The following is a 131,400-nucleotide window of genomic DNA, read 5'->3' as shown; positions in this document are numbered from 1 at the left end:
GCATCTCTCCTACTATTCAGACCTGGGTATTCCCTTGGGATCTTAATATGGTTCCCTTGGCTCTTCAGAAGCCACCTTTTGAACTTTAGAGATGTTTATCTAACTTTTCCCATAAGGTGGTCTTTCTTGTGGCTATCACCTCTGCAAGATGAACCTTCAGTTAGCAGGCTTATGCTGTTAGGAGCCTTTATTAGTGCTGCAGAACAAATTTGTTTTGTGTACTTCTTCCACCCTTCTTTCCGTATGTTCTGGTCCAAAACATCCTAGGGAAATTTCTCTTCACTGTATGAGCATAGTACATGCTGTGAGAGTTTACCTCTCAGCTACTGTCACTTTTTTAGAAAATTGGATTCTCTCTTTGTGTTGCGTAAAGGTTCATGCAAGGGTCTCCCCACCTCTCGCTCCACTATTGCTAGGTGAATCACACAAGTTATACAGTATTTAGAGCCTTAAGTGTGCAGGATACAGTTTCTCCCTTCCCTGAGATGTATTTTACCTGATCTGTCAGTGCTTCATGGACATTTTAGCATCTTTTTTCAGATTTATGCTTTACCAGTGTTAATAAATCAAAATTATGATTCGGCACTTATATTGATGGCAAGCTTGCAAAATATTTGGTTTTTATGATTAGTCATAATTAATATTTATATGTGTGTATGGTCTTTTGACAAATGGTATTACAATTCTTCAATCATAGCTGAGACCAAAAGATATATACAAGTTAAGCTGAGACAGTAAATATGGGTAAGTTAGTTGAGACAGCTAACTAGCTGAAGACTATATTTAGATATAGTTGGTTATACGTCTCTGGTAGTATATATCATGGTTATTAGAAGTGACTTACTATTACATTACGTATTTTAATAGTATCTGTGTGTATTTAGTATACGTCTCTAACATTGATACATATATAGTTTAGTGATTATACATTGATATGTTCTTAACCACTTGAGCCCCAGAGGATTTACCCCCCTTAATGACCAGGCCTTTTTTTGCTGTTTGGCGCTGCACTAATTCAAATGATAATTGCGCGGTCATGCAATGCTGTACCCAAACAAAATTTACGTCCTTTTCTTCACACAAATGGAGCTTTCTTTTGGTGGTATTTGATCACCTGTGCGCTTTTTATTTTCTGCGCTATAAACAAAAAAAACACCAAAATTTTGAAAAAAAACAATTTTTTCTACTTTCAGCTATAAAAAATATATCGTAAACTCAAAGTTAGTCATAAATTTCAGCCAAAATGTATTCTGCTACATGTTTTTGGTAAAAAAAATCCAATAAGTGTATATTGATTGCTTTGTGTGAACGTTATAGCGTCTACAAACTATGGTATAGATACTGTAATTTATGAACAGGAGCCAGGCGCTGTGTAGTTTTGTGATAGAAATAATACACCTTGTATGGAGGTGTGTCTTTAATAAGTCATATGGTAAAACAATAATAAATAACCAGCCTGTGGCTTTAGGAAGCCAGGTTCCAAGATGGATGGCCTGTCCGCTCAGAGGGAAGCAGTGGAGTAGAATGCCTGTCAGTGCAGGGACCACGTTTACCCGACGTCCCAGCGTCCTGGATGACGTCACCACGATGTGGAGAGACAGAGGGGGGGAACTCTTGCTGGAGCCGCAGCTTTAGAAGGAAGAGGCCGGTTGCTGGGACAACATGTTTCGCGCGCATGCGCTTTGTCAAGTCTGTGAAAAGTCCAGCAATCGGCCATTTTATAGGAGACCTGCACGGCAGAAGGGGCCGGCTTAACAACCAAGGGGATAATCAAAGGGATAATCAAGAGCAGACGGCTCGTCTCACAACAGGATCAGATTGCAATTGAAATATGAAAACACATTATAAGGACAGGAACAAAGTGTGATTAAAACCTAAATATGACCATATTAAAAACCTTTTGGGCTTAATTGTGTCAAAATGGCATGTGCAAGATTATCAAGGGGAAAAAAAAAATAAAAAAATGGGGGGGGGGGGGGAAGGCTGCTTAATGAAGCTTCATTAGCCAGCTGGATGAGTTCACATCTCAAAAACATTGCTGACAGCAATAAAACACAGGAATGGTGGGAAGGATTGTCAATAATCCTATTCATATCTATAATAGTGAATAGGAAAATTATCATTATATTGGTGCTAATAATATTCATAAATATAATAAAACTACATACATATTTTATAAAACAAACTTGCATAGGTATATATAATAAAACAATATAATGAAAAAATAAAATATACACACATATATATATATATATATATACATTAAAAAAAAAAAATATATATATATATATACATATATACATGTGGTAATAAACAGGAAAAAAAAAAAAATTATAAATACATTTCAGTAATTACTCTTATGGACCGAATAAACAGAGTGGTATTAGATATATAAAATATGAAAAATAATGTATAAAATATCAAAGATAATAATCATGTAATAATAGTGATGTGTGTTTTATTATAAAATATATGGAGAACCCTAAGTTACCACTTAGATGATACTATGTACTTCAAGGTCCTCATTAAGGCCATTCGGTACCATAGATCCAAATTTATAGATCCAAAAGGTTTCCCTTTTACATAGGAGGGCTAACCTCTCATTGTCAGTAAGGGTTCCTTTGGGAATGTGTTCTATGGCCATCACTTCTAGGACACTAAAATTCTTGTTGTGATGGCAAAGAAAATGCCTAGGGACACTGTATTTGTCACATCCATCTTTTATGAGCCTTCTATGTTCTCCAATGCGTTTACGTAGAGGACGTATTGTGCGGCCCACATATATCAATTTACAGGGACATGTGAGCACATAAACCACATGATCTGTGGCACAAGTAATAAAATGTCGAATGTCATAAGAGATCCCTTTCGGATCAGTAATTTCTGATTTACCATGGGTGATAAATTGGCATGTCAAGCAACCTTTCTTTTTACATTTGTAAATACCAACTCTGTTATCGAAAAAGGAACAAATGTCCTGTTTGTTTTGAGAGGACATGGACAGTTTACTGGGAGCTAGAATATTTTTTAGCGTACGGGCTTTTCTGAATGTGACCTGGGGAGCAGATGGAAGACTGGGTGCCAGACGGGGATCAAGTTGCAAAATGTGCCAATGTTTTCGTATAATCTTGGTAATCTTACGATATGCCGTATTATAACCAGTTACAAACCTAACGGAGTTTGACTGGTCATGGGCACGTGTTTTTGTAGTGGCTGAGTTTTTGCCATGTTTGGTGAAAGCCTCATTAATGAGTGTAGGGGGGTAACCTTTTTCACAGAATTTGGCAGACAATTCGGTGCCCAATTCCTTATAATCATTGAGTTTAGAACAATTTCTTTTAAGTCGCTGGAATTGGCCACTCGGAATGTTGTTTTTCCATGCCGGGTGGTGACAGCTTGAATAGTGAAGATATGAGTTACCACTGGTGGGTTTGGTGTGATTTGTGGTATGAATAGTGTCACCCTCAAATGATAAAACTAAGTCTAAAAAAATTATACTAATAGGATCAAACACGTGAGTGAATGATAAACCAAACTTGTTGGAATTACAATGCAGTACGAAAGGTAAAAACGTGTCAAGAGCACCATCCCAGATTAAAATAATATCATCAATATATCTTCCAAAGAAGACAATATGTTGGGCAAAGGGGTTGTTTGACCATATAAATTCTTTCTCCCAGAGGCCCATAGTTAGATTAGCGTAACATGGAGCAAAATTTGCCCCCATAGCTGTGCCGTTTATTTGCAAGTAAAACTGATTTAAAAAGGTAAAATAATTATGTTGTAAACAGAATTCCGTGCAATCAATAATAAAATTAGCCTGAACGGAGTTCATGTGGGCATCTGATGATAAAAAGTGTTGAAGGGCAGACAAACCTACTCTGTGGGGGATGGACGTGTAGAGTGACGACACATCCAATGATGCCCAATGGTATCCTGATTGCCATCTATATTTGCTTAAAACCTCTATAATGTGACTAGAGTCCCTGATGAACGATGGCAATTCCATGACTATTGGTTGAAGGAAAAAGGAGGTTTTAAGCAAATATAGATGGCAATCAGGATACCATTGGGCATCATTGGATGTCACGGAATTCTGGACGTCGGGTAAACGTGGTCCCTGCACTGACAGGCATTCTACTCCACTGCTTCCCTCTGAGCGGACGGGCCGTCCATCTTGGAACCTGGCTTCCTAAAGCCACAGGCTGGTTATTTATTATTGTTTTACCATATGACTTATTAAAGACACACCTCCATACAAGGTGTATTATTTCTATCACAAAACTACACAGCGCCTGGCTCCTGTTCATACCTCCCACAAACCGATGTGTTTTTACCATGGCAGCAGTGAGTTTTTTCCCCACCAATCATAGTTGACATATACCATTCACTTATTTCCTTTGGGACACATCTGTGCGCTTTTATCCAGACCATACTGTAATTTATGCCTTTTTTTGCTATACAGCGCTGCACTAATTCAAATGATAATTGCGCGGTCATGCAATGCTGTACCCAATCGAAATTTACGTCCTTTTTTTCACACAAATAGAGCTTTATTTTGGTGGTATTTGATCACCTGTGCGCTTTTTATTTTTGGCGCTATAAACAAAAAAACACGAAAATCTTGAAAAAAAAACAATTTTTTCTACTTTCAGCTATAAAAAATATATCATAAACTCAAAGTTAGTCATAAATTTCAGCCAAAATGTATTCTGCTACATGTTTTTGGTAAAAAAAATCCCAATAAGTGTATATTGATTGCTTTGTGTGAACGTTATAGCGTCTACAAACTATGGTATAGATAATTTGAAATTTACACAGCTTTTACTTTCTGACCGCCCATCACATCTCTTGAGGTGCTAAAATACCAGGATAGAACAAACACCCCCAAATGACCCCTTTTTGGAAAGCAGACACCCTAAGCTATCTGCTGAGAGACATATTGTGTCCATGGAAGATTTATTTTTTTTCCACAAGTTTCTGGAAAATGACAAAAACTTTTTTTTGTTTTTTTTTTTACACAAAATTGTAATTTAAATGATTTATTTCTTGCACAAGCCATGGGTATATGTGGAATTATACCCCAAAATACATTCTGCTACTTCTACCGAGTATGAGGATACCACACATGTGACACTTTTTGGGAGCCTAGCCACATACAGGAGCCTGAAATCCAATGAGCACTTTGAAAGCCTGAAGGTGCGTAACTTCTTCATTTCACTTCCCCACTACCTATCACAGTTTTGGAGGCCCTGACATGCCAGGATAGCACCAAACCCCCCCAAATGACCCCTTTTTGGAAAGTAGACACTCCAAGGAATTTAAAAAGAGGCATGGTAAGTATTTTGCAGATCTAATTTTTTCTCACAAGGTTTTGAAATATAAAAAAGAAAAGAAAAAATATATTTTTATTTTCTTTCTTCATTTTCCAAAAACTTGTGGTAAAAAAATAAATTCTTCTATTGAATCAACATGCCTCTCAGCAAATAGTTTGGGGTGTCTACTTTCCAAAAAGGGGTCATTTTGAGGGGTGGGGGCATTTTATGCCCAGCATTAGAGGTTTATGCCACACATCACTCACTCTTCTAACCACCTGAAGACCAAGCCTTTTCTGACACTTTTTGTTCACATTAAAAAAAATCTGTATTTTTGCTAGGAAATTAAAGTGAACCCCCAAACATTATATATTTTCTTAGAGCAGACACCCTAGTAAATAAAATGGTGGGTGGTGCAATTTTTTATCTCACATATTACTTACACAGCGATTTTTCAAACGCAATTTTTTTGAAAAATATACACTTTTTTAATTTTAATGCACAAAAACACAATATATTGGCCAATTATTTGGTACGATATAAAAGATGATGCTATGCTGAGTAAATAGATACCAAACATGACATGCTTTAAAATTACGCATGCCCTGTGCAATGGCGACAAACTGCATACATTTTTAATATCTATAGGCAACGCTTTAAAAGCCTTTACAAGCTACCATTTTAGATTTACAGAGGAGGTCTAGAGCTATAATTACTGCCCTTGTTCTGACGTTCGTGGCGATACCTCACATGCATGGTGCAATCGCTGTTTCCATACTGGGAAAGGGTCAACGCTCACGACCGCAGGTGTGCGCGTGCGCGGATGGGCGAGGGTCCTTTTTTTTTTTTTTTTTTTTTCTGATTTATTTAATTATTTTTACACTGTCCCTTTAATTTATTTTTTTTTAATCACTTTTAATGCTATCTCAGGGAGGGGGAGGGGGGGGCCATTTTCTCCCGCTGCTTGTAAAGGCAATTCTGCAGCTAATTAATCACTAGGAATGCTTTTACATGAAAGCCCATTGCCGGCTGAAAAAAATAAAACCAGGATGATGCCTGCAGCTGCAGGCATCACCCTGGTATAACCATTCAAAGTCCAGTGATGTACCAATACGTCACTGGTCCTTGTTGGGTGTATATGCTATGTTCTTTTTTTCTTTATGCAGCCTGTGGGCTGAATGAAAAAAAAGAGAAGAAATCTCTGCCAGAAAAAGTGTGTGGTATGCCCACCATTAGAAACCTCCCTCAATCCACCCACTTCTAATGGTGGGCACATATGAAATGTGCCAACAAATATAAAATATATATGCCGAAGCATAGGGGCCATCCACCCACTGGCCACCCCAGGCCCCCATGCTTTGGCATATATTCTCTTTTTTTTAACTGCGGATGAAAAATCTCATCCAACAGCACTGCACACACCTACTTATGTCTATTCTGAAAGCAAGACCCTGTTGCTGTCAGAATAAACAGGTCAGTGCTGCAGTTTGACGTTCCTGCAAAGAAATCAACAATGGTTAACAATAAAACATAAACTCAATAAAACAACTTTATAAGGAAAAGTGTGTGGTGGTATGCCCACCATTAGAAACCTCCCTCAATCCACCCACTTCTAATGGTGGGCACATATGAAATGTGCCAACAAATATAAAATATATATGCCGAAGCATAGGGGCCATCCACCCACTGGCCACCCCAGGCCCCCATGCTTTGGCATATATTCTCTTTTTTTTAACTGCGGATGAAAAATCTCATCCGACAGCACTGCACACACCTACTTATGTCTATTCTGAAAGCAAGACCCTGTTGCTGTCAGAATAAACAGGTCAGTGCTGCAGTTTGACGTTCCTGCAAAAAAATCAACAATGGTTAACAATAAAACAAACTCAATAAAACAACTTTATAAGGAAAAGTGTGTGGTGGTATGCCCACCATTAGAAACCTCCCTCAATCCACCCACTTCTAATGGTGGGCACACATGAAATGTGCCAACAAATATAAAATATATATGCCGAAGCATAGGGGCCATCCACCCACTGGCCACCCCAGGCCCCCATGCTTTGGCATATATTCTGTTTTTTATAACTGCGGATGAAAAATCTCATCCAACAGCGCTGCCCACGCTGACTTATGTCTATTCTGAGAGCAAGTTCCTGTTGCTGTCAGAATAAACAGGTCAGCGCTGCAGCTGAAAGCATTCCTGCAAACAGAAATGGTTAACAATAAAACAACAATAAACCAGTGAAAGTCGAACAATCACAAAAATGACAACAACAAAAAAAACTATAACTATTTTTGGTTTTTACATTTTTTTTTTTTTTTGGGGGGTATTTGTACTTTTATTTATTTTTTTTATTTTTTTAACTTTTTTTTTCCAAACTTCAAACATTTAAACAGCTGGTAGGGTCTCTCCAAATGCGATAGCCAGTTTCCTGACTACCTAACATCTTTTGAGACCCTGTGTAAATGTGCCCTGATCTGTGCCGTGCTGTACCCTATACTAATAGTTCACTAGTGTATGGTAGAGGCGGAAGCAGGGCTTGATGCAGAGGCCAGATTGGCCAGGACAGGAGGGACAACAATAGCGGCTGTCACGCCTAATTCCACGTTTGCTGCAGACACGACATCTTTTTTGGGGTCTTCTTTGGGTTGGGGTACCAGGAATGGTATCGAGAAAATGTCTCTCATGCAGACGGCTAACTGCATCTGGGAGAGGGATTTGGGGCGCAGCACCTTCTGGATACAAAAGGGCCCTGATGTTCTCTAACTGGAAATTTAGGTATGATCCACTATGTTCAGTTGCTTTATAGAGAACAAAAGCATTATATAGAGCCAATTGAAATAAATAAACTGACACTTTTATGTACCAGCGTTTGGATTTTCGGGAAACTAAATACGGCTGCATCATCTGGTCATTGAAGTCCACCCCTCCCATGTTAAGGTTATAATCGTGGACACAGAGGGGCTTCTCAACAACACCAGCTGCCGTGGTAATTTGGACGGTCGTATCTGCGTGAATGGAAGACAGGAGGTAAACATCCCGTTTGTCCTTGCAATTCTGCGAGCAATTCTTCATTTCTCAAGCAGGCTTTTTCCCCCTTTTTAAGACGGGTATTTACAAGCCGTTGGGGGAAGCCTCGGCGATTAGATCGCACAGTGCCACATGTGCAAATTCCCAAATTGAACAAATGTCTAAATAGTGGCACGCTTGAATAAAAATTGTCCACGTATAAGTGGTACCCCATATGGAAATAGGATGACGCCAAGTCCCAAACTATCTTGCCACTGCTCCCCATGTAGTCTGGGCATCCGGGGGGCTCCAAGTAACTATCTTTTCCCTCGTAAATCCGAAACTTACATGTATAGCCTGTTGCCCTCTCACAGGTCTTATACATCTTGATCCCATATCTGGCACGCTTGCTGGGGAGATATTGTTTGATTACAAGGCGGCCAGAATATTGAATGAAGGACTCATCGATGCAGATGTTTTTCTGGGGAGTATACACATCTGCAAATTTTTGGTTAAAGTGATTTACGAGGGGCCGAATTTTGTGGAGCCGGTCAAATTCAGGGTCACCCCGAGGACGACTGAGTGAGTTGTCGTAGAAGTGCATAAAACGCATTATACTCTCATATCTATGCCTGGCCATGGCAGCAGAGAACACGGGCATGTGAACAAGAGGGTCGGTGGACCAATACAACCGCAATTGATTTTTATCATTAATGCCCATGTTGAGGGTTAGGCCCAAAAAAACTTTAAATTCGGAAACCGTAATGGGTTTCCATGCGAATGGTCTGGCAAGGTTTGAATTTGGGTTGGCGGCGATAAATTGGCGTGCATATAAATTGCTTTGATCCACAATCAATGCATAAAGATCTTCTGTGAAAAACAGCTCAAAAAAATTAAGGGGAGTATTTAAATTTGCTGTTTCCACCTGAATTCCGGGTTGGGCAGTGAATGGGGGAAGTACGGGTGCTGCAGAATTTGTGGGCTGCCAATCGGGATTTGCAAGCACATCCGGAAGGACACTAGGGGCTCTACGGGCCTGTCTGCGAATTCTTGGTGGCCGCGGGACACTACTTGTGCTCGCCACCGCACCAGCTTGTACTGCACTTATGGGACTCGCCACGTCACCAAGTGATACTGCAGTGCTGGTATGTATACGACCAGGACGTACTAGGCCGCTGGTGCTCGCCAGTTCACCAAAAGATACTGCGGCACTAGTACTGGCACTCTGCTGCATATGAGAGTCATCATGCATTTGTACCACCTCAGCAACCTGTGAATGGGATCGGGTACGCCTGACCTTAGCAGGGACCACTTCCTCGTCGTCTGAGCTAGCTGTCAGGGTGCCGCTGCTGTCTATAGGTTCGTATTCTGAGCCTGGTTCTGCCAGTGAGTCTTCCCCTTTGCTCTCACTTGACATGCTCAGAATCCTATAGGCCTCTTCACTAGTGTACCTTTGCTTAGACATTTTGGCCACTAAATTTACAGGTACCTAGTGCGACTCACGGGAAAAAGAGCGCCTGGCTGTCAGGGACTGCTTGAACCGCTACAAAAAATTTACCGACAAGTGCTAACAGATATCAGGCCTGATTCTGTGAACACTGCGGTTTTGTGTGTAATATGTATCAAGTGACAGTTATCTACTGACACTGCACTTGCCGGGGGAGAAGGGGGGGGCGTAGGGGCTAAACACAGGTGCTGGCAGGTGTTGGGGCTGATCCCGCTAACACTGCGTTTTTGGGGATACTAAAGTAATGTGAATGCTGGTATAGCGCTGATCTGATCAAAGATATTGATCCAATCAGACACTATACTAGCAATGAAGGTTTAGCGTGCAAGTAAGCGTGTTCCTGGCAATCAAGGGGTCAAATGTGATTATTTGTGTACTAGCGGGCAAACTGGTGCTATCTGGGAGGGGCGCTAAAACTATCGGAAGTCACCAGTACCAAGTCACCAGTACCAATACAGTGATCAGTAAAAATCTGTTCACTGTAATCAATGACACTGGTGACAGGGCAGTGAAGGGGTTAACTGGGGGGGGGGTGATCAAGGGGTTAAATGGGATTACTGATGTACTGGCGGATAAACTGGCGCTATCTGGGAGGGGCGCTAACACTATTGGAAGTCGCCGGCGACACTGATACAGTGATCAGTAAAAATTGGTTCACTGATCAGTGACACTGGTGACAGGGCAGTGAAGGGGTCAACTCAGGGGGGGGGGGGCGATCAAGGGGTTAGACGGGACTACTGGTGTATTAGCGGGCAATCTGGCGCTATCTGGGAGGGGCGCTAACACTAACGGAAGTCGCCTGCGACACTGATACAGTGATCAGTAAAAATTGGTTCACTGATCAGTGACACTGGTGACAGGGCAGTGAAGGGGTCAACTCGGGGAGGGGGGGGGGGGGGCTATCAAGGGGTTAGACGGGACTACTGGTGTATTAGCGGGCAATCTGGCGCTATCTGGGAGGGGCGCTAACACTAACGGAAGTCGCCAGCGACACTGATACAGTGATCAGTAAAAATTGGTTCACTGATCAGTGACACTGGTGAGAGGGCAGTGAAGGGGTCAACTCAGGAGGGGGGGGGGCGATCAAGGGGTTAGACGGGACTACTGGTGTATTAGTGGGCAATCTGGCGCTATCTGGGAGGGGCGCTAACACTATCGGAAGTCGCCAGCGACACTGATATAGTGATCAATAAAAATCGCTTCACTGATCAGTGACACTGGTGACAGGGCAGTTAAGGGGTTAACTGGGGGGGTGGGGGGGGGAAATTAAGGGGTTAAATGCCTTTATTGGTGTACTGGGGGGCAAACTGGCGCTATCTGGGAGGGGCGCTAGCACTATTGGAAGTCGCCAGCGACACTGATACAGTGATCAATAAAAATCGCTTCACTGATCAGTGACACTGGTGACAGGGCAGTGAAGGGTTAACTGGGGGGGGGCAATCAGGGGGTTAAATGTGTCCTAGACTGTGTTCTAACTGTCAGTGTGCTGTTTTACTCACGTTTAAATGTCTCTTCTTCTCTGTCTGGAACGGAATGTGTCCAGGCAGAGAAGAATGACATCATATCCTGCCCTGTGTAAATATCAACACAGGACAGGATAGGACAGGGACCGATCATCCGATTTCAGCCAGAAATCACTGGCTGAAATCTAATGATTGATCCCTCCTGGATCGAATCAGATCACCCGCGGGTCGGCGGGAGCGCGCGCGCGCCCCCTGCCAGCGAAAGTGTCGGGAGCGCGGAACCCGTTTTTAAACGTGGTTTTGCGCTCCACTGCCGCCCTGCACACGTATATACACAGTGGCAGGGCGGCAAGCGGTTAAGCTATATTATTCTTTAAATATATAGCTGAGGGTTACATCATTAGCTTATAATATTATTTACATCAGCATACATATGTTCCTGTCCATCAAACATCATATGTATAGTATCAGCTTCCTTTTATGAAATGGCTTTGCTAAGCAGTAATAATTTCCATAGAAGGTATTAAGAGCACTAACTATGATGTAAATTTGCCTCATAAAAGACCATGAGACAACAGACAAGAGAGACTCTCACTCGCACGCTAATACTGACACTCTTTCATACATAACACACACATACATACATACACGACTGAGAAGCTGCAACAGGTGCATGCTGCTAGATCATCATTTCCGTCTACTTCCGGCTTCTTCAACAAAGTCATGAGAAAGACAAGGAGAACATGGACAGAATAGCACATGGCCGGACTTCTATGTCAAATAATGGTGACTTATCTGTAAACTTTTGCTTGTTATTTTTACAGTAGTTTTATCTACATGGAACTGTTCATAATACGCTTTACATTGTTATTTTACACCATTGTGTGATAGAATAAAATCACACTTCATTTTTTATTTCAATGGCTCTTTCATTCATAATCGCCTCAAGACACTAGAAGAAGTATTATATGTGTCTAAAATCCAACAACCAGGTAAATTTTCAAGTGTTCTCTGATGTCAGCTTTGGGTATAAGGTGCTACAGGCTGCTCTGGATTTACTGATACCTTCTTGATCTGTTGCTGTTTCAGGGGCTTATTGGTACTGTTTGCTGTGTTTCACACCTCTTCGTTGGACTGCATTTGGATGTTCCAGTCTTATGGATTTAAAGAAGCTTGTGTCCTTTTCTATATGATTAGGAAAATTGTTTTATGGAATACAGTACAAGACTCTTTTTATCCTCCTATTGCTTGCTACAAACCTGAGCCTAGCTGGGAGTGGGAGGGGTTATATAAGGGTGCGGTCCTTGCAGCCTTCCCTTTTTGCCAGTGTCTAGTCACCTGACTGTAGTTATATATAACCCTGTAATAATGATTGAACCACTTGCTGCCCAGCGTGTGTGTATGTATGTACAGTTGTGTTCAAAATAATAGCAGTCAGACATCACTAACCTGATCAATCACTGTTTTTGGTAGAAATGATATTTCTACATGGCAAATAATTTACTAGCAGGTGTAGTAGAGTAATAGAAATCCAACAGACCCAACAGTCATGACATGCATGCTGCTGATTCTGTGTAATTGAATCACTAATTGAAAAGGGCATGTTCAAAATAATAGCAGTGTGGAGTTCTATTAGTGAGGTCATTCATTCTTTGAAAAACAGGTGGCAATTATTGCCCTTATTTAAGGAAGGAAGGCAGCAAATGTTGTACATGCTGGTTACAGTGCATTTCTCTCTGAAATTCTGAGGAAAATGGGTCGTTCCAGACATTGTTCAGAAGAACAGTGTACCTTGATTAAAAAGTTGATTGGAGAGGGGAAAACATATAAAGAAGTGCAGAAAATGATAGGCTGCTCAGCTAAAATGATTGCAAATGCTTTAAAATGGCAACCAAAACCTGAAAGACGTGGGAGAAAGCAAAAAACTACCATTCGAACGGTTAGAATAGCCAAAATGGCAAGGACTCAGCGAACAATCAGCTCCAGGAAGATCAAAGAAGGTGTAAGGTTACCTGTGAGTACTGTTACAATTAGAAGACCCCTATGTGAAGCCAAGCTATCTCCAAGAAGCCCCCGCAAAGTCCCACTGTTGAAAAAAAGACGTGCTGAAGAGGTTACAATTTGCCAAAGAGCACATTGACTGGCCTAAAGAGAAATGGCGCAACATTTTGTGGACTGATGAAAGTAAGATTGTTCTTTTTGGGTCTAGTGGCCGGAGACAGTTTGTCAGACGACCCCCAAACACTGAATTCAAGCCACAGTACACTGTGAAGACAGTGAAGCATGGTTGTGCAAGCATCATGATATGGGGATGTTTCTCATACTACGGTGTTGGGCCTATTTATCGCATACCAGGGATCATGGATCAGTTTGAATACATCAGAATACTTGAAGAGGTCATGCTGCCTTATGCTGAAGAGGAAATGCTCTTGAAATGGATGTTCCAACAAGACCGCGACCCCAAACACACCAGTAAATGTGCATCTTGGTTCCAGACCAACAAGATTGACGTTATGGAGTGGCCAGCCCAATCCTCGGATCTTAATCCAATAGAAAACTTGTGGGGTGACATCAAAAATGCAGTTTCTGAGGCAAAACCAAGAAATCGAGAAGAACTGTGGAATGTAGTCCAATCATCCTGGGCTGGAATACCTGTTCACAGGTGCCAGAAGTTGGTTGACTCCATGCAACACAGATGTACAGCAGTTCTCAGAAACTGTGCTTATACAACTAAATATTAATTGATTCAAAGGAAAGCAAAATCTTCAAACATTTTTCAGTTTATATAGTGAATGTTTGAGTTTGTAAAGAAGAATACAAACACTGCTATTTTTTTTAGAGGAACAACACAAATGTGATATATTTTTCTTCATGTTTTGATTTGGAATAGAATGTGTAGTGTTCCCAATGCATTTGTGTGTATGGCAGTAAAAGCTATTAGAAGGATTTTGAGCTTTATTCACTTTTTTAAACACACTGCTATTATCTTGAACACAACTGTGTGTATGTGTGTGTATATGTATGTATGTATGTATGTATGTATATATATATATATATATATATATATATATATAATCTCCCCTATATGACAATTGGTAATATCAAGCTCATGGCTGTAGTTGCAGTCATGATCCTGGTATCAATTTTCAGCTATACTGTAAGTGAGCAGCCTGTAGCCACCCAATTACTTTTTCAGAGCTCCCCCTCGCACCAGGTTGCCTGGAGACTGCTGAAAGTGGTCAGGTCAGCTGAGCACAGAGGAGAGGCACATCTTTTCCTCCCTTCCCCTGTGAGGAATGATCCTGGAACCAGTGAGGATTTTATTATTTTGGTTCTTTGTTTTCTGGTTGTTACCAGCCATGGAGGCAGCTGATCTAACAGTGTCAGTTTGATTGGTTGCCTTGGACAGCAGTGGAGAGATCAGGGGTCTTAAAGACCCCTGATCTCTCAGTGTACCGGTCACTACCCACGCTATCATGAGGGATTTTGTTCATCCAAGAAAATTAAATGAAAAAGGGTGGAAATATAAAGATATTTATATTCTAATATCCTGGGAGAATCTCAAATGGTAAAACATCAAAAGAAAAGCAAAGGGCACTTTTAATTATGGCCCCCCAGGAAACCATACATAATCACAGGATCATTCACAGACCATATAAGTAAAAGAGTGATGGATATTTAGATTTTGTGTACTCTTTAAAAGTGCTAGTACTCACTAGCTATCCAGTTCACTATAAAAATCAACAAAGTCTGTGAAGCAAGAAGGAGAAATATGCATCCTAACACCACACCAGTGCAGTTTGCTTTCAGTCTATTTCTTCAGTGCCTTTTGTAGTTTTGCACATGTGTTTTTGACATATTTTTGATGCAATGTGCATTTTTTTTATGGTTTTTCTTTTTGGCTAACCTGCTGCTGGGCAGATTAAAAAACACAAAATGTGTAAAAAATGCACTACATGCATTTTCTGTATCTTCTCTATTGAACCAAAAACATACTGTTCTTGCGTTTAAAAAAAAGTCACCGACCCTTTCCAAAAACACAACAGATGAAAAAACGCATAGATGTGAATTTGTCCCATAGTAAACCATGTCAAATGGACTGTAGTGCAGATTTTCACTGTGGCATATCACTTTACAGAGACAAATACAGTGAAACCACCAAATCTTGTATAAATATATTTTAGCAGAGAACTATATAAAAAAATACACCAGAACAAAAAATATATATTGTACATCAATGGAAAAAAAATATACAACCTGTTAGAACAGTGGGAAAAATGATAAAAAAACAAAAAAAATACACACACATGTAAGATGTTCATCCCTTGTGACAGCAATAAAGCTGAATTAAAAAAAAAATAGGTATAAAGAAATACAATTAAATAAAAAAAAATGAAAGCACCCCTGTGCTCATGGGCAAATGCAAACATGTACAGTATGTAGGTTCCACACATAAAGGGGTGATTGTATAACCTCAAACATGAGAGTGAAAGCAATAATTCTAGTACCAGAGCTTTTGTTAAACTTTAAACTGGTAATATATATATATATATATATATATATATATATATATATAGGAATTAATAAAAAAAAACAAAGAACTTTAAACTGGTAACCTGTAAAGGCTTTAAAAGCATGACCCATTAAGACTTTTAGGAACTTTAGTGAGTTCGTCATTTCACTGGCGTGCAAAATTTCAAATCATGACGTGTTTGGTATCTAATTATTCAGCACAACATTATCTTTTACATTTAACAAAAATGGGTATTGTAATGTGTTTGTGTGCACTAATATGCAAAATTGTTTTATCTGCTGCTTTGAAGGCCAGAGGAAAGATCTAGGATCTCATAGACCCCAGATCTCTTCATAAAGAGGACCTGTCATGGCCTATGCTATCACAAGGGTTATTGTTCAACGAAAAAAAAGGGTAAAAAATATATTAAAATAAAAATAATTTAAATATATTTTAATGCACCTAACCCACAAACACCCCCCCTCCCCCTTTCATGTGCAACTAGGTCCGGCATACATGTAGAAAGTGATTGCACCACACTTGTGAGGTATCGCTACAAACGTCAGAGGGAAAGCAGTAATTCTAGTGCTATAACTCACTTTTATCTCTAAACAGATAACCAGTAAAGGTTTTTAAGTACTGTAGCTTGTCCCCATTTAACACGGGTGTGCGATTTTAAATCTTGCCACGTGGTATCTGTTTACTTAACGCAATGTCATCTTTTATATAATGTTTTTTACTTTTTGAAATATTTGGGCCCCAGAGAGCAGCGCTAAAATGGTGCGGTTGGGTTTTTTTAACGTTTTTGGTGTTTTTTTTTTTTTTTTTTTCTTTTCACTCTTTTTGAAATCATTTTGCCCCCAGAGCACAGCACAAAAAATTTAATTTACCTTAAGCTGGCTGGTGTAGGGATGTGCACCGTTCGCGGGTCTCTCCTTCACGTATCCCCCACGGTGGTGGAGAGCGGGCCTCTCCTTGTGTCCCCCGCGGCGGTGGAGAGCGGGCCTCTCCTCGTGTCCCCCGCAGTGGTGGAGAGCGGGCCTCTCCTCGTGTCCCCCGCGGCGGTGGAGAGCAGACCTCTCCTCATGTCCCCCGCGGCAGTGGTGAGCAGGCCTCTCCTCGTGTCCCCCAAGGCAGTGTAGAACGGGCCTCTCCTCATGCCCCCCAAGGCGGTGGAGAACGGGCCTCTCCTCGTGTCCCCCGCGGCAGTGGAGAGCTGGCCTCTCCTCGTGTCCCCCAAGGCGGTGGAGAGCGGGCTGTGACGGGCACGGCATCAGACCCCAGTCCTTCTCACCAACTTGTGACCGAAGGACTAAATCTAAAACCGCACTGCCACTTGCATAACAATGCCACTCTCAGCTGTACCCTGAACAAAGATTTTCCAGCTCACTGGACCCCAATCTAGGTGCCAACAGCCTGAGAACGATTGTTACTGGGTCAGGTTAATTACGCAATTAACCTTTCACACAGTCACCACCCCCTTTTTACAGAGAAGGAGGAAATTCATAAATCTTAGCAGTAACACTATGATGTTTGAATAAGCGTCTGTATACACACTGTCACCGCAGACAGATGTATCCAGAGGTTTTAAAACACACAGTAGCACTCTTCAGAGACAGGGATTCTTAGTTTGCATTAAAGAGCTTTAGAAACAATTCAACACTTTTCAGAAAATAGGATTTATTAGTAAAAAGCTCAAAATGGTGCAATAAAAATATTTACAGAAAAGATGTAACCAATATATATATATAAATAGAGAGAGCAATAACACAACAGAGACATAAAGAAAGAAGTTTAAGAAGGTAGAATACTTGCAGAAGTCCTGGTTTAAGCAGAGTTCAAGTGTCCTGAACAAAAGGGTACCTTTTCTCCTGAAGTTGGTTCCTGATGTTAAAAGAGAGAATCTCTTCATCTTCTCTCCAGGCATGACAGCCTGTTTTCTAGGAACTCAGCAGGGGGTGTCTACTGAAGCCAAGGGCCAATCGCCTCATTTGGGGAGGGGGTTTAGGCGGAGACCCAGGTTAGGACCAAATCCCTTGCAAGTTTATACCATGGTCAATAATCTTCCATAGGTGCATGCAGCAGCCTAGCCACTAATAGATTAATATGCAGAATGATATCCTGAAAGTCCAGACATCAAATATGACATATCTGGCTGTGACAGTTAAAGAGATATCGCTTTCTGGTCTCTGGTAGACGTTATCTAGGGGTGTGAGGTATCAGGTGACTCATATTAAACTGACCTATCTGAATATATGCTTTGAATCATTGTACCTTGTTCCTGCCGGGATTTATAAAATTGTATGAAAAAGTGGTTTCAAGTGGGATGTTTGTTTTACTGCCACTTCTGGAATGCTTTCATGTCTAGTGACTGACTGGTTTATAGCTTTATGACCAGGCCAAGGCAAGGGTCTGGCAGACTTCATGGAACCAGCTAATTGGGTTTACAACCATGATGTGTATCCAGCTGTGCCCGATGCCCTTGTGACCCCAGCATACACACACACCACATGCCATTCAAACAAAAAGGGAGGGGGACTGATTTGTAGTGAGAATGAAATTTGCAGAGTATGATCCAAATTATGGTTGTCATTGTCCATATCTGTGCACACAATTATGACACGGGCCTCTCCTCGTGTCCCCCAAGGCAGTGGAGAGCGGGCCTCTCCTCGTGTCTCCCACAGCGGTGGAGAGCGGGCCTCTCCTCGTGTCTCCTGTCAGCAGAGGAGAGCGGACCTCTCCTGCACCTGTCCACTCAGCGCCGCTGCCAGTGTAATGGCGGTGCCAAAGAAGAAGCCGGAAACCAGAAGTCGGCTTCAAACCGAGGCTTGGAGCGCAAGTGGAATGCAAATCGATCCCTGGGGCCTGGGGATCGCATTGCAAGCCACCTGCTCCATCTGTGCTCACCACAAAGGAATTTTCCCTCGCATTTGGTGAGCGGGCAAGCGGAATTTTCAAGCCCTGCTCTAAACCACATGTCTCTGGACCTTTTCTGGAGTCAAATGCATATATAAAAAACAAACATAAACAGGGGTAAATATATAAGCTATTACATTGGAAATTACATATTCATATAAATGATACCTATGGATTGGAGCATTCCTAATTAAAAACAAATGATAATTTAAAAAAAACAATGTTTATTATTTCTTTAGGTCACCGAATATTGTATTAATAATGACCATTTTGAGTCTTTTCTGATTGGTTGTTTTTTTTAGATTAAAGCTCCCCAATCTCCTCTTCTTACACTCTCTGGTTCCTATTATCTACCTTCTTTTTTCTTTTCTTTTACCTCTTATTTTGAGGAGCTTAAACCACAGCATTTTATACACCACCATCATAAAGTTACTATCAACTACCAGGATGATCGACACTTACATTAAGCATTCCCATCATACTTTGGAGTCATTCTTATGTACTTTACTCAAAATGTACCTTGGCAATATGTAATGTATGAAACCTATTTGCTCTTTGATCCTTGACACCAATGTATAACCATATGACCAGACTCAGAAATACTGCTCTAGTATACACAAGACCTTTATTTTAATGAAATACCGGGAAACCCAAATTTAAAATTCTCACTCGCTGACGCAGCATGCCCACAAGTCTTCCATCATATATTTCCAGCATCCCCAAACAATGCTAGAGGTATGACCCATGTCTAAAAATGTACAGACTATACAAATCCTGCAGACCTAGCCTTTTTTATCTTTTTGCTTTTCCCCAAAGATGTGAAAAGTTCTCACAACTAGACCAGAAAATGTCTTCCTAGGAAGTACTTTGGTATGCATCCTGTAATTTCTCCAGTCTGGTCTACATCAGCATCTGGCATTGAGTACTAGCAAAGGGCAAATCTCGACTTGGCTGTTGAGTTCCTGATTGTTGGTTTCTCATTCCTTAGTTATGTCATTTGTGCAGTTTGTTGCACTCATCTCTCCCTTTGTATGTTCCCCTTTGACTTCGTTTGACCTTAACCTGGTTGTTTCGACCCTTCAGGGGCTAGCCTTCGAACATTTTAGGGATATTCGCTTATCTGATCTTACTCACAGAGTGGTCTTTCTATTTTGCTATCACCTCTGCGCAGAGGGTGTCTGAGCTAGCAGCCTTATCCTATAAAAAGCTTTCCTTAGTGTTATACAAGGACAGGAATGTTCTGAGGCCTAAAGCCACTTTTCTTACTAAAGTGGATTACTCCTTCCACCTCAACCAAGACATTGTCCTACCCATTATTTGTCCTATTCTGAAACATCCTAAGAAAATTTCTCTCCATTGTCTTGACATGGTACCCGGACCACTGTTAGAAATCATGGGGTCACGTACAGCCTACGTTTCAGGCCCCCCAAAAAATATCAAATTATATTTTCACTAAAAATACACTAAGATCATTATTACTGGACACAAATACAACAAAATTCCTGCTAAAGCTTTGTGTGAATGAGGTATTGGAGCTCATTCACATGGGTGCTGTGGCCTGTATAGTGTGAATCAGCAATTTGTTTTTGTGGCTGGAGCTGTGTGCAGGCAGCCTATGTTATACTACGAGGAAGCAGCAGCTGTATGAACACAGCCACAGGTCCTAATTTGACAGTTGTGTGGGTGCAGGTGTATGGCCCAAAACAAAGACAATGTGCATTCAGGGCCACTTACCTGTACCTGCACACCTGCCAAACTGGGACCTGTGGCTGTGTTTGTACAGGGCGGCCCCACCTGCATGAACAATTAAAACATTCACATTGCCAGAGTACCTATGTGAATGAGTCCTTAGGGCACACATGAGGTTGGGGGGTGGTAAAAACTGCATGGTTGAGCTGTGCTTTTATGTGCAAAATTGGCAGATGGATTACCTGAACCATCAAATTCTGGACCAAGGAGAGTGGTCCCTACATCTGGACGTTTTCCACCACATATGCCTACGCCGGGGCACCCTGGACGTGGATCGCTTTGTATTCCACCTCAAAAGGAAGGTGTCAAGCTATCTGGCAAGAATGAGAGATCCTTGGGTGGATGTGATGGACTTACCCCTGTATGCCTGGGTCCCCGTTCCTGAGTACGGGTTCCCCATTTCTGCTGGGCCATCCTACGTGGACTATCTGTGTAGTATTACATTGCTACCCATTGGACAGTTTTGTTGTACTGTCATGTTACCCTTGCTGTGTCCTCACGTTCCCCAATAAATGCCTGCACAATGGGTTCCGTGTGATCTGCCTCTGTGTGCTCTCTCTCTTTCTGCGCTCCTAGTTCGCTACAATTATTCTTTGGGGTAAATATATTGGGGTAGAAAAATTATAGGAAATTATTTTTTCTAATTTGTAACTATTTATACCCAATAAAAGCCAAGGAAATAAAAATATATGTATAAAGATTTGCTAAAAAAAAGACTCTTTGGGGTAGATTTACTAAAACTGGTGCGCTCAGATTTTGGTGCAGCTGTGCATGGTAGTCAATCAGCTTCTAACTTCAGCTTTTTCAATTAAAAAGGAGTCTGTTGCCATCTAGTGTTCAATTTTTTAATGTAAAAGGTAGCATGAAATCCCTCCAATAATGGTTATAAATGTAACCCCTGGAAAGTAAAACAAATCTTAAAGCAGATGGAAACCTATACTTAGCCACTTAAAGACCAGACTGTTTTTCATTTTTCAGCAATGTCACACTTTGAATGACAAATAGTTATGCAATACCCTACCCAAATTAATTTTAAATTATTTTTTTTTTAGACAGCTTTCTTTTAGTGATATTTAATCACCACTGGGTGTTTTACTTTTTTTAAAGGAAAAAAGACTGAATATTTTGGGGGAAAAACATTTTTTTCTTAGTTTCTGTTTTGCAAATAAATAATATTTCTTCATAAATCTAGACCAAATCGTATTCTGCTACATTTCCTTGGTGAAAAAAAAAAAAACACAAACAAAAAAATAGGTAGGTGTATTTTATGTAGTCGGTGTGAAAGTTATAGCACCTACAAGCTATGGTATATATGTTTTAAAATTGATCAGTTCTAATGTACTGGCTACCTATCTCATTTCTTGAGGCTCTAAAATGCCAAGACAGTACAATGACTCTTTTTTGGAAAGTAGACAATACATGATATTAAGAGAGACATAGTGACAAATCTCAAAGATTTGTGGAAAATGAAGAAATAAATAAAATGGACCTAGACCAGTGGTCTCCAAACTGTGTCCCATGGGCTGCATGCAGCCCTTTGCTTGCCCTTGGGGCACTATTCCTGTCATTGATACAAGTATTTTTCCTTCTACTGACTGAGCATATTTTCTCTCACGGACACCAATGATGGGGCATATTTCCTCTTATGGACACCAACAGTGGGGAATTTTTCTTTCCACTGACCGCAAAGATGAGGCACTATTCCTTTCACTGACAACATCAATGGGGCACTATCCCATCCACTGACACCAAAGATGGGACACTATTCCTTCCACTGACACCAATGATGGGGCACTCCCCCCACCCCACTAATACCAATGATGGGGCACTATTCCTCCCACTAATACCAATGATGGGGCACTCATTTTCCTCCTATTGACCACAGGCAGTATGATTTTTTCTTTACTTTCACAGACCACCAAGTCCCAAGCATGTTCTACTCTCACTGATCACAGTCTGGCCCTCCTATAATCAGAAGGACAGTAAACTGGCCCTTTGTTTAGAAAGTTTGGAGACCCCTGGTCTAGATGCATAGAAGGGACCAAAATTCAAGGAGCAATTTTGGGCTTTTAAGAAGCCTAAATTACGTGTCTAATTTCCTTACTGCTGTTGAGTCTCTGAAGTGCCAGGACAGTAGAAATGCCCACAAAACAACCATATTTTGGAAAGCAAACAGTCCAAGGTATTTTTTGAAAGGCATAAGTAAGTCTTTCGAAAATGTCATTTTTTTGCCACAAGTTATGGAAAATGACATTTTTTTTTTTAAACAGCATAGGCATACTTTGAATTACAACTGAAAACACATTCTGCTACTCATCTCAAATATGTTAATACTGCATATGTGAGACATTTTTACAGCCTAGCCACAAGGAGAGGTTTAAAATCCAAGGAGTACTAGGATTCTAGGAGCCCAAATCTTATTTTTGACATATCCCATTTTTGGAAGTCCTGGAGAACCAGGACAGTGGAAACACCCACAAAATTACCACATTTTGTAAAGCAAACACCCAAAGGTGTCTTCTAAGGGGCATGATTTTTTACACTAGGTCAATTTAATAAGATATTTTTCACATACAGCATGGGCATACTTAGAATTACATCTCAAAACACATTCTGCTACTCCTCCCGAGTATGTGGAAACCACGTGTGAGACTTTTTAAATGTTTGGACTGGTTACAGTCAGGTCCATAAATATTGGGACATCGACACAATTCTAACATTTCTGTCTCTATACACCACCACAATGGATTTGAAATGAAACAAACAAGATGTGCTTTAACTGCAGACTGTCAGCTTTAATTTGAGGGTATTTACATCCAAATCAGGTGAACGGTGTAGGAATTACAACAGTTTGCATATGTGCCTCCCACTTGTTAAGGGACCAAAAGTAATGGGACAATTGGCTTCTCAGCTGTTCCATGGCCAGGTGTGTGTTATTCCCTCATTATCCCAATTACAATGAGCAGATAAAAGGTCCAGAGTTCATTTCAAGTGTGCTATTTGCATTTGGAATCTGTTGCTGTCAACTCTCAAGATGAGATCCAAAGAGCTGTCACTATCAGTGAAGCAAGCCATCATTAGGCTGAAAAAAACAAAACAAACCCATCAGAGAGATAGCAAAAACATTAGGCGTGGCCAAAACAACTGTTTGGAACATTCTTAAAAAGAAGAAACGCACCAGTGAGCTCAGCAACACCAAAAGACCCGGAAGGCCACGGAAAACAACTGTGGTGGATGACCGAAGAATTCTTTCCCTGGTGAAGAAAACACCCTTCACAACAGTTGGCCAGATCAAGAACACTCTCCAGGAGGTAGGTGTATGTGTGTCAAAGTCAACAATCAAGAGAAGACTTCACCAGAGTGAATACAGAGGGTTCACCACAAGATGTAAACCATTGGTGAGCCTCAAAAACAGGAAGGCCAGATTAGAGTTTGCCAAATGACATCTAAAAAAGCCTTCACAGTTCTGGAACAACATCCTATGGACAGATGAGACCAAGATCAACTTGTACCAGAGTGATGGGAAGAGAAGAGTATGGAGAAGGAAAGGAACTGCTCGTGATCCTAAGCATACCAGCTCATCAGTGAAGCATGGTGGTGGTAGTGTCATGGCGTGGGCATGTATGGCTGCCAATGGAACTGCTTCTCTTGTATTTATTGATGATGTGACTGCTGACAAAAGCAGCAGGATGAATTCTGAAGTGTTTCGGGCAATATTATCTGCTCATATTCAGCCAAATGCTTCAGAACTCATTGGACGCCACTTCACAGTGCAGATGGACAATGACCCAAAGCATACTGCAAAAGCAACCAAAGAGTTTTTTAAGGGAAAGAAGTGGAATGTTATGCATTGGCAAGTCAATCACCTGACCTGAATCCGATTGAGCTTGCATTTCACTTGCTGAAGACAAAACTGAAGGGAAAATGCCCCAAGAACAAGCAGGAACTGAAGACAGTTGCAGTAGAGGCCTGGCAGAGCATCACCAGGGATGAAACCCAGCGTTTGGTGATGTCTATGCATTCCAGACTTCAGGCTGTAATTGACTGCAAAGGATTTGCAACCAAGTATTAAAAAGTGAAAGTTTGATTTATGATTATTATTCTGTCTCATTACTTTTGGTCCATTAACAAGTGGGAGGCACATATGCAAACTGTTGTAATTCCTACACCATTCACCTGATTTGGATGTAAATACCCTCAAATTAAAGCTGACAGTCTGCAGTTAAAGCATATCTTGTTCGTTTCATTTCAAATCCATTGTGGTGGTGTATAGAGCCAAAAATGTTAGAATTGTGTTGATGTCCCAATATTTATGGACCTGACTGTATGTACTGGACATTGTAACTTGTGTATCACGATAATCAACCAATTATATAAAAACCAGCATATGGTAATAGTTGCCTCTGTATGAGTGATCAGGGAATATAGCTTAGTGTAGCATCCCCTGTAGCAGTCCTCGTTCCTATAATCCAAGCAAGCCCAGCCTACTGGTGTTGTCTGCCCCCAGGAATGCAATGTTCACTGACTAAGAAGTACAGGAGGCTGAAAAAAGGAAGAACAAAAGGGTTTCTGTGGTTTGAGGAGTGCAATAGTCCACAAGGGATGGCTGAGACTAGTGTCTTGCCAAAACATAGTCAGTAGGACTTGCATGGGTCAGTTCAGGTGGCAGGCACAGACATGGTCTGAAAACAGGCAGCAGGCAGAAACATGATCATTAAAGAGGCCAGGCTCAGTACAGGTGGCAGGCAGAGGCAACACTGCACTGGTGTGGTTGTGATAAGGGACACTGTTGCTGGCTGCACTGGCTCTGGTGGCACTGTACTGATGTGGTGGTGATCAGGAGGAAACACATCAAAGACGGGATCACATCATGCACAAGGTCTCACAACCTGCCTCCTGAAATGGTTGATGTAGACATCCCAGGAGGCAGTTTGCAAGACCTGCACATGCACAGACATGCCACAGGGGCTACAGAAATGTACCATGTGCTCCTTGCTGCAAAGGCTAGTTATAGGTTGGGTTGAATGCCATTTGTTTGTCAAGTTAGCAAATTGGTGCAGGGACTCACCTTCAGCTGTCATTGTGTCATTGATGAGTGTCGCATGTGTCCCTGTACTTTTAAGGAAGGGTGGGCTCCCTCCAGGCAAACCTGCCCTAAATCTATCCACTGACATATGTGCTCCACCCTGGGAGCAAATTAGCAAATGTGTGCGACTAAACCACTTGTTTTTTATGTGGACTGTTAGGATCAATTTGGGTTTGCTGCAGGCTAGCTGGTAAGTGAGCTGGGAATTCTTGTTTGCTTTTGACAGACACGCTACGAAGGCTACAGAACCAGGAAGAGACTCACAGTGTGTCTACACATGCGCTGAATCTCTATTAGCGAGTTCTGAACCGCCCGCTCACAATGTACTGCGGACGAGTGGCCCATATAGTCACAGTGACGTACCCGTCACTGATCACAGTATTACTGCCACTAGCGACATCAGTTAGCATCCCTCCCAGCCAGGGTCAGCAAGCATTAGACTGACCGCACACTATAGCACTCACACTATAGGATGCTGATCACCGCCATTGCTAGTATATTGGTTGATTTACTAAAACTGGAGAGTGCAAAATTTTGTGCAGCTGTGCATGGTAGCAAATTAGCTTCAGCTTGTTCAATTAAGCTTTGACAAAAAAAAAAAAATGGAAGCTGATTTCTATGCAGAGCTGCATCAGATTTTGAACTCTCTAATTTTAGTAAAGCAACCACATAGTGTCTTTGCAGAGCAATATATACTGATCACGAACAGAACTAAACTACCCCCCCGCCAAAAAAAGAGCAGTGTCAGCAGATCACCGTCACCTATGATAAATTGTACACAAAACCACAGCATTAGCAGAATCAAGCCTGATCAGACAAGTTCAAGTAGTCCCTGTCAACCAGGAATCTTTTTGCCCGTGAGTGACACTAGGTACCTATAGGGCCGGCTCTAGCCTATCTGATCTGGGGGTGCAGTAAAATTATCAGGGGGCATAATGTACACTCTTTATATGAGTCACTGACAGTCTGTTGCACAGCTTCACAACCTGAGAAACACTATTATGTATTAATTTGTCATTAGAGTAAGGTGATTAAATAAAACCTGTGCCCCCTAACAAATTACCTTATCAGAGTCACCCTTTCCATCAAGAGCCCTCATCAGAGTTCTTCTTTACATTATGAGTACTCATCAGCATCCCCCTTTACATCAGGTTCCCATTAGAGTGCCCCCTTACATCATGTGTCCCAATCAGAGTGCCCGCTTACATCAGGTATCCCCATTAGAGTGCCCCTTTACATCATGTGCCCCCTTACATCAGGGTGTCCATTAGAGTGCCCCCTTACATCAGAGTCCCCATTAGTGTCCCCTTACATATGATCAGTTATCCACATCAGAATGCCCCCTTACACCAGGTGTCCCCATCAGAGTTCCCCCTTATATCAGGTGTAACCATCAGAATACCTGTCTGCATTTGACTGTAGAGCCCATAGTGTCCTTCCAGATGTGCTTGCAAATCCTGATTGGAAGCCCACAGATTCAGCAGCATCCGTTATATACCCATTTATTGCCCAGCCTGAAATTCATGTGGAAACAGCAAATTTAACAACAAATCTAACATCCCACTGATGTTTTTTTAGCCGTTTTACATGGAAGAACTGTATAATTTGATTGTGGACCAAAGCAATTTATACGCATAACAATATATCACGGCCAACCCAAATTCAACTATTGCCTAGACGATTCACATGGAAACCTTTCACAGTTTCTAAATTCAAAACTTTGTGGGCCTCACCCTTAACATGGGCATTAGAAAAAAGAATGAATTGCGGTCATATTGGTCCACAGAACTGATTCATCATCTGCCCATGTTCTCTGCTGCAATGGCCAGGAAGTGATATGAAATGATAATGCGTTTCAGTCATTTTAGTGATAACGCACTCTGTCATTCTTGGGTTGACCCTGAATAGGATCGGCTGTACAAAATTCGTCCCCTTAGAAACTATCTCATTGAGAAATTTGCAGATGTGCATACACCCCAACTAAACATCTGCATAAACGAGTCCCTCACACATTTTACTGGCAACCTTGCATTCAAGCAGTATCTCCCCAGGCTGGAAAGTTTACAGTTACAGTTCTGATAAGTTAAAAAAAGTTGAAAAAAGTACAAAAAAAAATAAAACAAAGTTGTATTATTGAGTTACTGTTATATTGTTACGATGTTTTATTGTTGACCATTGTTGTTTGCTTTGCAGAAACACCAATCAGCTGCAACACAGATCTGTTTATTCTGACAGCAACAGGGTGTTGCTCTCAGAACATACAGTATATGTCAGTGCCTGCAGAGCTGCAGAAGATTTCTCATCTGCAGCTAAAAAAGAACCATGCCAAAGCATGAAGGGCCTGGGGTGGTCAGTGGGCTGATCACTCCTATGCTTCGGCATATATTTTTTTTTCTTTTTTTTGGCACAGAATTCAATTATGAAAAAAAAGTTAAAGTGGTTCTAAAGGATCAAAGTTGTTTTTTACCTTCATGCATTCTATGCATGAAGGGAAAAAACCTACTCTGTGCAGCAGCCCCCCTAATACTCACCTAAGCCCCCTCTCGATCCAGCAATGTACACTGGAGTCTTGGCTATCCCGGGACTCCCTCTCCTCATTGGCTCCCACTGCTGTCAATCACAGCTAGTTACATATAGTTACATAGTTAGTCTGGCCAAAAAAAGACAAAAGTCCATCCAGTTCAACCATAAAAAAAATGTTATAATCCTACACCCATAGTTGATCCAGAGGAAGGCAAAAAACCCAGCAAAGCATGATTCAATTTGCTCCTTTAGGGGAAAAAATTCCTTTCTAATCCCCCGAATCAACTTTACCTATAAATGTTAGTATCCAGTTATATTCTGTGTATCCAAGAATGAATCCAGGCCTTTTTTAAAGCAATCCACTGAGCTGGCCAGAACCAATTCTTGAGGGAGTCTATTCCACATTTTCACAGCTCTTACTGTGAAGAAGCCTTTCCGTATTTAGATTTATATATTTCTTTTCCTCCAGATGTAAAGAGCTCCTCCTTGTCCTCTGTGATGACCTAAGGGTGAATAACTCTACACTGAGTTCACTACATAAACCACTGATGTATTTATACTTGTTGATCATATCCCCCCTTAATCTCCTCTTCTCAAGAGAGAATAAATTCAGTTCCTCTAATCTTTCCTTATAGCTGAGCTCCTGCATGCCTCTAATCAATTTGCTTGCCCTTTTCTGTACTTTCTCCAGTTCCCCAATGCTCTTTTGTGAATTGGTGCCCAAAATTGAGGTTTACTAATGATTTGTACCGAGGTAATATGATATTTCTCTCTCTCTGGAGTCTATACTGCTTTTAATACAAGAGAGGATTTTGCTCGCTTTAGAAACAGCAGCTTGGCATTGCATGCTATTATTAAGCTTGTGATCTACCAGAACTCCCAGATCCTTTTCCACCATTGATTCCCCCAGTTGTACCCCCCCCCCAGTATATATGATGCATACAAATTCTTAGCCCCCAAGTGCATAACCTTACATTTATCAACATTAAACCTCATTTGCCACATAGTTGCCTAATTAAACAATGCATTGAGGTCGGCTTGTAAATTGAAGACATCCTGTAAGGACGTTATTCCACTGCACAGCTTGGTGTCGTCTGCAAAGACTGAAATGGTATTTATAATCCCACACCCTATATTGTTTATAAATATATTAAAAAGTAAGGGTCCCAACACGGAACCTTGGGGTACACCACTGACAACCCTAGCCCATTCAGAGTATGAATCATTAGCAGGGGCGGACTGACCATTTGGAAACTCGGCACTGCCCGAGGGCCCGGGGTCAGTAGGGGGCCCCATTAGATGCCCCTGGTACCTTTTTCACTTTTTCATAGGCTTTTTTTAGTTTGGGCAAGAACACAGGGGCCCCATGATCCCCAATTGCCCGGGGGCCCCATGAGTTGTTAGTCCGCGCCTGATCATTAGCCACTACTCTTTTAATACGATCTTTTAGCCAGTTTTCTATCCATTTACATATGGATTTTTCCAAGCCTGTAGACGTTACCTTACACATTACCGTGTGGGAAACTGTGTCAAATGCTTTTGCAAAATCCAAGTATACCACGTCCACCGCCACCCCTCTGTCCAAGATTTTGCTCACCTCCTCATAAAAATATATCAGATTTGTTTGACAACTTCTGTCTTTCATGAATCTATGCTGTCTGTTGCTTAAAATATTTTTTTCCAGCGAGAACTCATCTATGTGGTCTTTTATTAAACTCTCCAGTATCTTCCCAACTATAGAAGTTAAACTAACTGGTCTATACTTACTTGGTAAAGATTTTGACACCTTTTAAATATAGGCACCATATTGGCCTTACACCAATCCAGTAGTGCTATGCTAGTCATTAAAGAGTCCCTAAAAATTAGAAACAATGGTTTTGAAATGACAGAGCTCAATTCTTTAAGGACGCGTGGGTGTATGCCATCCAGTCCAGGTGCTTTATTCACATTTATACTGTCTAAATATTTCTGGATCATATCAATTGTGAGCCAATGTGGATCATCTGGAGCTGTGTCAATAGCATGCCCATTATGGACAAGAGCTCCCTCATGCTCCTTTGTATACACAGAGATGAAGAAGGTATTTAATAAACGTGCCTTATCTTTGTCCCCAGTCACCCACTCTAGATTATTTTGTAAAGGGCCTACATACTCGGACCTGACCTTTTTACTATTAATATATTTGAAGAATTTTTTTTGCGTTTGTCCTGCTATCATTTGCAATCTGTCGTTTGTTTTCAATTTTGCTGCCTTTATTTTCTTTTTGCATATTCTGTTATATTCTTTGTAATGTTTAAATGATGATAGCGTTCCTTCATTTTTATATTTAATAAAAGCTCTTTTCTTATTATCTATAGCTTTTTTTTAACTTTGGCCATAAGCCACATAGGTTTGATTTTTAGCTTTTTAAAGTTATTGCCCATGGGAATATATTTTGCAGTGTGTTCACATAAAGTCTTTTTGAAGAACTCCCATTTCTGTGTTGTGTTCATCTATGCCAATATTCCCTCCCAGTCTAAGTCTTGGAGAGCAACTCTCAGTCTTGGAAAATTAGCTCTCTTAAAATTGAGCATTTTTTTCCCCATATGTGCTTGCTGTTTACAGCTAACAATAAATGAAATCATGTTATGGTCACTGCTAGCCAGATGTTATTTTATATGGACATTCATAATAAGCTCTGCATGGTTTGAGATTACCAGGTCCAGCACAGCATCATTCCTAGTTGGGGCCTCATTAACTGTACCATAAAATTGTCCTATAGTAGGTTTATAAATTTTTACCCTTTAACTGTTCCTGCAGTACCATTACTCCAATAAATTTCCGGGTAGTTAAAATCCCCCATTATTATCACTGTCCCAGCCCTTGCAGCCCTTTCGATCTGTGCAAGGAGCTGAGTCTCCACCTCCTGATGAACACTGGGAGGCCTATAACAAACTCCAATGATTACCTTTGTAGTATGCACCCCCATGTGCAGTTCCACCCATAATGCTTCAGCCTCATCACACTATCCATCAACTAGGCCCTCTTTCACACTCACTCTGAGATCACTTCTCACATAGAGACAGACACCACCATCTTTTCTTTTTACCCTGTCCCTCCGAAAGAGAACATAGCCAGGAATATTAATGGCCCAGTCATGTGAAAAATTAAATCAAGATTCAGCAATACCAATTAAATCATAGTTCTGTTCATGCAGCAAAGCTTCTAACTCACCTATTATGCTTGGCAGACATCTGGTATTGGTAAACAAACACAATAATTCATTGACAACTTGTGCACACGTATTTTGCATATTTTTTATTTTCATACAAATGGTACCAATTCCAATGGTTGTTTTTTAACATGGGAACCTTCTTATCATCTGCCATAGCCCTCCTCCCATCTTTCCCCATTCCACTCACCCATAAGAACTGACCCCTGCCTGATCTGTCAACCCCACTATAATCTAATTCTCCCTCCCCCTTGATCCTAATTTAAATACTCCTTCAGCCTCCCCATAAACCTCTCCTCCATCACAGCAGACCCCCTTCCATTTAGGTGCAAACCATCTCTAGCATATAGGTTGCACCCCAATGAAAATTCAGCCCAGTGCTCTAGAAACCCAAATCCTTCCCCTCTTACACCAAGTCTTTAGCCATGCATTTAGTTCTCTAATTTCCCTTTGTCTTTCCTGAGTTGCACATGGCACAGGTAATATTTCAGCCTTGGAGGTCCTTCCCTTCAACTTGCAGCCTAGTTCTATGAATTGATTCTTAAGGAGCCTCCACCTTCCATGTATTCTGTCATTGATTCCAACATGGACCAAGACAGCTGGGTCATGCCAAGCCCCTCCCAGTAATTTATCAACCGGTCCACCACATGCCGAACCCTGGCACAACCATTCGGTTGAGGCGATCCCGGCGACAATTTATTCTATCAGTCTTTCTGATTATAGAATACCCTACTACCACCAACTGTCTAGGCCTTCCTGCACTACCCTCACCACCCCTTACAGATGGTCTACCCTCACGGCTGTTAGGGATAGCTGTAACATCCAGGGCTGCCACCCCTGGGCTTGCCACCCCCACATCTTCACCCAACTTGGCAAATCTGTTTGGGTGCACAAACCCAGGGCCAGCCTTCCTTTTTTGTGAGCCCCTACCACTCCCTCTTGCTACAGTAACCCATTTTCCTACCTGATAATCCTGATTAGCCCCTCCACCCTCCATATCAATCCCATTAGCTACCTGCTCAAGGAGCAGAAGACCCCTTTCAAGGTAGTGAGTTCTGCCCAGTGTTGCAACTTGCTCCTCCAGATTTCTAACGTGAGCTTCCAGATGGGCAACCTGCTCACACCTGTTGCAGTGGAATCCATCCTGGAGCTGTTGCACCATTGTTGCATACATGCTGCACAAAACCTTCAACCCTGCTAGCACTCATATCCCAGTTACAATATTAATATTTCTAATAGGAAATATCAGTTGTCACTTACAGGTTAGTAGACTCCTGTTATAATCTCCTGTTTTCAAGTTGTGCCAGTTTTTTAACTCCACATTATCACATTTCCACTTAGTCAAAAGTCCAGCAAGCAAAATACAGGCAAACTCAAGGATGAGCAAGCTCAGAGTGAGCTCTACAGCAAGTTATACAGTACCTGGAGCACCTGTGACCAATTAACCCTTCCCCTTAATTAGCAGACTGAAGGAAGACATGGAAAGGAAGAAAAAAAATGCTATTTAAAAAGTGACAGAAAAAGTGACTTAAAAATGTAAAAGCTTTTAGCAAGACCCAAAGAAGAAAATAAAACAACTACAGCAATCACCAGCAGTCAAAAGTAAAACTGTTTTTCACTCTCCACTCAAATTTCCCACTCTTTTTAGCTAACAGCCAGCAAAAAGTGCCAGACTAGTCAACAAATGAGAAGAGAGAGGGGCCAAGCCGCAGCTCCGTGTATGAATGGACATACGGAGCAGCGGGTGCCCCCCATAGCAAGCTGCTTGCTGTGGGGGCACCCGACAGGAGGAAAGGGCTAGGAGCTCAAGAAGAGGATGATCCGGGCTGCTCTGTGCAAAACCACTGCACACAGCAGGTAAGTATAGACATGTTTGTTATTGAAGAAAAAAAAAAAAGAAGCCTTTAGAATCACTTTAATGTTATCTCATTACTGTTTTCTATTGTTAACTGTTGTTGTTTGCTTTGCAAGAACGCCAATCAGCTGCAGCACTGATCGATTTATTCTGACAGCAACAGCGCTGCAGGAGGAGATCATCCATAGTAAAAAAAAAAGAAGATATATGCCCAAGCAAGGAAAGGGTGATCAGTGGGCGGATCGCTCCTCTACATAGGCATTTTTTTTAAACTTTTTTTGGCAGAGATTTTTAATGCACATCGATCGATGTGAATGGAGGAATCTGTTAGGTTATTTTTTTCCTTCAGCCCAACAAGGACTAGTAACGTACTGGTACGTTACTGGACTTCAGGTGGTTATACCGAGATGATGCTTGTATTGTTTTCTTCAGCTGGCAGTTGGCTTTCTTGTGAAAGCAATCCTAGTGACAAATTAGCCACTGGATTGTTTTTACAAGCAGCAGGAGAAGACACATGTCAGTCCTGCAGTGGTGCATCAACAGCGATCGCACCATGCATGTGAGGTATCACCGTGAACATCAGATAGAGGGCAGTAATTCTAGCATTAGGCCTCTTGTGTAAATCTAAAGTGGTAACCTGTAAAGGCTTTTAAAGTGTCGCCTATGGGTAATAAAAATGTACATAGTTTGTCACTGTTGCATGGGCGTGTGCAATTTTACTGCCTGAACTGTTTGGTATTTATTTACTCAGCATAATATCATCTTTTATACTTTACCAACAATTGGGTATCATATTGTGTTTTTGTGCATTTAAATTAAAAAAAAGTGTATTTTTTCCAAAACATTTGCATTTAAAACCACTCCACAAATACCATGTGACATACTGTAAAAAAAATGCAACACCTACTATTTTATTCTCTAAGTCCTCTGCTTTAAAACAAATATAATGTTTGGGGGTTTAAAGTAATTTTCTAGCAGGAAATTACTGTGTCAGAAAAGACTTGGTCTTTATTAGAAAAGTAGGTGGATTTGTGGCAGAAGCTTATATAGTTGGGCAAAAATGCCAAGACAGTTCAACCCCCTGCCCCCAAATGAGCCCTTTTTGGAAAGTAGACACCCTAAGGTATTTGCTGAGTGGCATTTTGAGTTCATGGAATATTTTCTTTTTTGCCACAAGTTTGTAAAACTTTTTTTTACAAAACGTTGTCACTTTAATGAGATACTTCTCACACATGGTCATATGTGGACTTACACACCAAAACACATTCTGGTACTTCTTCCAAGTATGGAGATATCATATATGTGAGACGTTTTGGGAGACTAGCAGCGTACAGGGGCTGAAAACCAATGACCACTTTCAGTCTTCCAAAGGGTGTAAGGGTGTAATTTCCTCATTTCACTTCCTAATTACCTATCACAGTTTTGGAGGCCCTGAAATGCCAGGAAAGTACAAACACACAAGAGGTAAGGCGAGTGGCAAAAAATAAAATCTTCCATGCACTCAAAATTCCTTTCAACAAATACCTTGGAGTGTCTACTTTTTTTTTGGGGGGGGGGGATTTGTACTATTATGGCATTTCAAAACTGTGATAGATAGTCAGGAATTGAAGTGAGGGAATCACACCCTTTTTCTGTTTTTGTTTTTTTTTTGTAAAATTCTTTTTATTAAGTTTAACAATTTGTACAGCCATCCAGACAGTAACAAAAAGCCGCCCAAGGCAAAAAAAATATAGCATGCAATAAGGCAAGAAACCCTTGGACAGTCAACAAACAGACATTGCCACACCTAACATGCACAGCTAAAGTCCATCAGGAACAAAACAAATACTGGTGAGGTGTAACCCACAGGAGGATATTTCTAGACAGACAAATAATGGTCCATGTCCCACTATCCCTCCCTACAAAGAAGTAGTATTCTAGAGAAAACAACCCACATAATACTTCCATGTGTGAAAAATATATGGATATACAAACAGAGTAAAACAATTTGACCCATCTAGAACCATTAATGGCAAGGATCATAATGTCGGGTGATATGCCCAGCCAACGAATGAGCCGACGCTATGGTCATATTCAACATAGACAGTGACTAATATAGAGCTCAGAAAAGGATCTAATCAGAGACTGTGTCCGAGGAAGATTTCCATCCTCCCCATACCTCATCACACTTGGTAAAGGCCCCTCTACTTAGATAGGAAACTTTATAGAATGGAACTGCTTTATTCACCAAAGCTTTCCACACTGCTAGGGTTGGTGCAGAGGATTCCTTCCATGATAAAATAATCCTAGCATAATAGCTGAAAAAAATAAGGAACATGAGGATTGCCATCGTGGTGGCCAATGATTTACTCAATGATTTATCCCAGGCCAGTGATTATAGATTGCTGGATTCAAGGATGACAGGACTAGAGTCAGGCTGTGTCAAAAAGGCTTGTCTTCCTTGGATGTATCTAAAAAAGTGAGTGCTGGTTAATTGGTAATGCCCTGTTAAGTCATCATAGGACATCAGGGAGAAACAATGGGTTGTAATGTCTTCACACCATTACTAGTCCATACCACTGGATCTGGGTAGGCATAAAAATGGGTCAATGTTGGTTTTCTCCATAAGGTAGTATGGGGCAACAATTGTTCAGTGCTGGCTAATGTATTCCCATACAAAACATGCCATACTTTAACCACTTGTCTACCGCAGATAGCCGAATGACGTTTACACTGCGGCCGGCCAGTTCTGGGAGGACATCAGTTATGGACACAGCTGATCACATGATGTGGTAAAAGGCCAATCACAGCGGCCTTTTACCACGTGATCAACCGTGTCCAATGACACAGCAGATCACCGGTAAATGCAGTTGCCGGTTATTGGCTGCACTTTCCTCATGCTGTCACAGCGTGAGGAAAGTACTGCTGATAACCGGCAACTGTCAGAGGAGGGATCGGCACCGATCATCAGGGCACTGATGATCAGTACCCAGCAGTGCCACTCACCATTGCCACCCATCTGTGCCCAGCAGTGCTACCCACCTGTGCCCATCAGTGCCCAGCAGTGCACCCACCTGTGCCCAGCAGTGCCACCCATCAGTGCCCAGTAGTGCCGCCAGACAGTGCCTAGCAGTGCGCCAGTCAGTGCAGTCAGTCAGTGCCCAGCAGTGCAGTCAGTGCCACCCATCAGTTCCACCTATCAGTGCCCATAGGTGACGCCTATCAGTGCCCATCATTGTTGCATATCAGTGCTGCCTATCAGTGCCTATCAGTGCTGCCTACAGTATCAGTACCCATCACTGTTGCATATCAGTGCCAGCTCATCAGTGCCGCCTATCAGTACCACCTCATCAGTGCCCATCAGTGCTGCCTATCAGTGCCCATCAGTGCTGCCTATCAGTACCCATCAGGGCTGCCTATCAGTGCAGCCTCATCAACGCACATCAGTGAAGGAGAAAAATTACCTGTTTGCAAAATTTTATAATAGAAACAAAGAAAAACTTTTTTTTTTTTGCTCTTTTTTTGTTTATAGTGCAAAAAATAAAACACCCAGCGGTGAGTACATACCATCAAAAGAAAGCTCTATTTGTGTGAAAAAAATTGCAAAAATGTAATATGGGTGCAGTGTTGCACGACTGCACAAATGTCATTCAAAGTGCGACAGCACCGAAAGCTGAAAATTGGCCTGGGCAGGAAGGGGGTATAAGTGCCCAGTAGGGAAGTGGCTAATGACGCATGGAGGAGGTTTATTTAGGGCCTCTATAAACTAGATGACCTTGAGCCTCATATGATCCCAAACTAGCCGCCTCAAGAGAAATCGAGGCACCATCCACAAGAGTGGTCATCCAGAGATGTGCAAAAACGAGTTGGCCAAGAAGAAAATATTTATAAAAGTTGGGCACCGCTAATCCCCTCTCCCACCACGGCTGTTGTAGTATAGCCAATTTGAGGTGAGGGGTCCCTTCATGCCATAAAAATAAAGACAACAGGTCATCAATTGATTTAAAGATTGATTTGGGAATCCACACCTTAGAAGTTCTAAATACATAGAAAAGAGAGGCATAATTTTCATTTTAATCAAATTGATTTTTCCGTGCAGTGATAATGAAAGTTTCTTCCAGGCAGTCAATTTGTTTTTAAGGAGAGTATGGAGAGGGAGAGTATGGAGAGGAGACACATTCAAGGAAATATAGTCTGTCACTGAACTTGTAATCACCATACCCAAATACCTTATCCTGGACACCCATTAAAGAGGAATAGTGGGGTCTAGTGGCCCAGACACTATGTGAGAGCGTAAGGGTAGAATTTTAGATTTAGTCCAATTTACTTTGAAAAGCTGTTTAGGATAGACAATGCTGTCAGTAATGAAGTGCCAGTATCTCTAAGAAAAAGGACTAGGGCCGTTGTTTCTGTGAGGTTGCCTAATGTAATCCCATGTAACTGAGAAGATGAGCACAATGCTATTGCTAGTGGCTCCATCAGGAGAGTAAACAACCCCAGAGAAAGGGGGCAACCTTACCTGGTGTTCATGAATACTGGAAAAGTGGCAGACACCTGACAATTAATTCAGAGGGCAGCCACAGGATGTTCATACAGCAATGAGATCCATTTAAGGAACATCGGGTCAAAGCCCATGCATGTAAACCATGTCTCATATAAATCCAGTCTATGGAGTCAAACTTCTTCTCCAGATCAAGAAACACCAGGGCTCCCCTAGTAGATAACTCAGAGCTTAGTTGGGTATGCGTGTATACTCTATAAGTGTTGATATCCATAGTCTTCTGGGGCATAAAGCTAGTCTGGTCTGAAGAAAATAAATAATCTAACACCTTAGTTAGCCTAGTGGAAATCCTTTTGGTGAGTATTTTGAGATCCATATTAACCACTTGACGACCACCTCCTGTAGTTTACTGCACACCCTGCACAAAATCACATACAGTCATGGCCGAAATTGTTGGCACCCTTGATATTTTTCCTGAAAATCAAGTATTTCACACAAAAAAGGTATTGCATTAACACATGTTTTGCTATACACATGTTTATTCCCTTTGTATGTATTGGAACAAATATAAAACAGAGGCAGAAAAGCAAATATGACATAATGTCACACAAAACCCCAAAAATGGGCTGGACAAAAGTATTGGCACCCTTAACTTAATATTTGGTTGCACACCCTTTGGAAAACATAACTGAAATCAGTCGCTTCCTATAACCATCAATAAGCTTCTGACACCTCTCACCCGGAATTTTGGACCACTCTTCCTTTGCAAACAGCTCCAGGTCTCTCTTATTGGAAGGACACCTTTTCCCAACAGCAATTTTAAGATCTCTCCACAGGTGTTCAATGGGATTTAGATCTGGGCTCATTGCTGGCCACTTCAGAACTCTCCAGCGCTTCTTTGCCATCCATTTCTGAGTGCTTTTTGACGTATGTTTGGGGTCATTGTCCTGCTGGAAGACCCAGGATCTTGGACGCAAACCCAGCTTTCTGACACTGGGCCCTACAGTGCGACCCAAAATCCTTTGGTAATCCTCAGATTTCATGATGCCTTGCACACAGTCAAGGCACCCAGTGCCAGAGGCAGCAAAACAACCCCAAAACATCATTGAACCTCCACCATATTTTACCGTAGGTACTGTGTTTTGTTCTTTGTAGGCCTCATTCCGTTTTCGGTAAACAGTAGAATGATGTGCTTTACCGAAAAGCTCTATCTTGGTCTCATCTGTCCACAAGACGTTTTCCCAGAAGGCTTTTGGCTTACTCAAGTACATTTTGGCAAACTGTAGTCTTGCTTTTTTATGTCTCTGTGTCAGCAGTGGGGTCCTCCTGGGTCTCCTGCCATAGCGTTTCATTTCATTTAAATGTCGACGGATAGTTCGCGCTGACACTGATGCTCCCTGAGCCTGCAGGACAGCTTGAATGTCTTTGGAACATGTTTGGGGCTGCTTATCCACCATCCGGACTATTCTGCGTTGCAATCTTTCATCAATTTTCCTCATCCGTCCACGACCAGGGAGATTAGCTACAGTGCCATGGGTTGCAAACTTCTTGATAATGTTGCGCACTGTGGACAAAGGCAAATCTAGTTCTCTGGAGATGGACTTGTAACCTTGAGATTGTTGATATTTTGCCACAATTTTGGTTCTCAGGTCCTCAGACAGTTCTCGTCTCCTCTTTCTGTTGTCCATGCTTAGTGTGGCACAGACAGACACACAATGCAAAGGTTAAGTGAACGTCTCTCCTTTTTATCTGCTTTCAGGTGTGATTTCTATATTGCCCACACCTGTTACTTGCCCCAGGTGAGTTTACAGGAGCATCACATGCTTGTAACATTCTTATTTATCCGCAGTTGTGAAAGGGTGCCAATACTTTTGTCCAGCCCATTTTTGGAGGTTTGTGTGACATTATGTCGAATTTGCTTTCTTTCCTCCCTTTTTTTGTTTTGTCCCAATACACACAAAGGGAATAAACATGTGTATAGCAAAACATGTGTTAATGCAATACGTTTCGTGAGAAATACATGATTTCCTGGAGAAATATCAAGGGTGCCAACAATTTCGGCCATGACTGTATATAAATGTGTTCACGGGCCAGGGGCCCGTGTGCCTGCCGGCCCAGCGGTGTTTTGATTTGATACAGCACTGATCACTCACCAGATCCAGGCCAATGATGTGAGTATGAATCTGCTGATCAGTTGTACCAAATCAGAGGTCTTCCTGTGCCTGAGTTTACATTACACAATCAATACACTACACTGAGACAGTAAAAGCACAGCTAGGTCACATTTAACCCTCTGATCCCCCCCCAGTTAACCCTTTCACTGCCCTGTCACCAGTGTCATTAGTAGTGTACAGATTTTTTTACTGATTACTGTATTAGTGCCACAGGTGACTTCAGATTGTGTTAGTGTCAGTTAGCATCCCTTCCAGATAGCATCAGATTGCCCGCCACTACATTACCATCACATTTAACCCTTGATTGCCAGGAACATGCCCACATACACACTATAAACCTTCATCGCTAGTATAGTGTCTGAACGAATCAATATCTTTGATCCGATCAGAACTATACTACTGTTCACAATAATATAGTGTCCCCAAAAATACAGTGTTAGCAGGATCAACCCCAACACCTGCCAGCACCTGCATTTAGCCCCTATGCCTAACCCCCCCCCCCTTCCCCCCCAGAAAGTGCAGTATCAGTAGATGACTGTCACTTGATACATTGCACACAAAACTGTAGGGTTAGCAAGATCAGGCCTGATCTCTGCTAGCACTAGCAGGTACATTTTTCTGTAGCGGTTCAAGCAGTCCCTGACAGCCAGGTGCCTTTTTTCCTGTGAGTCGCACTAGGTACCTATTAATTTAGTTGGCAAAATGTCCAACAAAAGGTACACAAGTGAAGAGACCTACAGGATTTTGAGTATGTCAAATGAGAGCGAAGGGGAAGCCTCACTGACGGAATCAGGCTCAGAATACAAACATGTAGAGAGCAGCAGCACCCTGACAGATAGCCCAGATGATGGAGTAGAAGTCCCTGCTAAGGTCAGGCATACCCAACCCCTTTCTCAGGTTGCTGAGGTGTTAGAATTGCATGATGATTTTCATATGTAGCAGAGTGCCAGTACTAGTGCCTCACTACCTTTTGGTGAACTGGTGAGCACCAGTGGCCTAGTACATTCTGGTCTTTTACATACCAGCATTGCAGTATAATTTGGTGATGTGGCAAACTCCATAAGTGCAGTACAAGCTGGCTAGCACAAGTAGTGTCCCGCAGCCACCAAGAATTTGAATACAAGCCTGTAAAGCCCATAGTGTCCTTCCAGATGTGCTTGCCAATCCTGCTTGGCAGCCCACAAATTCTGCAGCACTCGTACTTCCCCTATTCAGATGGAAACAGCAAATTATATGCATGGCAATATATCACCGCCAACCCAAATTCAAACCTTGCCAGACCATGTGCATGGAAACCTATTACGGTTTCTGAATGTAATGCTTTTTTGGGCCTAACTCTCAACATGGGCATTACTAAAAAGAATAAGTTGCAGTCATATTGGTCACCAGACATACAGTGAAGGAAATAAGTATTTGATCCCCTGCTGATTTTAAATGTTTGCCCACTCAAAAAAAATGATCAGTCTAAAAATCGAATGGTATGTGTATTGTAACACTGAGAGAATAGCAACAAAAAATTCAAAAGAAATGCATGTTTAACAAATTATGCACTGATTTGCATGTTTATGAGGGAAATAAGTATTTGATCCCCTATCATTCAGCAGGATTTCTGGCTACCAGGTGTCTTTCATACAGGTAACAAGCTGAGATTAGAATCAGTCTCTTAAAAGGAGTGCTGCTAATCTTATTTTTTTACCTATATAAAAGACACCTGTCCACAGGAGCAATCAAACAATCAGATTCCAAACTCTCCACCATGGCAAAGACCAAAGAGCTGTCCAAGGATGTCAGGGACAAGATTGTAGACCTACACAAGGCTGGACTGGGCTACCAAACTTTTGCCAAGCAGCTTGGTGAGAAGGTGACAACAGTTGGTGCAATCATTCGCAAATGGAAGAAACACAAAACAACTGTCAGTCTCCCTAGGTCTGGTGCACCATGCAAGATCTCACCTCGTGGAGTGTCAATGATAAGGAGAACAGTGAGGAATCATCCCAGAACTACACGTGAGGATCTTGTCAATGATCTCCAGTCACCAAGAAAACAATTGGTAACACACTACGCCAACAAGGATTGAAATCCTGCAGCACCCGCAAGGTCCCTCTGCTCAAGAAAGCACTTGTCCAGGCCCATCTGAAGCTTGCCGCTGAACATCTGAACGATGCAGAGGAGGACTGGTTGAAAGTTTTGTGGTCAGATGAGACCAAAATCGAGCTCTTTGTCATCAACTCAACTCGCCGTGTTTGGAGGAGGAAGAATGCTGCCAATGACCCCAAGAACACCATCCCAACTGTCAAACATGGTGGTGGAAACATTCTGCTTTGGGGGTTTTTTTCTGCTAAGGGGACAGGACAACTGCACTGCATCAAAGGGACGATGGACGGGGCAATGTACCATCCAATCTTGGGTGAGAACCTTCTTCCCTCAGCCAGGGCATTGAAAATTTGGTCGTGGATGGGTGTTCCAGCATGACAATGACCCAAAACACACGGCAAAGGTAACAAAGGAGTGGCTCAAGAAGAAGCACATTAAGATCCTGGAGTTGCGCAGCCAGTCTCCAGACCTTATTCCGATTGAAAATCTGTGGAGGGAGCTGAAAGTTCGAATTGCCAAACGTCAGCCACCAAACCTTAATGACTTGGAGAGGATCTGCCAAGAGGAGTGGGCCAAAATCCCTCCTGAGATGTGTGCAAACCTGGTGGCCAACTACAGGAAACGTCTGACCTCTGTGATTGCCAACAAGGGATTTGTACTAAGTACTAAGTCATAATTTGTGAAGGGGATCAAATACTTATTTCCGTCATAAACATGCAAATCAGTGCACAATTTGTTAGACATGCATTTCTTTTGAATTTTTTATTGCTGTTCTGTCTTTCAGTGTTACAATACACCTACCATTTGATTTTTAGACTGATCATTTCTTTGTGAGTGGGCAAACATTCAAAATCAGCAGGGGATCATATACTTATTTCCTTCACTGTATTATCTGCTGCCATGGACAGGCATAGATATGAGAATATCATACGATTTATGCAATTTTAACAATACACTTGGAGTGATCCAGAATATGATCCACAAAATTTGGCCTCTCATAAATCACCTTAACCAGAAATTTGCAGATGTGTACATGCCCCAGCAAAACATCTGTGTTGCTGAGTCCCTCATTATTTTTTCTGGCCACCTTGAATTCAAACATTTTTTCCCCAGCAAGCTTGCCAGATATGGGGTCAAAATGTATAAGACCTGTGAAAGGGAAACAGGCTATACATGTAATTTTCGGATTTACGAGAGAAAAGATAGTCATGTGGAGCCCCCTGGATGCCCAGACTACATGGGGAGCAGTGGCAAGATAGTTTGGGGCTTGGTGTCACCCTTTTCTATATGGGATACCACTTATATGTAGACAATTTTTATACCAGTGTGCCACTATTTAGACATTTATACAATCTTAGAGTGGCTCATGTGTCACCTAATTGCCGGGACTTCCCAAAATAGCTTGAAAATACCCAACTTAGAAAGGGGGAGAAAGCCTGCTTGAAAAATGATGAATTGCTGTCAGTGAAGTGGAAGGAAAAATGGGATGTTTTCATCTTGTCTTCCATTCACACAGACACGATGGTCCAAATTTCCACGGCAGCTGGTGTTGTTGAAAAGCCCCTCTGTGTCCATGACTATAACCCTAACATGGGAGGAGTGGCCTTCAACGATCAAATGATGACAACGTACTTAGTTTTCTGTAAACCCAGACACTGGTACAAAAAGTGTCTGTAAATTTATTTCAATTGTCTCTGTACAACGCTTTTGGGCTTTACAAAGCAAGTGGACAAAGTGGATCCTTTCTCAAATTTCAGGAAGAGATCATTATGGCCCTTTTGTATCCCGAAGGTGCTGTAGCCCAAACTTCCAGCCCAGATGCAGTGAGCCAGCTGCATGAGAGGCATTTTCCTGATGCCATTCCTGGTACCCCAACCCAAAAGTCACCCCCATAAAAATGTGTATGAACAAACAGCATCATGAAGGCCAAAAAACACATCGGACAGGTCAGGGATAAAGTTGTGGAGAAGTTTAAAGCAGGGTTAGGTGATAAAAAAATATCCCAAACTTTGGACATCTCAAGGAGCACAGTTCAATCCATCATCAAAAAATGGAGAGAGTATGACACAACTGAAAACCTACCAAAACATGGTTGTCCACCTAACTGACAGGCCAGGCAAGGAGAGCATTAATAAGAAAAGCAGCAAAGAGGCCCATGGTAATTCTGGAGGGGCTGTAGAAATCCACAGCTCAGGTGGGAGAATCTGTCCACAGGACAACTATTAGTCGTGCACTCCACAAATCTGGCCTTTATGTAGGAGTGGCAAGAAGAAAACCATTGTTGAAAGAAAGCCATAAGAAGTCTCATTTGCAGTTTGCGAGAAGCCTTGAGAGGGATACAGTAAATATGTGGAAGAAGGTGCTCTGGTCAGATGAGACCAAAATTTAACTTTTTGGCCTAAAAGCAAAACACTATGTGTGGCGGAAAACTAACACTGCACATCACCCTGAATACACTATCCCCACTGTGAAACATGGTGGTGGCACCATCATTTTGTGGGGATGCTTTTCTTCAGCAGGGGCAGGGAAGCTGGTAAGAGTTGATTGGAAAATGGATGGAGCCAAATACAGGGCAATCTTAGAAGAAAACCTGTTAGAGTCTGCAAAAGACTTGAGACTGGGGTGGAGGTTCACCTTCTAGCAGGACAATGCCCCTAAACATACAGCCAGAGCTACAATGGAATGGTTTAGATCAAAGCATATTCATGTGTTAGAATGGCCTAATCAAAGACCTAAATCCAACTGAGAATCTGTAGCAAGACTTGAAAATTGCTGTTCACAGATGTTCTCCATCCAATCTGAGAGAGTTTGAGCTAGTTTGCGTAGAAGAATGTGCAAACATTTTACTCTCTAGATGTGGAAAGCTGGTAGAGACATACCCAAAAAGACTTGCAGCTGTAATTGCAGTGAAAGGTGGTTCTACAGTAGGGGGCTGAATACAAATGCATGCCACACTTTTCAGATTTTTATTTGTAAAAAATGTTTAAAACCATTTATCATTTTCCTTCCACTTCACAATTATGTGCCACTTTGTGTTGGTTTATCACATAAAATCCCAGTATAATACATGTATGCTTTTGATTGTAACATGACAAAATGTGGAAAATTTTAAGGGGTATGAATATTTTTCAAAGGCACTGTATATGCCCAAGCATGGGGGCCTGGGGTGGACAGTGAGTGGATTGCTCCTATGCTTCGGCATATATATATATTTATTTTTTTTGGGGGGCAGAGATTTCTTCATCCACATCGATAAATGTGAATGAATGAATATGGGCTGAACGGAAAAAAAAAGAACATTTCATGTATGCCCCACATTAGAAGTGGGGGGATGCAGGGCAGTATATTCTAATGGTGGGCAAACCACACACTTTCTGGCAGATATTTCTTCTCTTTTTTCATTTAGCCCACAGGCTGCATAAAAGAAAAGAACATATATGCCCAACAAGGAACAGTGATGCACTGGTACATCACTGGACTTTGAGTGGTTATACCAGGATGATGCCTGCAGCTACAGTCATCATACATTCTGCTACTTCTCCTGAGTATGGGGATACAACTTGTGTAAGAATTTTGGCAGTCTAGCTGTGTACAGGACACCAAAATCCAATAAGCACCCTCATTACACTTCCTGACTACCTATCACAGTTTTGGAGGCCCTGAAATACCAGAATAGTCCTTTTGGAAAGTAGACACTCAAAGGTATTTGCTAAGACGCATGGTGAGTATTTTGCAGATTTCATTTGTTGCCACAAGTTTTTGGAAAATTAAGAAAGAAAATTCAAAACCTCGTGACAAAAAATGAGATCTGCAAAATACTCACCATTCCTCTTAATTTTTATTTTGGGGGGGAGGGGGGGTTGTGCTATCCTGTCATTTCAGCAAATAGCTTGGAGCATTAGACTATCAGAATTTCCAAATTATAACATGAATGAATGAATTTGGAATTAATTACTTTTACTTTCCATTCATACTTCTGGATCCATTTTGTTTTTATTTTGCATTAACATTTTTCATTATTGTAGAAAAAATCAGCTCATTCCATTTCTCTTTGTGGGTTGGACTAGCAGGGATGAATCAAAATGCATAAGTAATCTCCCGAAAAAATGAATGTAGCGCCTTTTAGTGGTGCTAGAGTTAGGAGAATTTAGTGGCTTACAGTAGTAAAGTGAGCATGTCTGTTTGGGTTACTTTAAGACAGGCTGGAGGGTACTACAAGTCAGGCCTCTGGCACCTCCTCCTGGTTCTGAAGTCTTTCAGAAGATTCTAAAAGCTAGTGGGCGAAGGGGTGGAGACCAAGATCTGCTTATGCATGGAAATTTGACCAAGCCCAGGCAGGAAGTCTGGCAGTGTGGCAGATGGGAGCATAAATATGAGAGAGCCTAGCCAGCAGGGGAGTCTAGTGATCAGGTGGAAGATGGAGTATTGAGTATTTTGAGGCTGGGAGGGGACCCCGGGGGAAGGGGGGGGGGCTCTGCCTTCAGGCTGGAGCTGAGAAGGAAGGAAGAAGTTAGACAGAGGGAACTGTACTACAAATTCTATCTAGAAGGAACCCTGCTCAGAATGGAAGACTAACACAGCTAAATGGCCTGAAAAAGCAGTCTTGTCCAAAGCGACAGGATACAAAGTGGGGCAGAGTGAGTACCTCTACACCCCCATGGTCTATAAGGGAGATAGCTTCCAGATGCAATATCTAGAATGTTTTCACGGGGAGAATGTCACAGCTAACCTAATCCCTTGCTCTGGGACACTTATCCAAATCAGCCATGTGGGCTGGCATTTTCTCACCAAGTATTGGAACTTCGTGAGAGCTCACACAAGGGACTCAGGGCTCTGTAAAGTAACTTTGCTATCGATCCTTAACCACTTGCCAACTGTTGTAGCCGAACGACGGCTACAGCGCGGTTGTCCAGTTCTGAAAGGGTGTCATATGACGTCCTCTCAGAATGCACCCTCCTACGCGTCCCCAGCGCTGTGCACCCAGCGATCTCCATGATCGCTGTGTCCTACGGACACAGCTAATCACGTGATGAGGTAAAAGGCCAATCACATAAGCCTTTTACCACGTGATCAGTGTAGCAACTGTGCACACAGAGATGGACGCAGTCATCCATCTTGCTAAAGACCCTTCATCTTGTATCTCTCTCTCCCTCCTCCAATCCCCCCTCCCTCTCTGTTGAGTGACATGTGGTCTGTATGATGCTGGGAGATCACAGGCATCAGGCCCCAGCTGGAGAGCTTCATGGTTATAAATGCCAATTAGCCTGGCCCCAGTCTGTCTGTGAGACTCTTGCTTGGAAAGGATCGTAAAGCCATAAACCAGTCTTTCACTGGGCTTCAAAGACATTCCAGCTAGCCGTAAAACAGACTCACATTTAAAAACCCACTTTTCCATATAATTATATATCTTAAGGTAGGAAATGATTACATAAACATAAAGCATATATTCGGATAGCTCAGTTTAATACAAGTCGCCTGATATCTTACACCCCCTAGTCGAAGTCTACAGGAGAGCAGAAAGCATATAGATCCAGCTGAAATAGTGAACTATGCCATGTTTGATATCTAGACGTTCAGCAGATGATTCTGCATATTAATCTACCCGTGGATAGAAAGTTACATGTACCTAGGGAAGGTTATTGCCCTGGTATAACTTGTGAGGTATAACTTGTGAGGGATTTTGGTTCTAGCCTGAGTACCCGCCTACAACACCCTCCCCAAATGAGGCAATTGGTTCTCTGCTTCAAGGAGACACCCTGCAGAGTTCCTAGAAAAAGGCTGTTATGCTTGGAGCAGAGAGTTAGAGTTAAGTTGATTTGAAGAATTCTCCCTTTTTAACATCGGAACCAACTTGGGAGAAAAGGCACCCTTTTGCTCTTAAACTTGATCTGCTTAAACCAAGGCTGACGGCAAGTATCTACCTCTCTAAACCTCCTTCTTTTATCTCTTTGCTGTGTTATTGCTCTCTGTATTTATATATATATATATATATATATATATATATATATATATAGGCTACATCTTTTTCTGCAAATATTGTTATTTCACCCTTTTGACCTTTTTAGTAATAAATCCTATTATCTGAAAAGTGTTGAACTGTTTCTAAAGCTCTTTAATGCAAACTAAGAATCCCTGTCTCTGAAAAGCGCTACTGTGTGTTTTTAAAACCTCTATATATCTCTACCTGCGATGACAGTGGTATACAGACGATTAGTCAAACATCATAGTGTTATTGCTAATATTGGCATGTTTCCTCCTACTCTGTACAAAAAGGTGGTGGTGGCAGTGTGAAGGGTTAATTGCGTAATTAACCTGACCCAGTAACAATCGCCCTCAGGCTGCGGCACATAGGTTGTGGTCCATTAGCTTGGATATCTCTGTGCAGGGTGCAGCTTAGTGTTGCAATGTTACGCATGTGACAGCGCGGTTTTAGATTGGCTAGTCCTTCAGTCACAAGTTGGTGAGAAGGGCTGGGGGTCTGACGCACAACCGTCACAATCAGCTATGTCCAAAGACACAGCAGATCACCGAGTAAATACAGTTGCTGGTTATCGGCTGCACTTTCCTCACACTGTCACAGCGTGAGGAAAGTACTGCCGATAACCATCAATTGTCACAGAGCAGATAGGCACTGATCATCTGGGCACTGATGATCAGTGCCTCAAAGCAGTGCCACCCACCAGTGCCTCCCACCAATGCCCAGCAGTGCCACCCACCAGTGCTGCCCAGCAGTGCTACCCAGCAGTTGCGCCCATCAGTGCCCAGCAGTGCTACTCATCAGTGCTGCCCAGCAGTGCTACCCAGCAGTTGCGCCCATCAGTGCCCATCAGTGCCACTCATCAGTGCTGCCCAGCAGTGCCACCAGACAGCACCGCCTATCAGTGCAACCTATCAGTGCCCATCATTGCTGCATATCAGTGCAGCATCATCAGTGCCTCCTCATCAATGCCCATCAGTGCTGCCTCATCAGTGCATCCTATCAGTGCCCATCAGTGTTGGCTATCCATGCCACCTCATCAGTGCCCACCAGTGCTGCCTATCAGTGCAGCCTCATCAACGCACATCAGTGAAGGAGAAAAATTGTCTGTTTGCAAAACTTTACAATAGAAACAAAGGAAAACTTTTTTTTTCAAATTTGTAGCTCTTTTTTTGTTTATAATGAAAAAAATAAAAACACCCAGTGGCGATTAAATATCACCAAAAGAAAGCTGTGTGAAAAAAAATTATAAAAATTCAAAGTGTGAGAGCGCTAAAAGCTGAAAATTGGCCTGGGCACGAAGTGGGTAAAAGTGCCCAGTAGGCAAGTGAATAAAGGGACTGACACCACTTCGACTGAAGTCATATCCAGGATCCGTATTTTTGTACATAAACGCAAAAAAGTTTGTTCTCATCTGTTCTTTCTAGTCAAGTTGGCCATCCCATAACCCTTAATCCCTATCCACGTTGTTTTCCCTTAAAACATCAAAAACAAGTCCATGGACTGGATCCTAGACTATGTGTGTTTGCTGAAAATACGTATTGTCTGGCTATGCAGAAAATAGGGGGACCCAAAATTCAGAGGCTTCTTAGGGGGTAGCGCTACATGAATTAACATGTTAAAATGAATATAGCCAAATTTCTGAAATATATTAAAGGAATCTGAATGTACGAAACGAATTTTGAAAACCAATCATTCTAACATAACAATTATGACAATGTGTAATGATTAACGTAACAAATAAATCAAAAATTAAACGAAACAAATTTTTTCTGTTGTGCACATCTCTATTATGCATGTCCTGCTGGCTATGTTCCTGGGAGACACCAGTCCCACCCATCTCTTGCAGACAATTGCACTCCTGCAACCACAGGAACTCTTTTGTTCACCCTTTTTTGTTCAGCCTCCTGTACTTTCTAGCCAGTGAACATGACATTCCTGGGGGCAGCCATGCGCCAGCAGCCTAGACTTGCTTGGATTATAGAAACAGGGACAGGTATAGGTGAAGCTACATTAAGCAATATTCCCTGACCACTTGTGCAGAGGTGAGTATTGCTACATTATAGATCTTTAATCAGCTGTGCGTATTGCCCTGTATCCAACAATGCATGTACATGCACAGCAATGCAATGCCAGTCTATTGAGAATGAAAAGACTTTATTATTTTGTCCATTACAAGGACCCATACAGCAGCCATCTTAGAGGGGACGTAGAGAGTGTGCAGTGGAAAGCTGGCTAATGAGGTCTCTCAATAACAAGTTATATAGAAATAGATGAGTGAAATCATCTATGGAACCAATAATGCAATCTGCTGCAGGCAAAAAAGTTCCTGACCCTTTGCAAATTAATGCACTGGTTGAAAACGCACAGGTGTGAACGTGACTCATAGGAAAACGATTTGTGCAATAGAGACATGGTAGCTGCACGCGACAGCCATCTTGTTAAGGTCTCAGCCATTTTGATTTTCATGAACAATCATCTTTCCTCCCTCCTCTTGAAATGGAATTTGTAGCTGGAAGTTGAAACGAACTTCAAAAGAGCCTCTTATTGTAAATAAAACACAAATAGAGGGAGTTCCAGAGCTGTAAACCGCTAATTAGTTTTGGCAGGATGTTTATTTTGCAAAGACACTTTCCTCTGCCCTACTGTAAAACAATAACTCAGTCCAGCCGTCACACCTGCCCTGTTAGGCCATTAGAGCTAGGAATGCAGAGCGTGCCATAAAACGTCTATTTCACATGGAACCATTTCACATACATTTCATAACATTCAACATGAACTGGGCTCATTAACCAGTTGCCGACCGCAGATAGCCGAATGACGGCTAAACTGCGGCCGGCCAGTTCTGAGTGGACGTCATATGACGTCCCCCCAGAACGCGCTCTCCTGCGCGCCCCAGGGGGCGCGCACCTGGCGATCTCCGTGATCGCTGTGTCCTACGGATCACCCGTGTCCTGAACTGTCCCTGTTGTGTGTACATACCACCCGTGTCCTGAACTGTCCCTGTTGTGCGCACAAACCACCCGTGTCCTGAACTGTCTCTATTGTGCGCACAACCCACCCGTGTCCTGAGCTGTCTGTATTGTGCGCTCAGACTACCTGTGCCCTGAATCGTCCCTAGCACGCTGTGTTGAGGCCAGATTCCACAGCCCAAGTCCCGTTGAGCCCGATGTCCCTAGAAAGCTGGGTGGGAGCTGAGCTGAGGCCAGACTTCACAGCTAAAGTCCCGTTGAGTCCTTGTGAGCCTGATGTCATCCCTAGCATGCTGTGTTGAGGCCAGACTCCACAGCCCAAGTCCCGTTGAGTCCCCGTGAGCCTGATGTCCCTAGGAAGCTGGGTGGGAGCTGTGCTGAGGCCAGACTCCACAGCTAAAGTCCCGTTGAGTCCCCATGAGCCTGATGTCATCCCTAGCACGCTGTGTCGAGGCCAGACCTCACAGCCAAGGTCCCGTTGAGTCCCTGTGAGCCCGCTAACCGTGGGTGTCCCTACAAGCCGCATGTAGCGGAGTGCCTTGAACTGTCCTGATTCAGTATCTTTCATAGTTCAATAAAGCTTTGTGTGTTCCCCATATTCTTTGCGTGTTCTGTCCTGCCTACGCTTCCGTCACAGCTAGGTTCACACCTTTGCTTGTTGCTATTGATGCATTTTTCTGTTGCATTTTTGCATACGTGTTTTTGATGTGTTTTGTGAGGGGGGATTGCCAATAGGAAAGTATTGGCTTTGATGCCACTTTGGATGGGTGTGACTTTGGTGCAACTTTGGATGAGTGTGACTTTGAATGAGTGTGATTTAGATGTGACTTTGATGCTACTTAAGTAACATAGAGTGTAAAGTTGCATCAAAGTCGTACTACATTAACAGAACTATCATACTTTCCTATTATCCAAAAGAACCCCACTACATGCATTTCTTCTGTGTGTTCATTGAAGTCCATTGAACCAATAATGCACTGTTTTGCGTTTAACCACTTTCCCGCCACCCTATAGCAGAAACACTGCTACAGGGCAGCAGGGCTGCGCATAATCGCATATATCTATACGTGATTTTGCATTACCGAGTAGGGGGGGTGAGCGTCCTACCTGCAATGCCAATTGCGGCCTCAGCTGTCAATCACTGGGTCCCGGCCAGTGATTTCCCGCTGGCACCCGGCGATCGCTTAGTATCACTGACGGGGGAGAGACTTGTGTGTAAACAACACAGATCTCTCCTGTCAGCTCCTACACACTACTTTGTTTGGCTCTGCATAGCAGAATGGGCTCTCATGCCCGTGCAAACCCTGGCCCACACGGCCGCATATATGTGAACTGGGGATGAGGCCTGGTTCACACCATAGAAACGCAGTCCAGATGCGTTTCCACATGCACATTTTTGACGCACTCCAGTGCGTTTTTGATGCATTTCGGTACTTTTTGATGCTTTCCGGTTCATATTTTCCACTCTTTTTCTTCAATTCAAATAGTGACATGTGCATGCCAGTGTTTTTTATGCGTTTTACCATGTATTTTTTATGTGTTTTACCACATTCCAGTACAGTTCTGTGCAGGAAAAACGCAGCCTGTTCTACTTTTTTATCTGCAATCGGAACGCACTGGAACTATAAGCACTGATGTGAACTGTGACATTGACAACCATAGAACCTACATTCTGTGCCTTTTGGATGCAGAAAAAAGCCACACTACAATGCATATAGTGTGAACTGGCCCTGTTCCTTTCCAAAAACGCAGCAGCTGAAAAATGCATATATGTGAACGTGTCCCATAGGAAACCATGTTAAAAGCCTAACTCTAACCCCTATGAGATCGCTCTGTTATGCAGGCCATACACGGGTTGAATTCGGAATGAATTTTCTTTAGAAAACTGTAAATTTTGTGCGTTTTGTAATCCGATGGTGCCACCATTGATTCCAAAGTTCGACCAAGCAAATCTTTAATTTCACCTTGTGTTGCTTCAGTAGAGAATTTTTCTGGCCTAGAATTTTCCAGGTCACAGCTCAGGCTCATTTCTTTTTCGATTACATTTCTTACACGATTCTCCCATCATTGATTAGATATTCGTTTGGTTTTCAAACCGTTTCCAACCGGCCTAATCACTCAAATTGGATGATCGCACGAAAATTGGCCTTTGCTGTGGCCCACGAATAGTGTGAACTTTTTATGAAAATTATTTGTAAAAATTTTCGATATAAAACTCTTTCGGAATTCGACACGTGTATGGCCGCCTTTTCGTGCGTATTGTTTGATGTGTGTTCGGAGATCAGCTGTATTAACCCTTGTCAGTACCAGTCTGCAAAGGAGAGCACAGGACACAGCACTACACATTCCTGGAAATCTTTACTACACCACGCCCCGCCCGGCCTTCTTTTGTGTGTACCTCATGCTGAAAGGCGGAGTCTAGTGGCGTCACAGGGGACGTATTAGAGCTGTGCATGCCGGGAGCGGGGTGTTGTTGTCGCAGAAGGGTGAAGCGGAGCTCCGCCATTTTGTTCGTAGAATAGGGTGAGGGGAAGAAAGAGAGGAGTGCCGGGTCGCCAGGTTAGGACCGAGCAGCACGCTGGCAAGGCGCGGGAAGTGTGGATCGGGTAGGTGAGCTTCCTCCGCCCTCTCTGGTCTCGGGACTGGTCGCCCCCCTCGGGATTCGCTTCGCCACGGCAGGAGAGCGGGGCGCCCGGCGGGGCGGGGGGGACACTCTGACATCCGCCTGCGGCCAGGACGACAGAGGGCCCCAGCGCCGGTATAGGCGGCGGAGCAGGAAAAGGAGTCGGAGGATGGAGCCGGAGAGAGGAGAGCAGAGCAAAGGTGAGCGGACACGTGTAGACCGCAGAGAGATGAATGAATGCGGAGTTCAGCCAGGCCTTTGTGTGAGGGGGGCCGGGCACTGCCTTCTATAGGATCTCTAATATATATATATATACTCATCTTGTATAGGATCTCTATTATATATGACTCCTATGGGATCCCCTACACCTCTATTATATATGACTCCTATGGGATCCCCTACACCTCTATTATATATGCCTCCTATGGGATCCCCCACACCTTTATTATATATGCCTCCTATGGGATCCCCCACACCTTTATTATATATGCCTCCTCTGGGATCCCCTACACCTCTATTATATATGCCTCCTCTGGGATCCCCTACACCTCTATTATATATGCCTCCTCTGGGATCCCCTACACCTCTATTATATATGCCTCCTCTGGGATCCCCTACACCTCTATTATATATGCCTCCTCTGGGATCCCCTACACCTCTATTATATATGCCTCCTCTGGGATCCCCTACACCTCTATTATATATGCCTCCTCTGGGATCCCCTACTCCTTTATTATATATGCCTCCTATGGGATCCCCTACGCCTCTATTATCTATGCCTTCCAATGGGATCCCCTACGCCTCTATTATATATGCCTCCTATGGGATCCCCTACGCCTCTATTATATATGCCTCCTATGGGATCCCCTACGCCTCTATTATATATGCCTCCTATGGGATCCCCTACGCCTCTATTATATATGCCTCCTATGGGATCCCCTACGCCTCTATTATATATGCCTCCTATGGGATCCCCTACGCCTCTATTATATATGCCTCCTATGGGATCCCCTACACCTCTATTATATATGCCTCCTATGGGATCCCCTACACCTCTATTATATATGCCTCCTATGGGATCCCCTACGCCTTTATTATATATGCCTCATCTGGGATCCCCTACGCCTTTATTATATATGCCTCCTACGGGGATCCCCTACGCCTCTATTATCTATGCCTTCCAATGGGATCCCCTACGCCTCTATTATATATGCCTCCTATGGGATCCCCTACGCCTCTATTATATATGCCTCCTATGGGATCCCCTACGCCTCTATTATATATGCCTCCTATGGGATCCCCTACGCCTCTATTATATATGCCTCCTATGGGATCCCCTACACCTCTATTATATATGCCTCCTATGGGATCCCCTACACCTCTATTATATATGCCTCCTATGGGATCCCCTACACCTCTATTATATATGCCTCCTATGGGATCCCCTACGCCTTTATTATATATGCCTCATCTGGGATCCCCTACGCCTTTATTATATATGCCTCCTACGGGGATCCCCTACGCCTCTATTATATATGCCTCCTACGGGGATCCCCTACGCCTCTATTATATATGCCTCATCTGGGATCCCCTACGCCTTTATTATATATGCCCCCTACGGGGATCCCCTACGCCTCTATTATATATGCCTCCTCTGGGATCCCCTACACCTCTATTATATATGCCTCCTATGGGATCCCCTACGCCTTTATTATATATGCCTCATCTGGGATCCCCTACGCCTTTATTATATATGCCTCCTACGGGGATCCCCTACGCCTCTATTATATATGCCTCCTACGGGGATCCCCTACACCTCTATTATATATGCCTCCTGGGATCCCCTACGCCTCTATTATATATGCCTCCTATGGGATCCCCTACACCTCTATTATATATGCCTCCTCTGGGATCCCCTACACCTCTATTATATATGCCTCCTCTGGGATCCCCTACACCTCTATTATATATGCCTCCTCTGGGATCCCCTACACCTCTATTATATATGCCTCCTCTGGGATCCCCTACACCTTTATTATATATGCCTCCTATGGGATCCCCTACGCCTCTATTATATATGCCTCCTATGGGGATCCCCTACGCCTCTATTATATATGCCTCCTATGGGATCCCCTACGCCTCTATTATATATGCCTCCTATGGGATCCCCTACGCCTCTATTATATATGCCTCCTATGGGATCCCCTACGCCTCTATTATATATGCCTCCTATGGGATCCCCTACGCCTCTATTATATATGCCTCCTATGGGATCCCCTACGCCTCTATTATATATGCCTCCTATGGGATCCCCTACGCCTCTATTATATATGCCTCCTATGGGATCCCCTACGCCTCTATTATATATGCCTCCTATGGGATCCCCTACGCCTCTATTATATATGCCTCCTATGGGATCCCCTACGCCTTTATTATATATGCCTCATCTGGGATCCCCTACGCCTTTATTATATATGCCTCCTACGGGGATCCCCTACGCCTTTATTATATATGCCTCCTACGGGGATCCCCTACGCCTCTATTATATATGCCTCATCTGGGATCCCCTACGCCTTTATTATATATGCCCCCTACGGGGATCCCCTACGCCTCTATTATATATGACTCCTACGGGGATCCCCTACGCCTTTATTATATATGCCCCCTACGCCTTTATTAAACATGCCTCCTACGGGGAACCCCTACGCCTTTATTATATATGCCTCTTACGGGGATCCCCTACGCCTCTATCGTATATATGCCTCCTACGGGGATCCCCTAAGCCTCTATTATAAATGCCTCCTACGAGATCCCCTGCGCCTCTATTATACAATGCTCAAAAAATATTAATGGAACACTTTGATAACACATCAGATTTCAATAGGAAAAATATCATGCTGGTTATCTGGACTGGGTAATGTGTTAGGAATGTAAGGATGGCCCATTGTGTGATGGAAATTAAAATTATCAACCTACAGAGGACTGAATTCAAAAACACCCGAAAATCAAAGTGAAAAAGATGTAGCAGGCTAGTCCATTTTTCTGAAATTTCATTGTAGCAACTCGGAATGGAACTCAGTCATTTGTATGCCCCCCACGTGCTTGTATGTATGTCTGACAACATTGGGGCATGCTCCTAATGAGACGACGGATGGTGTCCTGCATACTCTCACCACATGAGGCCAGGCATGGTCATGCACCAGGAGGAACCCAGGACCCACTGCACCAGTGTAGGGTCTGACAGTGGGTCCAAGGATTTCATCCCGATACCTAATGGCAGTCAGGGTGCCATTGTATATCCTGTAGAGGTCTGTGATTCTCTCCATGGATATCCCTCCCCAGACCATCACTGACCCACCACCAAAACAGCCATGTTGAACAATGTTACAGGCAGCATTACATTTTCCATGGCTTCTCCAGACCCTTTCATGTCTGTCACATGTGCTCAGGGTGAACCTGCTCTCATCTGTGAAAAGCACAGGGCGCCAGTGGTGGATCTGCCAATTCTGGTTTTCAGTGGCAAATGTCAATCGAGCACTATGGTGCCAGGCAGTGATCACAGGGCCCACTAGAGGATGTCAGGCCCTCAGGCCACCCTCATGAAGTCTGTTTCTGATTGTTTGGTCAGAGACTTTCACACCAATGGCCTGCTGGAGGTAATTTTGTAGGTCTCTGGCAGAGCTCATCCTGTTCCTGTTTGCACAAAGAAGCAGATACCGATTCTGCTAATGGGTTGAGGACCTTCTACAGCCCTGTCCAACTGTCCTAGAGTAACTTAAATAGTAATAAAGTGCAGCACTAGAGAAATAGGTGAGATTATAGTCCAAGAAAGGTTCAGTATAAAGCAATATTGTAAATCGTGCCAATAAGCGTATCCTTATCTTGTGGTGATCCGTGTGATAAAGTTATGTGCTTACCAGAAGCTCATAGATAATGCGCATTGATAACTCAAATTAGTGAGGTATGTGTCTGGGACATCCGTCTCCAATAGGGCAGCTCTGCAGTGGTTGGTGTCTGCTTCAGAGGTCTCCTTTATGGGTCAGCAGGGAAGAGCTTCCCAGATTCTGCATACTTAAGACTCCGTGTACGGAGTCATAGAAAGTGCTCATAGCGTAATATTGCCAAGAAGTTTGAATTTATTCAAAAAGCAAGTTTCACAGTAAAATTGTAAAAAGGTATAAACAGGTACACTGACCAGTAATATGGGTAACCACCGGGCCTGTATAAGGCTCCGGTGGTTTAAAAACACCCGTGGTCACCCATATTACTGGTCAGTGTACCTGTTTATACCTTTTTACAATTTTACTGTGAAACTTGCTTTTTGAATAAATTCAAACTTCTTGGCAATATTACGCTATGAGCACTTTCTATGACTCCGTACACGGAGTCTTAAGTATGCAGAATCTGGGAAGCTCTTCCCTGCTGACCCATAAAGGAGACCTCTGAAGCAGACACCAACCACTGCAGAGCTGCCCTATTGGAGACGGATGTCCCAGACACATACCTCACTAATTTGAGTTATCAATGCGCATTATCTATGAGCTTCTGGTAAGCACATAACTTTATCACACGGATCATCACAAGATAAGGATACGCTTATTGGCACGATTTACAATATTGCTTTATACTGAACCTTTCTTGGACTATAATCTCACCTATTTCTCTAGCGCTGCACTTTATTACTATTTATGCTATATTTAAGGTTTTATGTGGTTACTTGAGTCCAATCAGCTGCTATTGGAGAGCGCTCACTATTGTTACATTTTACTCTCCTAGAGTAACTGTCTCCTGGAATCTCCTCCATGCTCTTGAGTCTGTGCTGGGAGACACAGCAAACCTTCTGGCAATGACACGTATTGATGAGCCATCCTGGAGGAGTTGGACTGCCTGTGCAACCTCTGTAGGGTGCAGGTATCACCTCATGCTACCAGTAGTGACACTGACCCTAGCCAAATGCAAAACTAGTGAGAAACAAAAGATGAGTAGGGAAAAAAATTACAGTGGCTGCCACCTGTAAAACAATTTTTTTGTTTTGGGTGTCGTCTCATTGTTACCCATCTAGTGCACCTGTTGTTAATTTCATGAACACCAAAGCAGCTGAAACTGATTAACAACCCCCTCTGCTACTTAACTGACCAGATCAATATCCCAGGAGTTTAATTGGAGCTATACTCTGATTAAAAAGTGTTCCTTTAATTTTTTTGATCAGTGTATATGCCTCATATATGATCACCTATATCTCTTTCATATGCACTGTATTGCTGGCTAACATGTTTCCTCACCTGTGTCTGTCCTAATTACCTATCATTATTTCATGTGCTCCAAGGTAGATTGTAGGTATCTGCATCCTCTACCTACTGCATGGATGTAAATATTTTTCTTACATGGTGGTGGTGTGGGGGAATGTTTTTAGGCCTCATGCACCCAGGACATTTTGCTCTCTTAGATGTCTTTCCTTCTGGCAGCAGCGTTTTGCCAGGAAAAAAAAAACTCTTAAGTGCATCTAGTGCTTGGACATGAATTAATTTCATTGGCAAGAATAATAAATTATTCTGGCCATTGAAATGAATTACAGCTCAAGCACTAAACATGCCTAGCATTAACACGTTTAGACGCCTTTACACGTGTCAAGTGTTTTTTTTTGTTTTTCTGCCTAAGAGCTGCTGCACCTGGAAATACTAGCAGTGGGTTTTCTTTTTGCTCTAAACACCCCTTCCTTTAAACCACTGTGTGTGCATGGACACATGGTCTAATGTAGAGGGGCATTAAAACCCTGATCACATTGGGTGCAACTTGGCATGCGATTTGCATGCCAGACGACTTGCAAATCGTATGCCAAGTCGCACCCTATTGTCCGCTGTTAGAGCTGTCATATCGATATTCCGACTTAGAGCTGCACCGATTTCTAAAGTAGTACATGTACCACTTTTCTTGCGATTTGTATAGACATCTGTGTCAATGTCTTGCAAATCGCAACTGAAATCGGCAGGTCATTTGATTTAAAAATTGGCTTTGATGTGACCGGGGGCTTGGATGCAGAAAAAAGAGCCAGATGCCTGACAGCCATGTTGAAAACATCCAGTGTGCATCAGGCCTTAACTAGGGATGCACTGGAATCTCAGTGGCCAAAAAAACACCCCCCTTCGGCCGTCGGCCAAAATAAAATTAAGGACCGATATGGGTGTCGAAAAAACCTCGCCGCCACCGCTCGGAAGTTCTCAGCCTTACCTGAGAAACCATCGAACGATCCCAGCGCTGGGCATTGAGATGTGTGAAGGAAAGATGGCCTCCACTCATCTCTATGCCCTTGGAGGATCGGAGCGATGTCACTTTTGGTTTCGGACATTTTTTAAAGCCTTAGATCAATGTGTTTTTTTTTTTTTTTTTGTTTTTTTTTTGTTTTGATCCAATGCTTTACATTGCAGAGGAGAGATGTGGGGTCATAGTGGTAAAAACATACATAGGCCATGCCCACATCTGTAAATAGTGTTCAAACAACATATGTGAGGTATCGCCACGAACGTCAGAGCAAGAGCAATAATTCTCACACTAGACCTCCTCTGTAACTTTACACTACTAACCTGTAGAAATTTTTAAAGCATCACCAATGGAGATTAAGTACCGCAGTTTCACGCCATTCCATGAGCGTGCACAATTTTGAAGCGTGACGTGTTGGGGGTCTATTTACTCACCCTAACATCCTTTCATATTTTACAAACAAATTGGGATATATATATTAATCAAAGTATATTTTTTTTTCCAAAAAATATATATTCATTTTTAAAAACTGCGCATTTTAGGTTTTCGGCCAAGTGCATTTTGAATTTTCGGTTTCGGCACCAGAATTTTCATTTTGGTGCACCACTAGCCTTAACCAAAAGTGACTGACACTAGTTCTATCAACTTGTGCCATTGTCCATAGTGACCAATGAACTTCGGTCTTTCATTTTTGTCACTCTCACACAACATAAAAAATTTGAATTGTAAAAACTGATTGGTTGGACTCCAGTTGCAAGCAAAGTTAAGGTTGCCACAAACTATACAATCTGATTATAACAATATCCTTTAGATTTACCAAAACTATGTAATACAAGGACCTATTGGAACAATCCATTCAGTTAGTATCCAGGCAGACTCTTGCACTACATAGTTGACGGCAGATATAAAGGAGATTGTACAATCAGATTTGTTTTATATATGACCAGCTTAAAGCAGTATTAAACCCCAAAGCAAACATTTATTATAATGTAGCTTACCAGTTCTTGAATGTGATGGCTGAAGTGGTTTTCCTTTTTTAGGCTTTCTTACCTTTTATTTTCATCTGGTGATCTGGCTAGTAAGTCTGTTGCTTTTCAAAAGAACCAGTTCTCCTGCAGATGTAAAGGGCTACAGGATTGAGACAAACCATTTACCAAGAGCAGGGGTGCTTACAATGATCAGCTCTTAGTTGTTCATGTAAAACCTTTATCCCAAAGATAAAAAACTTTTATTGCTTACATTACATTTAGCTGCAGTCTGCCTTCAGTTTGTTAGTGTATCTGAATCTGCTAGTCCATCTAACGCTCCCCTCCCGCAGACTGACAATGCTGCTGTTAAAAGGTGCCCCTGTACTTCTTTATCCGGAGTGGAAGCACCCTATAATACAGGAGGTGGGTTAGTGGCCAGAAAGCCATGGGAAAACTGAGGGAAGAAAACTAATGCAGCCACCGCATTTGTTTGGTAAGTTGCAATATATTATATTTTTGGGTTTAATGCTGCTTTGAGTCTCAGATATTTTTCCATGTTATATCGGTTGTTGTGTGTAGCCTTCTTAATCTTTTGGTTGTAGTAGTTGCTTTATTTTGTTAAAGCTGACTTGTACCCTCCCTACCCATGTTCTAGAATAAAACCCTCTGTCCTTGTTTTTTTCTTTGTTAGGGTGCACTTATGCTGAGCAGTTAGCTGGCCCATGCCCTTATTTGGTTGCCCCCTCCCCTTCCCCACTGGTCACTGATTCCCAGGCACCCTTACATTCTCTCCTCTGTCAACCAGACAACAGTAATCCCTGCTTCTGTGCTAACTGATCTGCATACCGAAGCAAACCTTTCCGGAACACAAGTTATCCGTACATGGAACCACCTTTTCCAAATGGTCCTGGGGTACAGTACGCTTAACTGTTTCCCGGGCATGGTTTGAAGCGCCAACGCCATACAAACCAGATCAAGGGGGTGGACAGGAATGACATATTCAGCTGCTCACATCTGAGGAGGCTTGTCATGCATCCCAGGAGGCCTCAGAATAATCCCCAGGGCATGTGCTGTGACACATCAGGGGGCTGGCTGACTTTTTGGTTCTTGCAGCCACCACTCTGATTCACATGTGCCACAATGTGTCATCAGTTGGCTGGCTGCAAGGATCCAGAAGAGTGGCCAGCTCACAAGGATATCCGAAAAGGAGATGGTGGTGTGAGACCAGATGAGTAACAGAATGGCAGATCCCTGCAGAAAACTACTATATTTCTGGCTGTTTGAGTATATTTTTTGTGGATGACCCAGGGAAAAATGAGTGGAAGTGAAGCTTGTCATTCAGTAGAAATCTGCTAAACCCATTCTAGGTGCATCAAATTAAAACTCATTAATTTCCTTTATAAAGCGGCCCGAGTAGAAAAGCCAGCAGTGTAAGCAGTGATCTCTCGGCAGAGGTCTAAAGGGCCTCTTGCGGAGTCAGAGCTCTCCAATCAGCATGAGCTTTGCTGAATAGTGTCTAGCCCTAAACAAGGGGCATGTCTGATCTCTGTAGAGAGACGGCTGCTTCCACACAGAGGGTTCTACTTTGCAGCATAATGAGAAGATGACCGCTTCTATGGGCTATAACAACTGTAATTCATTGATCACCCTTTGTTTTGAAATGCCTGGAATGTATTCAGCTGATTTAGGACTTATGCACACTGAGCATTTGCTTAGCTCCCCTGAAAGCCTTTTCGCCTGGCAGGAAAAAAACTGCTTAAACGTCTGTCCAGAATAGTAATTTAATGTGTCTAGCTCCTCTCCTGAATGCACTGGGGTTTTTTTTTTTCTACCTGTAATAATTCCTCTTCTATTACATCTCTGAATACCTGCAGAAGGCATTTTTAAAGCACTGTGTGCATGAGCCCTTCATTTTAAAATTCATTTGGTTTTTAACTTCATTATGCAAGAAAGGGAGGGAGAGAAGACAGTGTAACAACCATCCACAGTGTGTACTATCCACATACAGAACATCATCTGGGAGCATGAGCAGTAAAGGGATTGGTGCAACTGAAAGTCTTTCTGCTTAAGTTGTATGAATGGTGAAGGTAATTGCCCATCGTCCGGACCACTAGCAAGCAAACCATCTGACATCCTCGATCCTGAACACCTCAAATTCACCGATGACATTGATGGAGCTTGTGCAACAGGACGCATTTCGAGGACACTTCCTCTTTCTCAGCTAAGCTGACTAGGCTACCCACTCTGGTTCACTAATCTTCCTGGATTTCAGTAACTGCCTACTTATATGGGAGGTACAGGCAGACCGTGCACTGAAAGCCTAACATTGTGACACAATCTGCTGATCACGGGCACAATGCTTTACAGGCTAAGGAAAAGTTTACCTGCCAACAAATGTGCATTTTTTTTTTTTTTTTTTTTTTTTAAGGCAAACGTAGGCTTTAAAGCTGGGAGCCAGCAGAACAAGAGACCAGCTCACAGATGCTACTACAGCCATCATATTGTTTTAAAATCTTGAGACTCTGGAGGTACTATGTATGTCCAGAGGGCTTAGTTAAAGAAATGCCTGGTACCTTCATGCATTTTGTTGCAAAAATGCTGGCCCCCACATGGCTACAAAACACTCACAAAAGCACAGCACACATATTGCTGCAACTTACAAGAAAACAGGACAACCTATCACCACTGCCTTCACTGGACTGGTTAGTAGTATTTGTAATTCAGAACCAGGTTAAAGTGGAAGAATAGCCAAACTGAAAGTATCCTAAAAATGTTCCCTCCTCCTGCTTATTACTGATGTTTATCTGTAGGATCTTGCTGGAAGAAAGATCCTGACTGAAATATTCTGTAAAAACCTTGCGTATAGGCGTGTAAACATTACAGTGGGTAAAATAAGCTTTTATCACATCACCATTTTTCTCAGTAAATATACACTGCTCAAAAAATTAAAGGAACACTTTGAAAACACATCAGATCTCAATGGGGGAAAATATGCTGGATATCTATACTGATATGGACTGGGTAATGTGTTAAGAACGTAAGAATGCCCCATCGTGTGATAGAAATGAAAATTATCAACCTACAGAGGACTGAAGAAAGACACCCCGAAAATCTAAGTGAAAAAATGATGCAGCAGGCTAGTTGATTTTTTTTTTTTTCTGAAATTTCATTGCAGCAACTCAAAATGGTACTCAGTAGTTTGTATGTCCCCCATGTGCTTGTATGCATGCCCTAACAACATCAGGGCATGGTCCTAATGAGCTGACAGATGGTGTCCTTAGGTATTTCCTCCCAGATCTGGACCAGAGCAATCACTGAGCTCCTGGACAGTCAGGTGCAAACTGGCGGCGTCGGATGGACCGAAACATGATATCACAGGCGCGTTCTATTGGATTTAGGTCAGGCAAGTGTGGGGGCCATTCAATGGTATCAATTCCTTCATCCTCCAGGAACTGCCTGCATATTCTTGCCACATGAGGCCGGGCATTGTGCACCAGTAGGAACCCAGAACCCACTGCACCAGCATAGGGTCTGACAATGAGTCCAAGGATTTCATCCCAATACTTAACGGCAGTCAGGGTGCCATTGTCTAGTCTGTAGAGGTCTGTGTGTCCCTTCATGGATATGTCTTCCCAGACCCACCACCAAAACGGCCATGCTGGACGATGTTACAGGCAGCACAGCGTTCTCCACTGCTTCTCCAGACCCTTTCACGCCTGTCACATGTGCTTAGGGTGAACTTGCTCTCATCTGTCAAAAGCATAGGGAGCCAGTGGTGGACCTGCCAATTCTGGTGTTCAATGGCAAATGCTAATTGAGCTCTATGGTGCTGGGCAGTGAGCACTGGGCCCACTAGAGGAAATTGGGCCCTCAGGCCATCCTCCATGAAGTCTTTCTGATTGGTCAGAGACATTCACACCAGTGGCCTGTTAGGTCATTTTGTAGGGCTCTGGCAGTGCTCATCCTGTTCCTAAAGGAGCAGATACCGGTCCTTCTGATGGGTTAAGGACCTTCTCCTGCCTTCTCCAGCTCTTTAGAGTAATTGCCTGTCTCCTGGAATCTCCTCCTTGCTTTTTAGACTGTGCCGGGAGACACAGCAAACATTCTGGCAATTGTATGTATTGATGTGCCATCCTGGAGGAGCTGGACTGCCTGTGCAACCACTGTAGGGTCCAGGTATCACCTCATGCTACCAGTAGTGACACTGGCTCTAGCCAAATGCAAAACTAGTGACAAACTGTCACAACAGTGACAACAGAGTAGGGAAAAAGTCAGTGGTCGCTACCTGTAAAACCATTCCTATTTTGGAGGTTCTCATTGTTGCCCATCTAGTGTACCTGTTGTTACTTTCATGAACACCAAAGCAGCTGAAACTGATTAACAACCCCCTCTGCTACTTAACTGACCAGAAAAATATTCCAGAAGTTTAATTGACGATTATTATTATACAGGATTTATATAGTGCCAATAGTTTGCTCAACACTTTACAATATAAAGGGAGACATATGTTGTTAACAACCCATGCAGTCCATACATGAAAGAAACAAATACATTCAGAAATTATGTATAAAAAAATGGAATGACACAGGGAAAAAGTATTTAACACAAGGCATGAAGAAAGGGAGGTGCAAAAAGGCATGGAAAGTCAAGACACCAGATGCATCAGCTGAAATCAGTAATTAGACGGCAATTGTCAGTGCAAATTAATATCAGCTGGTTCAGTCTCAACTGATGGCCTATAAAAAAGGTGTTTCATTAACCATGTCACAGAAGAAACGTCTCATGAAGGGTAAAGGCATAATCCGTAAGTGGAAAGAACATCATTTCACCATAAACCATCCACGACCAGGTGCTCCTCGCAAGACTTTTGAAAGGAGTGAAAAAGATTATCAGAGGAGTTCTCCAAGAGCCAATGGCCACTTGTGGAGAGCTTCAGAAAGACCTCGAATTAGCAGGTATAATTGTTTCAACGAAAAAAGTTTAAGCACTCAACCGCCATGGCCTGTATGCACGCTCACCATGCAAGACTCCATTGCTGAAGAAAAAGCATGTTAAAGCTCATTTAAAGACATTCTTGATAAAAACAATTTGCAGCCATCTACCAGGATGATGAAGATAAAACGAGGGTGGACATTTCAGAAAGACAATGATCTCAAGCACAAAGCCATGGAAACTCAATTTTTTTCAAAGAAAAAAAAATAAAGCTGCTAGAATGGCCCATCCAATCACCTGACTGGAAATCCAATAGAAAATCTATGGAAAGAACTGAAGATCAGAGTTCATAGAATAGGGCCACTGAACTTTCAAGATTTGAAGACTGCTTGTGTGGGAGACTGGACCAAAATCACACCTGTGTAATGCATGCGACTAGTTTCTCCATACAAGAGGCGTCTTGAAGCTGTCATTACCAAAAAAGGATTTTGTACGGAGTATTAAATACATTTCAGTTATCGTGTTCAATAGTTTACAGTTCTACTTATGTTTCCTGTTAGAGAGACAAAAGAAAAATAAGGGAAATCCACTCTACGCCTAGTACACATGACAATATCGGATGAATGATCGTTCATATTTTGCATGATAGTCTCCAAAACAAAATAGGTTACTAAAGTTCCAAAAATTCTCGCAAGACAGAAAATAACTCCCCGCGATTATGTTAAGTATTGTATTTGCATTTCTGAGCATGAGTGGTCTTAGTCATCCAACAGACAAATACTGTATTGCTTAAACAAAAAGTTTTAAGATTTAAGTTTTGTGCTTGTCCCTTCGGATAATTTCATATGAACTGTCACAATCGTCTCTCAAAAGCTGTGTACTAATGATCAGATTATCGGACAATCGCTCCGAAAGCGCAATTATTTATTTTTTTTCATTGTGTGTGTTCGGCATTAGACAGTTATCACAGGAACAGGTGTCCCCATTGAAAGAGTTCCTCTCTATTCCTGTATCAGTGAGAACTCACTTTTGGTCTCAGTGATGGTCACTAGTGCAAATGGAGAAGGTAAATCTCCCCAATGTGGACACAGATGGAAATTAAAGTTGAACTTTGTGTAAAATTATGACAGCTGTGGTATTCCAGGCAAACCTGGACTAGCCTTGAAACTGTCCCCTCCCAAGACCTATGTTAACTAACGTGTAAGAAAGATCTGTATAATTTTCGTTCCGGTCCAAGTGTTTCGGCTCCTCTGTGTCAGCCAGCACTGCTGCACAGGAAAACGGAGCGCCGACAATGGATGGGCCATTGAAGTCTGCACATATATTGGGGTTAAACAAATGGAAACCCTATATGATTTGTAGGTGTGAAAGGGATGATATGTTTTGCAAGCAGAAGTAGTGTAACATTCTTTTGCTTCCGCTGTTTGACGAGTCGCCTAACTGGTGGGAAGCCTTACTTTCATTATTCACTGTGTGTGCTGCTAGTAATATGGAGGAGTTATGTCAGAGCTGACCGAGCTTCAAGGAGGGCAAATTGTTGGTGCTCTCTTAGCAGGTGCCTCTGTGACTGAAGTTGCCAATTTATTTGCTGTGTCACGAGGTACAGAAGCCAGAGGTTATGACGGCTGAACAAAAATCAGGTTCCTCCATCCACACAAATGAGGTAGATGGAGGAATCTTCCCCGACAGAATCTTGTATTCTGGACTAATAGTACAACTGGCTCTTTTCTTGCAGAACATTGGATGCATTGTACTTCCTTATCTGCAGATTACTTTGAAGCATTATTGATGTTATTGAATTATATAACTTATGTACAGTATCTCTCAGAAGTGAGTACAGCCCTCACATTTTTGTAAATATTTTATCTTTTTATGTGACAATACTGAAGAAATGACACTTTACATTGTAGCAAAGTATTGAGCTTGTATAACAGTGTAAATTTGTTGTCCCCTCAAAATAACGCAACATACTGCCATTGTCTTAACCGCTGGCAACAAAAGTGAGTACACCCCTAAGTGAAAATGTCCAAATAGGGCCCAAAGTGTCAATATTTTGTGTGGCCACCATTATTTTCCAGCACTGCCTTAACCCTCTTGGGCAGGGAATGGAGTTCACCAGAGCTTCACAGGTTGCCACTGGAGTCCTCTTCCATGATGACATCACGGGCAAAGCTGTTGGTTGTTAGACCTTGCGCTCCTCCACCTTCCATTTTGAGTATGCCCCACAGATACTCAATAGGGTTTAGGTCTGGAGACATGCTTGGCCAGTCCACCACCTTTACCCTCAGCTTCTTTAGCAAGGCAGTGGTTATCTTGGAGGTGTGTTTGGGGTCGTTATGTTGGAATACTGCCCTGTGGCCTAGTTTCTGAAGGGAGGGGATCATGCTCTGCTTCAGTATGTCACAGTACAGGTTTGCATTCGTGGTTCCCTGAATGAACTGTAGCTCCCCAGTGATGGCAGCACTCATGCAGTCCCAGACCATGACACTCCCACCACCATGCTTGACTATAGGCAAGACACACTTGTCTTTGTACTCCTCACCTGGTTGCCGCCACACACGCTTGACACCATCTGAACCTAATAAGTTTATCTTGGTCTCATCAGACCACAGGACATGGTTCCAGTAATCCATGTCCTTAGTCTGCTTGTCTTCAACAAACTGTTGCGGGCTTTCTTGTGCATCATCTTTAGAAGAGGCTTTCCTCTGGGACAACAGCCATGCAGACCAATTTGATGCAGTGTGCGGCGTATGGTCTGAGCACTGACAGTGTGACCCCCTACCTCGTCAACCTCTGCAGCAATGCTGGCAGCACTCATACGTCTATTTCCCAAAGACAACCTCTGGATATGACGCTGAGCACGTGCACTCAACTTCTTTGGTCAAGCATGGCGAAGCCTGTTCTGAGTGGAACCTGTCCTGTTAAACCGCTGTATGGTCGTGGCCACCGTGCTGCAGCTTAGTTTCAGGGTCTTGGCAATCTTCTTATAGCCTAGGCCATCTTTATGTAGAGCAACAATTCTTTTTTTTTTTTTTTTTTTTCAAATCCTTAGAGAGTTCTTTGCCATGAGGTGCCATGTTGAACTTCCAGTGACCAGTATGAGAGAGTGAGAGCGATAACACCAAATTTAACACACCTGCTCCCCATTCACACCTGAGACCTTGTAACACAAATGGGTCACATGACACCAGGGAGGGAAAATGGCTAATTGGGCCCAATTTGGACATTTTCACTTAGGGGTGTACTCACTTTTGTTGCCAGCAGCTTATTTTTATTATTTTTTTTATTATGCAGTATTTAGATAGCACCAAAGGGTTTGCTCAGCACTGTGACAGTTTGGACATTAATGGCTGTGTTGAGTTATTTTGAGGGGACAGCAAATTTACATTATATGTTCTACAAGCTGTACACTCACTACTTTGTACTACATTGTAGCAAAGTGTAATTTCTTCAATGTTACATGAAAAAATTAAATATTTACAAAAATGTGAGGGGTGTACTCACGTCTGTGAGATACTGTATGTAAAGTTTATTGGTGTGCCATGTCCACGTTCTGCTCCTGTACTAAAACATTTAAATAACATGTTACAAAACCCCAAAACTTTAAAGAATTAAAAAAAAAAAAATGGAGATGATGGAAGTAAAAGGTTTGTGCATTGTCATTGTTTAGGTGAATTTTTTTTTTTTTTATCCAATGTCTCTATTTTTTTTTTTTTTTTTTTTATTTTAGATGGTGAAGTCAATGTTTTGGATGACATTTTAACTGAGGCTCCTGATCAAGATGATGAGCTGTACAACCCTGAAAGTGAGCAGGATATTAATGAGAAGAAAGGTATCCACACACAGTTTTTTTTCTTTTTTTTTTTTTTTTTTTTTCCCCCCTTATTTGCTTATATACTTAGTACCCCTGTACGCCATTCTGATATCCTCCAGGGCCCATTGAAAATCCCAGTACTACTTTTGTATTGGAAATGTTCATGTTTCACGGCACTCCCTAAATATTGCACCTGAGCAGTGTCGCACGAGCGTGTGAAGACATAAGTGTAACCTTGCGCTGTTGGTGAAAGTTGATTTTGCGCAAATGAACAGTAGCATGGCCAGTTGGTCTGGTTTTCTACCGTACAGTCTTGTTTTATTACAGGTCTGTTTTAAATGAAAACTGGATCTGTTAATTGAACAATCTTTTAGAATCTCCACGTAACGGTTTGATCTTTGTCCACAGCCGTTTATATGGCTCCTATGCAGTGACTATTCATGCATGTACGTATTTATTTTAATTAATAAGTCCCTATGGCTGCTTTTACCTTTAAAGCTGGCCATACATATTTATTTTTGGTTCAGTCACCAGGCTGAACTAAAAAATTACAGATTCAATCAAGGTGAATTAGTTAATCTCTCCCACCTCAGCCCCCTCCTGCCAGAACATTGCATTATAAAAGCGGGACCCACTGCTGCTATAGCTGCTGATTGATCAACTTTCGTCTAAATTACATGCTAAAAATACTTGTCAAACAATTTGAATTCTGTTGAGTGGGGATGGCCACACAGTGATCAAAATTTGGTTGGTCCCAGCTGACTTTTGTTTGGTGTATGGTCGGCTTAATTCCCATCCTGGCAAAACAATGTATTATGTCCACCATGTATGGATTTGTCTCTGTGAACATGTTCGGAGAGGAGAGTCACATGCTCACTATAATGGAAAACGGGGAAGAAGATAAATCTGTTGTGTGTGGGGTTTTTTTTTTTTTTTTTTCTCCCCTTCATGGGCAAAACACAGGTCCACTTTAAATGGGTATCTACTTTTATTTAAGTGATTTTAAATCCTTGACTTGTAAAACAACCCAGTCAGTTTAAAATAGAAATGAAAGGCAAAACATTTGACTTTCTCCCCTTACCTCCTTTTTTTTTTTTTTTTTTTTTTTATTTAAATGTTTATTTGGTTTTTCAAATTAACAAATTATACAAAAAAAAAGAAACCTAGTCACAATATAAAAAAACTTCTTCTACTTTCAATCTTCAACCCCTTACCTGTAAGTGAGTGCAAACCCTCTGTTCTCAGCTGCATAAATGCTGGGGGAGGAAGAACAGCAGCAACACACTGATTTTCTCAGTAAAATGCTGGGGGGGGGGGTTGATTGTCAGCAGCAGTCTGATCATTGGAAGAAAGCCGGGTGAGTTCTCGGCACAGCTAGAAAACTAACCAAGGTGTTCTCTCATGCCTAGTGTGAGCAGTTTTTAATAGGAAAGGGGGACTAGAAGGAACACCAGGGGTTTCACAGAAAGGAGGCAATACAAAGAACAGGATACTTCTTCATACAAGTACTTGGTACAGCAGGCACATATCAGGAATATGACATGTTCGGCTTACATACTCTTAAAGAGGAAAACTCCTTCTGTAAGCAGCCATTGTTGACCTTTTTGCCTCTGAAATGCCTGTGCATCTTGCTTTAATACATGAGGGCATTAACCTGACCTAAAACAATTCTGTGACAAGAATGGCAGTTGTGGTATTTTTTGTTGATCAATCCCAGTAAATGGATGATGTGGTTGTGTGGGTGGAGCCCACACAGAATTCAATCATTGATGACAACCACCTATGGCATGAAAAACCCGACCTTTAGGTAAAAAGGGGGCACTTTGGTTTTAGGGACATGGTGTATGCAGACATGCTTCATGTTACACACTAAACGTGGATATAATTTGAGACCTGGTCTAGAAAGTGGTCTGTCTTTAACCAGTTTCCTACCGCGCTATAGCCGAAGGACGGCTACAGCGCGGTTGTCTGGTTCTGGGACGACGTCCATGGACGTCATTCCAGAACACGTTGCCAGCGATCGCTGTGTCCTACGGACACAGCTGATCATGGGATACGGTAAATGGCCAATCACTGCGGCCTTTTACCATGTGATCAGCTGTGTCCACTAACACAGCAGATCGCCGGGTAAATACAGTTGCGGTTATCGGCTGCACTTTCCTCACATTCTCACAGCGTGGGGAAAGTACTACCGATAACCGGCAATTGTCAGAGAAGTGATCGGCACTGATCATCAGTGCTGCCCACCTGTTCCCAGCAGTGCCACCCATCAGTGCCCATCAATGCAGCCTCAACGCACATCAGTGAAGGAGAAGAATTACCTGTTTGCAAAATTTTATAATAGAAACAAACGAAAACCCCCCCCCCCCCCTTTTTTTTTTTTTTTTTTTTTTCTTTTTTTCCCCTAGCGCAAAAATTCCAGTGGCGATTAAATACCACCAAATGAAAGCTCTATTTGTGTAACAAAAAATTATAAAAATTTCATATGGTTAGTGTCATATGACCGCGCAGTTGTCATCCAAGGGGGTATAAGTGCCCAGTAGGCAAGTGGTTAAACATTGCAAATTTTTATGATGCGCTAAACTTATTTTAACTCCATTAGCACAAATGAGCAATATTTTATCTGTTTTCTATTCTATTATTTTTTCCTAGGGTCCAAAAGAAAAAGTGATCGAATGGAAATTCCTGACAATAAAAGGCAAAAACAATCCTCCCACATAGCAAGGCCTCCCCCACAAAGGCTGTCTAGTGGCACAAAGAGAGTTGTTAGCACCAAAGGAAAGCCGGTATCTGAATACAAGAATGATGACTTCTCTAGACATGACAGAAGCAGAAGGCCTGAAAGTGATCGGAGAGTTCATCCTTCTGGTAGCTCTGGACGGGAAGGATATAAAGGGTCACAGGAAAAAATCAGCGCAAGGAAAAGAGAGCCTGACAGGAGACCTAAATCTGCCAGTCCTGATCGGTCAACTGAGGTAACGAATGACTGTTCTTAGTAATAATTACTTGTTGCATGTTTTGACACTACATGTTTCTAAATGTAACCCATTGATTTAGACTGCTGTAATTTTTGTCCTACCTAAAATCTTAGTGTATAATTCTACTGCTTGTCAAACCGGTATAAAATGGTACATAACTCTAGTTGTCCTTTAAAGCTACAGAGACATCCTATTACAGAAAAAATACTGTTGATATTTGCATTGAATTAATGCATCACTGTGTGATGTGATAAAGTGATGCTAAATTTTTCTTTGGTTTAAAATAAAAAGATGTTATACTCGCCTGTTCTTTGCAATGTTGCAGAGAGAAGTCCTCCTCTTTTGGGAACCACCCACTGGCACTGTCAGCTTCTACCTGCTCAGTGTTTCTCCTTGGCAAGCTGGGTGCTAAGGAGGCACTCATGCTTGCATGCTGTTAAGCTAGGCTGTATGCATCTATACACACACATAGTTCCAGTAAGCCACGCCTCTGTTCCCTCCTCACAGGGTTTTGACTGACCATAGCAGTAGCCTTTTTCTCCCACTGCCCTGTTTCTCCTGTGAAACAAAGTGAGGGGAGTTGTGCTGCAGCCAAGACAGTGCTGATGTGGTGCCAAGAGTCAGGTAAGTGTTTAGGGATGGCAGAGGGTAGGACAGGTGGTGGGGCATTTTTCTGCCTTAATACAGAGAATGCAAGGTAATAACCATTTAGACTTTAGAACTACTTTCATTTGTGGGACTTGATCCTTAAGGCTGAGCTGACAAGTTAGTTGTACCTTTCAAGTGTCTTATTAGTCTTGTACCCTAAGAAGGACTTCTTGTTTTTGGCAAAGTGCTACTAAAAAAAAAAAAAAAATTTATCTCTGTAGAGAAGTTTCTTAGCCTTTTTTTTTTTTTTTGCTCAAGGCACTTTTTTTAAATTATGGACAGTCATGAGGCACCCCATTCTAAAATGTGAAAAACTATTCTAACAGTTTTATGTAACGCAGCAACATCCATACATATAGGGCACCCAACATTAGAGGTGATTTATTCTTCCAAAGAAAATACACTTGCACATTGACACTGACTAGTATTCCAGTGTTTCTCTTCTCCCTCAGTTTTTCTCCATCGCTGAGCTAATGTGAGCCCAGCACTGATGGCGAGGGTCGGGGGGGGGGGGGTCAAACTAAGATGCTGTGCAGGCAACTGATATCCTCATCAACTGATGTCATTGGTTGTCAGGCTGCCGGCTAGAAGGTAGTAATGCTGCACAATGAAAACCTGTGGCTTTGTGTAACTAAAAAGCAGGCTTATTCCATCTGCTGACTTTGTATGCAAGTTTTGGGCAATTTTTAGACATTTAGCTAAGGTTCCTCTGAAGAAACCTCAAGGCACCCTGGTTGAGAGAGACAGTTGTAGAGCAGGGCTTGAAAAAGCCGCTTGCCAAATGCGAGGAGAAATTCCTCTGTGGTGAGCACAGATGAAGCATGGAGCGACTGCACCTGCGCTCCAAGTCTCATTGTGAAGCCGAGTTCCGGTTTCCGGATTCTGCGGTACCGTCGCTGAGGGGACAGGTGCAGGAGAGGTCCGCTCTCCTGCTGAGAGGAGACATCTTCTCCACCGCCGCGGGGGACTCAAGTAAGTACTATATACATGTCAAATCACTATAATGGAGTACAGGGGAGCTGGGATATACATTACTGTATACGTGTCATATCACTATAATGGAGTACAGGGGAGCTGGGATATACATTACTGTATACATGTCATATCACTATAATGGAGTACAGGGGAGCTGGGATATACATTACTGTATAAGTGTCATATCACTATAATGGAGTACAGGGGAGCTGGGATATACATACTGTATACATGTCATATCACTATAATGGAGTACAGGGGAGCTGGGATATACATACTGTGTACATGTCCTATCACTATAATGGAGTACAGGGGAGCTGGGATATACATTACTGTGTACATGTCATATCACTATAATGGAGTACAGGGGAGCTGGGATATACATTACTGTATACGTGTCATATCACTATAATGGAGTACAGGGGAGCTGGGATATACATTACTGTATACGTGTCATATCACTATAATGGAGTACAGGGGAGCTGGGATATACAAACTGTATACATGTCATATCACTATAATGGAGTACAGGGGAGATGGGATATAAATTACTGTATACATATCATATCACATCACTATAATGGAGTACAGGGGAGCTGGGATATACATTACTGTGTACATGTCATATCACTATAATGGAGTACAGGGGAGCTGGGATATACATTACTGTATACATGTCATATCACTATAATGGAGTACAGGGGAGCTGGGATATACATTACTGTATACATGTCATATCACTATAATGGAGTACAGGGGAGCTGGGATATAAATTACTGTGTACAGTTTTATATTTTGGACTCTTCTGAAGAAAAATGTAATTTCATAAGCTTTAAAGGGCGGGGTTGGGGGACGGTCCGGGGGTGGGGTTGGAGGTGGACCTGGGCAAGGTTGGGTGGGGTAACTGGTGGAGAGTAAGGTTTGTGCCTGGCTAGTGGGTCTAGACTCAAAATTTTAAGCCCTGGTGTAGAGGATGCATCTGTCTCCTGTCAACTGTAGGTCCTCTCTAGAGCTTGGCTTTGTGGCACATTCTGCTTGGCTACTTATTTTAGCCGACTTTGACCTGTCAAATCCTGACTGATATCAAAACCTATTAGAATAGATCTCTTTTGACGTTTGAGCGTTTAGTGCTCGTTCTTGCAGCCTTGAGCTACAGCGGGAAGGCATTGTTGGAAGTTTCTTCGATCATTTTTTCCTTATGAATCTCTGGTTTATTACCAGGAGAAGGACACTTCTACTAAAGTGTGGGTCTGCTTCTGCCTCAGAGTGTATCTTACAGCCCTAAATGTTTTTTCATTCAGGCCCCGAAATTCCACATGAAATCCACTAGGTCTGTCATAGCTTCCATCCAGAAAACTTGTGGGTCACGGGTAATTCCATCAAGATTTCAAAGAACTCCTGTCATTCCTGTGAGTAACCACTGTACCCAAAAAGGTTACATCTAAGGGCTTCATAAGCTAGATAATGAAGGATCAATTCAAGTATAATTAAAGGCAATTGTTTTTTTGGATGGTGTGGGAAAAGATTTAGAATACCCATTAGGTTTTTATTGCTGTATGTGTCCCTGTTAGTGAGATTCACCTCTATCTGTCCTGTTTACCATCAATGACAGTGTAAGATATGAGGAAAAAAAAAATTCTCAAATTTTGGGATGACCCTTGAAAAGTAATAGAGGGGACATCTTCCAATGGGGACACTAGTTCTGGTGACCTTGGGGGGGGGGGGGGGTGTTGCAGAGATTTTCTCACATCCTGTTTTGGCTATGGGACATGAAACAAAGGTAATATCTCCAGTGGCACATAGATGGTGAAAAAACTGGCAGGGGTTATAATCTTCCCTTACTCTATCCAGGTGCTAGGTTATTTTTGTGTGCAATGTGTGTATTCCTAATTTAATCTGGGAGTTGTAGAACAAGTTGTGAGTGAAAGTTCACCCGGGAGTTCCAAGAGAGATCCAGTGCCCACTACTATGGGGCCTCCTTCTAAGTAACCCTCTATCTGTTAAACCTTGGACAAATTGTGAAAAATATGGATGATGGGTGAACACTCAAACTCCAGCAGAAACCAGATAGCAAGGTACACTTTAGAAAGCTGCAGTAGGATCCCCATTCAGGACACTATAGGGTTGCATTCACACTTGGCTTTTACTGCATGTGCGACAAAGCACACAGGAAATGCACATCCCTCTTGTGCCATTGCTAATGTCATTCCAAATGCAATTAGCAGATGAGTGATGCTTCACACCAAAAAGGTTCTGGAGCATCTTCCACGTACTTTTCGCAAGTAGGGCAACCCATTCAGGCGTATAGACTGCCCTGTGAGACCGTGCGTTCCTGCTACGCGAAGTGTGAATGTGGCCTAAAGGACAACATCTCATATCTATTTTAAAGCTTCTCTCATAATCTTGCATAATCAAGGCAACTACACAACTCCTCTTTGAATTTCTAATTATTAAAATTGTATTCTTTTTCACTGTTTTAATTGCAGCAAAACCCTCCTGCTAATTCCCCTTTGATTCCATGGGATCTAAATCTGGTTCTCTCAGTGCTTTAAAAAGCACAATAGATCATTTCCTTTCTCCACTTACAGTGGATTTGGAAAAGAATCCCCCCCCCCCCCCCCCCCCCTTTAAAGTAAATCATGTTTTTGTTGCTTTTCAGCCTGAAATTAAGACAGTTTTTATTCAGCTGTATTTACTCAACTGTAACTTATTAAAGCCAATTGAAAAAGATAACACCAACTTGTCAGAAAAAAAATTGCAAAAACAGAATCATTGAATTGTCAAAAGGATCACTCCCTTTTCAGTATTTTGTTGAACCACAGTTTTGCTTTAATTACAGCCTTTAGTTTGTTGGGATAGGTCTCCACTAACTTTGCACATTTAGACTGCAATATTTGCCCACCCTTCTTTATAGAACTGCTCAGTTTAATTTGATGGAGTTTAAGTATGGGCTCTGACTAGGCCATGCAAGGGCATTCAATTTTATCTGTAAAGCGCTGCGTGAATTGATGGCGCTCTATAAGTACCTAATAAACTTTTTCTCCTTCAACCACTGGTCATTTTTGCTGTGTGCTTTGGGTCATTGTCCTATTAGAAGTTAAACCATCTTCCCATTGACAACTTTCTTGCAGAGGGCAGCAGATTTTCTTCCCTAGATTTTACCCCATCCATTTTTCCTTCTGTCCTGACAAGTGCTCCAGTTGCTGCTGCAGAGAAACACCCACATAACAGGATATTACCACCTCCATGCTTTACTGTAGGAATGGTGTTATTTGGATGGTGAGCTGTATTGGATTAATGTCAGACATAGTTTAGTGTTATGGTCAGATGAGACTAAAATTTAATCATTTGGCCTCAACACCTTTTTTCCATGTGGCCTCAGAATCTTCAAGGTGCCTTTTGGCAAAACTCAGTCGAGACTACATGTAGCCTTTCTTGAGGAGTGGCTTTTTTTCTTGTAACCCTCCCATACAAGCCACATTTGTGGAGATTTTGATATTGTCACATGCACACAATGGCCATTCTGTCATAAATTCTTGCAACTGCTTCAGAGTTACTGTAGGCCTCTAGGAAGCCTTTCTGTGCTGTTTCCTCCTGGCTCTTTCATCCAGTTTGGAGCGATGTCCTGATCCAGGGAGGATCTGTGTTGTACTAATACCTTCAACCTCTTAATAGACTTCACTGTGCTTCTAGGCATTGATAATGCCTTTTTGAAATTATTTTGTATCCATCTCCTGACTTGTTCCTGTCCACAACTTTATCTAGAGATCTTTGACTTTGTGTGCCATTGAGAAGGCGGTTGGCTACACCTGATTTTAGTTTAACCCCAAGTCATTTTAGGAGGTGGGTGATCCCTTTTCAAACTCCGTGATTCTGTTTTTTTTTTTTTATTAAAAATCTGCGTCTGTCTTCATTTCAAGCTGCAATGCAACAAAATGTGATTTTCAAGGGGGTGATTTATTTTTTTTATAACCGTATATTATATTACACTTTAATGTTCACTCTTTCACCAGAATAACTGGTGAACAAACTTCAAATATCCTGACCACCCTTCTGGTACATAGCGGCTGCCGGTGTAGTGTACACTATACAATGCAATAAACAGCCCCGGGGAGAGTATTCATCGTGATGCTTACAATGGCAAGTGTTCACAAATGAGGAAAGCATCTGAGGTGGCTTTTTCTGGTAAGGTGTACCAGAAGAAAAAAGCGCTTCTCATTGGTCAGTATCATTATGTGGTCATGCTTGCCATTGCAAGCATTCTGGATGCTCACTTGGAAGCTGTGTATTACATTGTATAGACCACTACACCAGTAACACAGGCAGCATGGTTGACATTTGCAGTAGGGTGCGCCCTGATATCTTTTTCATGAAAAGATTAACCAGTTTGACTCCAGAGCAGTTTTTGCATACATGTAAAAATTTTAATTTCTGGCAATAAAATTGCTTAAACCCCTGGAACATTATACATTTTGCTGAAAGCAGAGGCTCTGTAGAATAAAAAGGTGATAGTTGAAAATGTTTATCACATGGTATTTGCGCAACTGTTAATCAATTTTCAGGAAACAATATAATGTGTATTAGTGCAAATACACAATATTATACCCATTTTTGGTTAAAATATAAAAGATGAGGTTGCATAATGTAAATGGATAACAAACATTCCATGTCTTAAAATTGCAAGTGCCTGTGATATCGCTAAAAACTATGGTGCCAAAAAATCACCATAGGTGACACTTTAAAAGTCTTTACAGCCCATAAGTTTAGAGTTAACTATGAGCTCTTGTACTAGAAATTTTTATTCTCACTGACATTCGCAGTGATATGTCACACATGTAAACCATGGTTTACATAGGCATGCACACCCTGGGCTTGCGTTTTTGCAGTTGTGTGGGGCAACAGGGTTACAGCAATTTTAAAAAAATTGTGATTAAAGGTTCACCTTTTTGGATGTATGTAGTACATCCAAAGAGCCGAATTGGTTACCTTACCCTTTAATGTTTCAGTTCAAAAATTGTCTCTATAGACTGTTCTGTTCAGAATTTGATGAACACCCAAACACAGATAAGATAGATATAGATAGATAGATATAGATATGCACATGCCTTGACAGTGACAGCTATGATGTGCTGAGGAGAGGAATTGTCTGTTAATAGCCTTATGTTTTGTTTTTCCAAAGGCTGAGATCTTTTTAATCAGAATGTTTCATTTGCATTTTCTATCTATTTCACTATTAGAAAATAAGACATGAGTCAAGCAGGCGACCAAGCAGGTCCAGTCGCTCATCTGATGCTAACTCTGATGACTATGGGTCAGAGAGGGACAGTGGTAGCAGTGATTCTTCTGATGAAGAACAAGGAAACAATAGTGAGAATGAAGAAGGAATGGAAGAGGAGGAAGATGAAGGGGAGGAAGCTGAAGAGGAGGAAGGTGAGGAAGAGGAGGAAGAGTATGCACAAGAAGAACACGAAAGAGACCAACGAGAAGGAAATGATTATGATACTCGTAGTGAGGCCAGCGACTCAGAGTCTGACTCTGCTTCATTCTCAGATGGCGACTCCATTCGTTCCGGTTCTGGCTCTGACATTTCAGGTAATTTGCGCATAGGTTTTCCATTTCTTGTGGTATTTAGTTGCTTATAGTTGTAAAAATGCTCTACACAAGAAATTTTAAAGTTTGCCTGCTGTGGGGTTTTCAGTTTAATAAAAAGACTCTTGCTTGCAAATCCTCTGTGCTTGGGTTCTCAATCCCCCCCCCCCCCCCTTTTATTTCTAATAGAGGCCTCCTAAGGAAAACCTGGGATATTGTACTTTTATATCCCAGGAGGCTGCTGGAGAAGAGGGGGGTGATGGAATTCTGGTGAAAATTAAGGAAGGGGGCAGGCCAAAACAACAATATAGAAATAAAAAAAGGGTCCACATTTTTGGGTAAGGATGGGGGGAGAATTGCTGTAATGCAAATGAGGATTTGGGAGTGAAGGTCTCTTTAATGTGAAGATATGGCTCACTTTTAGAGAAGGTTTGCCTCACAGAGTTGTAAACCTTTTTTCTGTTTTAGAATATTTTAGCTCAAGTTAAGTTCTTCCTTTTGGTTGTTTTTTAAAGTGTAAAAAGCCTGATAGCCTTTGTAATGACAGATGCATACCTGCCTGTCCTTTTCAGTAAATTGGGAGATTGCACATAATTTAATTGCATTGTATGTGTTTTTTGGCTAGTAGTTGCTTATTTTATCTAAACTGATTTCATCCACATATATGTCCAGTAGTCCATGGTACATGGTTCACACTAAAAGGAATGTAGGTTGCAGTGTCCATTGATGTAACTATTCCCACCATTTGAGAAAAAAATAGAAAGCAAATGTAGGATAATATGGTAAGAACTGCAGGCAAAGAGCATATTTCATTTAAAATACAACCACTCTTGACCCAAAGATGCTTCAGGAAGCAGAAATCTTCCACATTTTTGGATGGTAGTCACATAAGTTTTCTCCTCTACTGCTGTTCTGGAGGTAGCTGTAAAATTTGACACAATGACATTTTTTTTAAAATTTGACACAGACAACAAATGTTCCCTGATGGTTAGGGATGGTGGTGATGTCTCTCTGCATGTAAATATGCTTGTGTAACCTTATGTAGTAGTTAATGTGTCTATTACATGCAGTATGTTTTGATTAATCACTAAATCCCTCCCCTGTGCATAAGCTGGCCATAGATGGTTAGCTTTATTTTTTTATTTTTTTTTCCCCCAGTCAGGTGAATGGAGGAATCCCCTCCATAGGGACATTGCATTTTGACAGTGGGACTCTGCTGCAGCCACTGATCGACAGAAGTTTCCCAGCTTGTCTGTTCGGCAGACATCGATCCACTTCTGTTGAACTGGGATGGCTGTGCACTAATCCAAATTTGTCCGTTCCTTGCTGAACTGGACGAATTTTGATCCATCTATGGACACCTTAAGCCACTATGTAGAAGAAAGATTTAATAAGGTTACTGCCCGTTTTTCTATTTGTTTGTGTGTGTAAATAGCATTAAGATGAAGTAGTCTTGTATAATTTGTAAAAATGAAATACATAAAGGTAGTGCAGTATTGCATATAGTGACACAGAAATCCCTTTTTTATGATTAAAATTTGTCAATAGGATTACATACAACCGGTCGATTTTGAGAGTTTTTTCACTGATGGTAAGGTAACTGGTAATCCAACAGAAACATTTGCTATTATATAGGTACATCTTGTGCCAGTTAAACAGGAATCCGCATCAGATACTGGTAAAAAGAAAAAAACAAACACTTTTTTTGGTATATCATGCGTAGGTATTCAGCTCTACAATACTAGAATTTGATATTTCTGATTTGTTCTAAGCCAGTATATGTAAAATGGTTTGTTCCGCATGCATATAATTAAAATCACACAAGTTCTATGTTTGGTAACTGGAAAATTGCATATTGCATGACCAGCATTTGTTTTGCATTGGTAGAATTACGTCAGTGTAGTTGCTGTAAGCAACACACACCATTGAAGTCCCTATTAAGGTTCTATTCAGTCTGCACTGGCAGGACAGGTTTCAGTGAATTTCCAGTGTTCATATATGGTAACCGTGTAAACGAGCATTGAAGGCAAAATACCAGAAGATGCTGTATGTTGGATTTTCTGCTGTTTTGCAAAAAGAAACCTAGTTTCCCTGCAGTCTTAAATGTGGCTACATTCATTTTAAAATGTTACCTTTGCAGACAAAGTACATTGTGCAAACAAAGCAAAAGTGCGTTTATTAAAATGAAAAACTCAGAAGGCAGTTTGTCAAGAACTTTCTAATTTCGTATTTTATGTTTCTTAAAGTGATAGTAAACTTTGCTTTTTAACTTGTTCTTACGAGTAAGCCTATAATGAGACTTCTCTGTAGGTACAGTGAATGTCTCCTGAACATGTGGTGTTTAGAATATATATATATATAAAAAAAAACATTTTTTCTTTTATTTCTGAAGTTTGCTACCTCCTTTTTAAAGGATGCGTATTTTTCCCACCAGGTCCTCACCCCGGTCTCAGTAGAATAATAAAAGTAGGTTACTGTATGCTTCATGGTTTTATTTTAGCCTGCATGGCCTGCCCAGAGCCAATGTGCTCTGTTCCTGCCAAATTCCCTGCATAGTGCCTAGTGCATGTGCCGGAGTGATGACAGGGAGCTATTGAAAGTAGTAGCCTATTGGTGCATATGCTGAAATGCAAATGGTAACTACCAGGATTGGTTGTTCATTTTTTGCTCATTATAACCCTAGCACATGTACTGGACTTTATTCGGAATAGAGTGGCAGAACCAGAGCATGATATGCAGTTGCATTGGGTAAGTCATGCAGTCCAAGGAATACCATACACTTTACAAACTGACTATACAATCAACTTTTTAGATTTACTTGAACTATGTAATATGAGGACCTAGCCAATATATCTAATGTGTACACACACTCCATGCCACTTCGCTATCCTTGGCACTGGCTAAGCTTATAGCTTCAGTAAAAACCACATCATAATATGCAGGACTCATAAAGTGAATCTATGACTTAGTTTGACAAAGTGAATCTTTGAGCAGTATAAAGTAGAGTAGATTATGGTGTCTCCACGCCAGTAGTGGTCATGCACATTTGGACAAATCGAAGGAAATGCATAGGCTGTCATTGCTGTGCTTGTTGGTAGTTTCAACACTTTTATGCTAATCGTCTGGTTTCAGTAAATGGAGCCAGGACTTCTAGCTACATGTGTTCTAGGCTATGAAGTACTGAAGCTATTAAATCAGCATGACAGTTGGAAAGCTATAGTCTTTTTGGGCGGCAGCAGTGAATCCTTTGTATCTTTCGTGGGCCTGTCACCAACTTAAAAATTACAGGTAAAAGCACAAAATAAGCAAGTTCTGTAAAGGCATGTTAATAAAACATCATGTAAAGAAACAAAAAACACTGCAAGTAATCAATGTACCTTTAAACTTGATAGAAAATGTAACTACAACCTAAAGAGTCAGTTCTCCAGCACAGCCCCCTCCTTACATGCACGTCATATCCCTTTCCTCTCGGAATGTCTAATTGCTGTCTGTGCTGGCCCAGCACCTCTCTACATGATCTTTTTGTAGATGCAAGGGGAAGACTGAAGGGCAACAATAGTGTTCCTTGAGTGACATCTTTGAGTTTGCTCGGTCTGTTGATATCGCATCCAAAATGACAGTCTCATGGATTTTTGGATGTATAATTAGGGGGACCTTTTTACAGGTACATTACATGAATAATATAGCCTAATTGTATGTTTCTGTATCATACACTTGAGTCTACAGGGTATCTCCATCTCCATTATAGAAGTCTGATACCACCTTGAGGTGATTGGACACTGGGGAAAAATAGACAGGAAGTTCTCCTTCTTAGGCTTAACCCCTACCCAAGATAACTTCAGATTTTTTGCTAGTGTTTTTTATTCCTGGGTATCCCTGTTATAGGGTACCTGGATGACTTGCTTCTGAGAGAGCAATCCGCTTCACTTTGGGAGACCAATGTGTCTCTCATGGTAAGCACTTTGGAACGGTTCATATGAGTTCTGAAACAGAAGTCTGCCCTGAGGTTAGAATAAATGGGTCTGACACTGGATACCGCCCAAGGGAGAGTGATCCTCCCTCTGGACAAATGTCTTGCACTGAGAACGCAGGTGGACTTACAGCACTGTCAGATCACTTGGTTTGCTTTTGTGTGAGGTTTCTGGGAAAGATGCTTGCCTTTTTTCAAAGCAGTGCCCTTTTCCCAGTTTCCAACTTGCTCCAGGAGAATGTCCTGATGGCATGGTTTCTCTAGTGCTGTTACTCCCCTGTAGAAGACTGTTTTTGGACTGGTGCAGGGGTGTGGAAATTTTTGAAAAAACTACTTGACCAGGGACTAAATTGGGGCCCCAATCTACTTGTCCCTCATGACAATCTACTTGTTCTGATCAAAAACCAAAAATTTTTTTTTAACCAAAACCATATTTAAAGGTGCTTTAAGGAATGTATGAGGCTTTTAAAAACAAATGGGCTTTATGACGACTTAAATGTTTTTAACATTTTACTGTTTATCTCTTCACCTTCTTGCCTGTCTCCAGCACCGCAACCGGGGGGAATTAGGGAGGAGAGAGACAAGACTTCGCAGTGTAATGAGCACAGATTTGGGTGCTTATCAGGAAAGGGGAGTGTCGAGTTTATCCTTCATCCCTTTTGCTGTCAGAGCTTTTTTATTTATTGATTTATTTTTGCACACATTTAAAAAATCATTTAAGGCCTGAAGATTACGCACAACCCCCAAACATGATATATTTTCTGAAATCGGAGACCCTAGAGAATAAAATAACGGTAGCTCCAATTTTTTTATGCCACATGATATCACAATGGTCTAGGAAATGCAAAATGTCAGTAAATACTTGGGTCAATTTTAGGGCTCAAAAATGTTTTGGAGTGAGATTTCTAACATTTTGATTTAGTTGTTTGGGGCCTGTTGGATTGTGTCCCTCCCCTCATATTCGGTGCTTTGGGACATCCTTATTGTAATGGAGAAGAAGGTACCCTGTGTCCTGTAATGTACAATAAAGAAAATTGGGTTTCTGGTATATTTGTAAAATCTTCAAGTACACCACAGGGATTCCACCCCTCTACCTTTTGTGGCTTGCTACAAAACTGATGCCCTGTCCAATGGGGAGAAGTTATGCCTGGGAGGGAACTTCTGTCTTTTTTTTTTTTTTTTTTTTCCCCAGTGTGCAGTCACCCTAGGTTCACATCTGTGTGGTTGGTGCTGCTGCGGATCTGCACGAAAATCCATGCAGCTGCACCACCCACACAGAGAAATGCAGACCCGCGGGCGGGTGCCATTAGTTCTAATGGCACACCACCCGCACTGGAAAACGCAACCGTACTGGGAACCGAGGTTCCCGTGCGGGCTCCGTTTTTCAAAGAAGTGCAGGGACTTCTTCCCTGTGTGGCACGGGAGTCCATTTAAATGAATGGGCTCTCGTGCCCGTGTTAAACACGGCTGCATATATGTGAACCGGGGGTCACCGGAAGATGGCGGCATATCCTATCATAATGGATATGAAGGCACCCTGTTTTCTGTGAGGTACTCCAAGAAAACTGCCAGACCTCACTCTGGCCTTGTGTTGTGGTAGAAAGGTATAATATAAAACTTCTGTGCCAGTAATACATCGGTGCATTTTTATTTTTTCTAAACCTAGATCTGGATTTCACATGGCAGCTAATGCTTAACTGCTTGTGGTGTATTCAGTAATTGTTCACCACCTTTGTACGTTTTAGCACCTTACAATTTATGCAACTCTCAGTTGTGTATTTGTCTAGCCATGTAATTGTAACACAAGGGCTAACATGGAAATGGGTTAAATTGGTTTTGGTAGTTAATGCTTCCTGTTAGATGTCTAAAACCTTCTTTCATCTTGTGCTGCTGATACTTCAGCACAGTGATGGTTACATGTATGTGGGAATTGGTGCAGCCGTATAATAAGGTTTTGGGGTCTCTGGTAACTTGACTTTTTTTTTTTTTTTTTTTTTTATTAGCAAAAAAAATTGAATGATTTGTTCTAGAAATTGGTTTTACTTTTAATATGTTTACAGTGCTGTTTTCAGATGCTTTTTTTGAGATTTGTGTTTTTTTTTTTTGTTTTTTTTTTAAGGTCTATTTGTGCACTTTCCAGTTGATAACTAGAGACTTTCTTGCCTAAAAATTTCAGTTCAATTTGTACAATACATATTTGAAGTCTCTCTATTTTGCTGCTTCTTGTGTGCGTTAGTTGAATTGTGTATAGTGCAAGCACCGTGACATGTATTTCAGCAGTGTAGTTGCTAGATCTTAGGAATCTGGATTCTGATTATGAACTTTCTTGTGTTGTGTTTTGATGGATGGCTAGAAAACCAGCCAGATTAGAGTTTCTGTTGGAGCACTCAGAGACCCCCTGCCTTTCTTACATTATTTTTTCACATATTTTCTAGATGAGAAAAAGGAGGAAAGGAAAAGGGCTAGAGGTATTTCTCCAATTGTGTTTGATAGAAGTGGAAGTTCTGCATCAGACTCTTATGCAGGTATTCTTTCCTTTCTTAGACACTTGTTCTGATTTCTTCCACACAAGGGAATTTAAACTTGAGGTGAGCTTTTGAAGCTCATCACTGGCATATGCAACTGCAGACAAAAATGGAGAGGGGGGAAATGGCAAGTGACATTTTTACTTCACCGCCATTTGTTCTATTGTAACATGTAATAATGCATCTCTAGAGTCTCCAAGAATTTGGTTGGGAAGGCTTGTTCATAGTACACTTTTGGCTAAGAATGTTTTATCAATACATCTTTGAGTGCCAGTCTGGTACTTTGCAGTGTTCTAGAGAAAAAAAAATTGCAGTAATGACATGGCATATGAAACCCATTAGGGATTCCATCTTTGTAGCATGTTAAACGTTGATTCAGCCATATTGGGTTGATCGTTTTTCTGCATCTTGTTGCTCAGCTTTTGAACGTAGCAGTACTAAAGAAGCCTCATTTTGTTAACGTTTTATCTGGAATAAGACTGATAAAAAAACAAATAGTTGTATTGAAAATGTATTTATCTGAAGGCACAATCTGAATGCATGTACTTTTTGACTAAATGCAGGTTCAGAAAAGAAGCATGAAAAATTACCCTCTTCTGTTCGTGATGTTCGAAAAGGTATCCTTTCAATTTTTTTTCCCTTTCTTTTCATCTTTTTCCCCTCAAATTTGTCTGTATTATTCAATATGATTTCATTATAAGTGAACTTATCCATATCTCTCTAAACAAAACTAACCTAGAAGCCCTCCCCCCTCCCTTCCAGCTGCTTGGTTACATAAGTATGACAGTCACAGCAGTTCCTCCCTTTACTTATCCCACATGGAAATCATCTTTAACACTGTCATACACTTGAATAGTGCTGTACTCAGAGACTGTAGACACAATGTATGGCCCTGGGGACTCATTGCACAAGCATCCTAAAGAATGTAAGCAGTAGAGACTGTCATAATGATGTTATTAACTAGTTGGGTTAGGGATTCTAGGTTAGTTTAGAATAGCGATAAGGAGGGTGGAGTAGTAAATTGAGAAAAAAAAAAAAAAAAAAAAAATATATATATATATATATATATATATATATATATATATATATATATATATATATATATATATATATATATATATATATATATATATATATATATGGGCATTTATCCTTTCCGCGGAAATAATGGTAACTTTTTTTTTTTAATACATTTTACTTTTTGGCCCTCACTTGGAAGAAATTGCCCCTTGCTTTCTGCTGTGTTTTTAGGACAGGAAGTAAGGGGAAATCTACCCAACAGACAAACTTTTAAAGAGAAGTACAGTCAAAAATAATTTGCAGAGCAGAGAGCTGTTATTGACAGTCACCAGCTCATGGAGCACAGAGAACTGAGCGATCATCGGTCTTTGATGGCTCAGTTCTCAGCCTTCGAGCTGGTGGGAGACAGATGCAGCATCAGACCGATGCTGCATCCACCTAAGTAAGTATGATTTCTTAAAAAAAAAAAAAAAATCTTAATATTTAGTCTTTGCATATTTTAAAGGGACTCTAATGCTTTTCTAAGGTTATTTGCATTGAAGTTAAACTTGATATACTCTATCCATATGCAAAATTCTCTACTTGTCTGCCTAGTACCTTAACATTTGTGAGTGGGTTGCTGCAAATTTACTCTGCTGAGTGTTCTCTCTAGTGTCTCCACTTCAGATTTGTGTTAGTGTGTTCAGTGCAAACAGAAGACATCTGAGGTATAGGCAATGACTCTAGGAATTACACCTTTACAAACAAAATTGTGGAAGAGCAAGCATTTTAAATGTTCTAGTCTTATCAATTATAACTACAAATATGAGCTCACTGAAAATAAACCTTTTAAAGTAGGAATGCACCCATGCCTATTAGAGTATGAGTACCGATAATTGTACTTGCTAATACCAATTACCAATGCCTTTTTGGTGTGATTAAAGCACATGCAAAATGAAGGGGCTCAAATCAAACTAAAGAAGCGCATGTGATTTGAGCAGATATGTGTTGCAATTCCTGTCTGAATCACATGCGGCTTCTTGCACTGCCGTATGAACCCAGACTGAAGTCAATATAACGAGCAATGCATTCCTGTTCAAATCATGTGCGATTCTTTGTAGTGCGATTTGAGCAAATTTACTTTGTGCTCAAATCGCACCCCAAAGGTATCGGAGCATTTGCACGAGTACAAGTACTCGTGCAAATGCTTAGTATCGGCACCGATACCGGTATAATATGCTGTAATGACCATAGATTACCAATTTGCTGGTAAGTTTTACTGGTATTTTTGGTCCAAAACGGCAGCATGAAACTTCTTGGAAAATGTCACTGTGTACTTTTTGGTAGCTTGGTTAGCTGGTTTTTGCTTAAGTTTTTAAAAATGTGCTATAAAGCTGATTACAGACCCTCGTGGTTATTGTATGGATCCATTTCACTTTTGTATTTGACTTGCAGTCATATGCACAAAATCATGTTAATGACCTTTTTCCTTGTGTCTGAAAATAATAATTTAAAATGAAATCAATAAGGCCTAGGTAACTGATGACTGACAACACAGATATGAGTACAGTGCAGTTTAGATCTATTTGGCTTGTGCTGTACGTTTTTTACATTGACTGTCCTATGCTCCATTTTTTTCATTGTATTCAATTTATACAGAAAATTTATACAGAAAATATATCCTTATCAGTTGAAGCACTTTTGACATCTTAGCTGAAAGTACTAAATATGGAATTTTTAAAGCTGTGTATGGCAGCATTAATGCAGTTGTAAGATTTTAGACCTAAGATCTTTAGGTAAAAGTGCTGTGCAAGACTGATTTTATTATGTGATTTATTTTGTTCTGAAAGCCTGAATGGGGAGTTCTGTAAAGTGCTTCATTCTTTCAGAATATTTGATCATGAGTGATTCATGGAATGTTGATTAATTTTTCCATTAGAGTTAAGTAGTGTCTACATAGTGAGCTGTGTGCATGAAGTCATTTGTGCTCAAACACTGTAAGCTTCTGTAGGTTTTTGTTAACCACTTCCCACCCAGCCTATAGTAACATGACGGCTGGGCGGGACTCTTTGTCAATCCGGGAGTGTGTCATATGAAGTCCTTGCCGGATTGCACCTTCCGCAGGGCCGCACTGTTGCAAGACCTGTCACTGGCCGTGTACCTCTGACACAGCCGAAGGCAGATCTGTGTACTGGCCCTGTTGCCAGTACCATGTGACCTGCTGTGATCAATCACAGCAGGTCACATGACAGTTGCAAACAATGGATGGCTTCCTTTCATGCTGTCCATTGTGTACAAGTGTGTCTAGCTGTGAATGGTCAGTTATCTCGTGCACAGGCTGAGCCAATCACAGCCCATCTGTGTCATGTGATTAGCTGTGGCTAATCACAAAGACCTGAATGAATCAATTTCATTCAGTTAAATGCTAGCTTATAGCAAAGAAATTATTTGCAATAAGCAATCAAATTGTGTGTGTGTGTGTGGGGGGGGGGGTACTGATCACTTCCTCAAAGTAGTACAATGTTACTATGGTAACATTATATTTTGATCATAGTGTAATATGAAAAAAATCTTGAAATTGAAAAAAAATTAAAAAAAATTTTCGTACTGTCACCCGTGTCCCTGATCACCGCCACACCAGTTATGATGGCACTGCACTGGTGACAGTATGTGGGGAAAAATAAATTGTGAAAATGTAATTTCGTCATTGACAAAAAAATTACAACTTCAAAATACTCGCCATGCCTCTTATGAAATACGTAGGACTGTCTACGTTGCAAAAATGGGTCATTTGGGGGATATCTGTACTCTTCTGACACTTTTGGGCCTCAAGAAATTAGATTGGCTGTCAGTACTTCAGGATTGATCAATTTTCAGATCTATACCATAGTTTGTGAACTCTATAACTTTCCTACAGACTAAATAATACTGATTAGGGTTATTTTCACCAAAGAAATGTAGCAGAATACATCTAAATTTTATGAAGAACAATTATTTATTTGCAAACTTTAACAAAGTGTTTTTTGTTTTTGTTCTTTTTTTCTTTTTTTTTCTTTGATTTAGCAAAAATAGAAACCCCAGTAGTGATTAAATACCATCAAAAGAAAGCTCTGTTGTGTGAACGAAATGATAAAATTTTAGTTTGGGTGTAGTGTTGCATGACTGCGCAATTGTCATTCAAAGTGTGAGAGCACTGAAACCTGAACATTGGCCTGGGTAGGAAGGGGTTAAAGGTGCCCGGTATTGAAGTGGTTAATGGATTTATATGGTTTTTGGTACATTTGTTTGTTTGTTTTGTTTGTTGATGTATACGTTCCAGAAAATTGGGTACAGAAACAAATGGTAAACCTGTCTTAGGTTATGTACTTTCACATCATTTATCATTGGCTACCTGCATGCTCATATATATCTGTGTGTTAGGCAAAAGATTCTTCACACTTGTATTTTATTTTATAGAACGAATCAACAAAATTCGGTACATTTTGCAGGATGCACGGTTTTTCCTTATAAAGAGCAACAATCATGAAAATGTATCCTTGGCTAAAGCAAAGGTAAGATTAGTAACTGTTGCTTTTTAGCAGACAACTGTACTTTGACCCTCCGTTTAAATGAACCTCTGTGTGGGAGATATTACATGACTCTGCATTATGCATTATATAAGGAGTAAATGGTAAGCTATTCAATTTGTTTATAACTAGCTAGGTAGGGCACAGTGGGATGTATAATTTACTAAGGTGTACCATAACGTGCTTAAATGCTCATGAAAATATTGTGCATTGATACGCTTACATGCATTTTCATGTGCCCCAATATCTGCTGTGTTGTGTGTTGTACCCGAATTGCCTTTGTACTTTTTAACATGCGTGCATTGTGGAAATTGCATAAATGCTGTACTTTTCCGCACCACATATCACTGCTGTGCACGTTTTCTTGAATGTTTTCCATTAGCATTATCAACCTTTGTAACATAAGTAGTTTTCGCATTTTACTACAGGTAATGTTGGCGTTCGTATCATAATGTTTAGTACAGTTTTATGTGTTTTCACATACTATTACACGTTCTTTTTATACAGGGTGTTTGGTCAACTTTACCAGTAAACGAGAAAAAGCTCAACACCGCTTTTAGATCTTCACGGAGTGTTATTTTGGTTTTCTCTGTTAGAGAGAGTGGAAAATTTCAGGGTAAGTAGATAATTTTATTAGGGAAGTGTTTTACTCTTTTTTTTTTTTTTTTTTCATTGTTAGGTTTTTTGTTTTTTTTAACTCCTCTGTAGCAAATAACTAAACTGTTGTATTTTATTTTAAGGATTTGCACGGCTGTCATCTGAATCTCATCATGGTGGATCACCCATACACTGGGTCCTTCCAGCAGGAATGAGTGCAAAGATGCTTGGAGGAGTATTCAAAATAGATTGGATTTGCAGGTAAGCTGACTTGGTATTGGACACCAATATTCTCCAAATACCCACTCTCACAGCACTGCATGATTTTTTTATTTTTTTTTTTGTGTTGTGTTTTTAAGATCACTGTCTCTTGTTTAATGTTTAACCATTTTATTTCTATTTCTCATTGAATAGGCGAGAATTGCCATTTACTAAATCTGCTCATCTTAATAATGCATGGAATGAAATGAAGCCAGTGAAGATTGGACGTGATGGTCAGGTTAGATCGATTTCTCTTGTTCCAGCCGAAGTCTTGGAGTTTCTACTTTTTCTCTGCTGTTTCCTGGTTTTTAGGTGTTATATTGTACAGACATTAGCTCACAAAGGCTGCAGCTCTTGATCGTTTCAATTTTAAAAGCCAGTGGCATAATCTACAACCTAAATCTGAAACCAGCCAATTAGAATGCTGGAACCTAGCATAGTCAAGGAATTTCTCAAATCTAGTACCCAAGACAAATGCAGGTCATTGATTCTAAGTTGACGTTGCGCTCAGCTATTCATATTTGTTTCCTAATATGTTGTGTGCTACACTTTCAGTGCTTATACCGGTATGATCCCAACTGCAGGCCTCACCCCGATATCCTTTTTTTTTTTCCTTTTTTGACCCGGTGGTCGGTTTTCTTGTAATAGCAAATTGGAGCAGCTACCAAGCTACTTGATTGCTATTACAAACAGCGTGAGCGGACGTCCCCCCTCCTGCCTCCTTTTGCAGGAGACCAGAGCGTCCAGTCAACACATCCACCGGCTGGCTGGACAGACAAACCATATTAAAAATATGGACAGCGCTAATGTAAATGTCAAGAAAAAATATATAAATAATATATCAGATGGTAACAATATACTGGAAAGAGCAGCTATCCCATCCTTGAGGACAAGGTGCAATTTGAAACAATCACTTGAGACAGCGCTCCTCAAACATAATATACCTCTTAATGTGTGAACCAAACACATTTATATTCGTGCAAAAAATAGCTCCTGGAGGACATTGGATGACGAAACGCGTAGGTGGGGCCTCAGGAGGTGACATTATCACATATGGGTGAGCTGCCAATGTCTAATTGGGATCGAAGCAAACCTATGATTATCATTGTGTGCAATATATGCTAGTGTTGGCTCTGACACTGTTCAATGTGAGTGGATTTGAAGCTTTTTTTTTTTTTTTTATAAGCGATACAAAACTGGTTTGTTTTTTGGAAAAAAAAAATTTGGACTAGTAATCATTAGGAATGCTAGACATCTTTTTGTTACCATTCGGCTTTTCCGGTCCTTCATATTCTGGAATGAGACTGTGTAGATTTTTTCCAGGTTCAAACTATCATTTGTTTTGCTGCGAGGAGCAGGTATGTATCCAGTTTCTAGAATATGTAAGTAAATAACAGCCAATCAAGCGTCTTTGGTAATGCTAAAGTCGAATAGGAGACCAAAAACTCTGGACTAAAAAGCTACGAATTTAGCGCCGTCCCACCAGGCAATCCAGGCTGGTACCTTCAAAAGAGAACCTTTTTATATGCTCATTAAAAAATTCAAGCATTTAAAAGATAAGGTCACCTTTTGTGACAAGGTACATTTTAAATGTAATTAAGGCTGATTTCATAGGTCAGGTGCAGTGCATGCATCTTTTCTTCGTGTTTTGTAGTTGGCTATAAATTATTTTAAACTGCTTTTATTGACACATTCATCATCAGTAAATATTTTCAAGTAAATGAAGAGTTCAAGTACATTTCAGCAATAGGGACTCGTTTCGTTCCCGAGCCGGGGCTTTGTGTGTCTATTGACACACACTGCTTGGCTTAGCGGTTTCCCAGCTCCCTCTTCATGGTATGATGCTTCATTGTACTGTGAGCAGAGAACAGTGCTGGAGTGAGATTGGGCTCACGTGAGTATTTGGGGGTGGGGAGAGGGGAGCTGATCCCAGAAGGTTTTTTACCTTAGTGCTGAGAATGCATTAAAATAAAAAAAAAAAAAAAAAAAAAAAAACCTTCTCCCTTTACAACTATTTCAAGATATTAGGAAGCCAGCAGGGGGACTATCTAGCTATCATGTTCTGCTTATTACTAGAAAATTACGTTTGGGTGGAACTCTCCCATTCCTAATCCTTTTTTTGTTTTTTACTTTTTTTTTTTTTTTCTTCATGTGCGCTTATTTTTGGCACGCTTGCTGAAGATGAAAGTCATGTTTTTAGGTGCTCAACCTCTCATGATGTATTATACAGTAAAGGTGTCAATAAACTGCTTTAGCAAGATCATGATTGTAGAGGTACTGCTTTATGTGAGCATAAAATTAGAGGCGCTAAACAGGCCTGTAGCTATTTGGTGTTGAACACTCTAAGGCAGGGGTGGGCAACTGTGGCCCTCCAGCTGTTGGTGAACTACAAGTCTCATCATGCCTCTGCCTTTGGTAGTCATGCTTGTAACTGTCAGTTTTGCAATGCCTCATGGGACTTGTAGTTCTACAACAGCTGGAGGACCACAGTTGCCCACCCCTGATCTAAGGTAATTTGACAGATTGCTCAATTTTGATTTTTAGAATATTGCTTTATTCAGTGTTAAAAGTAAGTAAATCTGGTTTTGCATATTTTAAGTGAACCTTACCCTAGAGCAGTGGTTCTCAACCTTCCTAATGCCGTGACCCTTTAATACAGTTCCTCATGTTGTGGTGACCCCCAACCATAAAATTATTTACCCAGTAATTATAATTCATGAGTGTCGTTTTACCTCCAATACTGCTGCTTTCAACACAGTAGCTGCTTTCAACACAGTAGCTGCTTTCTACACAGTAGCTGCTCTTTACACATCGGAAATATGTGTTTTCTGATGGTCTTAGGGGACCCCTGTGAAAGGGTCGTTCGACCCCCAAAGGGGTCACGACCCACAGGTTGAGAACCACTGCCCTAGACTATCCACACAAAAGCATTTACATGCTTTATTCCCAAATAACATCTGGGAGCTACTTTAAAAGCCAACTGTCTGATTTCTGCTAGAAGTGTGTGTAAAAGCTGGCAGTGGCAGCGAAAACAATTAATTCACCTCTGGACAGTTTGGAGTGTACAGAAATTCAAGGATTGAAATATTTGGTTTCCATGTACTCAATTGTTTTTTGTGTGCAGTCTGATATTTAAAGTGTTACTAAACCCCAGTAAAGCACTAACACGCAGCCCCTAGTAAAACGGCACACAGTTAACCCTTTGATCGTCCCATATGTTAACCTCTTCCTGCCCAGTGTCATTGCTTTTTAGTAGCACTGAGCACGGTATTGGTATAGATGAATCAGAGTGACTTGCGAGCCACAGGTGTGATAATTACTAGAGGATCGCAAACATGAAACACGTAACTACAACTGTGTTAGAAATATCTACAAATATATGTTGCGCTCCTAAATACTTCTCAATAAATAATTAAATTATTACCATTAAATTAATTCAAATTATGATACAAATAACTAATAAAAGTGTATAAATACCAAAAAATATTTAGATAATTTCAACTAATCAATCTCCTCCAAATAAATATCAAAATAATTCCACATAAAATACTCCTCTGAAAAAATATTTTGCCAAGTGCTCATAAATCATTAGTGGCATGATGTACTTACTAATACCCTCAACTTCATTTATATTCATAATACCCTCATTTAATATAACAAAAATAATAAACCAACTAATAACACTCAACTAAAACGCATTTAAATGATCCCCATAAACAAAAATAACCAAATGCTCATAAATAACTAGTAGTGATTAGTATGAATCCAAACATCATCAAAATAATAGTCCCATTGAATAAACAATTGTTTGTATATAGTGACTTGGTGCTTGTTGTTCCTCAATTTGTGGCTTTTGGGAATCCTTCAAATAGTGAAGATGTGCGCTCACCTCCTTTGATGCCTGCAATTAGGCTATACACGCTTTCGGTTCACTTTCCCTGGAACCTGCTGGACATATACTTTTGCTGGTAAAATTGGGAGATCCTTCCTTTAGGAGTAATGGATGTATCCTCTGGTGGCTGATTATCCCCTCAGGGATTACACACTCCTTTTGTTATCTCAGACCTCTTAATTATCCTCTCCTTGTGTTACTCCGCATGCAGGAAGAAATAGAGGACATAGTGCTTTACCTTTTTAAAACTTTTTTATTCCCACCATCCAAGTATTAAACTCACATTAGACAAGTTTAAATAACGCAATATCCCATTGGAAATCCTCTGCTGGCCTCTGATAGCTATCACAACCCCCTGATGAAGCCACGTGATTGGAGGCGTAACGCGTAGGGGAGGGGCTACGTCATCACTCGGAGAGGAGCTGCACAACACGATAGACGGCAGGTGTATGACTCAGAGGCCAGCAGAGGATTTCCAATGGGATATTGCGTTATTTAAACTTGTCTAATGTGAGTTTAATACTTGGATGGTGGGAATTCCTGGGGGGGGGGGGGGGGGGGGGGAGGTCATAAATTTCATTTGGGTGCAGCACTGCACAATTGTCAAAGTCACAACGCAAAAAAATGGCCTGGTCAGGAAGGGGGGGGGGGGGAAATTCTCTAGAGGGCAAGTGGTTAAAGCATGTAGGAGGAGTTCTCTAGGAGGATGGAAATCCCCTGACTTGTCTGGACAGTGCTGATTGGTCCTGTGCTGATCACATGCACTCTCCCAAGAAAAAGAAATCCCCTCTAGCAATACACACTAAACTGAGCATGTACAGAAGGGCACAGTTCAGTCTGACTTATCAGCGTGGGCATTTGAACAAGAGGAGGGGCAGAGAAGAAAAAATCAGCCTTTTTACACAATGCGGAGGATTAACCCCTTAGGTTCCACAGTGAGTATAACAGCCTGCTGTACTGCATATACAGACTGATTTTACTGTTGTGGGTTTAGCAACTCTTAAACTGATTTACCCCTCCTTCCCTCCCGACCAGGCCATTTTTTGAGAAAAACAATATTTTTGACTTTTTGCTATTAAACATGTCCAGTAAAAACAAATTTCATCAAATTTAGCCCAAAATATATTCTATGTCTTTGCTAAAACAAAATCCCAATATGTGTAAATTGGTTTACGTAAAAGTTATAGCATTTACAAATGGCGGTATAGATACTGGATTTTTCTTTTTTTTTTTTTTTGTTAACTAGTGATGGTGGCGATCAGCGACTTCTAGTGGGATTGCGGTGGGCATTCTGACACTGGGGGGAACTGACTTGGTGTCGCTGACATCCCCATTGACACCAATACAGTTATCAGTGCTAACATAAAGCACTCACACTGTACTAATGGCACTCGGCAGGAAGGGGTTAACATGTGGGGCTATCAAAGGGTTAACACTGCTATTTCACAGTAAGCTGTGTCTCCTTTCACCTGTAAGCACGCTGTTTTGTATGGCTCTGCTATGTATTTGTTATAGGGCGGCGGGAAAGCTGTTAAAGAATGTTTGGTAATACTGCTTTTTAGTGTTTTGGACACTGGAAAACAAATTAAAAATAAACACCACAATGCACAATGGTGTATAATCCCCCCCCCCCCCCCCAACCACTCCCAGTATGCCTGAGCTTTTTTTTTTTTTTTTTTTTTTTTTTGAGGATGGATGCCTTTTCTCTGCTAGCTATTTTTTTCTTCAGTGGTTCCAAGGGCTGCAAGCTAGAATTCACTCAGTCCTCTATTGGTTCATGTCTTTAAACCTGCTTCTGTCACAACACAGACTAGCGGATCTCTCTGCAGCTGTTTCACTGTAGTCTGTCCCATGTACCTGTGGTAGAACAGTTCCAGGTTTTCTGCTCCAAACAGTTCCCAAACCAAAATGGGGGCCTCTGCCCGATTTTGGACCTCAAGGTTCTAAATGTTTTATTATGGTCCCGAAATTCCGCATGGAATCAAACAAGTCTGTCAATAGCCTCTTCTCTTCAGGAAGACTTTTTGGCCTCCACAGACATGAAGGATGCTTACTTGTTCAGGAGTCATCTGATAGTCTGCCTCAAGAGAAGCTACTTTCACCTAGTTGCAGTCCACACACCTACAACTCAACATTCCTTCATCATGAGAAGTCAGTTCATTCTTCGGACAGAATGATTTGTCTGACACACAAACCAGGAATCCAGTTCTGGAGGTAGTGAAATCCTTTTGTTTTGATTTCTTAGGAGATCCTCACAATGCTGGACATCCTGACTGTAAGGTCACCCAATCAGGATTCATTGGGATAACACCATAACAGTGGAGTGCAGCAATCATTAGGTAGGAACCCTCATGCTCCAGCCTTGTCTCCCATTTTCTTTCCCTGGCATGAACAAGTTTTCCCCTGCCAGAAGGCCTGGACCCAAAGAAATGGTCCCTACGTCCATATCTGTGGTTCAAGCAGTGCCGTGGATAAGGAGGTACCACCAGTCCTCCTGTACGGGGCCCAGGCAGCTGGGTGAATCGGATGTGGGCAAGGAGGGTGATTGGCACGGAGGGGGTGCAAATACTGTAAACAATCCCCTGTATAGCTCTCCCTGCAGCAGCTGAAAGCCAGCTACTTCTGTCCCTCCTGCTGTTTTTCAGCTGCTGCAGAGAGAGCCCCCTCCTTTTTTTTTTTTTTTTTCCTAACAGCAGCTCTGGGTTCAAGAACCTGTTACAGGTATAGGAGCTGGATACCTTCTGGCTTCTCAGTGCAGAGTGCTGCTGGTGGAAGCACTGGATGCTCTGGTGTTTCTGTAGGACTAGTACAGCCTGATACATACCTTTCCTCCCCTGTACCTCATTCCTTGCTGCTCTGCAGGATTGAAATGGGAGCTGCATTCTGGTGATCTTCATGGCATTGGACTGGTCCTTGTCAGACCATTTGGATCTTCTGTCCCAGGCACTAGTCTACTATCCTGCTTCATGGTCGCTGGCTGTAACTGTTTACTTGGAACAGGGGCATCTCTGAATTGGTGATTCACACATTGCTGAAGAAAATTCACCTTGGAACGAATCCTGGACCTACTGTAATCAGGCCTGGTTAAACATTTGGTTCTGATTCACTGTTGGATTCTGGCAGTTTGTCTTGTTCCAGAAACTGCTAGCTTCCCACTCTTGAGTAAGGCTTGCGCTCGCCTGTCACTCTGTGGAATCTGACATTGGTTCTCTTGTTACTTCTAAAACCTTCTTTTGCAAGACAGGGATATTCCCCTTTGTGCTCTGCTAGGCATGTATCAGAGCTGGGGACTTTGTTGTGTAGTGTACTTTTTCTTGCCTTACATGGGGACAAGGTGATATTAAGGCCTAGAGCCTTGCTGTGGTAACTTCGGCCTCTCAGCTTATTCTGAACATGGTTCTTCTATCCATCTGATCAGCTCTTTGTCATCTCTTTAACACAAGTTCAACCTCTGTGATCATGCTCTAGGTACGGATTTTCCACAAAATTCTTCTTTCTTAGGACTAGTAGGGGGTGATATACTGGGCTGTTCACTTGGTGGTTTTTTTTTTTTTTTTGTCTGTCTAAATCCTTTTTGTGACATTAAAACCCTACAAGCTTGACATTCCTGTATCCCTCCATAAACTCTGAGGACCGTCTTTTGACGGTAAGTACAAAAAGCTGTCCTGTCATTCCTTCTGCTGTGATTGTTCTATTCCAAGGCAGGTTTTCTTGGTAGGAGAGTGTTTTTTGTTTTTTTTTTTTTGTTTTTTTTTTTCTGATATTTTAGATGGTTTAGTAAGGTTATAAAATGTGTTTTTATAGTGATATTAAAAGCATGCTTTCTGGAATATACTGTACAAGTTAAGTGTTTTCTCCTATGTTTAGTTTACTGGTTCCTTTATTACAGGAACTTATATAGCGCGGTCAATTTACACAGTGCTTTACATATATATTGTACATTCATATCAGTCCCTAACCCTCAAGGGGCATATAATCTTCTACATTCATTTGTACACTCTTGTGGCATTTGCCCTAATGGCCTTGGTTCTCGGAATAATGGTATATTCTTACCTGAGGTTCCATGAAATATTAAAGCGGAGTTCTACTCGACCTATCAAAAAAATAAGTCAGCAGCTACAAAAACTGTATAGTTGCTACAAAAACTGTAGCTGCTGACTTAAAAAAAAAGAAAAAAAAGCCACTTACCTGTCCCTCGGTCCCATGGTGTGTCCCTCGCAGCTCGTTTTGCCGGCCATCCTGTATTCCAGGAGGCCAGCATCTTCAGTGTGGGCACCCGGCTGTGATAGCTTGCGGCTTCACAGCTGGGTACCCACTGCGCATGCGTGAGTAGCGCTGTGCTTCGTGAATGGTCCTGTAGTCTTCTGGGACCTGTCACGTATCCCAAAAGACTACAGGGAGGGAGGGCACCTTCCGATCACCTAGGCAATCGGACCGAAAGTGGGAGTGGGTACCTGTCAAATTCGGGTATGGGGAGTGGGTGATTAGTCCTTTAAAGCGGAACTTCAACTTTTGGGTGGAGCTCCGCTTTAACTCTTATGGAGCCATATTTTTTTAAAAATGTGTAATGGTAGAAAAGTGGGCTGCTAGTATTTCAGTATTTGCCTCCCGACTATACAATTTAATTACCAGTATATCAATTTTCAGCAAGTGGAATTTAACTTCTGATCTCCACACTTGTTCCTGGTCAGTAACTCGGAGTATTTAAACCATGCATATCAAAAGAAGTTTGGGGGGTGGCCATTGCTGACTTCCAGAGAATGCCAGTCGTCTGACTGTGTTTTGGTTTTAATACTTTTGAATCACAGATCAGGAATACGCATACAAAATATATCCATGTGACAGCCAGGGACTAATCTTCTCAAAAAGTAAGTTCATTTGAAAAAGGTTGGTAATTTCAAGTTGAGCACGTATCATTTATGGTCGGTTTCCACTTTTGAACTGGAGAGTAAGCAGTTTACAATATGCAGAGATTGTAAACTTTATCTCCTATGCAAAAAAAAACAAAAACCTAAAATGTGGTTTTCTCTATTGGTAATTGCTTGAATAATTATATCTGTATGTTTGCTTTTCTCACTTGAACTTATGTTTGTTTTCAGGAAATTGAACCAGAATGCGGGACCCAGCTATGTCTTCTATTCCCAGCGGATGAAAGCATTGACTTGTATCAAGTCATTCACAAAATGAGACACAAGAGAAGAATGCAATCACAGCCCCGATCGCGAGGCCGTCCCTCTCGTCGTGAGACAACAAGAGATGTGGGAAGGTTAGAAACATTCTTTGGACTGATAGTAGGCACTTGTGCTGGAGTAACATGATGGACGCCACAGCACATTGCGATGCCAGTGATGAAGAGAAAAATCCTCACATCAAGCTGCAGGGAAGAGTTTGTGGCTTCATTGAGGATTTCATTTTGATCCCATTCCTTCTGCCCCTTCCACAGTCCACTCCCCCAGTCCCACTTTGCATTCTGTTTGTCAAGTGCCAGCAGAGGAGGTTACCACTACAGGGAAAAGTCATTGAAGAGCAGCAACGTTAGACTAGTATAGACTAGATCAATTCAGCAACCTTGCAGATTGTAGCCAGAATAATGATTGAGGAATTTAATCTTTTAACCTATTACAGAAAGAATGTTTAATTTCTTGTGAAAAGCCTTTTCTTTCAGGTAAAACCCTGGATATCCCCTATCAGATATGGGACTTTTAAAATGGATCAATAATGGTGTTGCAGAAGATGCCACCTCCTCTTGGGGAGATAAAGCTTTAAAAAAAAAAAAGTTGCTTTGTTTTCAAGAGGAGCCTTGTTGGGACTATTTCCATATGGCTTCACCATGATGTGTTTAGAAGCAGATTGAAAAATGGGCTCTATAAATATCCCCACAGTGAATACATCTTGCTGAGCTCCTGAAACCGGTTTAGGTATGGAAAGGGGAGCAAATTTCACTTGGAGACCCGGCAACATACCAGAAAGTGTGGCTGTTGCTGTGTCTGTACATCCCTTCCAGAGATGCTGGCAATACCTGTGGACTGTAAATGTTGTAGTGGATCGACATGATTATTTCTCCCTGCTTTATGAACTTAACATCATGTTCCAGGAAAAAGAGGGTGTTACTTGGTTTCAGAGTTGGAGAAGGCTTTCAAAGAACTGATGCTTAAAAGTCCTTCAACCAACCACCCTTCCCTTGTATAGGCTAATTGCATTAAGTAATGCTAACAGGTTTCTTCTAAGGACTGGATATGTTGGTTTAAAGGGATGCACCTGTGGGTGTTTGTGTCAGATAGAAAGCCAGCTCCAGTTTCCCTATTCATGTCAACTTAAAAGGACACAATTAGGTAGGCGGAAACCTGACAGAGCCCCCTATTTCAGTTCTTTTCCATTTTAATTTTTTTTTTTCAAAATTTTTTTGCGTTTTATATGGACTGAACTCAACGAAGTTGAGGTTTCCTTTACACTAATGAGCCTTAACAAGTGACCTATTTTACGCCAGTTTTGCAATGGACTGCAAAATGTATTGTAACAGCACTACACCTTCTCATGTCCACCTTGTATGTGTACGGGTTACAGCTTAAAATCCTTAGTGGACTACTGTATGAACTGTTGCTATATTTTATACCGGTCATAAATGCACTCTACAAGAAAGCGGTATGTTCCCTCTTTACACCAGCTTTTCTTTTTTTGATCATTTGGTTGGTTTTTGCTGTATGTGCAACTGATATGATTCTTGTTCAGAAAATAACAAATCTCTAGGCCTTTTAGTGTGGGGCTGATTAACACGAGGTATTACATATACAGAAAGGACTTTAATTGGTTATGCTCATGCTTGAGCTGGGTATCCTTAAGATTTAAGCTAATGAATGCTGTTAATTGACACACAAATTATGTAGAATTTTATGCTCTAGCAGTTCCAATTAGAATCTGTTGGGCCTTAGTAACATCTAAAAGTAATAGTTATAAGTGTAAAACTCATGGCTCCTAGTGATTTAATTGCTAATACTAGTCATTTATTATGCAAACTCATGCCACAGATACAGTATTTTCATTACCAGTAAATAGTCTACCAGGGTTACAACTTCCACTTAGGGCATAAGGATGCTGTTAGAATCAGGCATTTGATGCATTTTTGATCTGCATGTACTGCAAACAGTTGTAAATCCCAGGGTGCATAGTTCTGGGTTTGTGGCGGGTTTGCTTCATTTAAGTGCATATAACCTTAAATTGACGAAAGTGACGTTCACTTTTAGATATGTTTAGGATTGAGATTAAGATTTTGCAGTGAATATGTACTGCATGTTCAGCTGCTTTCAGCAGAATATGCTTTTCTAAAACTGGTTATGCCATATTTATTGTATGTAACCAAGACCAGTGCCTCATTTGTTTTAAAAGTTGGCTTTATCTGCACATTTGTCCTTTTTTTTTTTTTCTTTTTTTTTTTTTTTTTTTTTTTTTAAGTATGTCTAAAGCCTAAACTTTTTGTTGTGTAGAGTAGGTAGTGGTTAAAACTCCTGTCAATGTCTTTATTTTGCTGCCTGTATCTCATTGGGGTTTCTCTTTGTCTCAAAGCTTAACAGAAAGTAAGATATACTCTTTTAGCATAAATGAGTTTTGTCACCTGAACAATTGTTTTCATTGGAACACAATGCCACCTGTTTACTTAACCACTTGCCGTCCTCCTTATAGCAGCTTTACTGCTAAAGGCTGGACATTCTGTGCAAAATCACATGTATGTATGTATATGCATATATTTATATATTGTGTGATTTTTGTATTTCCGCCACGCCTGCCACCAGAGCACCACTTCTGCTGTTATTGGACACGGCAGAAGCTGTTCAACAGGTGGCGGCCAATAGATGAGCATCGGCACCTGTTGATCGCCGAGGAGACTGACAGAACACAGCTCTGCTTGTGTAAAAAAGGCAGAGCTGTGTTATGTCAAAAGCGATCTGCTAGATTTTATTCAGGGAATAAAATCTAATGAATTGCCTAGTAAAAACGGCACACTGTACAGACAAAAACACTGGCCAGGCACGTAATTAACCCTTTGATCACCCTAGATGGTTAACTCCTTTCTAGCCAGCGTCATTACTACAATGACAGTCCCGCTTGAAGTCTCTGATCACTGCCATTACGTGTGTGTGTGTGTGTGTGTGTGTGTGTGTGTATACATATATGGTTTGCAATATATATATATATATTGCAAACCATCGTACGCTTATTGTGGTGTTTTTTGTTTTGTTTTTTTTTTTACTAAAAATATGTAGCAGAATACATTCTGCCCCAAATTTATGAAGAATTTTTTTTCTTTTTTGCTTTTATTGGATATGTTTTATAGCAGAAAGTGACATTTAAAAAAAAAAAAAATTTTTATGTTGGTGGTTTTTCATTTGTAGTGTACAAAAAATAAACTCAGAGGTGATCAAATACCACTAAAAAGCTCTATTTGTGGGTGGGGGGATGACATAAATTTCATTTATGTACAGCATTGCATGACCGTGCAATTGTCAGGTAACCTCTTGCTGGCTGCACTGCGGCCGGCCAGTTCTGGGTGGACGTCATATGACGTCCTCCCAGAACGCGCTCTCCTGCACGCCCCCTGGAGCGCGCACCCGGTGATCTCCGTGATCGTTGTGTCCTATGGACTCGGCAGATCACGTGATATGGTAGAAGGCCAATCACAGCAGCCTTTTACCATGTGATCAGCCGTGTCCAATGACACACTGATCACCGGGAAATGCAATTGACGGTTATCGGCTGCACTTTCCTCGCGCTGTCATAGTGTGAGGAAAGTACTGCCGAGAACTGGCAGTTGTCAGAGTAGGGATCGGCACCAATCATTAGGGCACTGATGATCAGTGCCCTAATGATCGGTGCACATCAGTGCCAGCTCAATAGTGCTGCCTATCAGTGCCGCTTTTCCATGCCACCTCATAAGTGCTGACTATCAGTGCAGCCTCAACAATTCTCATCAGTGAAGGAGAAAAATGACAAGTTTGCAAAATGTTATAATAGAAACAAAGAAACATTTTTTTTTTTTTTTCAAAATTTTTTTTGTTCTGTTTACTCACCACTGGGTGTTTTTTATTTTTTGCGCTATAAATACCACCAAAAAAAGCTCTATTTGTGAGAAAAAAAATTATAAAAATGTAATTTGAGTACAGTGTTGCATGATCGTGCAATTGTCATTCAAAGTGCGACAGCGCTGAAAGCTGAAAATTGGCCTGGTACTGAAGGGGGTATAAGTGCCCGGTAGGCAAATGGTTAAAGAAACGCAGCGGTGTATCACAATAAATGGCCTGGTCATGAAGAGGGTAAATTTTCCGGAGGGTAGGTGGTTCATTACTGGATTCATTGGATTTTTTTTTTCTCAATCCAGAGTAATTCTCCCTAATGGAGGTACAGACAGGTTTTTATTGACAGGGAGGAGTTCTAATCCTTCCTTACTGCATTACAAACCAAAAACAAATCATTTTGGATACATTTTAAGGGGATGATGCTACAGGGCCATGTGGTAAGCTGACCATCTGCTTATTTAAGAACTTTGTATTGATATCGGTAACATTGGCTTTTCTTTAGCCACATACAGTTAGCTTTACTTTGTGGCTCAAATGCATTAAATACCTACATTGCTGATGGGGTGTGAAGAGGCAGCTGGTGTTTTACATTATATAAGACAAGTTATCAAAATAATTACTGCAGGGTGTATTGTACAGCTTTGTGTATGAGCATGTGTGGTTTTGGTTGGGTTAAGTTATGTCCAGTAGCCCCACTTTGAACCTACAACAGCAGGCCTGTTTGTGTTTGGCTTTATGATGATGGTACTACAGACTGGCTTTGTTCAGGTATGTACATACACAAATGTCAACAAGTTTTCTGTTTAATTCTAACATTTAATTTGTATAGGCGTCGACCAGAAGAATATGATATTCATAACAACCGAAAGAAACCAAGAATTGACTATCCACCAGAGTTTCACCAGAGACCAGGTTAATATATTTTGCTAATAAAACCTTTTTGTTTTGCTGTTCTATAAGGGATTCTATAATAAAGGTTAGTGCTATAAAGTTCATATGATTACACACTTCAATTGGGCTGATAGGGATAGTGCAGAAAATAAAAGTACAGATATTCCTGTAATCCGGATCCAACTCAACACTGTAGTTCCACAAGGTAAGGCCTAATCTTTTATGCAAAGATGGCAGTAGAACAAATGGTGGACAAGAATTGGTTACTGATATACATGTTTTCCATGTGGCAGTGTGTCCAGTTTCTGTTTTAATATGTTCTTTTGTGTTAATTGAATCATCAATGAAAATTCCATTTCCAGGAATCAGGCCTGATGCTGGTGTAAAATTAGAATCAATTTTAATGGTTTACCAAAATGGTTACATTCAAGGCACTGTCATAAAAGACTGCTACAGTTTCTTGTGCTCTCAAGTGAACTGTCAAGCCATCAGATGGCTGGTGTCGTAACTGATCACATGCAGCTGCAGATCAGACTAAGATAATGCTTATGTAGGCTAGGAGGGTTTTGTTCCATTTTCATTTATTTTTATACAAATGTGTGTGTGTGTATAGATTATATATAGATTAAATAAGATTATGTAAAATATATAATCTATCTTACAAAAAAAACTTTTTTTTATTTTAACACTGAGTGCACAGCCGGTGCATAAAACTGCTCATCTGCCTGTGTTCCCCCTGGTTGCCCATGTGACACAGGCCTAATATCTATGGTCCGCTTGGTAGCTTAGGCGTAACTGCTTCAGGAGCTCTTTATTAAGACAATAGGATCAAAGATGGCCGTTGACTAAAGGAACCAATTTAAAACCAAATCGATTTGATTAACTACAGTTTATTTTTTTCATTTTCCCTTTAGTCACTGTTAAATTGTCAAATAGAGATAAGCATTGTGCAACAATAAGGCAAAAACAATCTTGTGTAACGGCACAAGTTCCCCCCCCGAGTCTCATTTTTGGTAGGTTTTAATTTACAATGCATTTATGTAAACGCATGTTTGTTGCTGAGATTGAAGGAATTTTCAAGAATTGTCCTACTTTTGTGATCTGCATCAGCTCAAAGTAAACTAATTTTAATACTTTTAGCTATTTTTTCTGCAGTTTACCTTTAGTTAGACAATTAAGTCCTGATAAATCACTTCAGCCTGGCCCCTTTTTGAAGGTATAGCTACTGTATGAAAAACATTAAAAATAAGTGCCTATACTGTTTAAATTCCAGTAATGCATTATGGTCTGCATAGCCTTGGTTGTCCTGTATTCTTAGCACTGTGCCTAAAATCAATGAGTCACTGGAAGCCGACCAGCTGGTATCTTCAAGCTTTACTACTGCTGTTAATATAAAGGAAGCAACAGGAATAACTCAAGACTGCGTGGGAACACAGATTAGGAAAGGAGAGAAGAAAATCTGGAGAGGTGACCCTACAAATTCTGCTGCCAGGGAGACACAAGAGTTAAACTTATAAGAATATACTGTCTCATACTGTCTCATCTCCCTGATATTCTCTCATTTTCCTTGGTATCCGCATCTGTGAACCTAGGCACTGTCAGCCTTCTCCTCTAGCTGAGCCAAGACCAAATCAAAGCTGGAAATGTGCGCATTTTAACCACTTGCCAACCGCGCTAAAGCCGAATGATGGCTAAAGCTCGGTTGTCCAGTTCTGGGACGGCATCATATGATGCCGATCTCCATGATCACTGTGTCCCACGTGATGTGGCAAAAAGGCCAGTGATACAGTAGATCACCTTGTAAATGCAGTTGTCAGTTATTGGCTGCACTTTCCTCACGTTGTCATAGCGTGAGGAAAGTACTGCAGATAACAAGCAATTGTCATGGGACAGTTCTGCACTGATCATCAGGACACTGATCTGTGCCCAGATGATCAGTGCCTAGCAGTGCCGCCCATCATTGATCATTATTGTTGCATATCAGTGCAGCATCATTGTTACATATCTGTGCTGCCTATCCATGCCACCTTATCAGTTCTGCCTCATTAACTTCACATCAGTGAAGGAGGAAAATTACCTGTTTGCAAAATTTTATAATGGAAACAAACTTTTTTTTTTTAAATGTTTTGTTTATAGCGCAAAAAAAAAAACCACCCAGCGGCAAGTAAATACCACCAAAAGAAAGCTATATTTGTGTGAAAAAAAGATACAAATTTCATATGGGTACAGTGTTGCATGACTGCGCAATTGTCTTTCAAAGTGCAAGAGTGCTGAAAGTGGAAAATTGGCCTAGGTAGTAAGGGGGTATAAGTACCCAGTAACCAAGTGGTTAATTGCAGAAAATTAGTTTTTTTTTCTCAATAAGGAAGTGCTCTGGACTTCAACAAAGTGGCTGCCTCCAGCAATAAGAAATGGCAGCAATGCTAGAGGCATATACATATAAAATGCAGCGCTGTAAAATGATCAAATCAGCACAATAATAGTCCTGAAAAGGTGCTCATTAATTCCCAGTGTCAATGGAAAGAATGCAAACTAACCAGAAGCGCATTTAAAGTACGCATGTGTGTAAGAAATCCTGGAGATTCCCCTCTCTCCCTCTGGTCAGAAAATGGATATGTGCTGAAATGGATAACGCTCACTTTCACTTGCCACCTGATTACATGTTTTTTTACTTGGGTTTTTTGAAATAAATTGAAGTAATATACTACACTATGAGTATCTCTCTGTGTCCTCTGTGAGGGGTCTCTCTCCCAATTTCACAGCCACAGAGTTATTTCAATCCCAGCCCTGGTTCCATTGAAGGGTAATATCCTATCCTGGGAGCTTCCTGGCCTGCAGGATTTTGCTTTTCCACAAGAGGGCGTTATCATCCATTTCAGCACATATCCATTTTCTGACCAGAGAGAGAAAGGGGAATCTCCAGGATTTCTTACACACATGTGTACTTTAAATGCGCTTCTGGTTAGTTTGCATTCTTTCCATTTACACTGGGAATTAATGAGCACCTTTTCAGGACTATTATTGTGTTGATTTGCATGATTTGATCATTTTACAGCGCTGCATTTTATATGTATATGTTTTATTGAGGATTTTTATATGCGTTTATCCTGGAAGTTCAGCTGCTGTTTCTTTGAGAGCGCTCACTGTGTGTCTTTTACCTATAATGCTAGAGGCAATTTACAGCACACATATTATTTTGGTAGCATAATTATTAATGTGGAAAGTACCTTGCTAAATAACATTTTGTTGTATCTAGTTTTTATCGGTAAAGTTCAGAAATTCAGGGTCAGCTACTAGCTCATCTGACCTTGCCCTGAAGCACCATACTGTGCCTCAATCTACACTGTACAGATTGAACTGTACCTCAAGGAAAAAAACAATTTAGATGGAGCAGAAAAGCATTAGGCCCTCTGTCAAATTTGTATTGTGGTCTATGTCCCCATTGTGAAGATGCACCCACTTTTTTACTCTGCTGGCCATTTTTGCAATAAAAATAAATGGAGTATATAAAAATTGAGTTGTCCCCAGAATAAGGGGGGAAATCTTCTATTGGGGATTCCTGTTCTGGAGACAACGGTCTAAAAAGAATTTTCACATTTTCTTTGTTTCCTTTTTGTAGATCTAATGCAGAGTATTAGGTGTAATGCATTTTGCATTGGTTGCATGAGGCAGCATCTGATTTGCCTCATGCAACTGTTAGGATTCCTCTACATGCAATTTAAATATTAAAGCAGCATTAGGCTCCATGTACACTGGAAAGTTTTTCTTTCTACTGGCAGAAGAAAAACTAAACGTGGCAAAAATATTCGGTACAAGTTGACGCATTTAGCGCTTGGACATTTATTAATTTCAGTGGCTAGAGTACTTGCCTTTGAAATAAATGCCCAAGCTCTAAACATGGTTAGCGCATAGGTGCGTTTATGCACTTTTTTTGGCCAAACGTTCCTCTCCTGTACGCAATTTCTTTGTGTTCAGGAGAGGGACGTTTAACTGACCCTAAATTTTGATAAAAGCCTATGTGTGCATGGACACACAGGCTTTTTTTGAGTTGAGTTCAGGGGCTTTGGTAAAAAAAAAAAAAAAAAAGTCCAGAAGTTCCTAAACTCACGTTTTTAGTAGCAGCCTAACCCAAATGGAAACATACATTATTTTGCAGCTTACCAATTCTTAGATGTCATGGCTGCATTAGTTTTATAATTTAGGCTTTCTTCTATTTTTCACCTGTGATCTGGCCAGTAGGTCTGTTTTTCAAAAGAACAAGCGCTCTTCCAAATGTATGAGTTACAGGAATGAGAGACACAATTTAACACTGACAGATGCTTACAATGATCATCTTTTCTTTTTGCTAAACCTTTACCCCAAAAGGAAAAATTGCTGTAACTTTCCTGTAAAGTGTGAGCTGGCATTTGGCTTCAGCTTGGTAGATGTTCTAGCAGATTTAAATACATGAACACTGTAGCACCTTCACGCCCACCCCCGATGACCATGCTGCTGTCCAAAGTGCACGTGTGCGCCTCCATCCAGAGTACGGGTGCTCTTAATACAGGTGGTATCTTACTAGCCAGATCACCGGGTGAAAACGGGAGAAAGCCTAGAAAAAGAAAACTAATGCAGACACCACATCTAATGATTAGTAGGCTGCAGTATATTACATACATTTTTGGTTTTGTGTTTAATACCACTTTAAGAGCAGTTGTGTGCACAGGCACAAAAATTCCAAATACATATGCTACTTTGCATTGCTACTTCTACACATTCTTGAATACCTCTTACAGTGCAGAATCAGGACAAAGATGAGAGGCAAAGACTTGATGTTAAAATGACAAGGATGAAATAATCACATGTGCCATCACTGTTAACGTTATGTCTTTTTGTTTAAACAGGATTTGTTAAGGATCCTCGTTTCCCCGAAGTAGACAGGTAGGCACTGTTTTTGTTTGTTTTTTGTTTTTTTCATTTTAAGTCTAATTAATTTTGAAAAATCTGGTCTATTTATGTATTTTTTTTTTTTTTTTGTCTTCACAGAAGATTTACAGGAGTTCGCAGGGATGTATTTTTAAACGGAGTAAGTTCAGTTAAATTGTGTGCCTTGTTAATCGCTTTTTTTTTTTTTTTTTGAGTCCTACCTAATTGTCTTTGAATACTCCATGTCTATATATAAATGTGATGGTATAGAAAAAACGTTCAAAGGTTAATGGCAAACTTGTCAAAGCAGTATTATCTCTGCATGCATTCAGGAATTACGATAATCTTTAGTAGTGTGTAACTAGCTGAATAGCTGCTGTAGACATCAGATACCCTTACAGTAAGGCACAGTTGATGCAGACAGTGTTTAGACCTCAGCATAGAAAGCAAGTTTAGAAGTCTTGCTATGCAGTCTTTCATCCAAAACATACGGTCATTCAACACATCTGTTGGCTCTCTGATGACTGAAGTGGTATGGTAGAGGCATATCATACTTCTAGGAAGCTCAAGGCAGTGGGTGGCAACTCAAGAGCTTTTCAGCCAGTGTAATTTTTTTCAGGGGGATTTACCAATTATTTCAAAGTGCTCTTACAGTGTTTGACAGTTGATTCCAAGAGCCGATTATCCAGTGGTTGGCAGTATTTTTTAGGTCCCTTTAGCCACTCTAGAATGTGGTTCCTTTTAGTAAATGCTAAATGTTTTTCTCACATTAAGGGGCATAGGATGAAGTATTCGGTACACTGGCTTATGTTGCCTACAGGAGATTATCAGCAAATCAAAGCTGTAAAGACAGGCCTGTATAACCCCTCCCAATCCAGCCTGCTTTATTTTTTTGCTAATGTCTAAAATTGAAGAGTCTTCACCATCTGAGAGGGGAAAAAACCTTTTCCCAAATGTTAACAAGATTCTTTTATCTGGCAAGTTTCTCCACAAAAGCCATCCTGGGGCTGCTGGAGAGCAGCAGTGCCAGCCTGTAATGTGTTGTTAGGAACTGGACTATGCTGAAGGTGCTCACCTAGGTACTAGTGTACAATGTGTGAGGCTGATGCAGAGTGTTTTACTGGTTCAGGGTGTGGTACACCTATCTGGTGGAATCCTGTCCCTTAAGACCTTTTTAGGATGTTATGCTAGCCAGTGGAACAAAGACTAACTGAGTGGAGTGGCTATTGCCTCTGAATTCCCATGTGTGCCTGTTGGGAACTGCAGGACCTTTTAAGGACCTTGGCTGTGGTGAGTAGGACTTTTGCCTTCATGTACAGGAAGCCTGCTGGTGCTTTCTTCTTGTTCCCCCTAAAGGGTTAAATTATTGGACTTGAGCTGCAGTGCTCTTTGTGACGGAACGCAGCGCCTGACCTCTACCCTTCTCACCAGCTCATGACTGAAGGACCAGCCGATCTCGCACTGCGCTGTCACATGCGTAACAATGCCACTCTCAGCTGCGCCCTGTACAAAGATTTTCCAGCTCGCAGGACTACAATCTATGGGCCAGCAGCCTGAGAGCGATTGTTACTGGGTCAGGTTAATTACGCAATTAACCCTTTACACTGCTGCTACCACCTTTTTACAGAGGAAACTCACAAATCCTAGCAGTAACACTATATTAGCATAAGCGTATGTAATACACACTGTCACCACAGACAAGTATGTTCAGAGGATTATTACACACAGTAGCACTCTTCAAGAGACAGGGATTCTTTAGATCAGTGTTTCTCAACCTTTTTTGTGCAAAGGCACACTTTTTTCATGAAAAAAATCACGAGGCACACCACCATTAGAAAATGTTAAAAAAATTTATTGAAACTTTTTGACTTGAGGGCCGCAATGGGTTCATATATTGGATTGTATAGTACCGTATTTTCCGGCGTATAAGACGACTGGGCGTATAAGACGACCCCCCTACTTTTCCTGTTAAAATATAGGGTTTGGGCTATACTCGCCGTATAAGACTACCCCCCTCTTCCAACCAATCACGGCAAGCAATGTACCAGTATTTTCTGTGCACACTGCATACAAAGCCTGCTTGGATTGGGTGGGTCAGCTCTCCCTGCCTGTCTCCAAGATACCATAAATTGCACAGAACTGCCACAGACATTATAATATTAATAATTAATTACCGTATCTCATAGAAGTTAAGGGGACAAGGTCGGATGCAGCAGTACCATACCGGTACTTCCGAGCTGACACTTCTGCACGTCTTCGGCAGCAGTAGACGATCACTGATCGCCATTCCTCGCAGAACTGCATGAGACGTCGGATGCAGCCGTTCAGTGCTCGATTGATCGTGACTGAAACTGTGACATGCGCAGAATCACTGTGTATCCCTTCTCTGCATATCACAGTTTCAGTCAAGCTCAATTGAGCACTGCTGCATCCGACGTCTCATGCAGTTCTGCGAGCTATGGTGATCCGCGATCGTCTACTGCTGCCGAAGACATGCGCAGTAGCGTCAACACGGAAGTACGGTAAGGTTTCAGCACAGCACCCGGCGTATAAGACGACCCCCGACTTTGTAGACGATTTCCAGGGGTTAAAATGTCGTCTTATACGCCGGAAAATACGGTAATATTCCCCCATAGTAAGCATAGTAATTCATCCCCCATATAGTAATTCATCCCCCATATAGTAATTCATCCCCCATATTAAGTCCCCAAGCCCCCCCTGTGTCAACTCACTTACCTTTGCTCCGCGCGTTCCTCTCGCCGTTCCGGTGTAGCGTGAAAATCTGTCTCCTATGAGGATCTGTCCCCCTCGACGTATCTGCGCATGTGCCAGTTTCAGGCATTAGCAGCCGATCGGCGATCTCCGGCACATGCGCAGATACGTCGAGGGGGACAGATCATCCTGACAGTATCACGCTCCGCGGGCCGGATTAAAAGGTCCTCCGGGCCGTAGTTTGCCCATTGCTGTTCTAATGATTGGTCTATTTGTGAGCCGAGGCCACATGTTACGGATGAAATTGCAATTTTTCCCACGGCACACCAGACAATATCTCACGGCACACTAGTGTGCCGCGGCACAGTGGTTGAAAAACGCTGCTTTAGATTGCATTAAAAGCTTTAGAGTCAGTTTCAACACTTTTCAAAATAGGAATTTATTACTAAAAAGGTCCAAATGATGCAGTTAAAATATTTACAGAAAAAGATGTTACAAAGATCTAAAGAGCAATAAAACAGAAATAAAAGAAAGGAGTTCTGAAGGCAGAATACTTGCAATGTCCTTGGTTTAAGCAGAGTCCAATTGTCCAAACGTAAAGATTGCCTTGGCTCTCGAGTCCGTTAGATGTTTCCTGATTGATGTTAAACGAGAGCTCCCTTCACCAGACCTATCAGTCTTTTTCTATGATATTAAAGGGGTGTCACCTGAGAACAAATGACCAATCATCCAGTTCGGGGATGGGTGCTAAGCGGTAACCAAGGTTATGACCAAGTCCCCACTGCAGTTTTATACTAATAATCATTTCCAGTATGTACAGGTGGTATTCTAGCAACTGGCAGATTAATCAGAATTATATTTGAAACCCAGGGATACCAAACACAGCATACCCTTGTCACCCAGGAGGGAAGAGACAGCGTCTCTCTCCTAGGTGCTAATATAGTCATGTAAGGTCTTGTTTGACTCACATTAAAATGATCTATCCAAATATATACCTAATATTAATGTGCCCAGTTCCTGCTTAACTTTATGAATTGTTACGTGTGGAATGGACTTTTTATGGCATGCTCTGTATTCCGAGAGCCCTAATGGCATAACAGGTCATGACTGACTGAGTTGTTTTACGGTCGGGCAGATGAAAGTGGTTTTCAAAGCAGACCTCCTGCACCAGACTATTTAGCAGTTTACAGCCCTGGAGCTTTATCTATCTGTTTTGTTTAAGATAAAAGGCCCTTTGGAAGTCCGTTCAACTTGAAGCTTTACATTCCATTTCAAGAGGGAGAGACTAAATGACTCAGGCCTAACAAGATTGCTGTCACATACAGCATCCATGTCTCTATTGCGCACAATCGTCCTACTTTTAGGTGTGTAGCATGAAGGGAAAGCTGCACCAGATATAAATTTAGTTTCTTGAACCGTACTGACTACAAATGTTCATTGCTCCTGCATTAATCCCCATCCTGATGGTCTTTCTGTGCATGCCAATGGACCTATGCAATGGATCTTACCAGTATTCCCATGGACCTTGCTTCCTTTCCACCATCTCCTCTTTGCATCGGCTCCATTGTCCTCTGCACATTACCTGGTCTCCCTAGCTGTTTGGAGAGGAGCAAAGGGGAATATTATAGATTGTCTCTTGAGCGACTACTCAAAAGTCTTCTGAGGTTGCTGAGATCACATCCAAGATGCCATAAATACATGTGTAATGTAGGAAGGGTTTATGTTTGAACGGGTCCTGTCACCAGACCATTTTAACAAAAAAAAAAAAAATAGCCCCTTCAGACACTGTTTTGATACAGATAATTGCTAGGGTTAGTCTAGAAAATATTTGGTTGAGGGCCCCCAGAGACATTAGAGGCATGCATTATGCTAGGAAAAAATAAAACCATTTTGAATCTCAAATAGATCTTTCATACTTTGACTCTTCTCTGTAGTCGAATTCTTTCACACATAGCATGTTTCTTCTGTTCTTCTGCAACAAAGAGCTGCCTGCTCTTTGTCAAGTTTAGTTCCACATGGCCTGCAGTGATTTTGTAGAAATGTTAGCGAGTGTTTGCCTTTAACAAGAATTACAGGGTGTCAACTGGATTATTGAAAAATCTGGAGACCAGTGAAAGAAACTTCTCTTTGCCATGTATGATGCTGATTGGTACTCCTGAATGTTAAAGCCCAACACTGAGAACATGGAAAAAAACCCTTACTGTGGAACCCTTCTCTCACTGCAAAGGTTAAATTGACACTAAACTATATTCTTATTTTCCCAAAATAATTTTTGTGCATCCACTACGTAATGGACCTGTAATCTATTTTTCATTAAATGTTTTTTTTTTTGCCTGCTTGCAAGATCATCAGTGAGCTCCCATACCTCTACTTTTCCTGCTTACATTTGTTTGTGTGGAATGAGCAGCACACAGTTGTGGTTATGTACATTGCTCAATGCACACTTTAAATCTCATAGTCCATGTTGGCAGTGAGAGTCTCACTATGGTCCTATATACAGTGAGACCATAGAGAACAAACCTAGCCACTCTCTAAAAAGTCTGATCTCTGCAGGAAAAAAGGAATTTGAATTTTTTTTTTTAGGGTAAGAATACTTTAAACTTTTTTTTTTTTTGTTTTTTTTTTAAATCTAGAGTCACTTTAAATTCTTGGTTAGCTTTAGGCGGTGGAGGGAGAAGCTGTATCCTGACACTCTGGGTTTGGGTGATCCCTCATCCTGTACAATTCAGGACCATTAGTCCTGCATTGCATGTGAGGGGATAATCGTGAGACAGCACCTGTGAGTGCCTTAGAGAGAAGGCTGTGGTGGACCTGGTGCACAGATAAAGGGAGCCTGCTAGAGTAAGGAATAAGATTTGTATTGCCTCTTATTCCTCCACCCATAGTCATAAATGAGCATTTAAGCCTTGCAGTGTGGAGGGTTTGTTCCCCCCTTATGTCTGCAGTTGGGCTTTAAATATTGTCAAAAGGATTATTAATTTTTATTTTTTGGGTGAAAGGCTTCATACGTTTAGTAGTGCGATTTTAATGTCTCTTGCTATGTGTTCACATTTTACAGTCCTACAACGATTATGTGAGAGAATTTCATAACATGGGACCACCTGCTCCATGGCAAGGAATGGTATGTACAGTTACTTGATATTTGAATAGTAAACACTTTTAACCGCTTTCCCGCCACCTGATAGCAGAAATACTGCTGCAGGGCTGTGCAAAATCACGTGTATATATAGGTGTTTTTGCATTTCCAGCTAGGGGGGCGCACGCACCGCCCTACCTTTGCTGCCATTGGTGGCTACAGCTGTTGATCACCGGTCCTAGCCAGAGATTCCCTGCTGGCAATCGTCAAGATAAAGTGACAGGGGAGAGAGCTGTGTGTAAACACAGGTCTCTCTCTCAGGCCAGCAGTAACATGCTGCTGTGTATTTCTCTGCCTAGAAGCCTGTTTCCCTAGTAAAGCACACACAGTTAACCATTTGGTCGCCCCAGATGTTAACCCCTTTCTGCCCGGTGTCATTAGTAAAGTATCAGTGCTTTTTATTTGCCACTGACACTAATGGTGATCAGTGCTGTTAGTTCCCCCCAGTGTCAGAATGCCCGCCGCAGTCCCGATATGTCGCTGATCGCAGTCATTACTAGCATAAAAAATAAATAAAATTCCAGTATGTATACTGCCATTTTGTAGACGCTATAACTTTAACGTAAACCAATTAATTTGTATATATTGTGGGGTTTTTTTGGGGTTTTTTTTTTTTTTTTTAGCAAAGACTTGTAGCAGAATACATTTTGGCCTGAATTTGACATTTTAAAATGTTTACTGGATATGTTATAGCAAAAATTGTCTTTTGTTCATAGCGCAAAAAATAAAAAACGTACAGGTGATCAAAAAGGACTGAAAGAAAGCTCTATTGGTGGGGTGGGGGGGGGGGGGAAGACATAAATTTCATTTATGTACAGTGTTGCATGATCACACAATTGTCATAGTAACGCAGCGCCGTATCGCAAAAAATGGCCTGGCCAGGAATGGGGGTAAATCCTCAGGAGGGCAAGTGGTCAATAGGGACACTTGCCAGAATCGCAAGCACTGCAGAGCAACTGTAGATCAATATGCCTAAAAATAAATTGTTTAAAGTTGATTTGGAAATAGATTTTATTCAGTTACACTTTATGCTGTATAGATACGTAAAATGAGAGGTTTACAAGGTGCCTAATCTAGTTGGGTAGGTAAAGTGTGTTATTACCCTTGTATTTAATGCTTCTATGGGAGTGCTGTGCATGGAATCGGGTTGACATCTTCTTATGTTCATGCCATATATATATAACTTGATATTTGCTTGTAATGTTTCTACAAACATCACTTTTAGCTCAGAAGCTACAAAGATGCTTTAGGTTAGTGCTTTAGAAACACTTGTTTCATTTATAAAGTAACTGATAGATTCATTTTTTATTTTTGTTCAGTCAGCAAGTTGACTGAAAAAAGGCTGGACTTTATGTGGGTAGGGGAATCCTCCCCACTGAGTTATTGTATTCTGACAGTGGGGAGACTTTACCTATATAAGAATACACTAATCAGCTATAGCCTACTTCACTGATTGAGCAGGGAAAATCCGGCAGGCTTGTTGTACAGAAGTCGATTGGTAGATCATTGCTGAACTGGCCATTCAGTCCATTCATGGCTGGTTTAACTCTGGAGATGTATGTTGCCAGCAGTGTGTTGTTTTTTTCTTTTTGTTTTTTTCTGTATGTCCTGTACCCAGTGTATTAATCAGCTTTTCATTGCTTTTTTTTTTTTTTTACTTGACTGTTTTTTTTTCCTTCCTCCTCAGCCTCCATACCCTGCAATGGAGCAGCCTCCTCACCACCCATATTATCAGCACCATGCTCCTCCTCCTCAGGCTCATCCACAGTTTTCAGGTCACCACCCAGGTCAACATGACACTCGATACCGGGACAAACGGGTTGTAAGTTATCAGTGTTAAGGTTAAAGACTTTTTTTTTTTTTTTTTTTTGAATTGCAGTACGAATGTTAGGGAACCTTTATTCTGCCCTCACTGTTACTGCTGACGTCCTTGGAAGAATATTAGTTGCCTGGCTATCTGTTGCTTTAGTACTTCAGTACCTCAGCAGCTGCAATATTTTGTTGCTACAGGTTTCTTGAAAAGGAAAATTTTCTTGCAGAATAGTACTCTCCACAGAGAGTTATGTGGCCTGTTAGTTAAAGGACAAGTACAGCCAAAGCTCTTTTGGCTGTACTTCTCATGTGGATCACAGGAATGCAGTTTGTTCTGCACTCCTGTGATCTGTTTTCAGCTGACAGTAGTCCGCTGTCGGCTGACGTCACTCAGCTGGTCCAGGCTGGGGAAAGATCCTGACTTTAAACAAGATGGCTACTACACCCAGAAGTATTCCCCACAAAGGTGGAATGACAGTGCTCCTGCTGAAAGTGTCTTCTTGACACTGAAGCAACTTGAAAAGAGTGAAGAGCTAGCAATTCATCCTTCTGAAGAATTACTCATAGTACAGTTAGAGGAGAAATTCCTACAAGCTTTAACCAGTGCTCTACTGGGCACTAATAGAAGTCACAAGACTGCTATATACTGCTGGTGAAAAAAAGGTATTTAGCAGTTTACATTTACTAAAATAATTGCACCGCCATGTTGTGTGAACTGTGGGAAACCAGATATAGTGAATTGCAGGGTCATGGGTTGAGTAACACTTTTAAAGTGGTTGTAAAGGCTCAAGGTTTTTTACCTTCATGCATTATATGCATGAAGGTTAAAAAACCTGTGTGCAGCAGCCCCCACTCAATCCAGCGATGACCACAAGAGCCTTGGTTCTCTGGGGACTCACTCCTGATTGGCTGAGGCAGCACCTGGAGCCACTGCTGTCACTCAAATTCAGTGAGCCAATCAGGAGAGGGGGGACGGGGGCAAGCAGCATCACTGTGTGTGAATGGATATGCAGAGCCATGGCTCAGGAGCGAGCCTGCTTGTGTGCCCCCAGAGCAAGGGGCCAGGAGCACCGGCGGGGACCCTAGAAGAGGAAGATCGGGGCTGCTCTGTGCAAAACCGCTACACAGAGCAGGTAATTGTAACTTTTTTTTTTTTTTTTTTTTAACCAACACAAGACTTTAATATCACTTTATTTCTGTAAAGTTTGTTTAAATTGGAGCATGGTGAAATGGTCAAAAGATTTGTTACTGCAGCACTGAGGTCAAACAACTTTTCCTGTCATGTTCTGTATTGTTGTACCACTCTATTGCGAGAATTAATTTTTCCACCTTTTAATCTTTATCAGCATGACTATGACATGAGGGTGGATGACTTTCTGAGACGTACTCAGGCTGTTGTCAGTGGCCGAAGAAGCCGTCCTAGAGAGCGGGAGCGAGAACGTGAACGAGAGAGGCCCAGGGACAACAGGAGAGACAGAGGACGTGAACGTGATAGAGACAGAGAACGAATGCGTGACAGAGATCGAGGAGACAGAGGCAGATACCGAAGATGATTTCAATGCGTTTATGTGCACATGGAATATTTGCTTTTTTCCTGGTCTCTTGTGTGTTTACAAAGTAGCAACATTTCTGTTAAAGCATTCTAATTTAAAGAGTTAATATTAGCAAGTTTTTTTGGCTTTAATCCTTTGTTTGTGCACGTACTGTATTAACTGGATTAAGCTTAATATGGCTGAGACAGTGCACATTGATATATTGGAGGGAGCCTTTTCAGAGGGAAAATTATACATACCTGTGTAAATGTTTCTGTATATTTTCTTAAAATTTCTTCTCTCCATATTCAGTGAACTGTGCATAAAAACCATAAACACTTTATTTAAAAAGTAATGAAAGATAATTGGCACATCAAGAACTACCGTTTAGTGTTTTTGTTTTATTTTCTTTTTTTTTTTTTTTGTACCTTCTGCATCCCCAACTTACCTACAGTTGATTCTGTGAAAACAATGCTGCTATAAAGTATGCAATTTTTTGAAGGCTAAACTAAATGAACATAATACAAGTGGATCTGATGTTTCCCACTCATTACAAGATTATGAAAGCAATACTTTTAACCATATTGCATTTTTAATAATTTTGTTCACTTGTTTTTGATTGGTGCTCCACTTTTCATGTCTGGTTTTCAGACTCTCTAATGCGGAGTAGAGACGGTCTGTGTGTTGGTTGTATGACCATGTTGGCTTTTCTCTCATTTTGTATTAAATTTATAACTTGTAACTTAATTTGTAACTGCAGTGGTTTCTTATGCCATTTGATAGAAGCTGGCTAATCTTTCTTTTGCTGCGCTGCATCTCTTATTTTGTGTAGTCTTATACCATAATGCATTATACTGTGCCATTTTTATAATAAAACCACTGTGGAAATACTTTGGATCTTTGGTCAAGTGGGTCCCTTGAGTCCTCATCTCTATTGCTCTTCTTTCTGTACTGTTGTAGTTAACGCTGAACACCAGGCAGTTCTAATACAGCTTTGTTTTCATTAATACATCACTTAAGTTTTTTATTTTATTTTTTTTTTTTTTTTTTTTTTAAATACAAGAAGTCGAACTATCTGAATTTGTCCTGCTTTCACCTCTGGCAATTCTATGTACAGCAGAGCAAAGATTGGGTGAGAAAAAAGAATTCCAAGGAACGGATAGACTAATTGCACAATAATAAAGCTCATTGGTCAGCTGTGTCTTTTTCACTGTCCACTGACAGGCTGTGGGAGGGGCAAGGTCTGTCAGTGCTAACTGTAGAAGAGAATAATCAGGTCTCTTGCTGTGCGACACAGGGCTGTGCTTTGTGGCAAAGCTGTGTAAATCTCAGGACTGGATCAACGGTAACATCTTTTGGCAGGTAAATCCAGACCCTTTTGTATGCGTTTCATCTGTATATTTAGCTGGCTGTCTAAAGTGTAGCTTTAAACACCCTACCCAGGAGTGTATACCTTAGCTCAGTCTCTCAACCAGGGTGCCTTGAGGTTTCTTCAGGGATGCCTTGGCAAAATGTCTTTAAAAAAAAAAGTGTGTAAAAAGCCTGCCTTTTAGCTACACAAAGCCACAGGTGTTCATTGTGCACCATTACAACCTTCTAGCTGCCGGCAGCCTGAGAACCAATGACGTCATCAGTTGATAAGGAGGATATCCGTTGCCTGCACAGCATCCTAGTTTGACCCTCCCCTGCCCCTCTGCATCAGTGCTGGTGTCACATTAGCTCAGTGATGGAGAAAAATTGAGGGAGAAGAGAAACATTGGTGTACTAGTCAGTACCAGTGTGCAAAAGTGTGTTTTACTTTGGAAAAATAAATCGCCTCTAATGGGTGTCCTAACGTGTGGATGTTGCTGTTTTATATAAAACTTAGAATAGTCTTTCACATGTTAGAATGGGGTGCCTCGGGACTGTCCATAATTTTAAAGGGTGCCTTGACTGAAAAGAGGTTGAGAAACACTGCATTAGCTTACCCCAAATGTGTGCACATATCCATATAGAAATTGAGATGCTAAGGTTGAGGGATCCATATTCTAAAGATATAAAAGCAAAACTAAACTCTCTCAATCAATGTTAACTTTTTTTAATCCTTATGCTGCTAGCCTTAAAGTAATTGTAAAGTATTTTTTTTTAAACTAAAACATGTTATGATTACCTGCTGTGTGCAGTGGTTTTGCACAGAGCAGCCCTGAATCCACAGAGCTCCCCAGCTTGGCCCTGCCCCCTGTCCCTCCTCACAGCAGCCCCATTTTCCTGTGAGAAGAGGAAGAGAAGACTGCAGCCATGCACCACGTTGGATGCCTGACTGTCAGGTCCATAAATATTGGGACATCAACACAATTCTAACATTTTTGGCTCTATACACCACCACAATGGATTTGAAATGAAACTAACAAGATGTGCTTTAACTGCAGACTGTCGGCTTTCATTTACATCCAAATCAGGTGAACGGTGTAGGAATTACAACAGTTTGCATATGTGCCTCCCACTTGTTAAGGGACCAAAACTAATGGGACAATTGGCTTCTCAGCTGTTCCATGGCCAGGTGTGTGTTATTCCCTCATTATCCCAATTACAATGAGCAGATAAAAGGTCCAGAGTTCATTTCAAGTGTGCTATTTGCATTTGGAATCTGTTGCTGTCAACTCTCAAGATGAGATCCAAAGAGCTGTCACTATCAGTGAAGCAAGCCATCATTAGGCTGAAAAAACAAAACAAACCCATCAGAGAGATAGCAAAAACATTATGCGTTGCCAAAACAACTGTTTGGAACATTCTTAAAAAGAAGGAATGCACCGGTGAGCTCAGCAACACCAAAAGACCCGGAAGACCACGGAAAACAACTGTGGTGGATGACCGAAGAATTCTTTCCCTGGTGAAGAAAACACCCTTCACAACAGTTGGCCAGATCAAGAACACTCTCCAGGAGGTAGGTGTATGTGTGTCAAAGTCAACAATCAGGAGAAGACTTCACCAGAGTGAATACAGAGGGTTCACCACAAGATGGAAACCATTGGTGAACCTCAAAAACAGGAAGGCCAGATTAGAGTTTGCCAAACGACATCTAAAAAAGCCTTCACAGTTCTGGAACAACATCCTATGGACAGATGAGGCCAAGATCAACTTGTACCAGAGTGATGGGAAGAGAAGAGTATGGAGAAGGAAAGGAACTGCTCATGATCCTAAGCATACCACCTCATCAGTGAAGCATGGTGGTGGTAGTGTCATGGCGTGGGCATGTATGGCTGCCATTGGAACTGGTTCTCTTGTATTTATTGATGATGTGACTGCTGACAAAAGCAGCAGGATGAATTCTGAAGTGTTTCGGGCAATATTATCTGCTCATATTCAGCCAAATGCTTCAGAACTCATTGGACGCCGCTTTACAGTGCAGATAGACAATGACCCAAAGCATATTGCAAAAGCAACCAAAGAGTTTAAGGGAAAGAAGTGGAATGTTATGCAATGGCCAAGTCAATCACCTGACCTGAATCCGATTGAGCATGCATTTCACTTGCTGAAGGGAAAATGCCCCAAGAACAAGCAGGAACTGAAGACAGTTGCAGTAGAGGCCTGGCAGAGCATCACCAGGGATGAAACCCAGCGTCTGGTGATGTCTATGCATTCCAGACTTCAGGCTGTAATTGACTGCAAAGGATTTGCAACCAAGTATTAAAAAGTGAAAGTTTTATTTATGATATTCTGTCCCATTACTTTTGGTCCCTTAACAAGTGGGAGGCACATATGCAAACTTTTGTAATTCCTACACCGTTCAGCTGATTTGGATGTAAATACCCTCAAATTAAAGCTGACAGTCTGCAGTTAAAGCACATCTTGTTCGTTTCATTTCAAATCCATTGTGGTGGTGTATAGAGCCAAAAATGTTAGAATTGTGTCACTGTCCCAATATTTATGAACCTAAGTGTTTTAGAGAGGGGTGAAGGGAGGGGAATAGTGTGTTAGGGGGAAAAAAAACACTCAGCCTTGAGAACCACTTAAATAGGAAGGTGTATTTACTCGTTTAAAGCTTATTACATTTCTTCGGTTGCTTCCTCTTTTCTGGCTTAGGCCAAAATGAACAAAATACAGGTAGCTGGCAACTTGGAAACCTTCCTAATGGAAATCTTTATTGGTTACATAAATACTGGATCCATAAATCAGACGCATTTCGGCTTCACAAAGCCTTATAGCATACAAAATATCACTAAACACTCAACATATATAATATAGAAAATAGTACCCATAAAGGTCTATGGGAGTGTCTCAATTAAAAGCAGTTAATATAATTACTGACATGTGGAGAGGGAAAAAAAAAAAGCAGACCTACAAGTTATAAACCTGAAATACAATAATTATACACAGATTGCATTATACAGGTGGAGCTAAGTGAATTCTTTTAAGAAAAGATTCATATTCGTTCTGCTATTTAATTTGTGTGCAGACCTAGTCTAGGCCAAAATTAAGTCGTACATCCCAGGAGACTTTCATGGGTTCTTCTTTTTTGCTTTCATCTGGATGAGGGGCTTTCTCAGCTAAGCACAGATGGATTCTAAGAAGTAAGTGCTACATGAATCATCTGCCCTTGCGTCACTGCTTAAGTACCACCCTATAGCAGATATACTGCTACAGGGCGGCACCTGTGTGCAGAATTTAGTGTGTGTGTATATATATATATATATATATATATATATATATATATATATATATATATACACACACACACACAGTTGTGTTCAAAATAATAGACATCACTAACCTGATCAATCACTGTTTTTGGTAGAAATGATATTTCTACATGGCAAATAATTTACTAGCAGGTAGAAATCCAACAGTCATGACATGCATGCTGCTGATTCTGTGTAATTGAATCACTAATTGAAAGGGGCATGTTCAAAATAATAGCAGTGTGGAGTTCTATTAGTGAGGTCATTCATTCTTTGAAAAACAGATGGCAATTATTGCCCTTATTTAAGGAAGGAAGGCAGCAAATGTTGTACATGCTGGTTACAGTGCATTTCTCTCTGAAAGTCTGAGGAAAATGGGTTGTTCCAGACATTGTTCAGAAGAACAGCGTACTTTGATTAAAAAGTTGATTGGAGAGGGGAAAACATAAAGAAGTGCAGAAAATGATAGGCTGCTCAGCTAAAATGGTCGCAAATGCTTTAAAATGGCAACCAAAACCTGAAAGACGTGGGAGAAAGCGAAAAATTACAATTCGAATGGATAGAAGAATAGCCAAAATGGCAAGGACTCAGCCAACAATCAGCTCCAGGAAGATCAAAGAAGGTGTAAAGTTACCTGTGAGTACTGTTACAATTAGAAGACGCCTATGTGAAGCCAAGCTATCTGCAAGAAGCCCCCGCAAAGTCCCACTGTTGAAAAAAAGACATGTGCTGGAGAGGTTACAATTTGCCAAAGAGCACATTGACTGGCCTAAAGAGAAATGGCACAACATTTTGTGGACTGATGAAAGTAAGATTGTTCTTTTTGGGTCTAGTGGCCGGAGACAGTTTGTCAGACGACCCCCAAACACTGAATTCAAGCCACAGTACACTGTGAAGACAGTGAAGCATGGTTGCACAAGCATCATGATATGGGGATGTTTCTCATACTACGGTGTTGGGCCTATTTATCGCATACCAGGCATCATGGATCAGTTTGAATACATCAGAATACTTGAAGAGGTCATGCTGCCTTATGCTGAAGAGGAAATGCCCTTGAAATGGGTGTTCCAACAAGACAACGACCCCAAACACACCAGTAAATGTGCAACATCTTGGTTCCAGACCAACAAGATTGACGTTATGGAGCGGCCAGCCCAATCCCCGGATCTTAATCCAATAGAAAACTTGTGGGGTGACATCAAAAATGCAGTTTCTGAGGCAAAACCAAGAAATAGAGAAGAACTGTGGAATGTAGTCCAATCATCCTGTTCTCAGAAACAGTGGTTATACAACTAAATATTAAGTGATTCAAAGGAAAGCAAAATCTTCAAACATTTTTCAGTTTATATAGTGAATGTTTGAGTTTGTAAAGAAGAATACAAACACTGCTATTTTTTGAACAGTCTAATATTCACTTTTCTTCAATTTTTTTAGAGGAACAGCACAAATTTGATATATTTTTCTTCATGTTTTGATTTGGAATAGAATGTATAGTGTTCCCAATGCATTTGTGTATATGGAAATAAAAGCTATTAGGATTTTGAGCTTTATTCACTTTTTTCAAAACTCTGCTATTATTTTGAACACAACTGTATATTGCTCTTTCACATACTGAAGCCTGTATTCAAGGCCGTACACATTATTTAGCATACCTCTGAAGCTAGGTCCACTCTAACACTTTCTGATAACATTGACCTGAACAAATATGCAGATCAGATTTCTGACGCAACACTGCATACTGAATACATACTGAACATACTGAAGCCATTAAAATGGTGTGACAGCCAAAGAAGATATCATAAGTCACTAACATTATAATGTTTTAAATATAGTGACGTCAAATTAGTAATTCTGTCTTAAACATGACATACATGTGGGCAGCCATTACCAATCACATGCTGAAAATGGCAGTGACTTGCTTGTTGTTCTGATCCAGTGGCTTTAGTCTGCATTCACACTTGAGAGTTTTGTAGCTTGAAGCTCGAAGCTTTAAAAACGCTCAAACTTAAAAAATCATTTGTTCTCTATGGTGCCTGTTCACTGTTCCTGTTATCAGGTTTGAACAGGCACCATAGAAAACAATTGCTTTTTCAAGTTTGAGCTGGTTTGGAGCTTCAAGCTACAAAACGCTCAAGTGTGAATTCAGCCTGAAAGGATAAGTTCACCTTTCATAACATGTTACACCCATTAGGGTGTAACATATACCAAGTTACAAATGGACTGGCCCCCCTGATCTCTGTTGTGACAGCTAGAGGGCGATCTTCTCCCCACTAGCTGTCAATTTAACCCCTTCATGCCTAAGGGTAAAACAAATCTTACGCCTAAGCACAATCTTGCAACGTTGACACGTGTTAGTAAAACCGTACATATCATCACAACTACTTTGTACATCCTGGTGGATTATACCTTGTTTTTTTTCAGGACAAATTGGGCTTTCATTTGGTGGTAAATGGTAATGGATATCTTCTGATTTTTTTTTATTATCAAAAGAAAACTGGCCCAAAATAGTAAAAAAAAAAAATATTTTGTTTAATTTAGCTGTGTGTTTCTTGTTACTACCATAACCTACCACCAAAGAACAACACAAAATAAATTCTCCAGCTCTTGATGATCGTAGTGATACCATATATGTGTATGTTGTTTGTACCCGTAGTACAGCCCAGAAACAATAGTGCGCATTTTGTTTTTTTACCTAAAACACACAGGCACTAACTGACACTGATACCAATGTAAAAAAAAAAAAAAAACCTGACCTTTGACCTTGAATCAAACACTAACCCTGGCACTGAACTAGATCAAACCTTGATCTAGGTATTTTTTATTTTATTTTTTAATATTTATCTTTTTTTAACAAAGGTTTTTTTTCTCTATGCAATGTATCTCTCTCCTCCATTCACAGAGAATAAAAAGCAAGGGGGGCAGGCTGTACAGTGACTGATCACTGTGATAGCCAATCAGAGGCTATCACAGTGATCATGTGACCCGGAATCTAACGATCGGGGCTCTCAGTGACACCCCTGTCTTTGTGCTGGGAGCGCGCTGCTGGCTTGTACTTCTCCATGAACTACCACGGCACTGTGGAGCACCATGGTAGTTCATTGAAGCTTCCGGTCAGAATATCTGCTTGCCCGTACATCCCGCAGGAGACCTGCATGGCACCAGCGACATGTTGATCCCTGGTGCGATGCTTTACAGGCTCCAGAAATAAAAAAAATAATAAATTACCTGCAAAAAATTTATTATTTGTAAAAAGGTGAACTTGTCCTTTAATTCTTTAACCATTTCAATAGCGGGCAATTTTACACCTTCCTGCCCAGGCCATTTTTCACGTTTCAGCGCTCTCACACTTTGGGTACAATGTTGTATGACCAAGCAATTGTCATTCAAATTAAAATTTTATCATTTTCTTCACACAACTAGAGCTTTCTTTTGGTGGTATTTAATCGCCGCTGGGGTTTTTATTTTTTGCTAAATTAACAAAAAAAGACCGAACATTTTGAAAAAAAATACGTTTTTCTTTGTTTCTGTTATAAAAGTTTGTAAATAAATAATTGTTCTTCATAAATTTAGGCCAAAATGTATTCTGCTACATGTCTTTGGTGAAAATAACCCAAATTAGGATGTATTTTTTAGTTTGTAGGAAAGTTATAGAGTTCACAAACTATGGTATAGATCTGAAAATTGATCAATCCTGAAGTACTGACAGCCAATCTAATTTCTTGAGGTCCAAGAATGTCAGAACAGTACAGATATCCCTCAAATGACCCCTTTTTGCAAAGTAGACAGTCCGACGTACTTCATAAGAGGCATGGCGAGTTTTTTGAAGTTGTATTTTTTTTGTCATTTTTCAGAAAATTAAAAAAATTATTTTCACAATTTTTTTTTTACATACTGTCACCAGTGCAGTACAGCGTCATCATATAACTGGCATGGCAGTGAACAGGGACACTGACTGGTGACTATGAAAAAAAAAATATATATATTTTTTTTTTATTATTTTTCATATTTTACTATGACCAAAGTAGTACAATGTTACCATAGTAACATAGTACTACTTTGGGGAAGTGATCAGTATTTTTTTTTTTTTTCTTACACAATTTGCTTATAGCAAAGAACTACTTTGCTATAAGCAAGCATTTACCAGAATGAAATCGATTCATTCAGGTTTGTTTTTTTTTGTGCTTAGCTGTGATTTGGCCATTTGACATGTGCATGTGACCTGCTGTGACCATTCACAGCTAGGCACTAGTATACAATGGATGGCATGAATGAAGCCATCCATTGTATACAACTGTCATGTGACCTGCTGTGATTGGTCACAGCAGGTCACATGGTACCGGCAATGGGGGCCGGTACTCAGATCTGTCATCGGCAGTGTCTGAGGTACACGGCCGGTGACAGATTGCGCCGCTGAGTGGCTCTGCAACCGCGCGAACTGCGCATGTGCTGGAGCACGCCAAATGGCGTGCACCTGGAAAGGTGAAGCATTTTTGCCGCCGCCAAATGGCTATAGGCCGGGCGGCTAATGGTTAAGCTTTACGTCGCTTCCAGGTAGAGTTGGAACTCCTGATATGTGTTGTTTGGGGTCAGTGATGCATCTGCTATCTAGCATCAAAGCAAAAAGACCAGCAGGACAGACAAGCAACAGCATTCAGTTCAATAGGAGAGTTCAGCAATGACAGTCTGTTTAATCTCTTTAACCACTTTCCCTCCAGAGGATTTACCCCCCTTCCTGACCAGGCCAACCTATATTTTGGACTTTTTGCTATTAAACAAGTCCAGTAAAATTTTTTAAAAAAATCAAATTTCATCATAAATTTAGGCCAAAATGTATTCTGCTACATGTCTTTGCTAGAAAAAAATCCCAACACGTGTAAATGAATTGATTTATGTGAAAGTTATAGCGTTTACAAATGGTGGTATATATACTGGAATTTTTTTTGTTTTTAATTTTTACTAGTAAAGTCGGCGATCAGCAACTTATGTCGGGACTGCGGCAGGCATTCTCACACTGGGGGGAACTGACTTGGTGTCACTGACATCCCCAGTGACACCAATATAGTGATCAGTGCTAATAAAAAGCACTGACACTGTACTAATGGCATTGGGCAAGAAGAGGTTAACGTGGGGGTGATCAAAGCAGTGTGCAGGAGCTAACGGGAGAGATCTCTATTGTTTACTTACAGGTCTCTCCCCCATCAGAAATCCTTGGAGATTGCTGGGTGCTGGCGGGGAATCACCATCCGGGACCCGGTGATTGACAGCCGAGGCCGTGAATGGTGGCGCGGGTAGGGTGCGTGCATCCCCTATCTGGAACTGCAAAATTATGTATATATATATGTGATTTTGCGCACCCATGCTGCCCTGCAGCAGTATTTCTGCTATAGGGTGTTGCAGAGGCATTTAACAGATTACCTTTATGAGCCTCTGTTGACAGACTTTTGTTTGAATCAGATCGGTTTTGCATTCCCTTAGTGCCCGCACAGGAATCACACAGGAACACACTGTGTGTTTCTGTGCACTCACACCGCATTCAAAACGAAGTCCGTTTGCAATCTGCGACTATCAATAATAACTTAATGACACCCCAAACTCAGGTCGCAAACGCAGTGTGTTTGCCTGCACTGGATCGCAGGATACAAAAGTACCATGCAATCCAGTTGCAGTGCGTTTCTAAAAGTAACACATGCACTACTTTTGGTGCGTGCGATTTTAGCCTATTCAAACTGAACCGTATGTGAATCGCACCGGAACTCACAGCTTGTGCAAGCATGGTGTTAACCAACCCTTAAAGGTCTATGGGAATGTAAACCTGCTTGGAGCAGGTCAGAAAAAATTCAGCTGGAGGCCAAATGCACTGAATGGTCTGAAAAGCTTACCAAACTATTGTTGTTAAACAATCCCAGCGCCAGTCAACACAGGCCCTAAGGTCTCGTAAGTTCCAAGGAGCAGGGCCCTCCTATCCCTCTTGTATTGAACTGTATTGTTGCTGTATTGTCTCCCTTTATATTGTAAAGCAAACTGTTGGCGCTATATAAATCCTGTATAATAATAATAATAATACACCCATGCGAGGGTCGTGTTTTTCCACACAGGGATGCACAGGTATTCTGTGCATCCCTGTTCAGGCAATCCCATTTATGTCAATTGGGACACAGCGCCTGCACAGACACAGCTGCTACTCCCAACCTGACTGTCGTGCAGACGCAGATGTACAGTCCCAAATGCAGACAGTGTGCATTCAGGGCCATGCACGTGCAGAGCTGTCAAATTGGTAGCAGGCGCTGCATCCCTACTGACATGAATGGGATTATCTGCATAGAAATGCACAATACCATACTGTAAATGCACAAACACAGCCCTCACATGGGTGTATACTGTAATACACCCATGTGAATGAGGAATAACTTGTACTGAGAAAATAAGTAGGATGCTTTTTTTGAACTCTCATTTTAAAAATAATAGCTATGTGGCTACGATTCTGATCTGAAGCTCTTATTATGGGTCACTGATTTAAGCTGGCCATAGATGGTTCAAATCTTGGCCGGTTTGGCAGGGACTGTCCAAGATTTGAACCGTCTATGGGCAGGCTGATTGTCCCCAATTAGTTTGTTGTATGACTAGGGTTACGACTAGCATGTTGGATTTTACACATGATTATTGCCAGTGGCTATAGACACTAGCAATAATCACTGTGTTCTCCCCATGCCCCACAGCACAGAGAACATAATAGCTCTGTGGGAGGGATAGCCCCATCAACACTGACTGTGTTGATGGGGAATCAAGCAAATTTCTTTCTGGAAACCCATAGTTGCAAGAAAGAAAATTGCGTTGTTTATGGCCTGCCATAGAACAAGCATTAGGACCAGGAGTTCACACTTTCTTTTCACTTGACTAGCTGCATGCTAGTCCTGGCTCAAAGCATTGAGGCCAGAGACATCCAGGCAACTAAACATTTTCTGCATAGCAGAACCATGAAAAGCAGTGTGCTTACAGTGAAGCACACACACACAGCCCACAGTAAAACAGCACACGGTTAACCCTTTGATTGCCCCACATGTTAAAGAATACAGAACCAAGTGTAATTTTGTGATGCTAAGTAATTTGCATGGAACTTGGTAATTATAGGAAGAAAAGCAGCAAAATATCCTCTGCAGCCAGCAACAATAGACTCCCCAAGCAACAAAAGATCCCCCACACAACAATGACATCCCCTCCGCACAACAAAATACGACCCAGCAACAAT

The 131,400-nt window shown here is 41.3% G+C and overlaps 1 protein-coding gene across 6 annotated transcripts; it reads left to right on the top strand.

The window, feature by feature from the left end:
- Nucleotides 1-53,290: 53,290 nt before the first annotated feature.
- Nucleotides 53,291-120,386, top strand: YTHDC1 (YTH N6-methyladenosine RNA binding protein C1). Of its 6 annotated transcripts, none has more exons than XM_089679571.1 (18): nt 53,291-53,668; nt 69,357-69,458; nt 72,093-72,415; nt 75,343-75,450; nt 79,279-79,633; nt 86,036-86,125; nt 86,689-86,742; nt 90,581-90,675; nt 91,198-91,306; nt 91,431-91,548; nt 91,702-91,786; nt 100,540-100,706; nt 105,338-105,420; nt 110,283-110,319; nt 110,425-110,464; nt 116,075-116,137; nt 117,840-117,974; nt 119,311-120,386. In XM_089679571.1, exons 1-18 carry the CDS (start codon nt 53,638-53,640, stop codon nt 119,515-119,517), a joined length of 2,202 nt encoding a protein of 733 aa, XP_089535697.1. In that variant the 5' UTR covers nt 53,291-53,637; the 3' UTR covers nt 119,518-120,386. The 6 variants fall into 6 exon arrangements, with proteins under 6 accessions (XP_089535697.1, XP_089535699.1, XP_089535701.1 ...); XM_089679575.1 differs by having other exon boundaries at nt 53,292-53,451; XM_089679573.1 differs by lacking the exon at nt 69,357-69,458.
- Nucleotides 120,387-131,400: the final 11,014 nt, after the last annotated feature.

This window comes from Staurois parvus, unplaced genomic scaffold (assembly GCF_062004578.1).
Source record: "Staurois parvus isolate SC_StPar_1 unplaced genomic scaffold, SC_StPar_1.0 ptg000227l, whole genome shotgun sequence".
Lineage (NCBI taxonomy): Eukaryota > Metazoa > Chordata > Amphibia > Anura > Ranidae > Staurois > Staurois parvus.
This window is presented reverse-complemented; position numbering and strand designations above follow the sequence as displayed.

What these genes read in the sequence shown, in the direction of transcription:
- YTHDC1 (XM_089679571.1), top strand. Translation starts at nt 53,638, where the DNA reads ATGGAGCCGGAGAGAGGAGAGCAGAGCAAAG. An exon ending in TGCATCAGACTCTTATGCAG is followed by an intron (nt 86,126 to 86,688) that starts GTATTCTTTCCT and finishes GACTAAATGCAG; the next exon opens with GTTCAGAAAAGAAGCATGAA. An exon ending in GATACCGGGACAAACGGGTT is followed by an intron (nt 117,975 to 119,310) that starts GTAAGTTATCAG and finishes AATCTTTATCAG; the next exon opens with CATGACTATGACATGAGGGT.